We start from the raw sequence: 144,179 nt of genomic DNA, 5'->3' as shown, positions 1-144,179 counted from the left end.
GCTGCGGGTGTGCATCTGCCTGGATCTGTGGGTCTGTGCCTGGCTGCGTATCTGCATCTGCCTGTGTCCGTGCGTCTGTGTCTGTCTGCTTGTCAGCTTCTTCCTCTGTCTCGGTGTCTGGCAGTGTGTCTGCATCTGCCTGTGTCTGTGTGCCTGTCTCTGCCTGTCTTTAGTTATGTGACTGTCTCTGTGTATGGCTTCCACCGTATGCTTGTATCTGTGCGCCTGTGAGCCTTTTCCTTGAGTCAGTCTCTATCCGTCAGCCTTGCTTGCTGGCTTGCGTATTTGTTGGTATAATTGTATGGATCTGTGCTGATGTTTGTGTATGTGTCTTTCTATTGGTTTATGTTTGTGTTTTCCCTGCCGATATGTGCATCGTTCTCTGTCTCTCGCTGCCATCCATAGATTCCACAGAATCGCAGTGGTGCAGAAAGTAACCATTTGGTGCATCCAGAATGCACTGAACATGAAAGAGCATCTACCGTGGACCACTCCCCGCCCTGTCCCTCTTAACGCAGAACTCAACCTAACCTGTGCATATGTCATTTGGATATTTTGGGCAATTTAGCATGGCCAGCACATCTAGACTGCACAGTTTGTGCAGCACGGTAGCACGTGATTAGTACTGTGGCTTTACAGCGCCAGGGCCCCAGGTTCGATTCCTTCTGGGTCACTGTCTGTGCGGATTCTTCATATTCTCCCCGTGTCTGCATGGGTTCCCTGCGGGTGCTCCGGGTTCCTCCCACTGTCTAAAGACGTGCAGGTTAGGTGGATTAGCCATGGTAATTTCGTGACCAAAAAATGTTATGAGGGGTCATTTGGTTACGGGCATAGCGTGGAAGTGAAGGCTTAATTGGGTCTGTGCACATACGATAGGCCGAATGGTCTCCTTATGCACTGTGTTCTATCTTCTATGTTCACATCCGCAGACTGTGCGAGGAAACTTTGTTCTCCCGGTGGAAACCCACGAAGGCAGAAGTAAATGTTGCAAACTCAACATCGACTGTAATCAAGTTCGGAATCGAAACCTGCCGCAGGGGGACAGCATTGCGGACTGGTCTCCCACCGCACCGCTGCTATGTGGCAGTCTTTCTTTTTGTGTCTGCTGCTGTAGTTTGTGTTTCTGTACGTGTCTCACTGTGTCAGCGCTTGTGTATCTGTGCTTGCATTGTATGGTGTGTGTCTGCCTCTCTCTCTGTGGGAGTCTCTGTGTATGTGTCTGCCTTTGTGTGAGTATCTCTGTGTTTCTGCGTCTCTCTGGGTTCGTCCCTGTCTCCTGGCTGAAGTGTCTCTGATATACTTGTTTTGCTGGATATGGCTCTATGTTTGTAGCGTCTATCCCTCTATGTCTGTCTGTATGTGTCTGTGTATTTGTCCTGCCAATGTCTGGATATCTACATCGGTGCAAGCGGCAGTCTCTCTGTATGTGTCTCCATGCCGTTATATCTGCGTGTCACTCCCCACATGTGTGCCTCTCTGTATGTCTGTCTCTGTCTGTGAGTCTGCGTCTACATTGTACAAAAATTATGTAATAAATTCACACATTAATTTGTAAGCTGTTAAACTGCAGAAAAGGAAGTTCCAATGATGAAATTTGACTAGCAATGTGTTAACTTAACATAGAACATAGAACAGTACAGAACAGGCCCTTCGGCCCTCAATGTTGTGCCGAGCCATGATCACCCTACTCAAACCCACGTATCCACCCTATACCCGTAACCGAATAACCCCCCTTAACCTTACTTTTATTAGTACACTACGGGCAATTTAGCATGGCCAATCCACCTAACCCGCACATCTTTGGACTGTGGGAGGAAACCGGAGCACCCGGAGGAAACCCACGCACACAGGGGGAGGACGTGCAGACTCCACACAGACAGTGATCCAGCCGGGAATCGAACCTGGGACCCTGGAGCTGTGAAGCATTTATGCTAACCACCATGCTACACTGCTGCCCCAAGTACATGTATTTCCGCCACCTCTACAGATCTCTAACTCAATGGTGTGACCAACTCCAGGAAACTAAAGGAGAAAGTGCGTTAAATAATGAGAACTGAATATTGTTTCATTGCATGGTCGCAAAATATAGTTTTCAAAGTATCACAAACGTCTCAATATATCTATAATGGAAGGCAATTAAAGATTAATAGAGATAACATATTAAATTCCCTTTGGCTGTATTCAAGTGCCAGTCAGTGTAATAAATAAACCTGTGGTTTTGTGTCAGAAACACTTCACCTCAGACAAAATAAAGTCATCCCTTGACAATTAAAACAATGTTTCAGCGAATGTCGTGGCCGAATACTCTGTGAGAACAGATATGAGAAAGCATACCAAATATTTTGAAGAAATTAAGTAATTAATTATTGAATAACAGACCAGCGATGATGTAGACACAGAGAGTGAATAACCCGACAATAACTCATGTACACTCAACCGGACGTGCATTCATCCAGTCACGGTATTTGAAATAGTTGTAGAATATTAACTGTTCCAAATAAATCTCAGCACTTGTTACTGTGCAAACTTGCCAACGTGTTTAGATTGCAGTTTCATAAAGCATAAAATGGGCTATACAACCCAGCACCTGGAGGTTCCCCTCCAAGTCACTCACAACCCAGATATGGAAATATATCGTCATTCCTTCACTGTCACTGGGACAACATCCTTGAAGTCCCTCCCCCACAGCACAGTGGGCGTAGCGACACCACGTGGACTGCAGCGGCTAAAAAATGCAGAAAATCACCACCTTCTTAACGAAAACAAGGGATGGGCAATAAATGCTGTCCTTGCCTCACGGTAGCATGGTGGTTAGCATCTCCAGGGTCCCAGGTTCGATTCCCGGCTGGGTCACTGTCTGTGTGGAGACTGCACGTCCTCCCCGTGTGTGCGTGGGTTTCCTCCGGGTGCTCCGGTTTCCTCCCACAGTCCAAAGATGTGCGGGTTAGGTGGATTGGCCATGCTAAATTGCCCGTAGTGTAAGGTTAATGGGGGGATTGTTGGGTTATGGGTATACGGGTTACGTGGATTTAAGTAGGGTGATCATTGTTTGGCACAACATCGAGGGCCGAAGGGCCTGTTCTGTGCTGTACTGTTCTATGTTCTATGTTCCCAGTGACCTCCACATCCCGAATAGTCTACTCATACGTGTAAGTTTCTATAAAATGTAATAATAACGGGTGATTCTCAGATTATCGGCCAGTGACTAAAATGGGACACCATAAGTTTTAGTGTTTACGTCTCAAGTTTTCAAATTCTCAAACAAGGAATTCCGTATTTGGGCAAAACGCCACAGTTCCCTTTTCGCCACAATTTGCTGTCAACATAGAGCTGGGCGAGGTCGTCAACTGTGAGCCATGTGAGGAGGGATCACGGGATTTAGAAGGGCAAATTGATTGGAGATGAATCTGGCTGATGGAATGTTACGTGGAAAATGCAACGTCATAGCCCCTGTAAGGAAAAACTGAAAGTCAGAGCATTGAAGGTGCAGTGAGTGATTGGAAAGACGTGATCCCCGAAGGGATATTAGTGTTCATATGCCACTTGGAAGCCACATGCAGGCTCAGAAAACAACTAGAAAGGCAAAAGATGTTTGTTGGCCTCAATTGCAAGAGAATATCAGTGAAGAATAATATGTCCGTTGTCTCATCGTAATGCAACATTTGCATTATTACCGACCGTTTTTGCGTCCTTAGCTGAGGAGGAATAGCCTGAGTACAGCGAAGATTTACCATACTAATCCCAGTGATTGTGTGTATTTCCTCAAAGGAAATATTGACACGCCGAGGTCTAGAATATCTGGTCAAGAATAGCGAAGAATGAGAGGTGATTTCACTGAAACAGGAATTATACGAACATGCCCTCCAAGTGAATGCAGGATCTAAATTTCATCTGGATAGTCATGGGACACCTTATGGAAATTACAAGCATGCCATTTTAGACTCAAAGGGAAAGTAAATAAATAGGATTCAAATTCGCAGGGTTTCTAGAGACATAGTGTACGTCGATAAGACGATGTATGGTTCGGGATCAATGTGACAGATATTTATATTTAGAAATGGGGAGTGAAGATGGAAAGAGGCAATGTTATTCGGATACATTGGAAATCGGTTGCTGAGCCTCAGCTAAGTTAAAATATGAAATTCTGGAGACTAGAATTTGGTAAGATTATTACAATTCGCAGAGTATGCTGAGGCAGGAGAACCTGTACGATATCAGAGATGAAGACTTTTGGTTGGTAGAAGTAGAAGGTAATGGATTTGTTCTCCTTGAATGGAAGTTTAATGTGACATTTTCTGTAATGTTACTATAATAGGGAGTGTCATAGAGAAAGAGCGATTAGAGTGTCTGATCTATTTAAACCCTCTGTGCATGGTAAATGTTCAAACCATATTCACTTTCATTTCCCAGGCAAGGTAATGCTAACATTATGATATAAAAAGCAACAAAGTTATACGTGGAGGAAGAGAGCCTTTCCCAGGGAGAAAATGTCTACAAAAAACTGAACTTGGGACTTCCAAATAAATGTTCCTTTCCAACATTTCAACTAACATCTCTTCATCTGGATGAAAAAGAATCGTACATGTAAACATTGGAAAGTGATTTGCATACAAGCCTCTCTAACGTTTTGCGAAGTTAAGCCATTAGCTGAGGGGACTGTGAGATATATTCTGAGCACACAGGACATGTGCTGGACTGTGTTCATTGAAGAACATGTGCCTTAGCAGACTGAAGGCAGAAGCGATTTAAAATTCATTCCTAAACGGAAAGACTGATTACATATCTCATCAGAAAATATTCTTTGCATCACACAGCACTCACACAAACTTTCACACTCACAGAAACACTGCCGCTCTCTCACAGCACTCACACACACTCTGATACGGCCTCACGCGCACACATACTCACTCGCACTCTCAAACTCTCTCCAAACACAGAGTATCATACTCTCATGCACATACAGTCACACGTTCACGCAGCACTCACATCGACTCTAAAACTCTCTGCCATTCTCTCCCTCACACACACAGTACTCACAAACTCTCACATTCATTCTCATACTCGCACAGGATCAGACAAACACAAAAACGCCCATGGAAATTCTGAGACATTGCACAAAATATCTGACATTGGGCGGAAATTTAAAAGGTCAAACGCAAATTAGCAAATCAAAGGAACAACATCACCCGTGTCGAACGCGCTGAGAGCAGCAAGGTGTACTGACGGAAAGCAGAGGTGCGAAGTCTGCAGAATGTTGATTCAGATAAACGGAAACTTATTCGCCAGCAGTAAGCAGTGGACCATCACATACCAGCTAATTATATCACTTCTAAAATGCCCACTGACTGTTAATATGTCCCTTCTCCATTTTCTATCAGCAGAAGATGTACGTTCTCGCGGGGAAATACACCACACTGTGACTAGAGTGGACACTGAACAATCTGATTACATATGGGGTGGACAGGTAAAGTCACAATGCCCTCAGTCAACATCCAGGTATATCCCATTTACAACGGGGTCAGGAGATAATTCCCAAGAACAGCAACTCTCTATCCATCCTCCTCTCAACGCAATCACTCAACCCCGACGATAAATCAGATTTACACTCTCACCGTCACTCAGAGAAGAATCAACACAGAATTTTCCAACGATATTCCAATCTCATCTGATACAGAACGAACAACTCACTTTGATACAGTCAATCAGACGTCACGGAATTGGTCCAATCTCTCTCTACAACATTAGCTGCTCAGCAATACATTTCCATATGAGGATTATTTGTGCGTTCGTGGCCTCCATTACCGAGACTGGATGTACAATTAAACCTAATTGTAGGAACGGGGATGACATTTTAAAAAATCTACGCGTGGTCGTCTGGGTTACGAGCCTCGTGGCGTCAAATTAGCAGAAAATATTTCCGTAATATCTAATTAACGGGGATAATGGGACATGCTCTCATGTCGAGCAACTGGGGTACAGGGTTGAGATGCGGTGATGAAAAAGATCGCACTTTTGAGATACACCAAGTGATAATGAATGTGCAAAGAACTGAAAAGCTGGGGACGGGTACCCAATTAATGTACGTATAATGGAATGGTGGGAGAGGTGTCTTTCATGTTGGTTGTTCATCAGATATTATTGCTGGTCGGGTAGTCTCATACAGTGCAGAGAGTAGCGTGATCTTCTACATATTATCTGGTGAGCAGTCACAGGTAATGTTACAAATTAGGTAATCGATTTCTGCAGAGTGGAGCATCATTTTCGATGATGAGTAAATCGTCGCAAAGAAAGAAAAGTGAATCTGAAACATGAGTTTGTTTGAAAACACTGAATGAAAATATTCTCTGGTAATTATCCTGGTTTATGTTAAACTGCAGATAATAATTTTAAAAAGCACATGAATGATTTGTGGCAGCGGGGAGGGGCTTGTGCTCTGCAAACGAGTTGGGGCCTTGGTGTTTGTAATTTTATTACATTAATTACACTTAAATGATCAGAGGAACATTGGTTAGCATGCACACACTGGTCCGTTAAGGTGTAACATGGGACATAGAACATAGAACATTTCAGCGCAGTACAGGTCCTTCGGCCCTCGATGTTGCACCGACTTGTAAAAGCACTCTAAAACCCAGCTACACTCTTTCCTTAGCGTCCATATGCCTATCCAATGACTATTTGAATTATTTTAGTGTTGGTTAGTCCACTACTGTTGCAGGCAGGGCATTCCACGCCCTTACTACTCTCTGGGTAAGGTAGTCGGAAACATGAATAACGTGTTTAAGGAGGTAAATAGTATTGTTTCGTTTCTTCCGCTAGGCATTGAGCAGGGAGGTTATTTTGGAACTGCTTAAAACATTGATTAGAACACAGCTAATTTAGTGCATGTAGTTCTAGAATACATACTATAGAATAACAGAGTCCCTGTCGACTATGGAACGTTTCGAAAGAATATCGGTCAGAGGCCTAAATCTCCGTAATTTCACTTAATCTTTCGATACATAAGGCAAATTGAGCCAACCCACTTGGCTTTGCAGTGCGGGTAGAAACTGGGGAAACAGGAGCAGCTGTCCGCAGAGACAGGTACACGAGGACGGATTAGAACACGGGCCCCTGGCGCTATGAAGCAGCAATGAACATAGGACATAGAATATTGATTATAGAATTGTACTGTACAATACAGTCCCTTCAGCCCACGACGTTGTGCCGACCATTTGTCCCAATCTAAGATCAACCTATCCTCCACCCCTTGTATTGACTGCTGCCCCTGTGCCTAAGAGTCGCTTAAATGTCCCTAATGACTCTGACACCATCACCTCTGATGGCAGTGCATTCCACACACCCACCACTCTCTGTATAAAGAACCTACCTCTGACATTTCCGCTCTACCTTCCTCCCATCATCTTAAAATGATGTCCCCTCGTCACAGCCATTATCGCCATGGGGGAAAGTATCTGGCTATCCACTCTATCCATGCCTCTCAACACCTTGTACCCTTCTATCAAGTCCCCTCTCTTCCTTCTTCGCTCCAGACTCAGAGACGGAGATACAATAGAGAGTCAGGAGTACCCGATTCTGCATGTTTCCTGGACTTGTCACCAAAAGTGTTTAATTCTATAGAGAACTTAGACATGAACCCGTGTCGTACCGTCTGCTTATTTAAAAAAAAATTTGAGTAGCCATTTCATTCTTTCCAATTAAGGGGCAATTTAGTGTGGCCAATCAACCTAGCTTGTACATTTTTGGGCTGTGGGGGCGAAACCCACGCAAACACGGGGAGACTGTGGAAGACAGTGACCCACAGTCGGAATCAAACATGGGACCTCGGCGCCGTGAGGCTGCAGGGCTAACCCTCTGCGCCACCGCTCTGCCCTTGTTGCGTCTGCTTATAATTGTGTATAGAAGCATGTCTGTATTTGGGTCTATTCGGCCCGACATGCCGACGCTGGCTCTTTGAACGTTACTCCGTTAGAGTCCGGCATTTGTTCAAATACGGAACAGTACTCCAAACAATGTCTTTCTGTTAAAATAGTGAAAATAATAATTTGTTTTATTGTCACAAGTAGGTTTACATTAACACTGCAACGAGGTTACTGTGAAAAGCTAATTCCCCAGATTCTGGCCCCTGTTCGAATACTCGCAGGGAAAATTCAGGATGTCCAAATTACCTAACAGCACATCGTTCACGATTGTTGTTTGTGGAAAGCGGAGCACATGGCGCTTTGAGGCAGAAATGTACATTGAACATGGGATTTAGAATATAGAACAGTACAGCAAGGTACAGACCCTTCAGCCCACGATGTTTTGCCGACCGTTTATCCTGATCTAAGATCAACTAACCTACACCCCTCCAATTTAGTGCTGCCCATGTGCCTGTCTAAGAGTCTCTTAAATGGCCCTAATGACACCGACTCCACCACCTCTGCTGGAAGTGCATTCCACACACCCACCACTCTCTGTTTAAAGAATCTACCTCTGATATCTCACCTATATTTTCCTCCAATCACCTTAATTTAAGGTCCCCTCGTGACAGCCACTTCTACCCTATGGAAAAGTTGTCAATCACTGTGCAACGATCCCGCCTACTAGATTAGAGATATGGTAGCACTAGATAAATTTGCAGAGGACATTTACTAGGATTTTGTCTGGGCTGGAAAGTTTTACTTATAGAACATAGAACGATGCAGCCCAGGTCAGGCCCTTCGGCCCTCGATGTTGCACCGGCATGGAAAAAACTAAAGGCCATCTAACTTACACTATGCCCTTATCATCCATATGCTTATCCAATAAACTTTTAAATGACCTCAATGTTGGCGAGTTCACTACTGTTGCAGGTAGGGCATTCCACGGCCTCACCACTCTTTGCGTAAAAAAACCACCTCTGACCTCTGTCCTATATCTGTTACCCCTCAATTTAAGGCTATGTCCCCTCGTGCTAGCCACCTCCATCCGCGGGAGAAGGCTCTCGCTGTCCACCCTATCTAACCCTCTGATCATTTTGTATGCCTCTATTAAGTCACCTCTTAACCTTCTTCTCTCTAACGAAAACAACCTCAAGTCCATCAGCCTTTCCTCATAAGATTTTCCCTCCATACCAGGCAACATCCTGGTAAATCTCCTCTGCATCCGTTCCAAAGCTTCCACGTCCTTCCTATAACGAGGCGACCAGAACTGTACGCAATACTCCAAATGCGGCCGTACCAGAATTTTGTACAGCTGCAACATGACCTCATGGCTCCGAAACTCAATCCCTCTACCAATAAAGGCCAACACACCATAGGCCTTCTTCACAACCCTATCAACCTGGGTGGCAACTTTCAGGGATCTATGTACATGGACACCGAGATCCCTCTGCTCATCCACACTACCATGAATTGTACAATTAGCCAAATATTCCGCATTCCTGTTATTCTTTCCAAAGTGAATCACTTCACACTTAGAACATAGAACAGTACAGCACAGAACAGGCCCTTCGGCCCTCGATGTTGTGCCGAGCAATGATCACCCTACTCAAACCCACGTAACCACCCTATACCCGTAAACCAACAACCCCCCTTTAACCTTACTTTTTAGGACACTACGGGCAATTTAGCATGGGCAATCCACCTAACCCGCACATCTTTGGACTGTGGGAGGAAACCGGAGCACCCGGAGGAAACCCACGCACACACGGGGAAGACGTGCAGACTCCGCACAGACAGTGACCCAGCCGGGAATCGAACCTGGGACCCTGGAGCTGTGAAGCATTTATGCTAACCACCATGCTACCGTGCTGCCCCAAATTAAACTCCATTTTCCACCTCTCAGCCCAGCTCTGCAGTTTATCTATGTCCCTCTGTAACCTGGAACATTCTCCCGCACTGTCTACAACTCCACCGACTTTAGTGTCGTCTGCAAATTTACTCACCCATCGTTCTGTGCCCTCCTCTAGGTCATTTATAAAAATGACAAACAGCAACGGCTCCAGAACAGACCCTGGTGGTACGCCACTCGTAACTGAACTCCATTCTGAACATTACCCATCAACCACCATACTCTGTCTTCTTTCAACTAGCCAATTTCTGATCCACATCTCTAAATCACCCTCAATCCCCAGCCTCCGTATTTTCTGCAATAGCCGACCGTGGGGAACCTTATCAAACGCTTTACTGAAATCCATATACAGCACATCAACTGCTCTACCCTCGACTACCTGTTCAGTCACCTTCACAAAGAACTCGATAAGGTTTGTGAGGCATGACCTACCCTTCACAAAACTATGCTGACTATCCCTAATCATATTATTCCTATCTAGATCATTATCAATCGTATCTTTTATAATCCTCTCCAAGACTTTACCCACCACAGACGTTAGGCTCACCGGCCTATAGTTACCGGGGTTATCTCTACTCCCCTTCTTGAACAAAGGGGCCACATTTGCTATCCTCCAGTCCTCTGGCACTATTCCTGTAGCCAATGATGACATAAAAATCAAAGCTAAAGGCTCAGCAATCTCTTCCCTGGCTTCCCAGAGAATCATGGGATAAATCCCATCAGGCCCCGGGGACGTATCTATTTTCACCTTGTCCAGAATTGCCAACACTTCTTCCCTACGCACCTCAATGCCATCTATTCTAATAGCCTGGTTCTCAGCATTCTCCTCCACAATATTATCTTTTTCCTGAGTGAATACTGACGAAAACTATTCATTTAGTATCTCGCTTATCTCCTCAGCCTCCACACACAACTTCCCACCACTGTCCTTGACTGGCCCTACTCTTACCCTTGTCATTATTTTATTCCTGACATACCTGTAGAACGCTTTTGGGTTTTCCTTGATCCTAGCTGCCAAAGACTTCTCATGTCCCCTCCTTGCTCGTCTTAGCTCTCTATGAAGAGAGATTGAAAGGACTGGAGTGGTGTTCCTTGCAGTAGAGGAGACAATGGGGACTCGATTGAAATGTATAAAATTGCGAGGGGTGTAGATACTGTAGTCAAAACATTAGGTTTCCCTTGGTGGAGGAATCCATGACCAGAGATATAGATTGATGTAAAAGTGTAGATGACGATAGGAAAAGATTTTCATCCAGATGGTTGGTGGAATCTGAAGTTTTTCTGTGTGCAATTTTCCCCTTTTCCCGGTGCGAGCGTGGGTTACCTCTCGGTGCTCCGATATCCTCCCACTGTCCAAAGGTGTGTTGGTTGAGTGGATTGGCCATGCTCAATTACACCTGAGTATCCAAAACTTAGGCCGGTTTCCTGAGTTGCGGGAAAAGAATTGAGGTGCGGGCTTAAGTAGAGCGCTCTGAGCAAGGGACGGTGCAGACTTGATTGGCCGAATGACTCCTCTATGATTCTATGATTTTATTCTATGATTCATTGGCTGGAAATCTAGTCGAGGAAGAGACGCTCACGACATTTCAACATCTAGATGTGCATTTGCGATGCCAAGGCATACCCAGCTATTGCCCCTGTCTTCGAAAATTGTATTAGCAGAGTTAGGTAGTTGTTTTTTTCTTACCCGCGCAAATGTGGTGGGTCCAAAGGCCTGTTCTGTGCCGGGGACATGTATGACTATATCACTCTAAACTGTAAGGCTCTTGAAAAGAATAGCATTCTGAGAAAGATATGAAATTATTTCAGAAGGTTTCTGGTCTGAAAGTAAACTAGTTTGTTCGGAGAAGATAGTAATTACAATCGGAAACAAATAATCTAGGAGACACAGACACGGGATACAAAAAGCTGATTCACAAAGTGCCATTAATAACGTCGGTGAGGAGAGGAATGTTCAGTTTGAGAGAGCGGAGCAGTTCTCAGGGAAAGGATTCGCAGAGGAAGGTCAAAAGTGAGATTTTGGGGAATTAACTGGAATGTATGTTTTTAAGGTGACAGCAGTCAGTGATGTAATGACTCTGGAGATTCTGCAGTAGATAATCTTAGATCACAAAACCTTCAGCAGACATTCACCAGTGGAAGCGGTGTGTGAGGCATGAATTAGTTCAGTTGGCAGACGGTTCGTGTTGCAGAGGGGATTCAATTCCCGTGTTGTGAGAAGTGGTGACTTCGTTAAAGAGATCAGAAATGAGAGGCTGTGAGTGATAGAAGACATTCTGCCTGTGAGAAAGGCGTGTTTAATTAAAGACACGACAATATAGAAACAATCGTTCAGGCTGCAGCTACAAGTTGCAGTGTCAGGTCCACCGGAAGCCGATGGTTTTATCTCGGAGGCGCTTCAGCTCAGCCACACCTGGCAAGATGTGATGGATATCTGTGCTAAGGCCGGAAACAGATACAGCAAATGGAAATTAAATGTTGCAACATTGAAGGGATGTTTTTAACTGCATAGTTAATAAATACGTTTTCAAATCCTCAAACAAGGAATTCCGTATTTGGGCGAAACACCACAGTTCCCTTTTCGCCACAATTTGCTGTCATCATTGAGTTGGCCGAGGTCGTCAGCTGTCAGCCGTGTGAGGAGGAATCACGGGATGTAGAAGGGCAAATTGATTGGAGATGAATCTGGCTGATGGAATGTTACGTGGAAAAAGCAACGTCATAGCCCCTGAAAGGAAAAACTGAAAGTCAGAGCATTGCAGGTTCAGTGAATGATTGGGAAGACGTGATCTCCGGAGGGATATTAGTGTTCATCAGCCACTTGGAAGCCACATGCAGGCTCAGAAAACAACTAGAAAGGCATAAAATGTGTGTTGGCCTCAATTGCAAGAGAATATCAGTGCAAGAATATGTCCGTTGTATCATCGTAATGCAACATTTGCATTATTACCGACCGTTTTTGCGTCTTTAGCTAAGGAAGAATAGCGTGAGTGCAGCGAAGATGTACCATACTAATTCCAGTGATTGTGTGTATATCTTCAAAGGAAACATTGACACCCCGAGGTCTAGAATCTCTGGTCAAGAATAGCGAAGAATGAGAGGTGATCTCACTGAAACAGGAATTATACGCACAGGCCCTCCAATTGAATGCAGAATCTAAGTTTCATCTGGATAGTCATGGGACACCTTATGGAAATTACAAGCAGGCCATTTTAGACTCAAAGGGAAAGTAAATAAATAGGGTTCAAATTCGCAGGGCTTCTAGAGACATAGTGTACGTCGATAAGACGATGTATAGTTCAGGACCAATGTGACACATATTTATATTTAGAAATGGGGCGTGAAGATGGAAAGAAGCAATGTTATTCGGGTACATTGGAAATCGGTTGCTGAGCCTCAGGTAAGTTATAATATGAAATTCTGGAGAACAGAATTTTGTAAGGTTATTACAATTCGCAGAGTATGCTGAGGCGGGAGAACCTGTACGGTATCAGAGATGAAGACATTTGTTTGGTAGAAGTAGAAGGTAATGGATCTGTTCTCCTTGGATGGAAGTTTAATGTGACATTTTCTGTAATGTTAGTATAATAGGGAGTGTCATAGAGAAAGATAGATTAGAGTGTATGATCTTTTGAAACCCTCTGTGAATGGTAAATGTTCAAACCATATTCACTTTCATTTCCCGGGCAAGCTCATGCTAACATTATTTTATAAAAAGCAACAAAGTTATACGTGGACGAAGCGAGCCGTTCCCAGGGCGAAAATGTCTACAAACAACTGAACTTGGTCCTTCCAAATAAATGTTCCTTTCCAACATTTCAACTAACATCTCTTCATCTGGCTGAAAAACAATCGTATATGTAAACATTGGAAAGTGATTTCCATACAAGCCTCTCTACTGTTTTGCGAAGTTAAGCTATTAGCTGAGGGGACTGTGAGATAAATTCTGAGAACACAGGACATGTGCTGGACTGTGTTCATTGAAGAACATGTGCCTTAGCAGACTGAAGGCAGAAGCGATTTTAAATTAATTCCTAAACGGAAAGACTGATTGCATATCTCATCAGAAAATATTCTTTGCATCACAAGCACTCACACAAACTTTCACACTCACAGAAACACTGCCACTCTCTCACAGCACTCTCACACACTCTGATACAGTCTCACGCAAACACATACTCACACACATACTCAGACACACTCTCAAACTCTCTCCAAACACAGATTATCATACTCCCTTGCACATACAGTCACACTTTCACACAGCACTCACATCGACTCTAAAACTCTCTGCCTCCCTCTCCCTCACACACACAGTACTCACACACTCTCACACTCATTCTCTTACTCGCACAGGCTCAGAAAAACACAAAAACGCCCATGGAAATTCTGAGACAGTGCACAAAATGTCTGACATTTGGTGGAAATTTAAAAGGTCAAATGCAAATTAGCAGATCAAAGGAGCAACATCACCCGTGTCGAAAGCGCAAGGTGTCCAAACGGAAAGCAGAGTGGCGAAGTCTGCGGAATGTTGATTCAGATAAACGGAAACTTATTCGCCAGCAGTAAGCAGTGGACCATCACATACCAGCTAATTATATAACTTCAAGAATACCCACTGACTGTTATCATGTCCCTTCTCCATTTTCTATCAGCAGAAGATGTACTTTCTCGCGGGGAAATATACCACACTGTGGCTAGAGTGGACATTGAACAATCTGATTACATATGGGGTGGACAGGGAAAGTCACAATGCCCTCAGTCAACATCCATGTATATCCCATTTACAACGGGGTCAGGAGATAATTCCCAAGAACAGCAACTCTCTATCCATCCTCCTCTCAACTCAATCACTCAACCCCTACGATAAATCAAATTCACATCCTCACCGTCACTCAGAGAAAATTCAACACAGAATTAGCCAACGATATTCCAATCTCATCTGATCTAGAACGAACAACTCACTTTGATACAGTCAATCAGACGTCACAGAATTGGTCCAACAATCTCTCTCTACAACATAGCTGCTCAGAAATACATTTCCATATCAGGATTATTTGTGCGTTCGTGGCCTCCATTACCGAAACTGGATGTACAATTAAACCTAATTGTAGGGACGGGGATGACATTTAAGAAAATCTTCGCGTGGTCGTCTGGGTTACGAGCCTCGTGGCATCAAATAAGCAGGAAATATTTTAGTAATATCTTATTAACGGGATAATGGGACATGCTCTCATGTCGAGCAACTGGGGCACAGGGCTGAGATGCGGTGATGAAAAAGATCGCACTTGAGAGATACATCAAGTGATAATGAATGTGCAAAGAATTGAAAATCTGGGGACAGAAACCCAATTAATGTACGTATAATGGAATGGTGGGAGAGGTGTCTTTCATGTTGATTGTTAATCAGATAGTATTGCTGGTCGGGTAGTCTTATACAGTGCAGAGAGTAGCGTGATCATGTACGTCTTATCTGGTGAGCAGTCACAGGTAATGTTACAAATTAAGTAATCGATTTCTGCAGAGTGGAGCTTCATTTTGGATGATGAGTAAATCGTCGCAAGGAAAGAAAAGTGAATCTGAAACATGAGTTTGTTTGAAAACACTCTGAATGAAAATATTCTCTAGTAATTATTCTGGTTTATGTTAAAGTGCAGATAATAATAAAAAACTGGACATGAATGATTTGTGGCAGCGGGGAGGTGCCTGTCCTCTGCAACCGACTTGGGGCCTTGGTGTTTGTATTTTTATGACATTAATTACACTTAAATGATCAGAGGAACATTGGTTAGCATGCACACACTGGTCCCTTAAGGTGTAACATAGGACATAGAACTTAGAACATTACAGCGCAGTACAGGCACTTCGGCCCTCGATGTTGCGCCGACTTGTAAAAGCACTCTAAAGCCCAGCTACACTATTCCCTTATCGTCCATATGCCTATCCAATGACTATTTGAATGCGTTTAGTGTTGGCTAGTCCACTACTGTTGCAGGCAGGGCATTCCACGCCCTTACTACTCTCTGGGTAAGGTAGTCGAAAACATGAATAACGTGTTTAAGGAGGTATATGGTATTGTTTACTTTCTTAGTCTATGGGCAGGGAGGTTATTCTGGAACTGCGTAAAACATTTATTAGAACACAGCTAAATAAGTACATGTAGTTCTAGAATCCATACTATAGAATAACAGAGACTATGTAGACTATGGAACGCTTCGAAAGAATGTCGGTCATAGACCTAAATCTCCGTAATTACACGTAATCTTTCGATACTTAAGGCAAATTGAGCCAACCCACTTGGCTTTGCAGTGCGGGTAGAAACTCGGGAAACAGGAGCAGCTGTACGCAGAGACAGGCACACGAGGGCGGAATCGAACACGGGCCCCTGGCGCTATGAAGCAGCAATGAACAAACGACATAGGATATTGATTACAGAATTGTGCAGTACAGTACAGTACAGTCCTTTCAGCCCACAACGTTGTGCCGACCATTTATCCTAATCTAAGATCAACCTAACCTCCACCACTTGTATTGACTGCTGCCCCTGTGCCTAAGAGTCGCTTAAATGTCCGTAATGACACTGACTCCACCACCGTTGATGGCAGTGCATTCCACATACCCACCACTCTCTGTGCAAAGAACCTACCTCTGACATTTCCGCTATTCCTTCCTCCAATCATCTTAAAATTATTTCCCCTGGTAACAGCCATTATCGCCCTGGGGGAAAGTATCTGGCTATCCACTCTATCCATGCCTCTCATTACCTTGTACACTTCTATCAAGTACACCTCTCTTCCTTCTTCGGTCCAGACTCAGAGACTGAGAAATAGAATAGAGAGACTGGAGTACCCGATCCTGCATGTTTCCTGGACTTTTCTCCAAAAGTGTTTAAATTCTATAGAGAACATAGACATGAACCCGTGTCGTTGCGGCTGCTTCTTTTTAAAAAAATTTTGTGTAGCCATTTCATTTTTTCCAATTAAGGGGCAATTTAGTTTGGTAAATCAACCTAGTTTGCACATTTTTGTGCTGTGGGGGCGAAACCCACGCAAACACGGGGAGAATGTGGAAGACAGTGATCCACAGTCGGAATCAAACATGGGACCTCGGCGCCGTGAGGCTGCAGGGCTAACCCTCTGCGCCACCATGCCGCCCTTGTTGCGTCTGCTTATAATTGTGTATAGAACCATGTCTGTATCTGGGTCTATTCGGCCCGACATGCCGACGCTTGCTCTTTGAACGTTGCACCGTGAGACCCCAGCATTTGTTCAAATACGGAACAGTATTCCAAACAATGTCTTTCTGTTAAAACAGTGAAAACAATAATGTGTTTTATTGTCACAAGTAGGCTTACATTAACACTGCAACGAGGTTACTGTGAAAAGTTAAGTCCCCAGATTCCGGCCCCTGTTCGTATACTCGCAGGGAAAATTCAGGATGTCCAAATTACCTAACAGCACATCGTTCACGATTGTTGTGGGTGGGAAGCGGAACACATGGCGCTTTGAGGCAGAAATGTACATTGAACATGGGATTTAGGATATAGAACAGTACAGTACAGTACAGACCCTTCAGCCCACGATGTTTTGCCGACCGTTTATCCTGATCTAAGATCAACTAACCTCCACCCCTTCAATTTAGTGCTGCCCATGTGTCTGTCTAAGAGTCGCTTAAATGGCCCTAATGACACCGACTCCACCACCTCTGCTGGCAGTGCATTTCACACACCCACAACTCTCTGTTTAAATAATCTACCTCTGACATCACATCTCTACTTTCCTCCAATCACCTTAAAATTATGTCCCCTTGTGACAGCCACTGTGGAAAAGTTTGCTAACCACTGTGCCACGATCCCGCCTACTAGATGAGAGATATGTTAGCACTGGATAATTTTGCAGAGGACATTTACTATGATTTCGTCTGGGCTGGAAAGTTTTACTTATGAAGATAGATTGGATAGACTGGAGTTGTGTTCCTTGCAGTAGAGGAGACAATGGGGACTCGATTGAAATGTATAAAATTGCGAGGGGTGTATATACAAAAGATTAGGTTTCCCTTGGTGGAGGAATCAATGACCAGAGATATAGATTGATGTAAAAGTGTAGAGGATGATAGGAAAAGTTTTTCATCCAGAGGGTTGGTGAAGTCTGAGGTTTTTCTGTGTGCAATTTTCACCTTCTCCCGGTGCGAGAGTGGGTTACCTCTCGATGCTCCGATTTCCTCCCACAGTCCAAAGGTGTGTCGGTTGAGTGGATTTGCCGCGCTCAATTTCACCTGAGTATCCAAAAGTCAGGCCGGTTTCCTGAGTTGCGGGAAAAAAATTGAGGTGCGGGCTTAAGTAGAGTGCTCTGAACAAGGGCCGGTGCAGACGTGATTGGCTGAATGACTCCTCTATGATTCTATGATTTGATTCTATGATTCATTGGCTGGAAGTCTGGTGGAGGCAGAGACGCTCACGACATTTCAACATCTAGATGTGCACCTGCGATGCCAAGGCATACCCAGCTATTGCCGCTGTCTTCGAAAATTGTATTAGCAGAGTTAGATAGTTGGGTTTTTTTTAATCTCGCAAAGGCCTGTTCTGTGCCGGGGACATGTATGACTATTTCACTCTAAACTGAACAGAATAGCATCCGGAGAAAGATAACAAATTATTTCAGCATCTTTCTGGTCTGAAAGTAAACTAGTTTGTTCAAGGAAGATAGTAATTACAATCCGAAACAAACAAAGTAGAAGACACAGACACGGGAGACAGAAACCTGATTCACAAAGTGCCGTTAATAACATCGGTGAGGAGAGGAATAGTCAGTTAGAGAGGGCGGAGCAGTTCTCAGAGAAAGGATTCACAGAGGGTCAAAAGTGAGATTTTGGGATTTTGGGGAACTAAGTGGAATGTATGTTTTTAAGCTGACAGCCGTCGGTGATGTGATGACTCTGTAGTTTCTGCAGTAGATAATCTTAGATCACAAAACCTTCAGCAGAGATTCACCAGTAGAAGCGGTGTGTGAGGCATTGTTTAGCTGAGTTGGCAGACGGTCCGTGATGCAGAGGGGATTCAATTTCCGTGTTTGAGAAGTGGTGAATTCGTTCAAGAGAACAGAAAAGAGAAACTGTGAGTGATAGAATACATGCTGCCTGGGAGAAAGGCGTGTTTCATTACAGACACGACAATGTAGAGGCAATCGTTCAGGCTGCAGCTACAAGTTGCAGTGTCATGTCCACCGGAAGCCTATGGTTTTATCTCGGAGGCGCTTCAGCTCAGACACACCTGGCAAGATGTGATGGATATCTGTGCTAAGGCCGGAAACAAATATAGGAAATGGAAATTAAATGTTGCAACATTGAAGAGATGTTTTCAACTGCATAGTTAATAAATTATCTATATGCTAACGGAATGAATGTCCTCAAACTATAAACTGTTTGTGCTGCCATTCGGCCGCCTGTGTCTATGCTATGTATTTGAAATGCCAATGCAAATCCGCTTTCGTATATGATGAGTTCCAAGAGTCCTGAATTGTATTCCCTGCTGATGTGTTTGTAATTGACAGCATATGATAATTCACAAACATTCATTGCATGGAATTATGGAATCCCGTCAATGCAGAAGGAGGCCATTCGGCCCTTAGAGTCTGCGCTGACCCTTTGGAAGAACACCATACATGTGTCCAACCCCCCCACCTCACCCACCCCCCACCCCCTAGCCCTGTATTCTCATCCAACCTTTGGATAATGAGGGAAAATTTTGCATAGCCACTCCAGCTAATCTGCACATCTTTGGACTGTGGGAGGAAATCTGAACACCCGGAGGAAAACCACCCAGGCACGGGGAGAAAATATCAATCCACACAGAGAATTGACGAAGGTCGGACTCGTACCCGAAAACTTGCCACTCTGAGCTGGCACCGCCGTTGTACCGCCCCTCAAATTCACGTGAGTCCCTTATATGGATGCAGATACATAACTATACTAAATTACAATTTGAATGGGTGCATAGAGCCGCAGTGGAATGATCCGGACCAGGAATCTGTCCCCTGATCCAGTATTCTGCAAATAATTCAACTTCCCACTGTAATCGATGTGTTAAATGCTCTTTTTAACTATTTTTGATTCAAAACTATTTTTGTCCGAGACTCAGTTTTTTTACAATGGTTAAATACATTCAAGCTATAAAACTTGAGTTGGAAATGCCGCGGAATGAAATCGAGGCGTGTTGGATTTCACTATTATTTCTTCTGCAAATCATTTCAGCTTGGATCGTAGTTTCGAATGTGTGGTCCAAGGCACCCTGGGCGCCTATTACGCAACGAGGAAAGTTGTGGCTGACTTCAGAAACTTTTGTGAGGTATGGCGAGAAGCTACAAATGATATCTAATTGGGAAAAAAACCCCAAATGATGAGATTGGATGCAAAAAACAACAGAGATAAAGAATAATTTGACAAATATATTCTGGAAAAGAATGTTTAAGGGCTGGCAAGATGATCAAACTTTAAATGTTTTTTGAGTAAAGATACATACAATATAACTGGAAATGTTAAATCTCTGTACATCTCAGTTGGAGTATTGTGAAAAAAGTTGGGAATCTCTATTTAAGATGGGGAATACAGCATACGAGGATTACCACGATGATACTCTCAATGGTAACCGACAGAAGTTGAATGTATCCGCAGGGGAAATGCAGTGCTCTGGCAAAAGTAGCGTACTACTCAGGTGATAAGAATTGGTCTTCCAACTACCAATCACTGGCCCAGTGGGCTAAATTAACTCCTTCAATGCTGCAGCAGTAAAATGCTTGATTTCATAGAACTTACAGTGCAGAAGGAGGCCATTCGGCCCATCGAGTCTGCACCGGCTCTTGGAAAGAGCACCCTACCCAAGGTCAACACATCCACCCTATCCCCATAAACCAGTAACCCCACCCAACACTAAGGACAATTTCGGACATTAAGGGCAATTTATCATGGCCAATCCACCTAACCTGCACATCTTTGGACAGTGGGAGGAAACCGGAGCACCCGGAGGAAACCCACACGCACACGGGGAGGATGCGCAGACTCCGCACAGACAGTGACCCACGCCGGAATCGAACCTGGGACACTGGAGCTGTGAAGCGATTGTGCTATCCAAAATGCTACCGTGTTGCCCTTAAGATGACAGTAATTGTGATGGTATTGAACTAATGTATGAATTATTCGGAATGAGGTATTTTGGAACTATTGCAAAGATTTTCATTCATTATGCCCAGATACAGCCTTGCGTCTTCTGCTCTCTATAAACACTCAGGAGTTGAAAGACTATTTTTCTGTGTTGATGTGCCTTGATCTGAAACCATAGCTTTCCGGTAGCAGCAGTGTTTCCCACAGCCAACATCCGTACGAAATATTTTCATTTTGTTTCCTTATCCTCAGTTAAACCGCTGTGTTTTTTCCAAGTAGACTATATTCTCTCCGTACGATATTTTGGAATTACTTCTCGGACCTGGAGACACTTTGAACATGTAATCAGACTGATAAATATACGTTAAAAATTCTGAGCAGGAAGAAAAACAACCAGAGCTTTCCAAGTCTCTTATGTCTGTTGTCGCGCAGCCATGTTGCAATAATGTTGGGCACTGTAAGAAGTCTCACAATGCCAGGTTAAAGTTCAACAGGTTTGTTTTGAATCACTAGTTTTCGGGGCAAAGCTCTTCCTCAGGTGAATCTAATAATGTTGAACCTCTGCTTCAAACTCAATGATCTACAGTGACCAATCTGAGCTTCTGCGGACTCTCACCTGACTCTCCACAAGTACAATGATTACAACAAAGAACAAAGAAAATTACAGCACAGGAACAGGCCCTTCGGCCCTCCCAGCCTGCACCAACCCAGATCCTTTATCTAAACCTGTCTCCTATTTTCCAAGGTCTACTTCTCTCTGTTCCCGCCCATTCATATACCTGTCTTGATGCTTCTTAACTGATGCTATCGTGCCCGCCTCTACAACCTCCGCTGGTAAAGCATTCCAGGCACCCACCACCCTCTGCGTAAAAAATGTTCCACGCACATCTCCCTTAAACTTTCCCCCTCTCACTTTGAGATCGTGACCCTTTGTAAATGACACCCCCACTCTTGGGAAAAGCTTGTTGCTATCCACCCTGTCCATAACTCTCATAATTTTGTAGACCTTAATCAGGTCCCCCCTCAACCTCCGTCTTTCCAACGAAAACAATCTACTCAACCTTTCTTCATAGATTGCACCCTCCATTCCAGGCAGCATCCTGGTGAACCTCCTCTGCACCCTCTCCAAGGTATCCACATCCTTCTGGTAATGTGGCGACCAGAACTGCACGCAGTATTCCAAATGTGGCCGAACCAAAGTCCTATACAACTGTAACATGACCTGCCAACTCTTGTACTCAATACGCCGTCCGATGAAGGCAAGCACGCTGTATGCCTTCTTGACCACTCTATCAACCTGCGGTGCCACCTTCAGGGTGCAATGGACATGAATTCCCAGATCTCTCTGAACTTCAATTTTCACCAAGACGCTTCCATTCACCATATAGTCCGCTCTTGCATTTGATCCTCCAAAATGCATCCCCTCGCATTTGCCTGGATTGAACTCCATCTGCCATTTCTCTGCCCAACTCTCCAATCTATCTATATTTTGTTGTATTCTCTGACAGTCCTCCTCGCTATCTGCAACTCCACCAATCTTAGTATCATCTGCAAACTTGCTAATCAGCCCACCTATACCTTCTTCCAGGTCATTTATGTAGATCACAAACAACAGTGGTCCGAGCACGGATCCATGTGGAACACCACTAGTCACCCTTCTCCATTTTGAGACACTCTCTTCCACCACTACTCTCTGTCTCCTGTTGCCCAGCCAGTTCTTTATCCATCTAGCTAGTATACTTTGAACCCCATACGACTTCACTTTTTCTATCAACCTGCCATGGGAAATCTTTTGAAACACCTTACTGAAGTCCATGTATACGACAACTACAGCCCTTCCCTCATCAATTAACTTTGTAACTTCCTCAAAGAATTATATTAGGTTTGTAGGACATGGCCTTTCCTGCACAAAACAATGCTGCCTATCACTGATAAGTCTATTTTCTTCCAGATGTGAATAGATCCTATCCCTCAGTATCTTCTCCAACAGTTTGCCTACCACTGACGTCAAGCTCACGGGTCTATAATTCCCTGGATTATCCCTGCTACCCTTCTTAAACAAAAGGACTACATTCGCAATTCTCCAGTCCTCTGGGACCTCACCCATGCTCAAGGATGCTGCAAAGATATCTGTTAAGGCCCCAGCTATTTCGACCCTCGCTTCCCTCAGTAACCTGGGATAGATCCCATCCGGTCCTGGGGACTTGTCCATCTTAATGTCTTTTAGAATACCCAAAATCTCCCCTTTCCGTATGACAACTTGACGGAGAGTATTTAAACATCCATTCCTAAATATGGTCCATGCCATAATTCCCTTGGCCAACATGTCGATCATTTCTGACTAGTTTTCCCTTGCTTAATTGGAGGATCGACAGAATGTGAAATATTTCCTTGTGTTTAAGAACGGTTAAACTGATCATTTTATTTAAAGCTATTTTATTTGATGTTAATATGGATAACAATTTGTTTATCTGAGGGTTTCATGTAATATAAAAGTTTTTAAAAAGCTACAGTCAGAGTCATTACTCCTGGGGTGAAATATCCTTTCCTCTCTGGCCAGCACGGTAGCATCGTGGTTAGCATTATGGCTTCACAGTACCAGCGTTCCAGGTTCGATTCCCGGCTTCGGTCACTCGCTGTGCACGTCCTCCCCATGAATATTTCCGTGATTTTCTTCCAGGTGCTCTAGTTTCCACGCACAACAATCCTGAAAGACGTGCTGGTAGGTAATTTGGATATTCCGAATTCTCCCTCCCAGGGGCCGGAATCTTTTGACTTATCGTTTGACAGTAACTTAATTGCAGTGTAATGTAAGCCTATTTGTGACAATAAATCAACTTATTATTTTTACTGTTTTAACAGAAAAACATTGTTTGGAGTACTGCTCCCGTATTTTAACAAATGCTGGGGTCTGTTACGGTATCCTAACAATGGTACAGCTCGTTCAAAGAGCCAGAATCGGTGTGTCGGGCCGAATAGACCCAGATACAGACATAGTTCTATACACCATAATAAGCAGACGCAACGACACTGCTTTATGTCTAGTTCTCTATGGAATTGAACACATTTGGTGAAGAGTCCAGAAAATATGCAGCATCGGGTACTCCTGTCTGTCTATTCTATTTCTCAGTCTATGATTCTGGAGCGAAGAACGAAGAGAGGTGACTTGATAGAGCTGTACAAGGTGATGAGAGGCATGGACAGAGTGGATAACCAGAGACTTTTCAACAATTGGAAATGGCTGTCACGTGGGGCCTTATTTTTAAGATGATTGGAGGAATGTTTAGGGTAAATGTCAGAGGTAGTTTCTTTGCACAGAGAATGAGGGGTATGTGGAATGCACTGCCAGTGGATGTGCTGGAGTCTGAGTCAATTAGGGACATTTAAGCAACTCTTGGACAGACACATGAACAGCAGTAATTTAAAGGTGTGTAAATTCGGTTGATCTTCGATGAGGATAAATGGTCGGCAGAATGTCGTGGGCCGAAGGGCCTGTCTTGTGCTGTACTATTCTATGAGCATATCACTGTGTCTGTGGTCTTCCCCTGCTGTGTGTTTGTCTCTGTGTGTAGCTTTGTGTCTGTCTTTCTGTGTATGAGTGTCTCTGTGTGTTTATCTGTCCCTCTTTCTCTGCCTTTTCTCATTCCCTGCTCTGCCTCCTTCTTTGTGCATGCTGCCGTTTGTGTGTCCTCTCTCTGTGTCGGTTTATGTCTGAATCTATCGACATATGTGTGGGTGTCTGTGTGTGTGTGTGCGCCCCCCCCCCCCTCTATGCCAGTGTCCAACCATATGTTCCTGTATTTAGTCTGGCGTCTTCCGCTGTAATTGTGTCTCCCACCGTTCATGTGTCTGTCTCTGTGAACCTGACACTCTCCCATTCCGTGTTATTTTCTGTGTATGGATGTCTGTCTGTATCTTTATCTTCACCGCATATATATTTCGTTTCTGACAGTTAGTCTTTCTCTCTGTTTACTTGCTGCTCTCGTTTTATTTTCTGTCCAGAACTCAGTCTTTATGGCTGTCTCTGCACACGTCCTGGGGCAGCAGGGTAGCATGGTGGTTAGCATAAATGCTTCACAGCTCCAGTGTCCCAGGTTCGATTCCCGGCTGGGTCACTGTCTGTGTGGAGTCTGCACGTCCTCCCCCTGTGTGCGTGGGTTTCCTCCGGGTGCTCCGGTTTCCTCCCACAGTCCAAAGATGTGCGGGTTAGGTGGATTGGCCATGCTAAATTGCCCGTAGTGTCCTAATAAAACAAGTAAGGTTAATAGGGGGGGGGGGTTGTTGGGTTATGGGTATAGGGTGGATACGTGGGTTTGAGTAGGGTGATCATGGCTCGGCACAACATTGAGGGCCGAAGGGCATGTTCTGTGCTGTACTGTTCTATGTTTCTATGTCCCTGCTCATTCGCTCCGCTGTGGACTCAATGCTGGTTGACCAGTTTGATATATGTTTTCATAAAAATGGAGAAGATGCGATACATGTGGACTGATGGACTGAGAACCTCGCATTGCCCTCTGCGCTCATCAACTTACCAACGGAGGTCATTCTCAGCAACAGGCATTCTCCTCTCTCTTCATAATCACTCAATTCTCCAGAAAAATGGTAACAGTGTATCTGCCACGCTGCTACTCACAAAGTATTCAACACTTTCATGTCCCTGTTCCCATCATTTTTCCTAAATTGATCTACAAACAAACCAACTGTTGCCTTCATTAACGAATATTCCAGAGGTCAAACAACACTGACACAATTCAACTCTGCCTTTAATTTTCACTATCTAAGATGTCAACCAGACCATGAAACTAGTTCTAGTAACATATTATTTTCAGGACTCACCACAGATGAGTACAAAGTCGCCACTTTCCATGTTCTATTTGGAGCTATTTCGAGACATGAGACCTGGAACGACCGCTGACTGGTTCTCTTGATGCAAGACACAGAAGTTCGAACCAGGAAGCTTTCACTGAGAGTCAATACACAGACTTGGCGGAAATGTGGTGGTTACCGCAGTTAAAGAAGCAGACCTAGGTCCAGGCCAATCGAGGCTAGTGAGCAGATGAATGACAGATAGAGTTTAATTTAGACACATGTGACGCATTTTGGGAGATCAAATCAGGTCAGGACCTACTCAGTTAATCGGACCGTGTCGGGGGAAGTTACAGTACAAAGAGATCCAGGAGTACATGTGCATAACCCTTTGAAGGTGGACATGGTGGTGAAGAAGGCATTCAGGCATGCAATGTTTTATTGATCAGAATATTAAATACAGAAGTTGGGAAGTCTTTTTGAAGTTGGACAAGACAATGGAAAGACCACACATGGTATGCTGTGTTCAATTCCTGTCACCCTGTTAAAGTTAGGATGGTGTTAAACTAGGAAGACTGCAGAAGATATGTACAACGATGCGACCAGCGCTTGCTGGTCTGGGTTACAAGGAGAGGTTGTATAGGCTGAGATTTCCCCCCCAGTTGCGCAGGAGGCTGAGGGGTTTCCTTCTCAAGGTCTATAAAATATTGACGAGCATAGATCGACATATAGATAGATATAGATAGCCGACATATTTCCCCAAACATAGAGGAATCCAGAACGAGAGGGCAGAGTTTTAAGGTGAGAGAGGAGATATATAAAGGAGACCTCGGGGAAATTTCTTCACACAGAGGCAGCTGAGCATCTAGAATTGGCTGCCAGAGGCAGAGGCGGATACAATTCTGTTCATTAAAAAGCAATTTGACAGTTACATGGAGTGGGTGGGCGGTAGGGAAATGGGCCAAATGCAGGCAAGTGGGACTACCACGCTAATAGAATCTGGACGGCATCAACACCTGGGCCGAAGGGCCTGTTTCCATGCTGTAATCATCTATGACTCCATAACTCTCCTCTGGGGATGGGTTTTTCACAAAATTCCAACTACTGGCGTTTGTAAAGTATTGAAGAGGGCTGGATAAGAAGACGGCAAGGAACTCAATTGACTAATAATTTTCTCATATTCCAAAGTTGAGGCAGGCACAGTGGTTCAGTTCCTTGGTAAGTCGAAAAAACATGTTGTACTACAGATACATAATACATGTAACCTCGGAAAGCTGAACGTGCAAGTAGAAGAGGTAGAGGACAGGTGAGCCTCGAAGCGCATCATCGACGCCGTCTCAGTGCAAGAAAATACCAGTTATTTACAATGGACAATTTTAGTTTGGACTATAGGAAATTAAACTTGGCTGTGTTGCATTCCATGTGAGGAACGGAGACGGAGTGAATTTACTGTACATTTTCGGGAGAGTTTCGTGTTTGAGATGAGAGCAGGAAGCAGGGAGATTGCGCGCTGCTAACCGTGTCCTCCTGGCCCCATTGTAAATTGTTCACAAGTGGATGTGCGCTGACTGTGGTGCGCCTTTCCCTGTTCAAATGATAGATAACCAGGCTGTTTGGAGTCTAAACTCAATCGTCCATTTATAATGATTTTGACTGTTGGAGTACATCTCCCTGAATCAGAGAGCATCATCAGGAACATTAGAGTCGGAAAATGGAAAGGAGACGCATTAAGGGATAATGGATCAGAGTAAATATATATTAAGTTCGATTGTAATGAGACACAGTGCTTACTGCTGGTGGCTGAGTTTCCGTTTCTTTGATAACAATCACCTCCGTGTTAACACATCTGTTTTCCGTTATGACACCTTGCTGCACACAATATTTTCTGCAGTGTTGATCATTTTCCATCTTTTGGTTATTAATAATTGCCATTTCCATCTTGCGCTTACATTCCAATTTTTGGTGTAATTTGTGAGTGGGTGTGAGTCAGTGTTAATATATGATTGACTGCGTGGATGTGTGTACGAGTTAACCTGTGTGTCAATGTATGAATCGATGTGCGAGTGTGCACGTGAGACAACGTGTGCGCCTGTGTTTGTGCGAGACAGAGAATGGGTGTGCTGATAATGTATTTCAATGTGTGAGTGTGTCTGTGTGAATATGCCTCTGGGAGTGTGTGAGTCATCGTGTGCGTCAGTGTGTGAGTGTGTATGTGAGAGAACGTTCCTATTGCTCTGTGTTATTGTGTGTCCGAGAGTGTGCATGAGATTCTCAGTGTGTGTGAGACAGATGGTTTAGAGAGAGTGGGAGCGAGGGAGAGAGAGAGACTGTGTTTGTGTGTGTGTGCGTGTGTATGTCAGAGTGGTTGAGAGATTTGACTGTGGGAAACAACATTTTCCAATGAGAAATGTGAGCAGTCGTTAGCTGCAGGGATTTACTCCAAATCCGCGTCTGCATCCTTAGAATCATATAAATGTTACATTACAGAAGGAGGCCTTTCGGCCTACATTGTCCATGCCTGCCGGATGGCATACAGGTGTCCTTTGTCATCCAATCTCTTGTACCCAGGCCAAAGCTTTGTAGCATCTTAGACCACTTAAGGTGCAGACCCAGTACATTTTAAAAGAGTTTAGGGTCTATGCTCCTCCACTAACTCGGGCAGCGAATTCTAGACATCCAAATCCCTCTGCGTAAAAAATGTCTTCCTCATGACCCCCTTAACCTTCTGCCACTTATATCGAATCTATGTCCCCTGGTTCGAGATATTTCAATCAAAAATTGGATTGGATTTGATTATTGTAACGTGTACCGAGGTACAGAGCAAAGTATTTTTCAGTGAGCAGCTCAACAGATCATTAAGTACATGAGAAGAAAAGGGAATAAAAGAATATACAAAATAGGGCAACACAAGGTGTGCAATGTAACAACATTATCAGCTTCATGGGATGAAGCATAGAGGGTGTTTCGTAATGAGGTCAGTCCAGAAATGGGCAATTTAGGAGTCTGGTAACAGCGGGGAAAACGCTGCTTTTGAGACTGTTCGTGCATGTTCTCAGACTTCTGTATCTCCTGCCCGATGGATGTAGTTGGAAGAGTGAGTAAGACAGATGGGAGGGTCTTAGATTATTCTGCCCGCTTTCAGCAGACAGCGGGAGGTGTAAATGCAGTCAATTGATTGGAGGCAGTTTCGTGTGATGCACTGGGCGGTGTTCACGACTCTGAAGTTTCTTGCTGTCCAGGGCCGATCAGTTGCTATACCTGGCTAAGATGTATGCAGATAGGATGCTTTATATGGTGCATCTGTAAAGTCTGGTAAGGGTTAATGTGGACATGCCAAATTTCTTTAGTTTCCTGAGAAAGTAGAGGCGCTGTTCTGCTTTCGTGATGATAGCTTCGGCGTGGCTGGACCAGGACAGATTTTTGGAGATGTGCCCCTAGGATTTTGAAACTGCTAACCATTTCCACCTCGGCCCCGTTGATGTTGACAAGGTTGTGTACAGAACTGTGCTTCCTGAAGTAAATTATCAGCTGTTTAGATTTGCTGACATTCAGGGAGAGATTGTTGTCACTGCACTACTCCACGAGGTTCTCTATCTCCCTCCTGTATTCTGACTTGTCGTTATTTGAGATGCGGCGCACTATGGTCGTATCGTTAGCAAACTTGTAGATGCAGTTGGAACCAAATTTTGCCAGACAGTCGTGTGTGTACAGTGAGTAGAGTAGGGGGCTAAGTATGCAGCCTTGCGGGACCACGGTATTGAGGACTATTGTGGAGGAGGTGTTGTTGTTGGGAAACAAGGAAACAAGATTATGCTGTCCACTCTATCATTTCCACTACTCATTTTGTATACCTCAATTCCCCTCAACCATCTTTGTTCCAAGGAAAATAACCGAACCTATCCGATCTGGCCTCGTAGCTACACATTTCTAGCCTTGACAACAGTCTTGCAGACCTCCTCCGCACCACTTGAGGATCCATTACGTCATTCCTGAAATGTGGTGAACTGAACTGCACTCAATATTCCAGTTGTGGGTTCACCAATCTTTTATACATTTCCAACATTATATATTCTTTCAATATATTCTATACCTCTGCCAATGAAGGAGACCATTCCATATCATCCCTTAAAATTCTTGTCTACTTCAACTGCTGTTTTTGGGACTCTGTACTTGTACACCAACTTCTCTCATTTCATCCCGGCAGCACAGTGGTAAGCATAGTTCCTTCAAAGCTCCAGGGTCCCAGGTTCGATGCCCGGATTGGGTCACCATCTGTGTGGAGGCTGCACGTTCTTCCCGTGTCTGCGTGAGTTTCCTCTGGGTGCTGCGGTTTACTGCCACAGTCCAAAGATGTGCAGTTGAAGTGGATTGGCCATCCTAAATTGCCCTTAGTGTCCAACTAAGGTTAGATGGGGTTACAGGGATAAAGTGAATAGGGTGGAGGCGTGGGGCCTCGGTAGAGAGCGCTTTCCACCAAGACACAGACGCGATGGGATGAATGGCTTTGTTCTGTACTGTAAATTGTATGATTCTATGATCTACTTCATTACTATATTTTCCCATTTATTGTGTAATCCCTATAACTGTATGACGTCCCTCAATGCATTATCTCACACGTCTCTGTGTTAAATCTCTGCACGTTCTTCCCGTGTCTGTGTGGGTTTCTTCCGGGTGATCCGGTTTCATCACACAGTCCCAAAACGTGCAGGTTAGGTGGGTTGCCCTTAGTGACCAAAAATGTTACGAGAGTTTATAGATTTAAGGGCATAGGGTGGAACTGAGGGCTTAAGTGTGTCGGTGCAGACTTGATGGGACGAATGATCTCCTTCTGCACTGTATGTTCTATGTTCTAGGAATCCCGGCCCTGCGTTACTGCCCGTGTGGCGTTTGCACATTCTCCCCATCTCATTGTGGGTTTCATCCCTGCAACCCAAATATGTGTAGGTTAGGTGGATTGGCCACGCTACACTGCGCCTCGTTTCAAAAAAAAAATAATTGGTTACTCTAAATTGAAAAAAAAAATCATTCCCCAGGGACTGATGGGATACACCCCAGAATACTGTGAGGGTGGCAAGGTAACAAGGTAGCAAGGGCAATCCAGGTAATTACAGTCTGTTGTAGGGAAATTATTGGAGAGAATTCTTCAAGACATGATTTACTCCCACTTGGAAAAAAATGAACGGGCAAGACAGCATAGTTTTGTGAAGTGGAGGTTATGTCTCACTATCATGACCGAGTTTTTCGAGGAAGAGATGAAGATGATTGATTGGTTCGGGCAGTGGATGTTGTCCATATGGTCTTCAATAAGGCCATTTGGAAGGTCCCTCATAGCAGAATGGCACAGAATGTGAAGTCGTCCGGGATAAGAGGTGAGTTGGCAAGATCGATACAGAACAGTCTCAGTCAAAGACGGCAGAGGGTCGCAGTGTAAGGATGCTTTTTGAATGGATGGCTGTGACTAGTGGTGCTCTACAAGGATCAATGCTGGGAACTTTGTTGCTTGCAATATAAATAAACCAATTGGAGGAAAATGTGACTGGTTGATTCATAAGTTTGCGGATAACACAAAGGTAGGTGGAAATGCGGATGCCGGTGAGAACTGTCAGAGGATACAGCAGGATATAGTTCGCCTGGAGATTTGGGCGAAGAATGACAGATGAAGTTTAATACGGACAAATGTGAGATAATGCATTTTGGAAGGTCCAAGAAACGGCAAATACACAGCAAATGGCAGAACGCTTGATATTATTAGGGAGAATGATTTGGGTGTACAGGTACACAGGTCACTGAAAGTGGCAAACGCAGGTGGAGAAGGTAGTCAATAAGTCATACTGCATGCTTCCCTTCATCGGCGAAGGCACTGCGTTTAAAAATTGGCAATTCATGTTGAAGATTTATAGAATTGTTTTTGGGCCGCGCTTGGAATATATTGTTCAACGCTGGTCGCCAAACTACTAGAAGGGCGTGGAAGCTTCGGAAACTATTCTGAAAGTATGTACTAAGATGTTGCCTGGTGTGGGGAGACATTAGGTATGAGGAGTGGTTGGACAAACTTGGTTAATTTTCCCTGTAACGGCCGAGTTTGAGTTGCGATCTGATGGAAGTCTCCAAGATTCTGAAGGGCATAAAGAGAGTGGATAGTCAGCAGCTTTCCCCAGGGTTAAATAGTCTATTATCAGGGGACATAGGTTTAAGGTGCAAGATTTAAAAGAGATATTCGAGGACAGGTTTTTACACAGCGACTTGTGGGAGCCTGAAACTCATGGCGGGGGCAGGTGGCAGAAGTAGATACCATGCGACATTTATGGAGTGTCTTGACAAATGCATGGATGGGATGGGGGTAGAGGGATATGGCACCGGGAATGGTGTGGGGATTTTAATCAGAAGGGCAGCATGATCGGTGCAGGCTTTGTGGGCCGAACGGTCTGTTCCTGTGCTATCAATTCCTTTGTTCTTTTTTTCTTCATCGGTTCAAGATAACACAACTTTAAAAGAAACACAGAATTGTGCAGGGACAGTTGACAGGTCCGAAGATGGGACATGATATAATAGTAACATCGAAGGATGTCTGAAATATTAATGAGGAAGCATTAAGCCACATGGTAAAGCTACCCAAACAAAAAAATAGTGTTCTCAAATATTTTAAACAAGACATTGTTTGGTCCGAGACAAGTCTCTTGAATTGACCGTGCAAAACAAGGAGATGGAGAAAAAAAAAACATTTATTTTGTGACAGTTTTCACTGTAGGTGATACATTATCATGCCAGAATCAACTATTAATCAGTAAATGGAAGTGGGAGAGCAACACAGGAAACCAGCCATTAAAACCGTGCCTCTGAGAGGATTGTAGGAGCTGGTGGCTGGCAGCAGCTCGGGTCCTGATACATGTCATCCCCGATTATTCCAGGAAGTACATAGTGGGTGCTTGATGCATTGCCTTTAATTATCCAAATCTCCATAGATTCGGAGAAAGTGCCGTTTTGCTGGAAGTTTGGAAATGTAGCTCTACTATTCAAAAAGACAGCTTATCAGAAAATATATTTACGGCAGCACGGTAGCATGGTGGTTAGCATAAATGCTTCACAGCTCCAGGGTCCCAGGTTCAATTCCCGGCTGGGTCACTGTCTGTGCGGAGTCTGCACGTCATCCCCGTGTGTGCGTGGGTTTCCTCCGGGTGCTCCGGTTTCCTCCCACAGTCCAAATATGTGCGGGTTAGGTGGATTGGCCATGCCAAATTGCCCGTAGTCCTAAAAAGTAAGGTTAATGGGTGGGGGGTTGTTGGGTTACGGGTATAGGGTGGATACGTTGGTTTGAGTAGGGTGATCATGGCTCGGCACAACATCAAGGGCCTGTTCTGTGCTATGTTCTATATATGGTTTGGGGTTAATATCAGAAGTTGCTATTACTTCACATGTAACTGGGTACTTGCACAAGATCACGGCAGTCAAGCAGAATCATTCTGATTTCATACAAGAGACATCCTGTGTTACCAACTTGGACGCGTTATTTGCGGAAGTTAAATGAACAATGGATTAAGGGTAACCGTTTGCTATTATATAACTTACAATGCAGACGGATTCCATTCGGCCATCCAGTCTGGGTTGGTCCTTTGGCAAGAGCACTCTACTTATGACCAGGTTTACATGCTATCTCCGTAACTCAGTAACCCGACCTAACCTTTTGGACACTAAAGGACAATTTAACATGGCCAATCCATCTAACCTGCACATCGTTGGACTGGGGAAGGAAACCGGATCACCCGGAAGTACCCACGCAGACACTGGGGGAATGCACAATCACCCCACAGACAGTCAACCGAGGCCGGGATTGAAACCGGGACCATGGAGCTGTGAGGAAACTGTGCCGCAGCGCCGCAACTTATATCTTCTCAGATTTCGAGTAGGTTTTCGGAACAGTATCACATCAAAGCTTATTGTGGATTATAAAATGATTTAATGCAATTATTCGGTAATAACACTTGGCCATGGATAGAAGGACCTATGGATGTGAGGAATTAGATAGCAGACATTTTTATGGTTAGAACGATGGAATCTGTGGTGTTCCAGAGGGATTACAATAGATACATAGCAGCCTTACAGTGCAGAAGGAAACCATATTGCCCATCGAGTTTAACCGGCACTTGGAAAGAACCCTTTACTGAAGCCCATACGTGCACCATATACCCGTAAACCATTAATCCCACCTAACATTTTTGGATACTGACGGGCAATTTAGCGTGGCAAATCCACCTAACCAGCACATCTTCTGACTGTGGAAGGAATCCGGAGCACTGCGGAGAAGGTGCAAGCTCCCAAGGCCCGAATTAAACCGATTCCAAAGAGCTGTGAGGCAGAAGTGCTACGGTGCCTGGGGACGTCAACTGTTCACAACATTTATTAATAACTTCGATGAGGATATTGAAGTGGCGGATACCTTACCGGCTACCCACGCAAATAGCTTTTGGAAATAAAGGTGTGAAACGTACAGAACGAGTAACAGATTGATACGTTGGGTGAGTGGCAACACACCTGGATCATGGAGTGTAATTTCCAGAACAGAGATATTATCCATTTTGGCAGAAAGAGTGATCGAAAGTACCGAATCTGTGGGAGATTACATTTCTCAGATTTTCACAGTGATCACTGTGATTCGATACATTAATCACAAGAGGCTAGTGTGAACATGCAAGAAGTACCTCGGGAAAAGATAAGGGCAGCATGGTAGCATGGTGGTTAGCATAAATGCTTCACAGCTCCAGGGTCCCAGGTTCGGTTCCCGGCTGGGTTACTGTCTGTGCGGAGTCTGCACGTCCTCCCCCTGTGTGCGTGGGTTTCCTCCGGGTGCTCCGGTTTCCTCCCACAGTCCAAAGATGTGCGAGTTAGGTGGATTGGCCATGCTAAATTGCCCGTAGTGTCTTAAAAAGTAAGGTTAAGGGGTGGGGGTTGTTGGGTTACGGGTATAGGGTGGATACGTGGGTTTGAGTAGGGTGATCATTGCTCGGCACAACATCGAGGGCCGAAGGGCCTGTTCTGTGCTGTACTGTTCTATGTTGTAGAATGGCTCCGTTTATTGCAAGTGGATTTTAAAACAAAGTAGGGATGTTCAGCTTCGATTGTAAAGGCACCAGTGACACTACATTTGGAATTCTCTACACAACATTGTCTATCTTAAATTCGTGAGAACTAGGTCAAAGAATGTTTAGCAGCTTAACGGCTGATATGGTTAGATTGTCTTATGTGGACAAGGGGTACGAACTAGCCTTCTCTTCGGTGGCATTTCTTATCAGCTGACGTGGATCGTAGTAATAATGCGATACTCCTGGTTCGCTGATTCGGCTGCGCATCATAGGTCGCAGGTCCTAGATTGGTTGAATCTATGCTCGAAACAGATATTTCACCGCTAAATTGATTTGTTCTCTGAACTTGGACTGAGTGACAACATAAATAAATGTGTTTGTGCAACAATTTAAATTGAGCAGCATACATGCAGCATCTTCCAATATATATGCAGATGCGCTGACAGAAAATATTCCGAACACTTTAATATACAAAATTTTTATGACATTGACCGACCACAACAGTATGAACGTGCCGGATATGCTGAATAGTAAAATTATGGAGTTCCTTCTGCTTTCCATCTCTGGATCAGTGCAATGTTGTCCCTTACTCTGAGCCCTCAGTCCCTTCCGGACTCGACTTGTCATCACGATGTGTCTGACTCTCAGAGCGTTAAGCAACATAATTAAACCGAATGGAAGCAAAGGAGTTGTGACCTTATCAAACCACTGAAATCCAACCCACCTAGGATCAATAAATGTGATTACCTTTGTTTTACAGCCCCACGGTACATTGTGGAATATGAATAAAGGTTTCTTTGTGAAGTAGAAGGGAATGTTTTTTAAACTGAACAAAATTCCAGTTGCTGCCAGAACCACAATCGCTGTTTTCCCGGTGCAGTATTTTGTTTTCAGCTTCTGACAACAAATGGCCACAAATCGATCAAAGGAAAACGCTATGTGAACCAAACGGAACAATCTGTGGCTGCCCCATCAGGACAACGTGACCACTGCACACAGGGGTGATATACAGGAAACTGACTGGGAAATAATAATGGTTGATAACGCTCAAGATGACCACAATGATAACGACCAGCAGATCCGCCGTTGCCATGGCGATGAGGTAGCGTGTGATGCAGATGGAAAGGCCACAATTTCTCCGGCAGAGGATCATAATGACCAGTAAATTAACTGTAACACAGAGACGGGAGAATATATTTTGAATTACTGATAACACGTTCTCATTTTGTGACTCAGCCATGAAGGCATCTATTTTGCACAAAAAAGGGTCGATTGGGCCTTTTTCAGAGTTCATAATTTCCAATAATTTCAACCTCAAACCTGTCGGTGTAGCGATCAAGTTCACAGGAGAACGCTGGTTCAATAATTCAAATGATTTAATGAGATTGGTTATCGGCATTAACCTGTTTGACAGGTTTGACGATGAAAGGTCCCGTTTCGACAAAGGACACCAAAACCACAGAAAAGCAGCTAAAAGGTCCGGTTTCGACAATAGAACATAGAACGATACAGCGCAGTACAGGCCCTTCGGCCCTCAATGTTGCACCGACATGGAAAAAAACTAAAGGCCATCTAACCTACACTATGCCCTTATCATCCATATGCTTATCCAATAAACTTTTAAATGCCCTCAATGTTGGAAAACAAAGCCACACAAAAGCATCATCTGATGAACCATCCACACCCACACCTCGTCCCCCGTGAATGTCCCTACCCGAACGCTTATTGACACCTACTAGAACTGGAATCTTCAGAATTATTAAAAAAACATATGGGGATTCTGAAAAGCTCCATATCCCACGTTTCCCACAAATATACCCGCTCCCGGTTTGGAAAAAAAGAACTGCCAAGCTTTTCTCAGTAACATTCCCTGTCCAGCATTGGACATTCCCGAGGATTCAATTGTCAGGAATAAACTCTCCCCAGATTAGGACCCACTACATTCGATTAGAAAGATGGGATATTCCAAAAACATGGTTGTTAAGGTGGAGGAGAAATTTCCTCGTCCAATGTTGTTGAACTTCAAGTTGAGACCTGAGGGCTGTGACAACCCAATTTGAAGACGAGATGTTCCTCTTACAGCTGGCATTCGGCTTCACTGGATTCGGACCACTGGTCGAGGACAGACATTTGGGCATGCGAACAGCGTGCTGAGTTGCAATGGCACGCAAGAGGAAGGCTGGGACCATGACTGAGGTCTGACCGCAGGTGTTCCGCAAATGAGTCACCCAGTCTGCGTTTAGACTCCCTAACGTAGCGATGACTGTAATGAGATCAGCAAATATAGTGGACTAAATTGAAGGAAGCGCCAGCGAAACGCTGCTTCATTAGAAAGTAGCGTTCACTGCCAAGATTCATGAAACGGGAGGTGGTAATGGGGCAGTTGTTGCACCGTCTGGGATATCAAGACTAGGTACCGTGGAAGGGAAAAGTCTTTTGGCGGTGATGGAGGAGTGGGAAAGGCTGTCAAGTATGGAGCCGTACTTGACGACTGTAAAAATGCGAGGGGTGGTTGGCGAGTGGGGAAAGGTCTGTTTCGTTGTGGCATCGCGCTGTCGTTAGTGACAATGGTCGAGGACGATCCTTTGAATGCAGAGTCCGGTAATGTGGAAAGTGAGGTTTCCGAGAGGAGGCAAAAGGGTGAGGGCAGAAATTAGGCAAATCAATTGAACATGATCGTATGTCCTCTCAATCAAAGGAAGGTGGTCGTGGCAAATCCGGTTAAGGAAAAGGCAGACATGACAGAATGCAATTTTCGAACATGGCATCATCAGAATTGGGGCGACAGAGGCCGCGAAACTGTGAGAATGTGATTACGTCCTTACAGGAAGTAGGATGTGAGGATCTGTACTCGAGACAGCTGTGGATTCGATGGGCTTGTAGTGACATAGGTGTTCCGTTTATCGCTGGAAATGGATACACAGGTCGAGACAGGAAGGGAGATGTCGGAGACTGGCACTGTAAAGGTGAGAGAGGGGTGGAAATTGAAAGATAAATCCAGGTTTCCAGGCGCACCAATATCGTGATCGGTGTAACGGAAATTGAATTGTGGGAGAGGACAGAAGTAGAAGAGGAACAAAAGGACAGACATAACAGTTGCCCAAAACAGGACGAGGAGTTAAAGGGATTTATTCTGATTCGTGGAAGGTGGGTAGTGGTGTCCACAAGGATCTGCACTGGGATCACTCTGCTTCACAATTTATCTGAACAACATGTAATCGGGAAGCAGAATGATAATTATTGAATTGACTCACAAAGCCAAATTCAGAGCGATAGCGATTACAGAGGAAGAGTAGAACTCAATACAGTCACACATTAGTCATAAATGATAACCTTGCAAAGCGGCTAGTTCACTAGGAATTTAAGTTTACGCCATCTCAGTGTCCGTTGCAGCATTTTGATCGGAACAATAAGTGTCCCAAAATCTCTTTGGGAAACAAGTCTGTGAATCGACTGTAGGAGTTTCTGGGTTCAGGTGAACATATTCACAAATCGTTTGAAGCAGCAACACAGTTGTTAATTTCAGGATGAATAGAAGGGAGAAAATATCACAAAACCTGTTAGAGGACTGGACTGTCGCGGGTTTTGTTAAACGTCAGCGTGTAGGTGTTGTCTGTTTCCATTGGAGAAGTTCAAAAGATAACAGCTATCGAGGCATTTCTCTTCACACAATAAATATCAAACATCTTCAAAACACAGCAAAATACTTCCTGTTTTCAATCTATTACAAAGGTAAAACAGAGGGAAAGTGTGTTAAAGAGGGAGAGAATTAGAGTCCTCCAGTTCTAGTTACTCCTACCTTTGGGAAAATATGCTGACTATCTCAATGATTATGCTCCTCAGGATGATGTCGACCACTAGACGTTCGTCCATAATCCTCCTACGCACATTAAGTCATGGAGTCGTAAACGTTTACAGCATGGAAACAGGCCTTTCGGCCCAGCTTGTCCATGCCGTCCAGTTTCTATCACTAAGCTAGTCCCACTTGCCCGCATTTGGCCTATATCCCTCTATATTCACCCTGCCCATTTAACTGTCTAACTGCTTTTGAAAAGACCAAATCTTACCCGCTTCGACCACTGTCTCTGCAGCCCGTTCCAGAAGCTTACCACCCTCTGTGTGAAGAAAATTACCCTCAGGTCTCTTTTGTGTCACACCCCTCTCACCGAAAACCTATGCCCTGGACTCATCTACTTTTGGGAAAAGATGTAAACTATTTACCTTATTTATGCTCCTTATTATTTTATAGACTTCAAAAAAACCACCCCGAAGCCTCCAACGCTCCAGGGGAAAAATAGGCCCAGCCAATCCAACCTCTCCTTGTAACTCAGGCCATCAATTCCTGGTAGAATTCTCGTAAATCTGTTCTCACTCTTTCTAGTTTAACAATATCCTTCCTGTAATATGATGACCAGAACTGAACACCGTTTTTGTTTATTTGTTATTTTATGTTGTTTATTGCCACGTGTACGCATTTTTACGCGAACAGCTGAACAGATCATTAAGGACATGAAAATAAAGGACAATGCATAATAGGGCAACACAAGGTACACAATGTAACTACATAAACACCGGCATCGAGTGAGCACACAGGGGTGGAGTGTTAAAGAGGTCAGTCCGTAAGAGGGTCTTTTCGGAGCCTGGTAACAGCGGGGAACAAGCTATTGTTAAATCTGTCCGTGCGTGTTCTCAGACTTTTGTATCTCCTGGACGATGGTAGAAGTTGGAAGAGTGAGTAAGACGGGTGGTACTGGTCTTTGATTACGCTGCCCACTTTCCCCAGAGATCTGGAGGTGTAGATGGAGTGAATGGATGGGAGGCAGGTTCGTGTGATGGACGGGGATGTATTCACGACTCTATGAAGTTTCTTACGGTCTTGGGCAGAGCAGTTGCCCTACCTGGCTGTGATGCAACCAGATCGGGTTGCTTTCTTGGGCAGCACAGGAGTACAAGTGATTATTACTGTGGCTTCGCAGCGCCAGACTCCCAGGTTCGATTACTGTCTTTGAGAAGTCTGTACGTTCTTTCTGTGACTGCGTGGGTTTCCTCCAGGTGCTCCGACTTCCTCCCACAGTCCAAATATGTGAAGGTTAGGTGGATTGGCCATGGCAAATTGCCGTTAGTGATCAAAAAATAAGGTAAGGAGGGGTTATTGGATTACGGGGACAGGGTCGAAGAGAGGGCTTAAGTAGGTCGGTGCTGAATCGATGGGCCGATGGGCCTTCTGCACTGTATGTTCTATGGCGCACCTGTAAAAGTTGCAAAGAGTTCATGTGGACATGCCGAATTTCCTTACTTTCCTGAGGAAGTATAGGCGCTGTTGCGCTTTCTTCGTGTTGGCGTCGACTTGGGTGAACCAGACAGATTTTTGTAGGTGTGTATCGCCGAGGAATTGTGGAACTGCTAATCATCTCCAATTCGGCTCAGTTGATGCTGACTGCAGTGTGTAAAGTAATTTGCTTCCTGAAGTCAATGTATTCCATGTGTGGTCTTCGAAATGTATGGTGCAACTTCAACAAGACGTCCCAACTCCTGTATTAAATATTCTGACCGATAAAAACTGACATGCCGAATGAGTTCTTCTCCACGTTGTCCAACTGCGACTCAACCTTCAAGGAGCTATGAACCTGTATCCCTAGAATTCTTTGTTCTGTAACTCTCCCTAACTCCCTACCATTAACTGAGTAGACTCTGCCCTGAATTGATCTATCAAAATGCATCACCTCACATTTATCCAAATTAATCTCCTCACGCCATTCATCGGCCCACTGGCCCAATTGGTCAATATCCTGTTGTACTCTTATATTACCTGCTTCATGATTCACGATGAGACCAATCTTGGTGACATCTCTAAACTTTGTAACCAAGCCTCCAACGTTTTCATCCAAATCTTTTGCATATATATATATATATATATATATATATATATAAAACAAATAGCAGCGGACCTGGCATCAATCCCTGAGGCTCACCGCTCGTCACCTGCCTCCAGGTTGAATAACAACTGTCTACAAAGACCCTTTGGCTTCGGTCTCCAAGCCAATTTGGCATCCAATTCGCTACCTCGCCCTGGATTCCGTGAGATATGAGCTTTTACCACAACCTACTATGTGGTATCTTTCCAAAGGCCTTGCTTAGTTAAAGTGGACAACATCGACCACACTGTCCTCATCTACCTTCTCGGTTACCCCTTCAAAAAACCTAATTAAATTCGTGAGTTATGGCTTTCCAATTACACATTAATGCAGACTTTCCGTAATTAGACCTTACCTGTTTAAATGCCTGTTCATCCTGTCCGTTAGCATACAATTCTGTATCCAAACAGCCATATTTATCTGTATCCCATGCCCCTTGACTTTCTGAATGAACCTTATCAAATGCCTTATTGAACTCCATATACACCACATCCATTGCCCACGTTCATTAATGTCTCTTGTCACATTCTCAAATAATTCAATGCGGCTTGGGCGGCATGACCTGCCCCTCAGAAAGACATGCTGACTGTCTTAATTAAATCTTATGTTTTTTTAATTAAGCATTAAACGTATATCTAGAATCCTTTCAACTATTTTGATCACCACAGACGTAAGACTGACTGGTCTGTAATTCACGGGGATTTCCATTTTCCCTTCCATGAATAGGGGAACAACATTCGCCTCCATCCAGTCATCCAGTACTACTCCAGTGGAGAATGAGGACGCAAAGATCATCGCCAACGGCGCAGTAATCTCGTACCTCGCTTCCCGTAGTAACCTTGGATATATCCCTTCTACCAGGGGACTTAACTATCCTGATGCATTTCAAAATTTCCAGAACGTCCTCCTTCTTAATATCAACCTGTTCGTGTCTATTAATCTGGTAAACGCTGTTCTCATGAGCAACAAGGTCCCTCTCACGTGTGAAAACTGAAACAAAATATTCATTTCGGGCCTCCCCCACCCCCTCAGACTCTAGCCATACGTTCACTCTACTATCACTCATCGGACCTACTCTCGCTGGTTTAGCACATGACTGGCTGATCACAGGGCTAAATAGCTGATTCTTCAAGCAGACCAGCAGCACAGTTCAATTCCCGTGTCAGCCTCCCGAAAAGGCGCCGGAATGTGGCGACGAGGGGCCTTTCACAGTAACTTCGTCTGAAGCCTACTTGTGACAATAAGCGATTTTCATTGTTTCCATTTCGGTCTGATCATCCTCTTATTCCTCACATAAATGAAGAATGCCTTGGGGTTTTCCCGAATACTTCCCGCCAGGGCTTTTTCATGTCCCCTTCGAGCTTTCTTTTTTTGAAATAAATTTAGTATACCCAATTATTATTGTTGCAATTCAGGGGAAATTTAGAATGTCGAATCCACCTACCATGCACATCTTGAGGTTGTGAGAGTGAAACCCACGTAGACACGGGGAGAATGTGCAAACTCCACACAAACTAACCCAGGGCCGGGATTCGAACCTGGATCTTCAGCGCCGCTGTCCCAGTGCTAAATACTGCGCCAAAACGCTGCCTTACTTCTTGCTCTCCTCAGTCCATTTTTGAGCTCCATCGTGTCTACCTTGTAAGCCTTTAGATCCGTGCCAGCTCCATGCTTCCTCAACCTTACATAAGCTTCCTTCTACCACTTGACTAGAACCTCCACTTCTCTTGCCGTGCGATGCTCCTTCACCTTACCATTCCTCCCGTGTTCTCGGTGGGACAAAATTATCCAGCTCTCGCAGAAAGTGCTCCTGAAACAGCCCCCACATTATTGCTGTACATTGCCCTGAGAACATCGGTTTCGAATTTATGCCCTTCAGATCCTGCCTAATAGCAGTACAATTGCCCCTCCCCCAATGTAATACCTTCCCGTACTGTCTGTTCCTATCCCTGTCCCTCTCAATGACTGTGGTAAAGTTGTGGTCACTGTCACCAAACTGCTCTCCCACCGAGACATCTAACACCTGGCATGGTTTATTGGCAAGAACCAAATCCAGTATGGCCTCCCCCAAGTCGGCCTGTTGAGTCAGGAATCTTTCCTGGGTACACCTGACAAAATCTTCTCCATCCAGACCATTTGCACGAAGGTGGTTCCAGTCGATATTCGGCAAGTTGACGTCACCAATGACACATTTCGAGCCGTAAGAAAATAATATGAACAAACGTGCCTCACAGTCGAAATGTGTAAACAGTAATGTTGATGAATTCTTTGCCTGCAATCATTAGTACTCTTGTTGAGGAACAGAAAAAAGAAATGCCAGAGAAGTTGTGGAAATTGCGCGCGACTATGAGCTTTCCTTTAGACCCAATGTTTAATTCACACTGCTCAAAAATGCAAATGTGCATGATAGATCACGCCAGTAAGTAGTCTAGTGGCCGGAAACTCCAAGGAGGCTGCCCCTCATAAATAAAAAAAACTGAGTTTTTTGGAGGTGTGAAACATGTGAAAAGGTTTCGATGTTTTCAGTGAAATGAACTGGACGACGCCAAGAGAGTATGTTAAGGATTATGGGGGAAATGGTGACGGTTGCAAATTTTACGACATGAAAAATGAAATCAAAAGCTGGATAACATATTACCAATCCAATGGCAATTTAACATGGCCAATCCTCCTACCCTGCAAACCCTTAGGTTACGAGGGTGAGACCCATGAAGACACGGGGGGGGGGGGGGGGGGGGGTTCAATCTCCAGACAGCAGTGGCCCGGTGATGGGACCGTTCCTCAGGCCGAGATCGAATCGGCATTTTTGGTGCTGTGAGAAAACAGTGCTAACGACTGCACCACCATGCCGACCCGGATCATACATATTTCAATATTGTGTTAGCAATATAGTTTGTTTTAATCTACCATCCCCCTATCTTTGTGATATCACCCTGGAGGTGGTATCCTTTACTCACAATCTTACAAAAATCGATAAAATAATGGGATTTCTGTCCTGCATCCTCGCCACTGTCGGGGTCTGGTCTGAGAACATAATAAAGGGAGGGAGGAAACCAGATATTTGGAGCTAGATTTGGCGAAGGGGAGGAAGAAACAGATCTATAAGTAGGAATGGGTGAAAAATGAAGGGAGAGAGACAGTATATTGTTATGGGCCAGCTTTACTTTTTTTCATGCTCAAGTCGCTTAATCTGCAACTTGCTACTTGTCAGTTCCAATGAGTCAGATTGTGTCCCAGGCTATTTTAAATGCTCAGCTACCACGGGATATACCTCAACTTTTCGGATTTGGTTAATAATGCTGACTGCAATCTTTTTGCCACCTCTCAAAGCCTGTTTTTAGTTTCTAGCTGTAACATACTACGTGTGACCGTCTCCAACACCAAAACCTTCAGAGCCTCTGAAAGAACCATTGTCCACAACACACTCCCACCTTAAACTGGAATAGCACAGCTGAAAAATACCCACAATATACTCACCCCACACTGTGTTTATGTTCAATTAGCCAATCCAATAAATATCATTTTTGCCACATCGAGCCCCCAATTTGTTATTCGCCAGGGGTTAGACAGTCCCAAAGTGTCTCATGGAGTACACCTGATCCACAACTTTGAATAGATTGTGATTATGGGGAGCACACGGGCCTACCTTTTTGGTGTGATGTGTCGGGGATTTACAGTACTTTTAAATTGAAACAATGTTTCTTTATGAAACCAGTTGACACTTTATAAACCCACACTAAACATTTTGACAACAATCATCACCAATAAATCCCCCAAAGAATACATTACCGAAAAGTATCTCTTGATCTTTCCCTGCAAAACCCTTAAGACAAAAAATAACCCTTTTACAGAAATACATCAGGTTTAACTTCTCTACTGAGACATGTACCACTTTGAAATCCTCAAAGGAGCTGAAGTCAGTCTGTAGCTTATAGGGAGAGATCCTTACAGCTCCTTGCTTTGCCTGCAGCTATCCAGATCACAAAACGAAACTAAACACACCCTGTCGCTGCGAGCCCAAAGCCAAAGTAAAAGAAGACAGACAGCCCAGCTCCACCCCACTCTGACATCACTGCAGTAATAAACATCAATTTCTTAACGGTACAACCAGTGCAGCTATTCTATTAAAAAACACCTATTTCTTAAAGGTACTTTCACGACAATTTAGCTGCGGTGCTAAGAAGTTTGGTGGCAATGAAGGTGAGGGCGAGGAAAAAGGGAAGGGATGAGGAGCGGTTGGATGTAGCTAAAAAGAAATACGTAGAGGAGAGTGATTGAAAAAGAGGGCTACAATCAGACAGGAGGCGAGGGAATGAGAGGATGGAAGGGGAGGGAGTCGGTGTGAAGTGGTAGAGAGGAGAATGAGAGGAAGCGTGCAGGATGGAACCATGGAGGGAGACGGCGGTCAAATCTGAGGGAGATGAGGCAGGAGCAGAACATTGGGAGTAAAAAAGAAAGAAGGGATAGGGCACAATATGTAAAACGTATTGGATGGGAAATGAAAGGCGGCTGCCAGAGGGAAGAGAAATCGATTAAGCGGATTGGGGGAGGGTCAGTATGAAATGGAGGCGAGAATCAAAGGACGAGCGAGTGAGGGAGGCTGTCAGGGATGGGACGGGAAGGAGCTTTGGAGGTGGAATACGCTCTCAGTATATGGGGATGGGGTAGAGGCAGACATGAAATGTGGGAGCGAAGGGCAGATATGAGGAACGAGAAATGCTGAAAGACTGAGTGGATAATTTCAGCAGGTGCCTCAGTCGAGCCCACGACGTTAGAGACAAATATGGCAACGGGCCACCAGGGAATTCAGGTCTTGGACGACCAGAAATGGGGGCGCGGTCGTCCGGCACGAAATTGGTTAACTAATTAACGTACAGAGAAAATCTGAATGTTAAGTCCAAACCACTTACATTTGTTGTTTTTTTTTCATGTCAGGCATAACAATAAGCATTGACGTTTTTTCTTAAGAATAATCAACGGTGATAGTAAAATATTGTTGATGATCGTAAGACCGATGTTTAAATTATTGTCCATTACTATTAAATATATAACATCCCATATTTTTTTAATGATTTGTTTTCCCAGTAAACATACAGATCGATCAATATGGAGCAGAAATGAGGCATTCTGTCTCTCGAGCCTGTTGCATGATTCAATGGGATCGTGGTTCATCCTATTGTCACCTCAACCTCACAGAACCGGCTACTCGCGGAAACTTTTCACCATCTTCTGAATCAGAATCAGCCCAGTTATATATTATTGGAATATATATAAATATTGTTGATCAAAACAATAGCAATCAATATGTAATTGATGTTTTAACCCTATCTGGCACAATGTGATTATACATCCATTTGTCTAATCGCATCACCTTTTTCATTATGTTTCTATTTAAATAGCAGCTACAAACTTCCAGGTTGTTTTCATTCAAGGATCACATAACCCTTTCAATTGCATTAGCCAGCAGATTAAATGACATTAAATTGTGTGTTTACTCCCAGAGTACCGATCAGAGAATCATGGAATCCCTATAGCGCCAGTGGCAACCATTCGGCCCACAGAGTCCACGCCGACACGCTGAAAGAACGTCGGTTCAGGAACCATAATACCGGTGCCACAGAAGAACCAGACCACGTGACTCAATGACTACCGTCCGGTGGCCGTTACATGACACGTATTCAAGTGCATCGAGAGGCTGGCCCTTGGGCACATCAACTTCATACTCCCAGAATGCCTATATCGACGGCAAGTCGCATACCGCCGTAACCGGCGCACAGCAGAAACCATCTCACTGGCCCTCAACTCATCCCCAGATCATCCAGAAAACAAGGATTCCTACATCAGACTGCCATTCATTGACTACAGCTCCGCCATTAACTCATATTAAATCTTCAAAATCTAGGATTTGCCTCATCACTGCAACTGGATCCGAGTCATTCTGACCGACAGACCACATTCTTTACGAATAAACACCTTCTCCACAATAGTCCTCAATACCAGGGCCCTCAATACCATAGCAAGGCTATCTATTCAGTCTCCTACTTTACTCCCTCTACAGGCACGAAAGCGTGGCAAAATCTTGCTCCAGCACCTACAAGTTTGCTGACGACAAGACTGCAGTGGGTCGGATCTTGTGCAGTGACGAGTCAGAATACAGGGGGGGGGAGATAAAGAACCAAGAGGACTGGTCTGAAGACACCAGCCTGTTCATCAATGTCAACAAAACTAAAGAGCTGGTCTTTGATTGCATGAAGCAAAATACGGTACATATCCTTGCCAGCATCAACAAGAGAGAGGTGGAAATGGTTGACAGCTTAAATTCCTCGGCGTGCACAACACCGAAAATCTGCCCAAGCCCATCCACGTCGACGCTGCGACTGAGAAAGCACAACAGCGCCTACAATTCCTCAGGAAACGAAGTAACTGCTGCATGACCACATCGACTGTTACCAACTATTTCAGGTGCACCATATAAATCATCCAGACAGTCTGCATCACAGCCTGGTACGGCAACTGCTCGGCCCAATATCGCAAGAGACTTCAGAGAGTCGTGAACAAAGCCCAGTCCATCACAGCTACCCGCCTCCCATGCATTGTTTCTATCTGCACTTTCCATTGCCTTGGTAAGGGGGCAGCAAAGTCAAATACCACACGGATGAAGCAAACTCACTCTTCCAACTTCTTCCACCTGGAAGGATATACAAAAGTAGAGAACACGCACTAACTGTTCCAAAAATAGCTCCTTCCCCGCTGTTACCAGACTCCAAAATGACCCTCTTATGGGCTGATCAGAAGAATTTTACATTACTGTGTTCTCCCGATGTCTGTGGCTATGGATTTACATTGTATATCTTGTGTTTCCCCTACTATGTATTTTACTTCCATGGACTTAATTATCGTCTTGAACTGTACGCAGAAACATACGTTTCACACTATCTCGGCACACGTGACAATAACAAGTCCAAATCCAGACGGACCCTGTGAAGGTGAGAGAGGGTGGAAATGGGAAGCAAATTCGATCGTGTTGACATGTCCAGATAGAAGCATGAAGTGTCACCGACACAGTTATCGTTTTAAAAGAAATTTAGTTATGGGAGGGGACCTGAGTAGACCACGAAAAAACAGTGCCCACATACCCCAGAGAACGTCAGACATAGCGGAGCCCAAGAGGGTACCCAAGGTCGTAGTTTTCGTTCGCAAATAGTGAAACATTTTAAAGCAGAAATTATTATTATATATGTTTTTAAATTCATAGTACCCAATTCATTTTTACCAATTAAGGTGCTATGTATCATGGCCAATTAACCTACCCTGCACATCTTTGATTTGTGGGCGCGAAACCCATGCAAACGTGGTCAGAATGTGCTAACTGCATACGTACAATCACACAGAGCCGAGATCGAATCTGGGACCTCGGCGTCGTGAGGGAGCAAAGCTAACCACTGCGCCACCGTTCTGCCCCGAAAGCAAACATTTTGAGTGAGAGAGGAAGCTCAGAGAGGAGGACGAGGGTGGTGGTAATCAGAGTTGACGGGCCGCCGATCAAAGAGGAAGCTGAGAGCCCTCAGACCCTCCAATGGGGGATGGGAGGTTCGAGGTGTGGAATTGATTGGATTATCACAGTAAATATTAGATGGTGAGGACCAGCGAACGGGATGTTGTTTTATTGCGTATGGCATCAGGAGACAGGATTGTCGGTGGGAAGGGAGAGGACAAAGGGAGAGACGGTGACCTCACGATAGGAATAAATGAGTTTGGTAGGGATGGAACATCTGAAATAATAAGTGTACTGGGTCAGTCTCAATTGTTAATTTTGTGTAGGAAGTATAAGCGGGAGGTTGATACAGGGCATGTGGGTATGCGGATCAGTGATTTCGAAACCTGTGGACAGAAGATGTCCGGATTCGATGACGGCAATGAAAGTCCTGGAATAATATCATGATGTCAGTTGGTGTGGTCCTGTTCCATGGGATGTAGCAGATTGTGCGTGAGAATTGGTGTGAGTAAGAGTTCAGTGCGCCAGACAATAATGGCACGACCGTTGTGAGCTGCTTAAGTCACCAGGCCCGCTCCGGATATTAAAGAGAGGAGTCATACACAGAGGGTGGGGTCCAGGTTGTGGGAGATTACTAAAGGCGGATGGATTTCAACCATAAAAAAATCATAAAATAGACAGGGAGAAACAGCAGAGACACTATTATCTATTAACTTATCAATATCAGAAGATTACCAAGGAACTGAAAGGCAGCGGTCGTTTTCTGTTACTATCGAATTGGAAAATAACATGAATAAATTTCAGAAAACAATATCCCAGCTGTTGGAAAAAACTGAATTAAAATTACAAGCGAAAAACATCTAGTAACACAGACTGGAAAAAGAAGACAGCACACATTCCAAACTCATTGTCGTTCATGATCGATTTGATTGAATTATTTCGAAAACGTATGGAAATTATAATTTGGCTCAGCATTTGTTTTATTTTAGAGGACCCAATTCTTTTTTTTCCAATTAAGGGGCAATTTAGCGTGGCCAGGCCACCGACCATGAACATCTTCAGGTCCTTGCTTCAAGTGAACAGATTCACAAATCGTTTGAAGCAGCAACACGGTTTAATAACCTCTATAAACATTGAACAAACATTGGAGTTCATTTTAGGAATAATAGCACTGAGTAACATACTACAAAACCTATTAGAATACTGGACTGCTGTGGCTTTTTGAAATATCAGTGTGTACGTGATATCTGTTTCTGTTGGATCAGAACAATCACAAACAGAGTTATCGAGATATTTCAATTCAGACAATAAATATCAAACTTCTTCAAAACACAACCAAACTCTTCTTTTTAGCAATCTATTCCAATGGTAAAGCATACAGAGAGAGAGAGAGAGAGAGACGTACATAGATGGAGCGAAGACTGACCAACAGGACACACATTATTTCAAAATTCTACACGAACAGATAGTCCCAGAAGAGATAGATAATTGGATCAGATATTCCATTCTGAAGAGGGACCCAAATTCAGTGCAATTCTATTCTACATATACTTCCTGTAATCCTTGATCACTGCTCTCAGATCTACCCCTGTTGTTAGTGAACCACATTCAGTAACATCTAAACTTCCAGCTACTTCCATTATCCTTATCACTGTTGTGTGATTTTCCACTCTGGTTCGTCATGCACCGTCAGTGTGATTTCATTCTTACTCCAATAATCATTGCGTCAGATAGATTGCCTGCACTGAGATCTAATCCATTATTCTATAAGGTTCCACACAATACAATAATTTCATTGATCAGAGATCCAGTGAGTTACAAACAGGTTTATTTTTCAGTTGATGAAAGGGATTCAAACCATAGACATGTTTAAAGACATTTAACTGAAGAGAATGATATCGTTGATCAGGTGTCTGTGTAACAGTGAGCACGAGAGCAGAATTAAACATTTTCAGTCACAGTTTGGAATCAGAGTGCCGCTCACACACGGATTTACATAAGTTCAATGGTGATAGTCACTTACCAGGAACACCAACAATAGCAAGAATTGGGTAGAATAATTTCTCAGCAATATCAATTGGATCACGCATTTTCACGAAAAGATACGTGCGAATTCGTGCTGCTGGTAACCTCTCTGCCTTAAAATCTGAGGTTATATATTCCCAAAACGTTAATTGATACCCCGAGGAATCGCCTCAGCGATATTTAGGTTGCAACATCGTCCAACAGAATTGTTTTCAAGACATGGCCATACAAATTATCACTTTTCGTTCCAGAAAATAAAAATTGATATTTTGAGTGCGTGACCTCTTTCGAAACACTGGACTGTATTGGTCTCATTGAGCAACCGACAATAACAGAACTGATGCTGTCCACTCAAACACTATCAGTCCTATCTCTAAGTTTCAGATTGTTTCAGTGACATCTGTAACTCGACAGTGACCACTCGGTGATTCAGTTCGAATTGTAAGTGTGTTTCTCTGAGAGCTCCCACTGTAATCTGGGGTGTAGGTGCCCATTTAACTGTGACCATTCAGTTCCATGTGTTTGTATGTTCCACTGGGTGGTTCTACTGCACTCATCGATGTAGCTACCTGTAACTGTGGCCATTCAGTGATTCAGTTCCAATTATTAAAGTTTTTCTCTGGATTCTTCCACTGCATTCTGGGGTAACGCTGCCTCTTCAACTGTGACCATTCAGTGATTCACGTCAAATTGACAGTTCATTTCTCTGGGTGGTCCCACTGCACCGTGGGGTGCAGCTTCCTCTTTAACTGTAACCATTCAGTTATTGACTTACAATTGTCAGTGTGTTTCTTTGGTTGGTTCCACTGCACTCTGGGATGTTGCTGCCTCTGTGTGCCCACTCAGTGATTAGATTCCAATTGTCAGTGTGTTTTTTTGGTGGTTCCATTTCACACTGGTGTGTCGCTGCCTCTCTAACTGTGACTATTCAGTGATTCAGTTCCAATTGTTAGTTTGTTTGAGTTACACTGCACTCTGGGGTGCACCTACCTCTTTAACTGTGACCATCCAGTTCCATAGTGTTTGTGTGTTCCGCTGGATAGTTCCGCTGGACTCTGGGGTACCGATTCCTTTTTCATTGTTACCATTTGGTGATTCAGTTCAAAATTTTGGACGGTTTCTCTGTGTGTCCAGTGCATCTGAGGTACAGCTGCTTCTTTAACAGTGCCTATTCAGTGATTCAGTCCCAATTGTCAGTGTGTTTCTCTGTGTGGTTCCACTATACTCTCGGGCGTTGCTGTCTCTTTAATTGCGACCATTCAGTGATTCAGTTCCAGATGTCAGTGTGATTCTCTCGATGGTTCCACTGAATTCTAGGGTGCAGCTGCCTCTCAAATACGGCCATTCAGTTCCGTGATTTAAGTGGGTTCACGGTGAATAGAAATATCAAATTTTAATGAATCTAACATCTGGAACTATTTCAAGTCGAAAGAAAATTGTTCAAAACCTAAAAATAAAACGTTTTGAAGCATTGGACCACCTCAGAAAACTCAGAGCCTGCAGCTAAAATGAACAGAGTAATCGAAAATCATATTTGGCTGTGAAACCTAATGCACCGCCACTCACAGATACGGGCCTCCATATGATGCACGGACTTAAACTGTGAGTGAGACTGGTAGAGATGTGGAGGATGATAGAGATGGTTTGTGAGATAGCCTGATAGAAGATAGGTTGCGAGTGAATGAGTGAGAGAGGAAGAAAGTGAGCTGCAAAGTGATTGAGAGATAGAGATAGAGATAGAGAAATACAGCACAGAACAGGCCCTTCGGCCCACGATGTTGCGCCGAACTTTTGTCCTAGGTTAATCATAGAATTTTGGACAATTTGTCATGGCCAATCCACCCAACCTGCACATCTTTGGACTGTGGGAGGAAACCGGAGTACCCGGAGGAAACCCACGCAGTCACGGGGAGGATGTGCAGACTCCACACAGACAGTGACCCAAGTCGAAATCGAACTTGGGACCCTGGAGCTGTGAAGCAATTGTGCTATCCACAATGCTACCGTGCTGCCCTTAAGAAAAGATAATGAGATAGAGGAAGAGAAAGAGTGAGATAGAGAAAAGTGCAGATAGAAAGAATGCGAGAGCGAAAGAGGGTAACAGAGAATAAGGGTGAATGATACACAGAGTGGGAGCGAATGAGAGTGCCAGGTGAAGAAGCTGAGAGTGGAAGAGGCTGTAAGAGAAAGACAGCGAGAGAGAAAGAGGGAGAGAGAAAGGTGGCGAGAAAGAAATAGGGTTAGAGGAAAAGACTGAGCAATGAAAACCATGGGATAGAATGAGAGCGACAGGGGAAAAGGCTGAGAATGTAGAGTTTGAGACAGAAAGAGAGTTTCAGAGAAACCTGCCAACACTTCCAATCCCGTGTCCCTCCCTGTGACAACTTGCTCCGTAACCTCACCGTCTATCTTCCGAATTGCATGTCTGCCTCCTCACTCGCTTGAGTGAAGTCAGATGTGAAATATTTATTTCACACTCTACTAATGTTCTCTGGCTACACCCACTTGGGATTATCCCTACTTTTACAAGCTAGAAATTATTCATCTCCCGTCTTTGTTCTCCTAATTGATTTATTTAACTTCATCCTGCACTTTATGTACTCCACTAATGCCCCTGTCCGTTTTGTCCGCTTATTAAAAGCCTCGCACTTCCTTCTCACTGCATCCTGAATATCTCTGGTCATCCAGAGTTCCCTGTCCTTGTTAACCTTTCCTGTTGCCGAAGAGGGAACATGTTCGGCCTGTACCCTTCCCATTTCCTATTTGAACACTGCTCTTCTGTAGATATCCGCACCAGTAACTGGTTCAAAACTACCTTGGCCAAATCTTGCTCTATTTTCCGAAAGTCTGCTTACTCCTAATCCAAGAAATGTTTCTGCAATTTATCAATTTCCTTGTTCACAACAAACTAAAATTGCTCCATGTTGTGTTCGGAAGCACCATAATGTCCCTACACCAGCACATCAACCATCTGTCCATCATCATTCCACGGAATTAGATCCAGAGCTGCACCATCCCTTGTTCGACCCTCCACATGTTGAGCTGAAAAAATTCTCTTGTGGACATTTTAGTAACTCTGCTCCATCTAAGCCATTAACCAAATTAATCCAGTTTAATATTGGAAAACTTGAAATTATTCACTACAAATACCCAATACTTATTTTTACACAAATTACGCAGATTTGTCGGACATGACCTCCCCTCGACGAAGCCGTGCTGACTCAGTCCTATTTTATCATGCACTTCCAAGTACTTTGCGATCTCATCTTTAATAACATGCTCTAAATTCTTACCAATGACCAAAGTCGGGATACCCGGCCTATAATTTCCCGGCTTCTGCCTCCCTCCCTTCTTAAACAGTGATGTTACATTAACACTTCTCAGTCCTCTGGGTCTCTTCCTGCCTCTACTGATTCCTGAATGATCATCACCTATGCCTCCATAATTTCCACAGCTATCTCTTTTAGGACCCTGGTGTGTTGTCCATCTGGTCCATGTCACTAATCGACCTCCAGACCTTTCAGTTTCCCCAGAACCTTCTCCGTAGTACTGGTCACTGCACTCACCTCGTCCACCTGTTTCTGCTGGAGCTCCGGCATTCCATTGGTGTCTTCCGCCGTGATGGCCGATGCAAAGTGACAATTCAGTTCGTCTGCCATTTCTTTGTTTCCAATTATTACTTCTCCAGCCACATTGGGTGTCGAAAATAAACACATAGCCCAATGACTGCCCCTTTATCCTAGGATTCTCTGGCAAGCTAGGGAGGAGATTGCTGAGCATTTGACTTTGATCTTTAAGTCATCTTTGTCTACAGGAATAGTGCCAGAGGGTGGAGGATAGCAAATGTTGCCCCCTTGTACAAGAAGGGGTGTAGAGATAAGCCTGGTATCTATAGACCAGTGAGCCTGACTTCTGTTGTGGGAAAAGTCTTGGAAAGCTTTATAAGAGATAGGATGTATAATCATCTGGAAAGGAATAATTTGATTAGAGATAGTCAACATGGTTTTGTGAAGGGGAGGTCGTGCCTCACAAACCACATTGAGTTCTTCGAGAAGGTGACCAAACAGGTGGATGAGGGTAAAGCAGTTGATGTGGTGTATATGGATTTCAGTAAAGTGTTTGATAAGGTTCCCCACGGTAGGCTATTGCAGAAAATACAGAGGCATGGGATTCAGGGTGATTTAGCAGTTTGGATCAGAAATTGGCTAGCTGATAGAAGACAAAGAGCGGTGGTTGATGGGGAATGCTCTGACTGGTGTCCAGTTACTAGTGGTGTGCCACACGGATCTGTTTTGGGGCCGTTGCTGTTTATCATTTTTATAAATGACCTGGAGGAGGGCTTAGAATGATGGGTGAGTAAATTTTGCAGATGACACTAAAGTCGGTGGAGTTGTGGACAGTATGAAGGATGTTGCAAGTTACAGAGGGACGTAGATAAGCTGCAGAGCTGGGCTGACAGATGGCAAATTGAGATTAATGCAGAAAAGTGTGAGGTGATTCATTTTGGAAGGAATAACAGGAAGGTAGAGTACTGGGCTAATGGTAAGATTCTTGGTAGTGTGGACGAGCAGAGAGATTTCGGTGTCCATGTACATAGAGCCCTGAAAGTTGCCACCCAGGGTGCGAGGGTTGTTAAGAAGGCGTACGGTGTGTTAGCTTTTATTGGCAAAGGAATTGAGTTTCGGAGCCATGAGGTCATGTTGCAGTTGTACAAAACTCTGGTGCGGCCGCATTTGGAGTATTGTGTTCAGTTCTGGTCGCCACATTATAGGAAGGATGTGGAAGCATTCGAAAGGGTACAGCGGAGATTTACAAGAATGTTGCCTGGTATGGAGGGAAGATCATATGAGGAAAGGCTGAAGAACTTGAGGCTGTTTTCGTTAGAGAGAAGAAGGTTAAGAGGGGACTTAATTGAGGCAAAGAAGATGATCAGAGGATTAGATAGGGTGGACATCGAGAGCCTTTATCCTCGGATGGTGATGTCCAGCACGAGGGGACATGGCTTTAAATTGAGGGAATATAGATATAGGACAGATGTCAGAGGTAGGTTCTTCACTCAGTGAGTAGAAAGGTCGTGGAATGCCCTGCCTGCAACAGTAGTGGACTCGCCAACACTAAACGCATTCAAATGGTCATTGGAAAGGCATATGGACGATAAGGGAATAGCGTAGAGGGACTTTAGAGGGGTTTCACAGGACGGTGCAACATCGTGGGCCGAAGGGCCTGTCCTGCGCTGTAATGTTCTATGTTATATGTTCTAGTTTTCGGAGCACTGCTCCTTTCTCAGTGAATGAAGAGGTATGTAGGTGAAACATATATGTAGACAAATTATAAGATGTCAGACAATGCTTAGAATGTGAGCATTTACAGGCAATTCAATCTTTACATATCCAGAGATAGAGGTAACCCCAGGTTAAAAAGGTGTGTATTGTCTCAAGCCAGGAATGTTGGTTGGATTTCGCAAGTCCTTCCAGTCGGGTAACACTTCAGCAGTCACGGGCATTCAGCCTCTGATCTACGGGTAAGCATTCGCTAAGGCGGCCTTCAGGATGCGTGATAAAGCAAAATCGCTGAGCAGAAACTTATAGCCAAGTTCCGCATACATGAGTGCGGCCTCAACGGGGACCTGGGATTCACGTCGCATTACAATCATCCCCCAGCATCTGGCATGAACTTTCAAAATCCTACCAACTGTCCTGGCTTGAGGCAATTTACAGCTCTTTAACCTGGGGTTACCCCTATCTCTTGATCTGTAAAGATTTAATTACCTGCAAATGCTCACATTCTAAGCATTGTCTGACATTTTTGAATTTGTCTCTATATATGTTTCTGGAACATACCTCTTCATTCACCTGAGGAAGGAGCAGTTTTCCAAATGGTAGTGTATGAAACAAACCTGTCGGACTTTAAGCTGATGGCGTAAGGCTTCTTACTGCAAATGGTGACATTCAAATTCAATAAAAAATCTGGAATTAAAAGTCGAGTGATGACCATGAAATTATTGATGGGCAATAGCATGAAGCCTATTTTTCATGAACGAGTAAGAGACGCACACACCCTCTCTCGCACCACAAACACCAATGCACACACTGCCACACAAATACCAGAACATACACACAAACAAGTCCCCACACAGCCGAACACAACAATGCGCTCACACCTACACGCTCACTGAGACATTCTCACGCACCCACATACATATTCACGCATATACACATATCTGCACTCAAACCCCAACACGACACCCCTCATTCACACCCAAACACCCACTCACAGTTACACACACAAATCCACACCCATACATTCAGATAGACATAAAGACGTGCTCACACATACCCTCACACACACATACTCGCAGTGACACTGAACCTCACACTCCCATGCATCCACACCGACACAATACAACCATACACGCTCTCACCCACAGGCACTTAATCGCACACAAACACGACCCTGCAATCACACGTGGACAAACCCACACACATGCACACGCTGCCGCACATGCCAAGTAACACACATACACACCTACACACTCAAAGACAACCAAATGCACACCCGAACGCGCATACAAACACACACACATCAAAGCAAAAGCACAAAAACACACCATCACACATACAAACACCCAAGCAAACACACACACAACACGTCCTCATATACAAACAATCATCGACACACCCACAGACTAAACAAAAAGACCCATACTCAATCATGAACGCACCAACTGACATGCATACGACACCAACACACATAACACAGAACACGCACCCACGCACATACCGACACAAAGGCACATATACCACACACACATGGAATCACGCGCCCATACCAGGTACAACCAGCCACTCACCCAACCTCACACGTGCACCATTGCACAGTCACAAACACGCACACGCTGGCCCACACACTAACACAAAAACTAAACTACCCTGTACGTACACACACGCACACACATCCACGTTCACACACAGACAAAGCCGGTCACACCCTCCCACAGAGTCACACACACTCTCACCTGCACTTTCATACGCAGATGTGCAACCTTGTGTGCCATTTCCAAGATGCAATGGAGGAAATCATCAAGGTTCCTAACACATTGCAAACTAACAACCAATACAATCTCGAAGGACAAGAGAGCAGATATCTGGGAACAGCACCACCTGGACGTTTTCCGCTAAGTCGCTCACTATTCGGACTTGGACATATTTCGCCTATATCTCACTGTCGCTGAGTGTCAAAACCTGAGAACTTCCAGAACAGCACAGTGGTTGTACACATAACTCATGGAGTGCAGCAGGCCATAAATCCAACTCAATACCATATTTTGAAGGGCAGCTCCGGGTGGTCAGTAAATGTTGGCCGAGCCAGCGCCACACACGCCGTTAATGAATTCAACAATACTGAGCTGCAGCCAGACAGGGAAGGAATGTAGATCAGATTGGCTCTCAGTAGGGGCTCCATCGTGTTGTGTCGCACCACTTTATTACTGAATACGATAGATTTAAAACAGCTCGAGCACCTAAAAACGGGGCTTTGATGAGATGCTGTGGGCCATCAACAGCAGCCGATTTGTACCAAGCACAAACAGTAAAGTCGTGGCCGATCGTATACCGCACCACCTAAATAAACCAATCCAGTGTGCCCACCTTTAAAGAGCAGTGGAGGAGATCATGCCAGGAGCAACACCAGGTAAACCTGGAACTGAGGGGTGAAACAGCAGAAGCTACTATACAGGCGTTACATGTTGATTGGGAAGTAAGTGGTCAACAACCGTGAACTCAAGCAGCACCTATTCAGCAATAACCGGCTCATGGACGCTCGGTTTAGTTTATGCTAGGATCAGTCAACTTTTAAACTCATCGCAGTTTTCGTTCAAACATGGACACTGAAGTCAGAGGTGTGATGATATCAAGGCAGCATTTGATCGCCAATTAAATCAGGAGCCCGAGTAAACCTAGAGTCAATGGGAATCAGGGTGAAGTCTCTCCGCTGGCTAGTCATACCTATCACAAAGGAAGTTGGTGTAATTCTCGGAGGTTAATAACCACAGCTCCAGGACATAATTCGTTGCGTTCCGCAGGGGTTGTACTCGGTCAACCATTTTTATCAGCTTCATCAATGACCTTCCTTCCATTATAAAGATAGAAGTAAGAAGTCTTACAACACCAGGTTAAAGTCAAACAGGTTTGTTTCAAACACGAGGTTTCGGAGCACTGCTCCTTCCTCAGGTGAATGGAGAGGTATGGGAATTTAACCTGGTGTTGTAAGAATTCTTACTGTGCTCACCCTAGTCCACCGCCGGCATCTCCACATCAAAGATAGAAGTGGGGATGTTCACTGATGATCTTACAATATTCAGCACCGTTGTGACTCACAGACTGAAGCAATGCATGCCTGTACACAATAGGCCCTGGAAAATAAAGGCGTTTAGCATTCAGGTCTTACAATTGTCAGCCAATGATATCCTCTACAAGAAAAAGAGGAGACAATGCAACCGCTATTGTCTGTTACTGCGAAGAAGAGGATATTGTATATCATGTGGAGCTTCTTACAAAGTAACATTAGGAGACCATTCAGCCCGTCGGGCCTGATGATGTCCACCCACAGTCTCTGGAGATACAAACACTGAAAAAGAGAAAATAGGTGCAGGAGTAGACCATTCGATGCTTCGAGCCAGCACCACCCTTCGATATGATAATGGCTGATCATGACATTTCAGTATACCGCACCCGTTTTCTATCCATGCCCCTTGATTCCTTTAGTACCAAAGGCCATGTCCAGATCCCTCTTGAATATATTCAACGAATGGCCCGAACAGCTTTCTGTGGTAGAAAATTCCACAAGTTGACCACTCTCTGAAATAGGACGTTCTTCCTCATCTCAGTCCAGAACGGATTATGCCTTACTGTAGCTGTGATTCCATTTCAACACGTCCCCAACGTCGGGGACGTTCTTTCCGCAGCCTCCCTGTCCAGTGTCTTCACGATTTTATATGTTTCCATGAGATCCCCTCTCATTGTCCTAATCTGCAGTCAGTACAAGTCCAGTCGATCCTATCTTTCTTCATATCTCAGCTCTGCCATTCCGGTAATTAGCTTGGCGAATATTCGCTGGACACCCTCAATAGCAAGAATGTCCTTCCTCACACTAGATGATCAAAACTGATCACACTACGCAAGGTGTGGCCTCACCATGGTACGATAGATCTCGAGAAAGACATCCCTACTCCCATACTCAAATCCACTCGTTTTGAAGTCCAGGTGCCATTAGCTTTACTCACCGCCTGCTGTACCTGCATGCCGATCTTCAACGACTGTTCCACGATGACACACAGGGCTCCTTGTACTTCCCTTTTTCCGAAATTGCCACCATTCCGAAAATTATCCACTTTCCCGTTTTTGCCAGCAAAGTGGATATCCTCATACGTATCCACATTATATTGCATTTGCCAAGTACTTTCCCTTTCAACCATTCTATCGAAGTCACTCTGCAGCCTCTTTTCATTCTCCACACAGCACATACTGCCATCCAACTTAGTCTCGTCTGCAAATTTGGAGATATTGTGTGGCATTACTTCGTCCAAATGATAAATGCATATTGTGAACAGCTGATTTCCCAGAACTGAACCCTTAGGTACCCTATTATTCACTTCCTGTCACTCTGAAATCCACTCGTTTATTCCCACTCTTTGCTTCCTGACTGCCTGCCAGATCTCTATCCAGGTCAATACATTACCCACAATACTGAGAGTTTTCATTTTGCGTACTTCACTAAGCGCCTGTCTGTGACCTTGTCAAAATCCCTTCAAAGGTTCAGATACACTGGTTCACATTTGTCCACTCTACTGGTCACATCCTCAAAAAAGACGAGAAGATTTATTAACCGTGATTTCCCTTTGGTGAATCAAAGCTCACTTGGACCGATCCTCTCTACCCGCTTTCAAAACGCTAAATTATTTCATGATTAATTATTTAGTCCAGCAATTCCCCATCCACCGATGGCAGGCTACCCGCTGTATAACCCCCGATCTTTCCATCTCCCTCCATTTTTTAAATGCTGGGTTTCATCAGCTATCTTCCAATTAAAAAGAATTGTTCCAGATTCTGTAGAATGCTTGAAAATGATTACCAATGCTTCTACTATTTCTGGGGCCACTTCCTTCTGCATTTTGGAATACAGGGCATCGGGATTGAATCCATTCAATTTCCGCAATACAATTTCCTTCCCTTCTGAATTTTAAATTTCTCCCAGTCCTCAGGCTTGCTGCTTTTTTCTTTGGCATTAACATTATCCATGATTTACCTTGTTTACCATTGTTGACCTCCCGTTCCAGGCCAACTCGCGAAATAATCCTCTCTCATTGAACAATACTCAGACTAGGCTGCTCTCCAGTCGGTCCTTACATATTGGTGGAGAGAAACTCACTTATACATTCCAGGAAATACTCCAACCATCGCATTGCTACCAGTTTGATTCGCCCAATCAATGTGCAGACTGATGTTCGCTTTAACAACTAAAATCTCCATTTTCCTGTTTTATGCATCCCTCAACATTACATAGAATTTACAGTGCAGCAGGAGGCCATTTGGTCCATCGAGTCTGCACCGGCTCCGGGAAAGAGCACCCTACCCAATGTTAACACCTCCATCCTATCCCCGTAACCCAGTAACCCAGTAACCACGCCCAACACTAAGGGCAATTTTGGACAATAAGGGCAGTTTATCATGGCCAATCCACCTAACCTGCACATCTTTCGACTGTGGGAGGAAACCGGAGCACCCGGAGGAAACCCACGCACACACGGGGAGGATGTGCAGACTCCACACAGACAGTGACCCAAGCCGGAATCGAACCTGGGACCCTGGAGCTGTAACTAATGTGTGGTGGTCTGTACATAATTCCAACTAACGTGTTTTGAAATTTGATGTTACACGGGCCCACCCATACAGACTTTTCAACGTCCAGTCTTATATCCTTCCTTATTGTTACGTTAAACTCCTCTTTAACCAGCAACACTACCCCACGTCCATCTCCTTTCCTGCTACCTTTCCTGAATATTGAATATCCCTGGATATTGAGTTCCCATCCTTGGTCCCTCGAACAAAGTCTCCGTGATCACAATACCATAAATGATTGTCAGCGGTCAAGTCATCAATCTTATTAAAAATGCTCCTGGCATTGAGAGACAGCTACTTCAGGCTTGTTATTTTTCCTTGTTTTTTAATTGCCCTTTTAAAATTATGATGTGATGTGGCGTTTTTGATTATGGTCTTTTATTTCTCTGCCTTCCACTTTTCTCTTGACTTCCTATTGTTTCGGCCCCCACCTTCCGTCCCTCCAACCTGCTACATCGGTTCCTCCCATGTTAGTTAAAACCCTCTCCAACAGCACAAGCGCATACTATCCAGAGGTCATTCGTTTTGACTCTGCCCATGTCCGTTTTATATTGGTCTCAGCTCTCCCAAAACCGGTTTCAAAGCCCGTGGAATTTGAAGCCTTCCCTCTGCCTTCCACATCTCAAGTCACTTATTCATCTCAGCTATCTTGGCATTCCTACTCTGATTATTATGTGACACGTGTAGCAATCCGGAGATTGGTGGTTTTGAATTCCTGCTGGATAGTTTAACTCGTGACACTCTACATTCAGTTTGTGAACCTCAACCCGTCTTTTATAATTGATGTTGATGTGCACTACTATTGCTGGTTGTTCTCTCTCCCCCTCCAGAATGTCGTGCCCCGCTCCGAGTCACCTTGACCCTTGCACCAGGGAGGCAAAGCACCATCCTGGACTCTCGTTTGCAGCCGCGGAAGCGTCTGTCTATTCCCCTTACAATTGAACACGCTATCTCAATTGCTCTCTCAGACTTGATCCTGCCTATCTGTGCAGCACAGCCAGCCACAGTGCCATGAACATAGCTGCTGCTGCCTTCGCCTGGTGAACGATTTGCACCAATATTATCCAAACCGGTATATCTGTTTTGGAGCGAGATCACTTTAATGGACCCCTGCACTGCCTTCCTCCCCCTCCTCTATCTCATTTCCTCAGGAATATTTCTCTCAGGTTTGAGCAACCTGCTGACCGTACTTTACACAATTTCCTGAGCATCTGAGATGCTCCGATGAGAATCCACCTACATCTCCAGAGCCGTGAAGCGAACTGTCGGGAGCTGCAGCTGGACACAATTCCTGCACGTGATGGAACGAGGGACACCGGAAGTGTCCCTGAATTCCTATGTCCCACAGGAGGAACATGTCACGGGTCTGTGAACTCCTGCCATGACTTTACCCTGAACTTTAAAACAAAGCCAAGGAAGAATAAGGGAAAGTACAATTTAAAAATAAAAAAACACTTACCAGTCACCAGCCAATCACTTATCTGCATTCTGTGATGTGATGGTTGAATTCGTTCTCTGCAGCAATACGATCCCAGTACATTGTAGATACAACGAATTTTCTGCCAGGGTCTCTCCATCTCCCTCTTCTTGTCTCTCTCACTGGCTGAAGCCTGTGTTCTGCAGCACGTTAAGGCGTCTGTCTCTGCTGACAAGGTCGAAGACTTGCCGAGTTACATGAAGACAACGTAGAAACCTCAGTGCTAGAACATCGAACATTACAGCGCAGTACGGGCCCTTCGGCCCTCGATGTTGCGCCGACCTGTGAAACCATCTGAAGCCTATCTGACCTACACTATTCCATTTTCATACATATGTCTATCCAGTGACCACTTAAACGCCCTTAACGTTGGCGAGTGTACTACTGTTGCAGGCAGGGCGTTCCACACCCCTACTACTCTCTGAGTAAAGAAACTGCCTCTGACAACTGTCCTATATCTACCACCCCTCAATTTAAAGCTATGTCCCGTCGTATTGGTCGTAACCATCCGAGGAAAAAGACTCTCACTGTCGACTCTATCTAACCCTATCACTATCGTTTATGTCTCTATTAAGTCACCTCTCAGCCTTCTCCTCTCTAACGAAAACAATCTCAAGTACCTGAGCCTTTCCTCGTAAATCCTTCCCTCCATACCAGGCAGCATCTTACTAAATCTCCTATTGACGGAGCTTCTCCTTTAACTTCCGGAGAGAGAAAATCATGTCAACTGTTGATATGCCAACTCCACGTCAGCACTGAGACTAAGGGTAGATGCCTGATACCAGGGTCGGATGTCTGGGCAGAGAAACGCGAGCACAGCTCTTCTACACAACACTCAATAACGAGACGGAGTCATCGAGAATTCACAGACTCTACAGCACAGAAACGTACCCTTCGGCCATGTCTATGCTGACCATCAGATGTCTTGGTAATTGTTCCAGTCAGTGCCATAGGCTTTGTTTTCGTACTCGGTGACCATTTTTACATCGCTGATGTCTTGAATCACCAATCAATCCTCCCAGCTTAGACCCCAGGTTTCATAGAGATGACCCAGTAATTCGGAATTTCCACTGTTGATGATTTCAGCTGCAGTATAATTATTTCCTGGGGATTTCCCACGAGTGCGATGGTCTGTGGTCTTGTTGAACCCAATCATGCTGGTCTAACTGCCGTGCGCCTTCGTTAGAGGAAACTCTGGAATGGGACTGAGAGGCTCTCAATGACAACGTAGGTTGCCACTCACCAATCCATCTGCTAGCTCTGTTCATTGATGATCATCCTTGTCTGCCTCATCAATGGACGTATTAGAAACTCCTGGACCAATTTCGTTTTTCATTCCTTTATAAATATATATAACATGCCCGGAGTCAGCAGCAGATTGGTTGTTGTTGCACAGTTCTAACGAATATTAATTTTAGCACTGCTGTGCAATCTGCTTAGACTTGATCCTGGCAGATCTGTGAACAGTCCCATTTTGCTGGGGATGTGTTTTTACTGCATCGAGCCTTTCTTCTTGGTTACACTCTCTGGCTATATTTCAATTCAATAATCGTATAACCAGTCAGCTTTCTTATGGTGCTTTTTCAAGACGCAGTGTGCAGAGTTATAAACTGAGTTGTGGGTGGCACGGTGGCGCAGTGAGAAGTACTGCTCCCTCATTGCGCCGAGGTCCCAGGTTCGATCCAGGCTCTGGGTCACTATCTTCGTAGAGTTTTCACATTCTCCCCGTGTTTGCTTGGGTTCCGCCCGACAACCCACAATTGTGCATGTTAGGTGGATTAGCCATGCTAAATTGCTTCTTAATTGGAAATAAATGAATTGGTCGCTATAAATCTTTAAACATAAATGGATAATATTGTGTAGAAAATTCCACTTTGACACCACATATTGGTGTTTTGCGAAAGACCCTGATCGAGAATGCTGAGGAACTCCAGCGTCCATTCGGACTCAGAAGAATGGTAACTGGTGAACTGATGAACTTTCTTCTTGGAGATTCCTTTGCGGAAGGGTGACCTTGCTCCACACCAAGGAGTGGTCAGTGTCACAGTCAGCGTTGTGACAGCTATACGTGACGAGGACACAGCTGACGGTGCTCTGTCTGGTGAAGATGTCCCATGACAACATCTGCATTGGCTTGGTTTATAAGTAATTGTTCCTCAAACCGTTCCCATTCTGACACCAGAGCTCCAGAAACATCTGTATATTTACGTTCAGTTTTCTGATTTCCCGCTGCCAGTGCACATTTGTCAAGCTATGTCGTTGATACCCACACTCGGAGTGAAAACTCCGAGTCGGTCCTGTCCCTCGGAGCTGGGAATTCTGCTGATACCAGCATTAAGTGTCTCTCACAATTCATCCTTGACATCTGAGTGTGAGGGTTGGCACAGAGATACAAGTGAGGTTTTCTGGAGGCACGCTTGTTCACAACTGTAGATTAAGAACACGTCTCTCTGACATTTCTGTGGGGATTAAGTCATCACTATCAAAGTGTTTTTTTTCTGTAAATGCTGCTCCATTCTGATTTGTTGCTTCTTGGATTCCCCCGTGCTAACGTGATCCACATTGAGTCAGCCCACTTTCTTACGATTCAGTAATGCCCACATTGAGCCTTGTAAATTCATATGGATCAGAGCTGTCTTATAGATCATAGAATTTTTTACAGTGCAGAAGGAGGCCATTCAGCCCATCGAGTCTGCACCAGCTCTTGGAAAGAGCACCCTACCCAAGGTCAACACCTCCACCTTATCCCCATAAACCAGTAACACCACCCAACACTAAGGGCAATTTTGGACACTAAGGGCAATTTATCATGGCCAATCTACCTAACCTGCACATCTTTGGACTGTTGAAGGAAACCGGAGCACCCGGAGAAAACCCACGCACACACGGGGAGGATGTGCAGATTCCGCACAAACAGTGACCCAAGCCGCAATCGAACCTGGGACCCTGGAGCTGTGAAGCGATTGTGTTATCCACAATGCTACCGTGCTAGCCTAAATCGTCAGCACCAACCTGCAGAAGGACATTGGTCAGGCCAAGACACGGAGTCCTCATGTTCCAGCTTGCGATGTGAAAGGCTGCTGATTGTCTTTGTGGAGTTTGTCTTGACTGGTGCACAAATTAACAGCCAGCCTGTTAAGGGAGGTGTGACCTCTAATGATCCAGTGAAACCAGGAGACCGCGGTGACGCAGCATCTAACGGACTTGGGACTATGGACGGTAGCTATTCACTGAAACCTGATGCTTTTTCCCATTGACAACAGGAACCCCTGTTGTTCAGGATCTGGCCCAACCAAGTGAGAGTTACTAACCGATAACTGCTTCTTCCTGCGTTGTGCCATCGGGAACAATAATGCTGGCGTGTCCTCTCCAGGGTACAGGCCTGGGTAAATAGCCTGGAGAATGTCAGTTGGCCAAGCATCAGAATCTCTCTCTGGGCATTGCTAGTATTGTTCGCAGGAAAGGGTGTAATCAGTTCTGTTTTCTCACCTGCTCTGCTGATGGGATTGTCAGTGAGCTGCCGGATGGATGACAGCTTCGCACCTACAGTAATTCACTGTGGAGTTCCAGTCAGGATTTACTCTCTCAGACTTACCTCACGAGATCCCGACGAGGCACCTGGTTTATCTATCTGTACCCGGAATCTGGATAGAGGATACTCTGTCAGTGAGCCAGCACTCACATGTCAGTGGAGCAGCATTCCACACGTGTGAGGGCCAGGGCTCCTCCGAGTTCCCTGCTGCTGAGCCTGGGTCTGGGAGAACCCCAGTTTAGGTAAGTCACCACGGGGATCGTCGAAACAAAACATATTGATGAGAAGGCACCGCACTGACGGCAGAGGCTCACGCACTCGCATAACCTGCTGCAATAGTCAGAATATTAGCCAGTGGTGAGAGCAGGAAGCAAGACGTGCCAACCAGTCTGAGCACTGCACTGACACATTCAATACAGCACATCAACTGAACGCATAGAACCCTCCAGATTGTTACACCGCAACAGTATGAAAGGAGGCCATTCAATACTTCGAATCGGTGACACCGGAACAGGAGGAGGGGGAGGCCATTCATTCCAACGTGTTAGATCGATCGGAACGTTAAGGGAGGAAGCCATTGAGTGCCTCCAGTCTGTTACAGAGGTGCATGATGAGGGCAACGACAATCAGTCCCTTGAGTCTGTTACATCAGAACCGGAAGAGGAAAAGGCCATTCTGCTCCAAGAGCCGGTTACATTGGAACAGTTTGGGAGGATGCCATTCAGTTCCTCGACTCCGTTACAACAGAACAGGAAGAGGAAACCCTTCATTCCCAAACGCCTTTTACGCTAGAACAGGAGGAGGTGGAAGCCATTTATTCCTTTGAGTCTGTGACAACAGCTTTGGAGGCGGAGGAGACCATTTTGTCGCTCGAGTATGTTGCAACAGAACTGGTAGAGGAAGAGAAGGGCATTCAGTCCTTTGAGTTTATTACTCCTGAAAAGGAGGAGGAGAAGCCATTTAATCCCTCGTACTTTTCTGACAAAAAACGGAGAAGGAGGTTATTCAGTCCCTCTAGTCTGTTACTCCAGAACAGGAGCAAGACAAGGCCATTAAGACCCTCGAGTCTGTTCGACCGGTTGAGTCAGACGAGTCGACCATTCAGCCCCTCGAGTCTGGAACAACAGTATCGGAAGGATGAGGAAGCCATTCGTTTCCTGAAGTCTGTTACAACAGAATATGGGGTGGAGTAAAGAGTTTGGACAGGCTTGCGAGCGCTGTTGAACATTCTGGGGTTGTTTTCTCGGGAGCAGAGAAGACTAACGGGGGTCCTGATTTAGGTGTGCAATTAAATGGTGCATGGGCAGGGTGGATGGGGGAGGGGGGGCAGCTGCTCCCATAAGTTGAAGGGCTGATTACGATGGCACACACATTCAAAGCGAGAGATGGGAAATTTGAAGAGGATTTGAGGAAAACCTTTTCTTCCCAGAGAGTGGTGACTGTCTGGAATGCACTGTAAGAAAGCAGAGATGGCATGTCTCATATCCTTCAAAGATTTTCTTGATGAGTACTTGAACGCCAGAATATTGAGGCAATGGACCACCTGCTGTTAATTGGGATCAGTAGGGCAGGTCAAGGTCTTTCTTCCGTCGTTACAGACTCGATGGTCTGCAGGCCCTCTTCCCCACTGCAGTGTTCTAAGATTCTGCGATTCTGTGAGGAGAAAATTCTGTTCCGCATGTCAGTTACACCAGATAAGGAGGTGGGGGAGGTCGTTCAGTCCACGAGTGTGTTACAAACGGAGCAGGAGGAAAAGGAAAGCCCTGAGTCTCTCGACACCAGAACAGGAGAAGCGGCCATTCTGACTCCTTCGAGTCTGTTAGATGTAAATTGGGGCACCGTTCCGTCCTTAGTGTCTGTCACACAGGAAGGCGAAGAGGAGAATGTCATCCCGTCCTTTGGGTCAGGTATATAGGACCAGCGAAAGATTATTCAATTATTTTTGCCGTGGAGCAGGCATTCAACCACTCGCTCCTTTTACACAGAAATTACTGATCACACCTAGAACATAAGAACATAAGAACATTTGGGGCCTCACGGTAGCATGGTGGTTAGCATCAATGCTTCACAGCTCCAGGGTCCCAGGTTCGATTCCCGGCTGGGTCACTGTCTGTGTGGAGTCTGCACGTCCTCCCCGTGTGTGCGTGGGTTTCCTCCGGGTGCTCCGGTTTCCTCCCACAGTCCAAAGATGTGCGGGTTAGGTGGATTGGCCATGCTAAATTGCCCGTAGTGTAAGGTTAATGGGGGGGATTGTTGGGTTACGGGTATACGGGTTACGTGGCTTTAAGTGGGGTGATCATTGCTCGGCACAACATCGAGGGCCGAAGGGCCTGTTCTGTGCTGTACTGTTCTATTCTATAAGAACTAGGAGCAGGAGTAGGCCATCTGGCCCCTCGAGCCTGCTCCGCCATTCAATTAGATCATGGCTGATCTTTTGTGGACTCAGCTCCACTTTCCGGCCCGAACACCATAACCCTTAATCCCTTTATTCTTCAAAAAACTATCTATCTTTACCTTAAAAACATGTAATGAAGGAGCCTCAACTGCTTCACTGGGCAAGGAATTCCATAGATTCACAACCCTTTGGGTGAAGAAGTTCCTCCTAAACTCAGTTCTAAATCTACTTCCCCTTATTTTGAGGCTATGCCCCCTAGTTCTGCTGTCACCCGCCAGTGGAAACAACCTGCCCGCATCTATCCTATCTATTCCCTTCATAATTTTAAATGTTTCTATAAGATCCCCCCTCATCCTTCTAAATTCCAACGAGTACAGTCCCAGTCTACTCAACCTCTCCTCATAATCCAACCCCTTCAACTCTGGGATTAACCTAGTGAATCTCCTCTGCACACCCTCCAGCGCCAGTACGTCCTTTCTCAAGTAAGGAGACCAAAACTGAACACAATACTCCAGGTGTGGCCGCACTAACACCTTATACAATTGCAACATAACCTCCCTAGTCTTAAACTCCATCCCTCTAGCAATGAAGGACAAAATTCCATTTGCCTTCTTAATCACCTGTTGCACTTGTAAACCAACCTTCTGTGACTCATGCACTAGCACACCCAAGTCTCTCTGAACAGCGGCATGCTTTAATATTTTATCGTTTAAATAATAATCCCGTTTGCTGTTATTCCTACCAAAATGGATAACCTCACATTTGTCAACATTGTATTCCATCTGCCAGACCCGAGCCCATTCACTTAACCTATCCAAATCCCTCTGCAGACTTCCAGTATCCTCTGCAATTTTCGCTTTACCACTCATCTTAGTGTCATCTGCAAACTTGGACACATTGCCCTTAGTCCCCAACTCCAAATCATCAATGTAAATTGTGAACAATTGTGGGCCCAACACGGATCCCTGAGGGACACCACTAGCCACTGACTGCCAACCAGAGAAACACCCATTTATCCCAACTCTTTGCTTTCTATTAATTAACCAATCCTCTATCCATGCTACTACTTTACCCTTAATGCCATGCATCTTTATCTTATGCAGCAACCTTTTGTGTGGCACCTTGTCAAAGGCTTTCTGGAAATCCAGATATACCACATCCATCGGCTCCCCGTTATCTACTGCACTGGGAATGTCCTCAAAAAGTTCCACTAAATTAGTTACGCATGACCTGCCTTTTACGAACCCATGCTGCGTCTGCCCAATGGGACAATTTCTATCCAGATGCCTCGCAATTTCTTCCTTGATGATAGATTCCAGCATCTTCCCTATTACCGAAGTTAAACTCACTGGCCTATAATTTCCTGCTTTCTGCCTACCTCCTTTTTTAAACAGTGGCGTCACGTTTGCTAATTTCCAATCCACCGGGACCACCCCAGAGTCTAGTGAATTTCGGTAAATTATCACTAGTGCATCTGCAATTTCCCTAGCCATCTCTTTCAGCACTCTGGGATGCATTCCATCAGGGCCAGGAGACTTGTCTACCTTTAGCTCCATTAGCTTTCCCATCACTCCCTCCTTAGTGATAACAATCCTCTCAAGGTCCTCACCTGTGTTAGCCTCATTTCTATCAGTCGCTGGCATGTTATTTGTGTCTTCCACTGTGAAGACCGACCCAAAAAACCTGTTCAGTTCCTCAGCCATTTCCTCATTTCCCATTATTAAAACTCCCTTCTCATCCTCTAAGGTACCGATATTTACCTTAGCCACTCTTTTTTGTCTTATATATTTGTAAAAACTTTTACTGTCTGTTTTTATATTCTGAGCAAGTTTACTCTCATACTCTATCTTACTCTTCTTTATAGCTTTTTTAGTAGCTTTCTGTTGCCCCCTAAAGATTTCCCAGTCCTCTAATGTTTTCCCTTCACCAACAGTGTCCCTGCTGTTTCACATCATCCCAGATTGCTGCTGCCCATGTCGAGGTGGTACAGTCTAATTTGAGTTCTTCAGCCTTGGAGCTCCTCGTGGGTTCCTTGAGAGATGGTCTGCCGTATCTACTCAAAGACAACAGCTTTCGCCCAGCTGTGCTTTAGTCACTTGGGAAGGTCTGCATTAGAGCACCCGGAAAATTGAGAGAAAACACAAGACAGGTACTGGGTGGAATACCAGGGGTGGAGAACGGGCGATGGCGGCTGTGTAACTTGCATAATCTAGGGTGTTGTGGATAAAATGACAATGAAAATGTTCTGTACACGATTGTGGTCAAGGGGACGCTGCAATTGGGGCTGTGTCAGCTGGATGCAACAGAAGGGATTGGGAGATCCATGTTGGGAAAGGGATGTTGTCCTCTTGGGACAAAGTAGGTCAGTGCTGAACACCGTTAGGAAATCACGTCGCTGCTTCCTCCTCGCCCCCGCATTTGCCCCACTTCTCCTAATCTCGGTATTCCTGGTAGCAATGCCAGCACGAGGTAACGTCCTCGGCCCATCTATCTTCAGCTGCTTCGTCAATGACACTCCCTCTATAATAATGTCTTTGACGGCGTCAGGCTGATGTTTGACTTGTCTGTGGGACACTGCCAGTTTTCATACAAGTCCCCAGATAATAATGATGAGGACTTTGCAGTGTAGACAGGCCTGGGTTTCCCGTTATTTCCGGTTCCAAAGTTGATGCTGGGCGGTTTATCCAGTTTTATTGATTAGCACAGGACTAAATTACTGGCTTTGAATACATACCAAGGCAGGCCAGCAGCATGTTTCAATTCCCGTACCAGCCTCCCAGAACAGGCGCCGGAAATTGGCGACTAGGGACTTTTCACAGTAACTGTATTTGAAGCCGACTTGTGACAGTAAGTGATTTTCATTTTTGCAGCACTTTGATACGACTTGTAACTCTCTCGGCCGTTTCTGAGGACAGTAACAATTCAACCAGATTGCAGTTATTCTGGAGTTTCATGTCGGTCAAACCAGGTAAGGCCGGCAGATTTCTTTCACAAAAGCACATTCGTGAACCTGATGAATTTTAAAAACAATCTACAATGTATTCACAGTCATCATTAGATTTTTCATGCCAGATATTGTTATATATTACATTAAAATTCCACCAATTGCCATGGGGGGATTCGCACCGCTGATCCAACATAATTGATCTTTATCGTTGATTTACCAACTCATCGCTAATACTGTAAAACCGAGGCTGCAGGTTAGAACCACACCTCCGCCACTCCTCCTCTCTCTGAAGAGCTGAGAGTGTCTCGCACACACGTTCAGTGTACGGGCAGAGGCCAAGTTGCAAAGACATGTGTCAGAGCTGCTGAAATGTTCTGTCCAACATGGAACCCCACACGGCAGACGCCTGGAATAGAGCCCATCGGATTAGATGTTGTCAGAACATCCAAATCAGGGAAATAGTGGGACCGAAATTCGTTTTACGCCGGGATTTGGAAACATTATTAAAGGGAAAACTTGGTGGACATCGGGATACATTGAATGTGTTGCATTGGAGACGGGATTGGAACACAAGAATAGGGCAATTCAAGTAGAGGGACTCCGGGTTTGATTGAAACAGGTCGTTTATGTCACACTCAGGAGCTTCCTCACATTAACTTCCCAAGTTGGACACACCCCGATACGATATCTGTTAAGAAATAGGACGTGACCGGGCCACACTGGACGTGGCCAGATATGTGTTTGCATCATTTATGGTTCGAAATTTCCACAGCACAGGAACAAGAATGGCTGTGTCAGTGAAATCTGGTGTCAGGAAGAGACAAGGTGTGGGATTGGAAACGGGAAGATGGAGGACGGGCACCGTCGGATGAGTTTTCAGGCAAATGTTTAAACGTGAACAAGCAGAAACATTTCGGGAAATAGACGGAGTGTGGGGAAATCAAACGGAAACAGTCATGGAGGGATTGCATCAGCTGAATGGAAAATTAAGGCTTTGGCAAAGCCTGTGGTGAAAAGGGCAGTGAACATAAGGATAAAGGGAAAAGGGGATTTGCTCAGGGATTGCGATATTGGTAGCAACGTTTGAGACAACCTTTGATTCCGCAGCTGTGCAACTGGGAGGTTGGCCAGCAAGGCATTCGATTAGTCGAGACTCCAATATCACATTGACAACTGGGGTGATCCAGAGGATGATATTCTGGAGGTGACAGTAGAAATGATTCACGATGGAGTGGATAATGGGGTCCGAAATCTGTTCAGCTTTGAAAGATAACAGAGTTGGTAAGCATTTTGTACAGTCTCGTGTACAAGAGTGGAGTCAGTGGGTAGGGAGCAGAGTCTGTGACTGCAATAATTTTCATTGTCCGTGTCCCCGTGACTGAAATAAGAAGCAGAGGACTAGATTGAAAAACGGATCACAAATATAATAGCTGCATACAGATCAACATTTTTACGAGGGACCAGAGGGGAGAGTGAGTTATTAAAAACACTAATACATTTAGCAGTATTTTGTCGATATAATAACTGGATTCCGAGACTCAACTTAAACTACTGTAGCAAACAGGGCGGAGTAAGTGACAAGAACAGTAATACAGTTAAACATGGTTTATAGAACGAATATCTGGACAGGGAGACTTACCAAGTATACCAATACATGCCAACATCGGATAGTATCCCGCTTGAAAAATAAGTACAGCATGAATTTTTGATGCTAATGGGGCCCAATCTTGAGATATCCAATAAAGTCCGTCGGATAAACCCCTGTCCAGTATTGAAATGTTTAGATGGATTGTTCTCAGATTCTGATCCATTGTTGGAACGTTCCTATTGCTTGTTCGCAGATTCTGATCCCTCCTTTTGTTCTCTCTGGAGCCGCTAATCTCTGTCAGTGTTGGAGTTAATGCTCCCGCTGGCAGTGTCGAATAACACCTTGAATGGAATCCTTATTAATAGAAGAGTAAAACCCTCCAGTGACTCGATTAGGATCCATGGAGACTGACACTAATTACAGCCATTGAGCAAACAGGGTTAGTTAACCCCTTTCAATCCAACACCATTTGATTCAGAACAGAGGAGATGATTTGCCTTGTCCATAAGGAGTGTCTGAGCGTCAGTGACTGAACTGTTGTAATGCCTAAATAAGTGACCATAATCTTTAACTTTTCCTTGGATTCTTGAGTGGTCCTTTTGTATCACCGTTGTCGCTATTCGTTGAGGTTATGTTTAGTTAGGATTAATAGAGACAGCCGATATATGGGATGTAGTTCAACTTTCAATTAATTGCGAACCTTGTTCTGTGCAGCATAAACTTAGCAACAACTTCACATTGAACTATCTCTCAGTGCTGCTATGTACAGCACAAACATATCAGAAACCGCACTTCGAAGTATCTCAGTGTTATGTGAAGTGCCAACTTAGCAAGAACTTCACCAAGGACTCACTGTAAAGCGCAGTACAATTTTACACGAGCCTTCAGATACAACTACCTTTCAGTGCTATGCGCAGCATTAACAGCAAGATCTCCAAGTCTCCCTGCATCTCTCTCTCTCTCTGTATCGCTCCGTCTCTGCATCTCTTTCCACGTACCTCTCTCAATGTATCGCTCCCTGTTTCTCTCTCTCTCTGTGTCTTTCTCTCTATGTATGTCTCTCTCCCTGTATCTCCCCTCTCTCGGTATCTCTCTCATACTGTATCTCTCTTTCTGTCTCCGCCGGTAACTCTCTTTGTATCTCACCCCGGAATTTCGCTATCTCTGTATCACTTTCTTTCTCTGTCTGTATCTATCTCTGTCTCTCTCTCTCTATCAATCTGTCTCTCTCTCTGTATGTCTCTCTCAGTATATCTCTCGCTCTCTGTCTCTCTGTACCTCTGCGTGTCTCTCTCTGTACGTCCGTCTCTCTCTTCCTGTCTTTCTCTCTCTCTCTCTCTATATATATATATATATGTATTCTTCTCTTTGAACGGACAGGCGCCGGAATGTAGCGACTAGGGGCTTTTCACAGTAACTTCATTGAAGCCTACTCGTGACAATAAGCGAATTTCATTTTCAAGTTAAGGTATTTTTTGACTCATCGGTTAGCTGAGGTCTGTATAAAAGACAGACAGACAGCGCACACAGTAAGCGAGCACTTTTCCAGGAGACTCATCCGGAGTGAGACTCATACAGAGTGGGAGATTGAAACTTGGTAATTTGGTGCAGTGAGGTAATTCGGTGCAGAGTGTGAGGAGGTGCTTTTTAACCCTGGTAAGTGACTGGTAAGTAGTCTCTCTTTTTCTTTTCATTGTCTAATTTATTTATTTTTATTTTGAAATTCTAGTTGTTTAAGTTTACCAAGGGTTTAAGACATGGCAGGAGATCCCAGACCCGTGTCATGCTCCTCGTGTGCGATGTGGGAGCTCAGGGACACGTCCACTGTCCCTGGCTCCTTCACGTGCAAGAAGTGTGTTCAGTTGCACCTCTTAATAGACCGCTTGACAGCTCTGGAGCTGCGGATGGACTCACGTTGGAGCATCCGCGATGCTGAGGAGGTCGTGGATAGCACGTTTAGCGAGTTGGTCACACCGCAGGTGAAGGTTACTGAGGGAGATAGAAAATGGGTGAACAAAAGAAAGAGCAAGAGTAGGAAGGCAGTGCATGTGTCCCCTGCGGTCATCACCCTGCAAAACAGATATACCGCTTTGGATACTGTTGAGGGAGATGGCTCACCAGGGGAAGGCAGCAGCAGCCAGGTTCATGGCACCATGGCTGGCTCTGCTGCACAGCAGGGCAGGAAGAAAAATGGCAGGGCTATAGTGATAGGGGACTCGATCGTAAGGGGAATAGACAGGCGGTTATGTGGACGCAATCGAGACTCTAGGATTGTATGTTGCCTCCCTGGTGCAAGGGTCAAGGATGTCTCGGAGCGGCTGCAGGACATTCTTGGGGGGGGGGGGAGGGTGAACAGCCAGCTGTCGTGGTGCACATAGGCAACAACGATATAGGTAAAAAACCGGATGAGGTCCTACAAGCGGAATTCAGGGAGTTAGGAGTTAAACTAAAAAGTAGGACCTCAAAGGTAGTAATCTCAGGATTGCTACTAGTGCCACGAGCTAGTCAGAGTAGGAATGTCAGGATAGATAGGATGAATGCGTGGCTCTAGAGATGGTGCAAGAGGGAGGGATTCAAATTCCTGGGGCATTGGGAATCGCTTCTGGGGGAGGTGGGACCAGTACAAACCGGAACCAATGTCCTAGGGGGGTGTTTTCTAGAGCTGTTGGGGAGGGTTTAAACTAATGTGGCAGGGGGATGGTAACCAATGCAGGAAGTTGGAAGGTAGTAAAACAGGGACAGAAACAAAAGGAAGTAAGGGGAAAAGTGCAAGGCAGAGAAGACATAGTCAGAAATCCATAAGGGCGACAGTACAAGGTACAGTGACAGAGGAGAGCACAGTGAATAGGCCCAGTAATAACAAAAGGAATAAAACTGGAGATGTTAAGATTCAAAACAGAGGTAAAAAAAACAACATAAGTGTACTTTACCTGAATGCTCGTAGTATTCGGAATAAAGTAAATGAGTTGGTGGCACAAATCATCGTAAATGACTATGATTTAGTGGCCGTTACTGAAACATGGTTAAAGGATGGTCACGACTGGGAGTTAAATATCCGAGGGTATCAAACTATTCGGACGGACAGAGTGGATGGTAAGGGAGGTGGTGTTGCTCTGTTATTTAAGGATGACATCCGGGCAATAGTAAGGGATGACATTGGTGCTATGGAGGATAAGGTTGAATCAATTTGGGTGGAAATCAGGAATAGTAAGGCGAAAAAGTCACTGATAGGAGTAGTCTATCGGCCACCAAATAGTAACGAGATGGTGGGGCAGGCAATAAACAAAGAAATAACTGATGCATGTAGAAATTGTACAGCAGTTATCATGGGGGATTTTAATCTACATGTCGATTGGTTTAACCAGGTCGGTCAAGGCACCCGTGAGGAGGAGTTTATAGAATGTATCCGCGATAGTTTCCTAGAACAGTATGTAATGGAACCTACGAGGGAACAAGCGGTCCTAGATCTTGTACTGTGTAATGAGACAGGATTGATTCATGATCTCATAGTTAGGGATCCTCTCGGAAGGAGCGATCACAATATGGTGGAATTTAAAATACAGATGGAGGGTGAGAAAGTAAAATCAAATACTAGTGTTTTGTGTTTAAACAAAGGAGATTACAAGGGGATGAGAGAAGAACTGTCTAAGGTAGACTGGGAGCTAAGACTTTATGGTGGAACAGTTGAGGAACAGTGGAGAACCTTCCAAGCGATTTTTCACAGTGCTCAGCAAAGGTTTATACCAACAAAAAGGAAGGACGGAAGAGGGAAAATCGACCATGGATATCTAAGGAAATAAGGGAGAGTATTAAATTGAAGGAAAAAGCATATAAAGTGGCAAAGATTGCTGGGAGATTAGAGGACTGGGAAATCTTTAGGGGGCAACAGAAAGCTACTAAAAAAGCTATAATGAAGAGTAAGATAGAGTATGAGAGTAAACTTGCTCAGAATATAAAACAGACAGTAAAAGTTTTTACAAATATATAGGACAAAAAAGAGTGGCTAAGGTTGGTCCTTTAGAGGATGAGAAGGGAGTTTTAATAATGGGAAATGAGGAAATGGCTGAGGAACTGAACACGTTTTTTGGGTCGGTCTTCACAGTGGAAGACACAAATAACATGCCAGCTACTGATAGAAATGAGGCTATGACAGGTGAGGACCTTGAGAGGATTGTTATCACTAAGGAGGGAGTGATGGGCAAGCTAATGGGGCTAAATGTAGACAAGTCTCCTGGTCCTGATGGAATGCATCCCAGAGTGCTAAAAGAGATGGCTAGGAAAATTGCAGATGCACTGGTGATAATTTACCGAAATTCACTAGACTCTGGGGTGGTCCCGGTGGATTGGAAAGTAGCAAACGTGACGCCACTGTTTAAAAGAGGAGGTAGGCAGAAAGCAGGAAATTATAGGCCAGTGAGCTTAACTTCGGTAATAGGGAAGATGCTGGAATCTATCATCAAGGAAGAAATTGCGAGGCATCTGAATAGAAATTGTCCCATTTGGCAGACGCGGCATGGGTTCGTAAAAGGCAGGTCATGCCTAACTAATTTAGTGGAATTTTTTGAGGACATTACCAGTGCAGTAGATAACGGGGAGCCGATGGATGTGGTATATCTGGATTTCCAGAAAGCCTTTGACAAGGTGCCACACAAAAGGTTGCTGCATAATATAAAGATGCATGGCATTAAGGGTAAAGTAGTGGCATGGATAGAGGATTGGTTAATTAATAGAAAGCAAAGAGTTGGAGTAAATGGGTGTTTCTCTGGTTGGCAATCAGTAGCTAGTGGTGTCCCTCAGGGATCCGTGTTGGGCCCACAATTTGTCACAATTTACATAGATGATTTGGAGTTGGGGACCAAGGGCAATGTTTCCAAGTTTGCAGATGACACTAAGATGAGTGGTAAAGCGAAAAGTGCAGAGGATACTGGAAGTCTGCAGAGGAATTTGGATAGGTTAAGTGAATGGGCTCGGGTCTGGCAGATGGAATGCAATGTTGACAAATGCGAGGTTATCCATTTTGGTAGGAATAACAGCAAACGGGATTATTATTTAAACAATAAAATATTAAAGCATGCCGCTGTTCAGAGAGACTTGGGTGTGCTAGTGCATGAGTCACAGAAGGTTGGTTTACAAGTGCAACAGGTGATTAAGAAGGTTGCAATTGTATAAGGTGTTAGTGCGGCCACACCTGGAGTATTGTGTTCAGTTTTGGTCTCCTTACTTGAGAAAGGACGTACTGGCGCTGGAGGGTGTGCCGAGGAGATTCACTAGGTTAATCCAAGAGCTGAAGGGGTTTGATTATGAGGAGAGGTTGAGTAGACTAACTGTACTCGTTGGAATTTAGAAGGATGAGGGGGGAATCTTATAGAAACATTTAAAATTATGAAGGGAATAGATAGGATAGATGCGGGCAGGTTGTTTCCACTGGCGGGTGACAGCAGAACTAGGGGACATAGCCTCAAAATAAAGGGAAGTAGATTTAGGACTGAGTTTAGGAGGAACTTCTTCACCCAAAGGGTTGTGAATCTATGGAATTCCTTGCCCAGTGAAGCAGTTGAGGCTCCTTCATTACATGTATTTAAGGTAAAGATAGATAGTTTTTTGAAGAATAAAGGGATTAATGGTTATGGTGTTTGGACCGGAAAGTGGAGCTGAGTCCACAAAAGATCAGCCATGATCTAATTGAATGGCGGAGCAGGCTCGAGGGGACAGATGGCCTACTCCTGCTCCTAGTTCTTATGTTCTTATATCTTTTTATATCTCTGTCTATGTATCTCTCCATCTCTCTATATCGCTCCATTTATCTCTGTATCTGTCCGTATTTATCCATCTCTCCGTCTCTCGCTCTATATCTCTATCTGTCTATATCTCCATCTAACTTTCTCTGTCTGTATATCACTTTATCTCTATTATTTTCAATATATATATCTCTGTCTCTCTCTCTCTGCATCTCTCTCTTTCTATGTATCTCTCGCCCTCTGAGCACCTCTGTATATCACCCTCTCTCTGCATTCTGTGTGCATCTCGGTGTCTCTCTCGCTGTATATCTTTCTGTTAATCTCCGTCTCTCTGCATCTTTCCGTATATGTTCGTCTCTGTCTGTCTCTCCGTATTTCCCTCTCCCTGTATCTCTCTCTCTCGCTGCATCGCTGTCTGTCTCTCCCCCTCTCTATCTACGTCTCTATCTCTCTCGGTATCTCTCTGCATCAATCTCTCTTTTCTACCCGAGAAAAGATCCAAGGGTCTAAGAATCTGAATCCCTACCTCCTGCGCAATTTCTTCAGATACGCATTCAACTACGAGAATCCTCTACCCGTATCCTCAGTAGCACGATGCGCTGGAAGTAATCCATAGGTTTTCGCAATGGAATCCTGATTCTTAATCATTTTGTCGATCTCTGCAGTCGACCCTGAGGTTCTCATCCCTATTTCTATTAGTGGCATTTGTGCAACGGTGCACAATGGCTTCTGCCTGAACACGCTCACCCTTGAGTGTGTTCTGCAGCCGCATATGCACCCAGGCACTTGCACCCAGGAGGCAACACACCATCCTGGACTGCCGTTTGCGGCCACAGATTTATCTGCCTATCCTCCGAACAACCGAGTTTCCTATCAGCACTGTCCTGTTTACCCTTTACAGCCATGCACCAGGCCAGTCCTGCGGCTCAGATCTGGCTCCTTCTCCTTTCATCAGAATGGTCATGCTCCTCAACAGTATCCCAAACCGTATGCGTGTTTACGGGGCGGGGGGGGGGGGGGAGATCGCGACAGGGATCACCTGCACTCTCAACCTTTCTCCTTTGCACTTGCTGGTGGTCTCCCATCTACTCTCTGCCTGCACTTTAGCTATGCCCGTCTCACTGAAACTCATAACTATAACGTGCTGAACATCCCTGGGCATCCATCTCCCGCTCCCTAATCCGGTCGCACAGGAGCAGCAGTCGGATGCACTTCCCACAGATGTAGTCATCAAGGATAATTGGATTCTACCTGAGCTCCCACACCCTGCAGGAAGAACACTTCACTGACCGCATTGTCATCCCAATCTGCACCAAGACTAAAGAGGAAAGTTAAGAGGAAGTTACCTGATATAATTTGCATTCTGCTGATCACTGGCCGAAACCTCTCGAGCCAAAGACTCAGTACTCAAGTACTCTGCTGAAAAGTTGCTAATAGCGCAGCACTCTCCCTCGCTCTACCTTTTTTCATTCTCATACATGTGTTCCTCAAAGTGAATTTTGTTTGGTTAGAGTAAGATGGCGAGTGACAAACACTGCAGTAATAAGCAGATAACGTAAGAACATAATCACTGGTAGCGGAAATAGGCCAGCCATCTACCCCATCAAGCCTGCTCCGCCATTCCATGAGATCATTGCCGATCTTTTGCTGTCTCATCCCCACTTTACCGACCGAACACCGCAACCTTTTATTCCTTTATTCTTCAAAAAACTATCTATGTTATCTTGAAAACATTTAATGAAGGAGTTTAATAAAGCGTTTGATAAGGATCCCCACGGTCGGCTATTGCAGAAAATACGGAGGCTGGGGATTGAGGGTGATTTAGAGATGTGGATCAGAAATTGGCTAGTTGAAAGAAGACAGAGAGTGGTAGTTGATGGGAAATGTTCAGAATGGAGTTTAGGTACGAGTGGCGTACCACAAGGATCTGTTCTAGTGCCGTTGCTGTTTGTCATTTTTATAAATGACCTAGAGGAGGGCGCAGAAGGATGGGTGAGTAAATTTGCAGACGGCACTAAAGTCGGTGGAGTTGTAGACAGTGCGGAAGGATGTTGCAGGTTACAGAGGGACATAGATAAGCTGCAGAGCTGGGCTGAGAGGTGGCAAATGGAGTTTAATGTGGAGAAGTGTGAGGTGATTCACTTTGGAAAGAATAACAGGAATGCGGAATATTTGGCTAATGGTAAAATTCTTTGTAGTGTGGATGAGCAGAGGGATCTCGGTGTCCATGTACATAGATCCCTGAAAGTTGCCACCCAGGTTGATAGGGCTGTGAAGAAGGCCTATGGTGTGTTCGCCTTTATTGGTAGAGGGATTGAGTTCCGGAGCCATGAGGACATGTTGCAGTTGTACAAAACTCTAGTACAGCCGCATTTGGAGTATTGCGTACAGTTCTGGTCGCCTCATTATACGAAGGACGTGGATGCTTTGGAAAGGGTGCAGAGGAGATTTACCAGGATGTTGCCTGGTCTGGAGGGAAAATCTTATGAGGAAAGGCTGATGGACTTGAGGTTGTTTTCGTTAGAGAGAAGAAGGTTAACAGGTGACTTTATAGAGGCATACAAAATGATCAGAGGGTTAGATAGGGTGGACAGCGAGAGCCTTCTCCCGCGGATGGAGGTGGTTAGCACGAGGGGACATAGCCTTAAATTGAGGGGTAATAGATATAGGACAGAGGTCAGAGGTGTTTTTTTTACGCAAAGAGTGGTGAGGCCGTAGAATGTCCTACCTGCAACAGTAGTGAACTCGCCAACATTGTGGGCATTAAAAAGTTTATTGGATAAGCATATGGATAATAAGGGCATAGTGTAGGTTAGATCGGCTTTAGTTTTTTTCCATGTCGGTGCAACATCGAGGGCCAAAGGGCCTGTACTGCGCTGTATCGTTCTATGTTCTATGAGCTTCAACTGCGTCACTGCGGGCAGGAAATTCCATCAATTCACAACCGTTTGGGTGAAGAAGTTCCTCCAACGCTCAGTCCTAAATCTACATTCCCTTATTTTGAGACTATGCCCCCCAGTTCATCCTTCACCCGCCAGTCAAACCGACCTCCCCGCATCTATCCTATCTATCTCTTCATAATTATATTTGTTTCTATAAGAGAGCCCATAAAGCAGCGGGAGTTCAGAGACAGAGAGCCCAGAAAGCGGCGGGAGTTCAGAGACAGAGAGAGAGCCCAGAAAGCGTCGGGAGTTCAGGGACAGAGAGAGCCCAGAAAGCGGCGGGAGTTCAGAGACAGAGGGAGAGCCCATTAAGCAGCGGCAGTTCAGAGACAGAGGGAGAGCCCATAAAGCAGCGGGAGTTCAGAGACAGAGAGCCCATAAAGCAGCGGGAGTTCAGAGAGAGAGAGAGAGCCCAGAAAGCAGCGGGAGTTCAGAGAGAGAGCCCAGAAAGCGGCGGGAGTTCAGAGAGAGAGAGAGAGAGCCCAGAAAGCGGCGGGAGTTCAGAGACAGAGGGAGCCCATAAAGCAGCGGGAGTTCAGAGACAGAGGGAGAGCCCATAAAGCAGCGGGAGTTCAGAGACAGAGAGCCCATAATGCAGCGGGAGTTCAGAGAGAGAGCCCAGAAAGCGGCGGGAGTTCAGAGAGAGAGAGAGAGCCCAGAAAGCGGCGGGAGTTCAGAGACAGAGAGCCCATAAAGCAGCGGGAGTTCAGAGACAGAGAGCCCAGAAAGCGGGGGGAGTTCAGAGACAGAGAGAGAGCCCAGAAAGCGGCGGGAGTTCAGAGACAGAGGGAGATCCCATAAAGCAGCCAGAGTTCAGAGACAGAGGGAGCCCATAAAGCAACGGGAGTTCAGATACAGAGAGCCCATAAAGCAGCGGGAGTTCAGAGAGTGAGAGAGCCCATAAAGCAGCGGGAGTTCAGAGACAGAGAGCCCATAAAGCAGCGGGAGTTCAGAGGGACACGGGATAAAAGTGCGCGAGGAGAGCGGCAGTGAGTCAGTGAATGAGCGCGAGGGGACACATTGAGAGCGGCGGGGTGCCAGTGGGAGCAAAAATAATATAAGGCGGGAACCGGAAGTACGACCCGCGGACTTCTGGGAAGGATTTTCTCCTAGCCAATATATTCTGGTGGAGAGGATACCCGAGACACTACACGTATAGTGTCTCCCACCCGCTCTCCTCCTCTAACCTAATAATAAGACCCATTGGTGTGAGCAGGTAAGTGATATATTATATTATTATTATTTATTTGTTTTATATTTGTTTACCAGAACTTGGTTGAAATTAAGTGGGATGACAGGGAAGGTAGTGCAATGTTCCTCCTGCAGGATGTTTGAGGTGAGGGATGCCGTTAGTGTCCCTGCTGATTTTACCTGCAGGAAGTGCAGCCAGCTCCAGCTCCTACAAGACCGAGTTATGGTACTGGAGCTGAAGTTGGATGAACTTCGGATCATTCGGGAGGCAGAGGTGGTCATAGATAGGAGCTTCAGGGAAGTAGTCACACCAAAGACTGGAGATTTATGGGTAACTGTAAGAGGGACTGGGAAGAAGCAGTCAGTGCAGGGACCCCCAGCGGTCGTTCCCCTGAGTAACAAGTATACCGTTTTGGATACTTGTGGGGGGGGGGACTTACCAGGGGTAAGCCATGGGGTACGGGACTCTAGCACGGAGTCTGTCCCTGTTGCTCAGAAGGGAAGGGGGTAGAGGAGCAGAGCATTAGTAATTGGGGACTCAATAGTCAGGGGCTCAGATAGGAGATTTTGTGGGAGCGAGAGAGACTCGCGTTTGGTATGTTGCCTCCCAGGTGCAAGGGTAAGTGATGTCTCGGATCGTGTTTTTTGGGTCCTTAAGGGGGAAGGGGAGCAGCCCCAAGTCGTAGTCCACATTGGCACTAAAGACATAGGTAGGAAAGGGGACAAGGATATCAGGCAGGCCATTAGGGAGCTAGGATGGAAGCTCAGAGTGAGAACAAACAGAGTTGTAATCTCTGGGTTGTTGCCCGTGCCACGTGATAGTGAGACGAAGAATAGGGAGAGAGCAATTAAACACGTGGCTACAGGGATGGTGCAGGCGGGAGGGATTCAGATTTCTGGATAACTGGGGCTCTTTCTGGGGAAGGTGGGACCTCTATAGGCAGGATGGTCTACATCTGAACCTAAGGGGCACCAATATCCTGGGGGGGGGGGGAGATTTGTTAGTACGCTTTGGGGGGGGGGGGGGGTTTAAACTAATTCAGCAGGGGCATGGGAACCTGGATTGTAATTTTGGGGTACGGGCGATTGAGAGTAGAGAGGTCAGGAGCACAGATTTGACTTCGCAGGAGGGCTCCAGTGTTCAGGTCGGTGGTTTGAAGTGTGTCTATTTCAATGCCAGGAGTATACGAAATAAGGTAGGGGAACTGGCAACATGGGTTGGTACCTGGGACTTCGATGTTGTGGCCATTTCAGAGACATGGATAGAGCAGGGACAGGAATGGTTGTTGCAGGTTCCGGGGTTTAGGTGTTTTATTAAGGTAAGAGAAGGGGGCAAAAGAGGGGGCGGTGTGGCGCTGCCAGTCAAGGACAGTATTACGGTGGCAGAAAGGATGCAAGATGGGGACTGTTCTTCCGAGGTAGTATGGGCTCAGGTTAGAAACAGGAAAGGAGAGGCCACACTGCTGGGAGTTTTCTATAGGCCACCTACTATTTCTAGAGATGTAGAGGAAAGGCAGGTGAAGATGATTCTGGAAAAAGGCGAAATTAACAGTGTAGTTGTTATGGGAGACTTCAACTTTCCTAATATTGACTGGCAAAAATATAGTTCGAGTACACTGGATGGGTCGTTCTTTGTACAATGTGTGCAGGAGGGTTTTCTGACACAATATGTTGACAGGCCAACAAGAGGTGAGGCCACTTTAGAATTGGTTTTGGGTAATGAACCAGGCCAGGTGTTAGATCTGGAGGTAGGTGAACACTTTGGAGACAGTGACCACAATTCGGTGACCTTCACATTAGTGATGGAATGGGCTAAGTGTACCCCGCAGGGCAAGAGTTATTGCTGGGGAAGGGCAATTATCATGCCAGTAGACATGACTTAGGATGTGTAGGTTGGAGATGTGGGCTGCAAGGGTTGGGCACACTGCATATGTGGAGCTTGTTCAAGGAACAGCTATTGCGTGTTCTTGATCAGTACGTACCAGTCAGACAGGGAGGAAAGGGTAGAGCGAGGGAACCGTGGTTTACCAAAGAAGTGGAATCTCTTGTTAAGAGGAAAAAGGAGGCCTATGTGAAAATGAGGCGTGAAGTTTCAGTTGGGGCGCTTGATAGTTACAGGGAAGCGAGGAAGAATCTAAAGAGAGAGCGAAGACGAGCAAGGAGGGGACATGAGAAGTCATTGGCAGGTAGGATCAAGGAAAACCCATAAGCTTTCTATAGGTATGCCAGGAATAAAAGAATAACTAGGGTAAGATTAGGGACAGTCAATGACAGTGGTGGGAGGTTGTGTGCGAAGGCTGAGGAGATAAGCGAGATACTAAATGAATACTTTTCGTCAGTATTCACTCAGGAAAAAGATAATATTGTGGAGGAGAATGCTGAGACCCAGACTATTAGAATAGATGGCATTGAGGTGCGTAGGGAAGAGGTGTTGGCAATTCTGGACAAGGTAAAAATAGATAAGTCCCCGGGGTCTGATGGGATTTATCCTAGGATTCTCTGGGAAGACAGGGAAGAGATTGCTGAGCCTTTGGCTTTGATTTTTAGGTCATCATTGGCTACAGGAATAGTGCCAGAGGACTGGAGGATAGCAAATATGGTCCCTTTGTTGAAGAAGGGGAGTAGAGATAAGCCCGGTAACAAGAGCCGGTGATATTAACGTCTGTGGTGGGTAAAGTCTTGGCGAGGATTATAAAATATACGATTTATAATCATCTAGATAGGAATAATATGATTAGGGATAGTCAGCATGGTTTTGTGAAGGGTATGTCATGCCTCACAAACCTTATCGAGTTTTTTGAGAAGGTGACTGAACAGGTGGACGAGGGTAGAGCATTGATGTGGTGTATATGGATTTCAGTAAAACGTTTGATAAGGTTCCCCACGGTCGGCTTTTGCAGAAAAAACGGAGGCTGGGGATTGAGGGTGATTTAGAGATGTGGATCAGAAATTGGCTAGTTGAAAGAAGACAGAGAGTGGTGGTTGATGGGAAATGTTCATAATGGAGTTCAGTTACGAGTGGCGTACCACAAGGATCTGTTCTGGGGCCGTTGCTGTTTGTCATTTTTATAAATGACCTAGAGGAGGGCGCAGAAGGATGGGTGAGTAAATTTGTAGACGACACTAAAGTCGCTGGAGTTGTAGACAGTGCGGAAGGTTGTTGCAGGTTACAGAGGGACATAGATAAGCTGTAGAGCTGGGCTGAGAGGTGGCAAATGGAGTTTAATGTGGAGAAGTGTGAGGTGATTAACTTTGGAAAGAATAACAGGAATGAGGAATATTTGGCTAATGGTAAAATTCTTGGTAGTGTGGATGAGCAGAGGTATCTCGGTGTCCATGTACATAGATCTCTGAAAGTTGCCACCCAGATTGATAGGGTTGTGAAGAAGGTCTATGGTGTGATGGCCTTTATTGGTAGAGGGATTGAGTTCCGGAGCCATGAGGTCATGTTGCAGTTGTACACAACTCTAGTACGGCCGCATTTGGAGAATTGCGTACAGTTCTGGTCGCCTCATTATAGGAAGGACGTGGAAGCTTTGGAACGGGTGCAGAGTAGATTTACCAGGATGTTGCCTGGTATGGAGGGAAAATCTTATTAGGAAAGGCTGATGGACTTGAGGTTGTTTTCGTTAGAGAGAAGAAGGTTTAGAGGTGACCTAATAGAGGCATACAAAATGATCAGAATGTTAGATATGGTGGACAGCGAGAGCCTTCTCCCGCGGATGGAGGTGGCGAGCACGAGGGGACATAGCCTTAAATTGAGGGGTAATAGATATAGGACAGAGGTCAGAGGTGGGTATTTTACGCAAAGAGTGGTGAGGCCGTGGAATGCCTTACCTGCAACAGTAGTGAACTCGCCAACATTGAGTGCATTTAAAAGTTTATTGGATAAGCATATGGATGATAAGGGCATAGTGTAGGTTAGATGGCCTTTAGTTTTTTCCATGTTGGTGCAACATCGAGGGCCGAAGGGCCTGTAATGCGCTGTATCGTTCTATGTTATATGTTCTAAGATGCCGCCGCATCCTTCTAAACTCCAACGAGTACAGCCCCAGTCTACTCAATCACTCCCCGAAATCCAACACCCTCCTCTGGTATTAACCTAGTGAATTTCTGCACATCCTGGAAAGCCAATACGTCCTTTTTCAGGTAAGGAGACCAGATATGTACATAATACTATACTTGTGGCCTCACGAACACCTTATACAGTTGCAGCATAACATCCCTCGTCTGAAAAAAACGTAATCCCTCTAGCAATGAAGGTCAAAACGCCATTAGCCTTTTTAATCTAATGCAGCCGCTAGAAACCAGCTTTTTGCGACTCATGCAACGGGTCGCAGAGGTTCCTCTGCACAGCAGCATGTCTTAATCTTTGATCATTTAAATAATCCCTTTTGCTGTTATTCCTATCAAAATGGATGATCTCACATTTCCCAACATTGTATTATAGGAAGGACGTGGAAGCTTTGGAACGGGTGCAGAGGAGATTTACCAAGATGTTGCCTGGTATGGAGGGAAAATCTTATGAGGAAAGGCTGATGGACTTGAGGTTGTTTTCGTTAGAGAGGAGAAGGTTAAGAGGTGACTTAATATAGGCATACAAAGGGATCAGAGGGTTAGATAGGGTTGACAGTGAGAGCCTTCTCCCGCGGATGGAGGTGGCTAGCACGAGGGTATATAGCCTTAAATTGAGGGTAATAGATATAGGACAGAGGTCAGAGGTAGTTTTTTTACGCAAAGAGTGGTGAGGCCGTGGAATGCCCTACCTGCAACAGTAGTGAGCTCGCCAACATTGAGGGCATTAAAAAGTTTATTGGATAAGCATATGGATGATAATGGCATAGTGTAGGTTAGATGGCCTTTAGTTTTTGACTTCCCATGTCGGTGCAACATCGTGGGCCGAAGGGCCTGTTCTGCGCTGTATCGTTCTGTGTTCTATGTATTCCATCTGCCAGACCCTAGCCCATTTATTTGTACTGTCGAAATCCCTCTGCAGACTTTCAGTATCTTCTGCAATTTTTGCTTCACAAATTATCTTTGTGTTGTCTGCAATCTTGGACACATTGCTCTTGATCCCCAACTCCACATCATCTCTGTACATTATGAACAATTGTCTGCCCAACACTGATCCCTGAGGTACACCACTAGCCACTGATTGCCATCTAGAGTAATACCCATCAATCCCCACGCTTTGCTTTCTCTCAACTAACTAATCCTCTATCCAAGCCACTACTTTACCATTAATGCCGTGCATCATTATCTTATGCAGCAAACTTGTCAAAAGCTTTCTGGAAATCCATTGGCTGACCGCTATCTACCACACTGGGAATGTCCTCAAATAATTCCACTAAATTACTTCGGCACGATCTGCCCTTTATGAACCCATGCTGCGTCTATTCAAGGTACAATTTCCATCCAGATGCCTCGCTATTTTTTTCTTGATGATAGATTCCAGCATCATGCCTACTGTGGAAGTTAAGCTAACTGGCCTATCATTTCCCACTTTCTGCCCAACTGAATATTTGAACAGTGGTGTCACGTTTGCTCATTGAAATCCCCCGGGATCATCCCAGGGTCTGGTGAATTTTGGTCAATCGTCACTGGTGCATTTTCAATTTCAATAGCCATGCCTTTAGGTACCCTGGGATGCATAAAGTTTAGGGTTTCACTGTCACTTAGCAACATATTTTTCACAAATCACTTTCTGGTGTCGTGTTAAGCACACTGAGATAACACGGGCTGCAGCTGGATGCAGCACTAACTGAAATGTACTCCAGCCCTCGAAGTTAGTTCAATTTGATTTATTGAACATGTCGCACATTTAGCACAGTTCTCTGTGAGTTCGACTCTGCTCAGCTACTCTGTCTGACTGAACAAGACGAGCCCTTACCCAAGTGCTGAATGTGTTACGTGATATATACACATGACTCACTCTGTAGATGTCCCCAGTGGAAAGAGGTGGAGTCTGTGTTTCGTGCCTTTTATAGTGGGAAGCCACGCTCAAGTGTTCTGCCTACTGTTTGGTCATGTCCTGCTCTCTGTGCTCGTTAACTGCCTGCCTCTATCTCGTCATGTGCATGTCTGCATAGCATGACATCCCCCCTTTTAAACATTTTTCTGTAGCATATGTGAAAGTATTTAAATTGCAGGTCGAAAAACTAACTGATTTACATACAATGGCAGATGGGAACATATGTACATGTGAAAACAGGTGTGTAATTTGCGAAAACAGAACTTAGCAAACAAAACAAATGTTCATAAGTCCAGTCTCTGGGGTCTGCGTCTGATCCTGGACCACCGCCGGATAGGTGGTGATGGAAACGGCGGCGCCTTGATAGGCGGGATTGAAACCAGACTGGTGACCTCGTGGTTCGAGGTATCAGGAGGAGGCACAATAACAGATGGAAAACAACAAAGACTGTGGTTGTGGGCGGGCAACTTTACGCAGTGCCCGTCTCTTCCGCCGCACAACAGAGCAATCAGCCATACGCACAACATACGATTGAGGAGTACCCTGTCGAACAACAGCAGCTGGAGCTGACCAGCTTCCATTAGGTAGCTTGATCCGTACCGCATCCCCAGGGATAGCACAAGCAAATCGGTGGCATGCACATCATAGTCCTGCCATTGCCGGTTCCTGAGTTTCTGCACCTTCTGCAGCAAAGGGAGGTGATCCAAATCAGTCAAGTGTATGGCTCGAAGAATCATCCGCAGGTCCCTGTTCATCAGGCGTTGTCGGTGACATGCCGGTAGACAGAGTGGTTGCCCTGTACCCAAGCAACGCAAGGTTGGCGTCAGAAGCAGAATCAGTGGTCTTGAAAGATGAGCTGCTTCATCTTTTTCAACCTTCCTGTTGGACTGCGGGTAATGTGGCCTGGATGTGACGTGATGAAACTGATAGAACTGGGTAAGTATTGCCACTTTTGGCTGCTGAAGCAACGACCGTTGTCAGTCATGACAGTGAGTGGAAAACCATGCCTGGACAACGTCTCCTTACATGCCTTGATGAATTAGACTCCAGACCTTGAAGTTAGTTCAATTTGATTTATTGAACCTAACAGACAGATAGCACAGTTCTCTGTGAGTTCGACTCTCTGCTAACCGAAGTGTGATCTCTCTGTCTGATTGATTCAGACTTTCTCTCAGCCAAGTGCTGTATGCATTACGACGTATGTCGACCACTTTCATAGTGTTGGCGCGAACTCGATGGGCCGAAATGCCTCCTGCTATGCTGTAGTGATTCTATGATTCTAAATAATCACTGAGGTTTCTAAGGATGAAAATTACATCAGGGAGAGCAATAAACAACTATCTTAAAATACCATTCAAAATTAAATCCGAATGTACATTAGCCCTGAATCACCTGGGTAGTTCCTTTGAGTTAAAGTCATTAAAACCTCCTCTTTTTGCTCTCCTTCCCTTGAAAAGTAGCTTTGAAGGATGTTCACATGACACACTCGGTGAGTCTTCCATCTATCTGGCGTTCTTACCTCATAATTCACCTCACTTAATTTCCTTTCAATCTGGAAATGTCCACAAAACCATCCTGCTTTTATAGGTTCACCTGTCACTGATAACAACGCTAATACTATATCTCCACTGGCAAAACTATGAACTTTTGCTTTCTTGTCCGCGTCCCATTTCATCACGTTTTGTGCAACTTTTAAATGTTGTCGAGCCAATTCAACTGCTCTATTTAATCGTTTCCTAAATTTTGACACGTAATCCAATAATGTCGGTTCCGACTTCTCAATCACCAGTTTTTCCTAAATCAATTTATGTTGTACTCTTACCTCATGACCAAAAAATAGATCAAAAGGACTGAATTTGGTTTTATCATTAGGTGCAACCCTAATTGCAAACAGTACTAATGGAATTTCTGTATCCCTATCCTTTGCATAATCGTGACAATAAGCCATTAACATTGTCTTTAATGTCTGAAGCTAACTTGCGAACGCTCCCTGCGATTCTGGATGTTTTGTAATTGATTTAAATTGTTTCAGTCATAAGCTTTGACTTCTTTGAATAACCTTGAGATAAAATTTGATCTTTGGGGACGGCTAAAACTAATGTGGCAGGGGATGGGAACCAATGCAGGACGTTGGAAGGTAGTAAAACAGGGACAGAAGCAAAAGGAAGTAAGGGGAAAAGTGCAAGGCAGAGAAGGCATAGTCAAAAATCAAAAAGGGCGACAGTACAAAGTACAGTGACTGAGGGGAAATCAGTGAATAGGCCCAGTAATACTAAAATGAATAAAACTGGAGATGTTAAGATTCAAAACAGAGGTTAAAAAAACAACATAAGTGTACTTTAATTGAATTGTATTAGTATTTGGAATAAATTAAATGAGTTGATGGCACAAAATATCGTGAATGACTATGATTTAGTGGCCATTACTGAAACATGGTTAAAGGATGGTCATGACTGGGAGTTAAATATCCGAGGGTATCAAACTATTCGGAAGGACAGAGTGGATGGTAAGGGAGGTGGTGTTGTTCAGTCATTTGAGGATGACATCCGGGAAATAGTAAGGGATGACATCGGTGCTATGAAGGATAAGGTTGAATCCATTTGGGTGGAAATCAGGAATAGTAACGCGAAAAGGTCACTGATCGGAGTAGTCTTTCGGCTAACAAATAGCAATGTTATGGTGGGGCAGGCAACAAACAAAGAAATAACTGATGCATGTAGAAATGGTACAGCAGTTATCATGGGGGATATTAATCTACATGTCGATTGGTTTAACCAGGTCGGTCAAGGCAACCTTGAGGAGGAGTTTATAGAATGTATCCGCGATAGTTTCCTCGAATAGTAGGTAATGGAACCTACGAGGGAACAAGCGGTCCTAGATCTTGTCCTGTGTAATGAGACAGGATTGATTCATGATCTCATAGTTAGGGATCCTCTCGGAAGGAGCGATCACAATATGGTTGAATTTGAAGTACAGATGGAGGGTGAGAAAGTAAAATCAAATACTAGTGTTTTGTGTTTAAACAAAGTAGATTACAATGGGATGAGAGAAGAACTGGCTAAGGTAGACTGGGAGCAAAGACTATATGGTGGAACAGTTGAGGAACAGAACAGTGGAGAACCTTCCAAGCGATTTTTCATAGTGCTCAGCAACGGTTTATACCAACAAAAAGGAAGGACGGTAGAAAGAGGGAAAATCGACCGTGGATATCAAAGGAAATTAGGGAGAGTATCAAATTGAAGGAAAAAGCATATAAAGTGGCAACGATTGGTGGGAGACGAGAGAACTGAGACATCTTTAGGGGACAACAGAAAGCTACTAAAAAGCTATAAAGGAGAGTAAGATAGAATATGAGAGTAACTTGCCCAGGATATAAAAACAGACAGTAAAAGTTTTTACAAATATATAAAACAAAAAAGAGTAGCTCAGGTAATTATTGGCCCTTTAGAGGATGAGAAGGGAGTTTTAATAATGGGAGATGAGGAAATGGCTGAGGAACTGAACAGGTTTTTTGGGTCGTTATTCACAGTGGTAGACACAAATAACATGCCAGCGACTGACAGAAATGAGGCTATGACACGTGAGGACCTTGAGAGGATTGTTATAACTAAGAATGTAGTGATAGGCAAGTTAATGGGGCTAAAGGTACACAATTCTTCTGGCCCTGATGGAATGCTTCCCAGAGTGCTAAGCGAGATGGCTAGGGAAATTGCAGATGCACTACTTCTGATTTACCCAGAGTGGAATTCTGCAATTCTACAGTGACACATAATCTCAATAACCGACGGCCAGTTGTGTCAGATGCTTTACTCCACTAGATGACCCGCACTGAGTAGAATACTACAATAACAGACAAAGCCAGTAACACACGGTCATTAGTTTCACGTGTTTTACTCCACGTAGTTATCCGCATTGACTAGAATTTCTACAATTCAACAGTAACAGGTGCTCTCAGTGAGACACCGCACGTTTTGTCAGGCATTTTACTCCACTTTTAAACCCACACTGAACAGACTTGTACATTAACACTTGATCTCAGCAAAACCCGGACAATTGTGTCACGCGTTTACTCCAGTTGTTAACCGCACTGAGTCGAAATGTACAATTCAACAATAACAGCTGCTCCCAGGAACACACGTTATGTTGTGTGAGGCGTTTTCTGCACATTGTAACCCGCACTGAGAAAAAGTCTACAATCTGCAGTAACGTATAATATCCGTAATACACGGCCAATCGTCAAAGGCCTTTTATTCCAATTGGCTACCACACTCAGTAGAATTATACAATAACAGATGATCTCAATGCTACACGGCAATTTATGTCAGGTGGTTCCCTCCATTCGGTAACACACACCGAGTTGAATTCTGCAATTCAACAGTAACAGATAATCCCGAGAATACACCAACAATTGTGTCAAGCGTTTACTCCAATTTGAAACACCACTGACTCGAATTCTACAATCAACATTAAGCAGTAATCACAGTAACGCGCGCCAAGTTGTGTCTGACGTTTTACTCCACTTGGTCAAACGCACTGAGTGGAAACCTACAACTGCTGAGTTCAGTAATATTCGGCGAAATGTAGAACATAGAACATTACAGCGCAGTGCAGGCCCTTCGGCCCTCGATGTTGCGCCGTCCTGTAAAACCCTTCTAAAGTCCCTGTACACTATTCCCTTGTCGTCCATATGTCTATCCAATTACCATTGAACGCGTTTAATGTTGGCGAGTCCACTACTGCTGCAGACAGGGCATTCCCCGCCCTTACTACTCTCTGAGTAAAGAACCTCCCTCTGACATCTGTCCTATATCTATCTCCTCTCAACTTGAAGCTGTCCCCTCGTGCTGGACATCACCATCCGAGGAAAAAGGCTCTCGGTGTCCACCCTATCTAATCCTCTGATCATCCTGTATGCCTCAATTAAGTCACCTCTTAACCTTCTCTCTAACGAAAACAGCCTCAAGTCCTTCAGCATTTCCTCATATGATCTTCCCTCCATACCAGGCAACATTCTTGTAAATCACCTCTGTACCCGTTCCAATGCTTCCACTTCCTTCCTATAATGTGGTGACCAGAACTGCGCACGATACTCCAAATGCGGCCGCACCAGAGTTTTGTACAACTGCAACATGACCTCATTGCTCCGAAACTCAATTCCTCTACCAATAAAAGCTAACACACCTAACGCCTTCTTAACAACACTCTCAACCTGGCTGGCAACTTTCAGGGAACTATGGACATGGACACCGAGATCTCTCTGCTCGTCCACACTACCAAGAATCTTACTATTAGCCCAGTACTCTGTCTTCCTGTTATTCCTTCCAAAATGAATCACCTCACACTTTTCTAAATTCAACTACATTTTCCACCTGTCAGCCCAGCTCTGCAGCTTATCTATGTCCCTCTGTAACTTGTACTGTGTCAGCCGTTTTACTCCACTTGGTAACCACACTTAGTAATTTCTAGAACAAACAGATACTGTCAGTAACACACGGCCAGGTATGTCAGGTGCTTTTCACCACTTGGTAACCCTGACTGAGTGGAATTCTACAATTCTACAGATACACATAATCTCAATAACCGACGGCCAGTGCGTTGGGCGTCTTACTCCAATTGTTGACCCGCACTGAGTAGAATTCGACAATAACACATACTCTCAGTAACACACGGCCTGTTGTGTCAGGCGTGTTACTCCACCTGGTTACCCTCACTGAGTAGAATTCTACAATAACAGATAATATCCGTAATTAACAGCCAATTGTGTCAGTCGTTTTACTCCACTTGGCGACCACACTCAGGAGAACAATGCAATAACAGATGATCTCAGTGCTCCAGGACAATTTATGTCAGATGTTTTTCTCCACTTGGTAATCCACACTGAGTTGAATTCTATAATTCTACAATAACAGATCATCTCAATAACGCACGACCAGTTTTGTCAGGCGTTTTGCTCAACTTGTTGACCCACAGTGTGTAGAATTCTACAATAACAGTTACTCTCAATAACGCATGCCAATTGTGTCAGGCGTTTACTCCAGTTGTTAACCGCACTGAGACGAATTGCACAATTCTACAATAACAGCAACTCTCACGGTTAATGACGTTTTGTACAGATGCTAACCCGCACTGAGTAGAATTAGACAATAACAGATAATCTCAGTAATACGCGGCCTGTTGTGTCAGGCATTTCACTTCACTTGTTGACCTGCACTCAGTAGAATTCTAAAATAACATGAAAATTTCAGTAACACACGGTCAGCAGTTTCAGGTGTTTGACTACACGTGGTAATCCACATTGACGAGAATTTCTACAATTCATTAGTAACAGATAATCTCAGTGAGACACCGCATGTTGTGTCAGGCATTTTACTCCACTTCTAAACCCGCACTGAACAGATTTTTACAATAACAGATTATCTCAGTAATACCCGGTCAATTGTGTCAGGCGTGTACTCCAGTAGTTAACCACACTGAGTCGAATTGTACAATTCTACAAGGCAGCGACGCTCAGTAACACGCGGTCTGGTGTGTCAGGCGTTTTCTCCACTTGGTAACCCACACTGAACTTAATTTTATAATTCTACAATAACGGATCATCTCAATAACCCATAACAGTTTTGTCAGGCGTTTTACTCCACTTGCTAATTCGGACTGAGTATAATTCCACTATTCAATAGTAACAGATAATCCCAGGAATACACCACCAATTGTGTCAGCATCTTACTCCAATTGTTAGCAGCACTAAATCGAATTGTACAATCAAAATTAACCAGTAATCTCAGGAACACTTGTGCCTGGCGTTTTACTCCACTTGGTCAAACGCAGAGTAGAATTCTACAATAACGGCTACATTCAGTAATATTTGGCCAAATGTGTCAGCCGTATTATCCCACTTGGTAACCGCACATAGTAATTTATACATTAACAGATTCAGTCAAACACGGTCAGGTGTGCCAGGTGCTTTTCGCCACTTGGTGACCCTGACTGAGTGGAATTCTACAACTCTACAATGACACATAATCTCAATATCCAACGGATTGGATTGGATTGGATTTGTTTATTGTCACGTGTACCGAGGTACAGTGAAAAGTATTTTTCTGCAAGCAGCTCAACAGATCATTCAGTACATGGGAAGAAAAGGAAATTGAACAGAATTCAAGAAAATACATGAGAATACATAATAGGGCAACACAAGATATACAATGTAACTACATAAGCATTGGCATCGGATGAAGCAGACAGGGTGTAGTGTTAATGAGGACAGTCCATAAAATGGTCATTTAGGAGTCTGGTGACAGTGGGGAAGAAGCTGTTTTTGAGTCTGTTCGTCCGTGTTCTCAGACTTCTGAATCTCCTGCCCGATGGAAGAAGTTGGAAAAGTGAGTAAGCCGGGTGGGAGGGATCCTTGATTATGCTGCCTGCTTTCCCCCGGCAGCGGGAGGTGTAGATGGAATCAATGGATGGGAGGCAGGTTCGTGTGATGGACTGGGCGGTATTCACGACTCTCTGAAGTTCCTTGCGGTCCTGGGCCGAGCAGTTGCCATACCAGGCTGTGATGCAGCTCGAGAGGATGCTCTCTATAGTGCATCTGTAAAAGTTGGTAAGGGTTAATGTGGACATGCCAAATTTCCTTAGTTTCCTGAGGAAGTAAAGGCGCTGTTGTGCTGTCTTGGTGATAGCGTCGACATGAGTGGACCAGGATAGATTTTTGGTGATGTGCACCCCTAGGAATTTGAAACTGCTCACCATCTCTACCTCGGCTCATTTGATGCTGACAGGGGTGTGTACAGTACTATGCTTCCTGAAGTCGATGAACAGCTCTTTAGTTTTGCTGGCATTAAGGGAGAGATTGTTGTCGTTGCACCACTCCACTAAGTTCTCTATCTCCCTCCTGTATTCAGACTCGTCGTTGTTCGAGATCCGGCCCACTATGGTCGTATCGTCAGCAAACTTGTAGATGGAGTTGGAACCAACTTTTGCCATGCAGTCGTGTGTGTACAGGGAGTAGAGTAGGGGGCTAAGTACGCAGCCTTGCGGGGCACCGGTGTTGAGGACTATTGTGGAGGAGGTGTTGGTGTTCATTCTTACTGACTGTGGTCTGTTGGTCAGAAAGTCAAGGATCCAGTTGCAGAGTGGAGAGCCAAGTCCTAGGTTTTGGAGCTTTGATATGAGCTTGGCTGGGATTATGGTGTTGAAGGCGGAGCTGTAGTCAATAAATAAGAGTCTGATGTAGGAGTCCTTGTTTTCGAGATGCTCTAGGGATGAGTGTAGGGCCAGGGAAATGGCGTCTGATGTGGACCGGTTGCGACGGTATGCGAATTGAAGTGGGTCAAGGCGGTCCGGGAGTATGGAGGTGATGCGCTTCATGATCAGCCTCTCAAAGCACTTCATTACAACTGACGTCAGGGCCACCGGGCGGTAGTCATTGAGGCACGTTGCCTGGTTCTTCTTTGGTACCGGTATGATAGTGGTCTTCTTGAAGCAGGTGGGGACCTCGGAGTGGAGTAGGGATAGGTTAAAGATGTCTGTGAAAACCTCTGCCAGCTGGTCCGCGCAGGTTCTGAGTGCACGACCAGGGATCCCGTCCGGGCCCATCGCCTTCCGTGGGTTCACTTTCAGGAAGGCGGGTCTGACTTCGGAAACTGTGATGGTGGGTATGGGTGAATTATGGGTTGCTGGGGCACTCGATGGCGGGTTGTTGGTTACCTGCTCAAACCGAGCATAGAATGCGGTAAGTTCATCGGGGAGGGATGCACTGCTGCCAGAGATACTGCTCGGCTTCGCTTTGTAACCCGTTATGTTGCTTAGTCCTTGCCACAACCGCCGAGAGTCTGTCTGTGACTCTAGCTTAGTTTGATATTCTCTCTTGGCATCTCGGATGGCTTTGCGGAGGTCGTACCTGGATTTCTTGTATAGGACAGGGTCGTCTGCCTTGAACGCCTCAGATCTGTCCTTCAGTCGGGAGTCAATATCGCGGTTGAGCCATGGTTTCCGGTTGGGGAACGTACGTACTGCTTTCTTTGGCACGCAGTCGTCCACACATTTGCTGATGAAGTCTGTGACGGTGGTGACATACAGTTAGTCGCTGAGTTCTTAAATATGGACCAGTCCACTGTCTCCAAGCAGTCACGTAAGAGCTCTTCTGTCTCCTCAGACCAGCACTGCACAACCTTCTTAGCTGGATTCTCCCGCTTGAGTTTCTGCTTGTAAGCCGGGAGACAGAGCACAGTCTTATGGTCTGATTTCCCAAAGTGCGGTCGGGGGATGGAACGGTAGGCGCCCTTGATTTTTGAGTAGCAGTGGTCAAGAGTGTTGTCGCCCCGGGTGGTACAGGAGATGTGCTGGTGGAATTTTGGCAGTACACTCTTCAGGTTGGCTTTGTTGAAGTCTCCGGCCACAATGAACAGGGCCTCCGGGTGTTCTGTTTCATGGTTGTTTATGACTGTGTACAGTTCATCCAGCGCCTTCCTCATTTCTGCCTGGGGTGGGATGTAGACCGCTGTGATAATGGCTGAAGTGAACTCACGTGGAAGATAGTATGGGCGGCACTTTAACGGCCAGTTGTGTCAGGCGTTTTACTCCAATTGGTGACCCGTACTGAGTAGAATGCAACAATAAAAGATCATCTCAGTAACACACGGTCAATAGTTTCAGGTGTTTTATTCCACGTGGTAATTGACTAGAATTCATACAATTCAATAGTAACAGATACTCTCAGTGATACACCGCATGTTGTGTCAGGCATTTTACTCAACTTGTAAACCCACACTAAACAGACTTGTACAATAACAGATGATCTCAGCAATAACCGGCTAATAGTGTCAGGCATTTGCTCCAGTTGTTATCCGCACTGAGTCGAATTGTACAATTCTACAATAACAGCTGCTCTCAGTAACACACGGTGTGTTGAATCAGGCGTTTTCTCCACATCGTAACCCGCACTAAGTAGAATTCTACAATCAACAGTAACAGATAATATCCATAATACACGGCCAATTGTCTCAGGCATTTTACTCCACCGCTAACGTACTCAATAGAATTATACAACAAAAGATTATCTGAGTGCTGCACGGCAATTTGTGTTCGGTGTTTTACTCCACTTGGAAACCCACATGGAGCTGAATTCCATAACTGATCATCTCAATGACCCACGACCAGTTTTGTCATGCGTTTTACTCCACTTGCTGACTCATAGTGAGTAGAATTCAACAATTACAGTTACTCTAAAAAACGCACGGCCAGTTGTATCTGGCGTTTTTCACCACTTGGTAACTACACTGAGTGGAATTCTACAATTCTACAATAACAAATAACCTCAGTAATACACGGTAAATTGTGTCAGGCATTTTACTCCGATTGGTAACCCACAGTGAGTGGAATTCTACAATTCGACGAGAACAGAAAATTTCAGAAACACACTGCCACTTGCGTCAGGTGTTTTTCTCCACTTGGTTACCCACACCGTGTAGAATTCTGTAATTCCATAGAAACAGATACTCTGAGTAAAACACGGTCAGTTCTGTCAGGCGTTTACGACACTTGGTGACCCTCACTGAGTGGGATTCTACTATTCACCAACTGTGTCAGCAGTTTAGTCCAGTTGTCAGGCGCACTGAGTAGAATTCTAGAATTCTCCATTAACTAGTCATCTCCGTAGCACGTGGCCAGTTGTGCCAGACGTTTTACTCCACATGGCAACACGTACTGAGTGGAATTATGCAATTCAACAAAAGCATATACTCTCAGGAACAAACAGCCATTAGTCTCGCACGTTTTATTCCACTTTTGTGGCCTGCCCTGACAAGAATTCTATAATTCCATAGTAACAGATACTCTGAGTAATATACGAGCCGTTTTGTCAGGCGTTTTACTTCAATTGGTAACGCCACTCAGGGTTATATTTAATAACAGATAATCTCAGTAACACACGGCTATTTGTGTCTGGTGTTTTTTACAATTTCGTAAACCACGCGCAGTGGAATTCTACAATGCGGCAATAACAGATATTCTCAGTACTGGACGGCAAATTGTGCAAGCGTTTCTTCCAATTGTTAACCGCGCTGAGTCTCATTCCACAATTCTACATTAACCAGTAATGTCAGTACACGGACCCAATTGTGTAAGGCGTTTTCCACCACTTTGTGACCCTCACTGAGTAGAATTCTTCAATAAGAAATACATTGAGTAACACATGTACAATTGGGTCAAGCATATTACTCCACGTGGAGGCCCTCACTGAGTAGAATTCTACAAAAACATATAATCACAGTAACACATGGCAGGTTTTGTTAGGTGTTTTTCTACACTTGGTTACCAGACTGAGTTGAACTATACATTAACACATGATATCAGGAAAACAAGGGCAGTTGTGCCATGCGTTTCACGCCACTTGGTAACACACGCTGAGTCGAATTGTACAATTCTACAAGAGCAGTTACTGTCACTAACACACTGTCTGTTGTGTCAGGCGTTTTCTACATTTGGAAACCCGCACTGAGTAGAATTCCATAATTCCACAATAACAGATAATATCCGTAATACATGGCCAATTGTGCCATGCGTTTGACTCCACTTGGTTACGGCATTCAGTAGAATTATTCAATAACAGATGGTGTCAGTGCTGCACGGCAATTTATGTCAGGTGTTTTTCTCCACTTGGCAACCTACACTGAGTGGAATTCTATAATTCTACAATAACAGATCATCTAAATAACCCACGACCATTTGTATCAGGCGTTTACTCCAGTTGGTCACCCACACGAAGTGCAATTCTACAATAACAGATAATCTCAGTAATACAAGGCAAATCGTGTCAGGTGTTTACTCCAGTTGGTCACCCGCTCTGAGTAGAATTCTACAATTCTCTACCAGCCAGTAATCTCAGTAACACGCAGCCAATTGTGTGAGGCGTTTTACTTCACTTGGTTACCGCACTCTGTGTAATTATAAAATAACAGATAACCTCAGTAACACACGGCCATTTGTGTCTGGCGTTTTTCACAACCTGGTAAACCACACGGACTGGATTTCTACAATTCGACAATGCCCGATAATCTCGTTAATGCACAGCAAATTGTGTCAGGCGTTTACTCCAATTGTTAACCGCACTGAGTCGAATTCTACAATTCTACAATGACAACAACTCTCAGTAACACACGGTCTGTTGTGTCAGCCGTTTTCTACACACGGCAACCCGCACTGACTAGAATTCTATAATTCTACAATGGCAGAAAATCTCAATAACACACGGCCCTTTGTGTCAGGCGCTTACTCCACTTGGTGACCCGTACTGAGTAGAATTCTACAATTCTACAATATCAGATACTCATAGAAATACACGGACGATTGTGTCAGGGGTTCTCCTCTTGGTTATCGCTCTCTGTGAGACATAGATGAGGAATAAATCCTTAAGCTAATTAGAACCATGCATAACGAAAGGTATAGCACAGGAACAGGCCCTTCGGCAACCCATGCCTGTGCCGACCACGCTGCCCATCTAAACTACAATCTTCTACACTTCCGGGCTCCGTATCCCTCTATTCCAACCCTATTCAAGTATTTGTCAAGATGCCCCTTAAATGTGCTATGGATCTTTTTCATCTCTAGAATTCACTACCACAGAATGTTCTGCAGGTTCAGCCATTAAAAAAAAATACATTTAGAGTCCCCAGTTCATTTTTTCCATTTAAGGGGCAAATTAGTGTAGCCAATCCACCTACCCTGCACATCTTTGGGTTGTGGGAGTGAAACCCACGCCAACACGGAGAGAATGTTCAAACACCACACGGAACGAATCTGGAACCTCAGCGCCGTGTGGGAGCAATGCTAACCAATGCACCACCGTTCTGTCCTTGAAGGCTCAGCCATTAAGCATATTCAAGACAGCTGCCGATATATTTCCCAATTTGTAAGATTTTCGGGATAACGAGATTGTTTGGGTGTTCCAGAGGGTCAGCTGTGATCTAGTTGAATGAAGAAGCAGAAGCAAGGGTAGGTAAAACATTATACTTAACTGTAAGAGATGGAGGTGGGGTGTCCAATGCTGAGGACAGTTGAAAGTTGAAGCTCTGTTTCTCATTCCTCATATAACACCGGCCCTATTGCATACGTTTGAAGGCCGCGGGATGAGGAGGTTCACTTCGTAAAAGTTCCCTGATCTGTACACGAACTAAATTATCCGTGAGGGACATTGAGATGTACAGACAGCAAAGCACGTGCTGCAAATTATCACAACGTGAAAGGAATTAGAACAATACCAGAAAGTGCCATAAGATTCAGCAGACATGCTGACAGGGTAGGTGTTAAAAAGGATATTCACAGGAATGAAAATCAGAGCGGAAAACTGGAGTTTCAAATCGACACAGCCCGATTACAATGAAAGAGCAACTTGGCCACTGTTACTAAGTACACTCTCAGAACGAAAGGATTTGCTCAACATATATGAAGTAAAAAATGTCACAATGCTGCGAATACAACTTCGCAGAGAAAGTTTTTACAACAACTTCGGAGAATTCTGATTCACAAATTTAAATCCCAACACTCCTTAATCTTGTCCTGTTCTTCTGAATACTCTGTGTGTGCTGCAGCTTATTCCATCAGTAGTGAAACTGGCAGAGCTTCGCCATCCTACCGCGCATGCTGCCTCGCCTGCACGGAGCTGACATTAAGTAGAGCAGTCACCTAATTTGGCCCATGTTTCATTCAATGGTGCAGGAGCTCTGAGCTGATTGGTAGCGCCATCTTCTCCATTGACGGAAATGAGGAAAACACGCAGAGAATCGGCAGATAATCAAAATCGATATGCTATTAGAATCCGTCTTGTTTACTTTCAGTTGTATGTCTACATTTCGAAAGATATTATGCCGTGAACACAAGAGCAGCGAGAGGAAATTTAATGTATTTGGTTCATATTTATTCAACGGAATTAAAATCTTGTCATTTAGCGGCGTGGAATATTGAACATTCCGCCGTATGGCCGCTAACCTAGAAAGAGGGAAGAACTGTTCTAAACAATGCAAAGACTTTGGAGGAGACAATGAAACCATAATACAGTCTTGAACAAAAGAGAACAGGACATGAGGAGTTTGAATATTGAACTCTGAGTACAAGAGGCCCTGTAAAGCAATTTGAAGGGCGTTCGTGTTTGTTCAAATTTCAGACGCACATATGTGATATGCTCATCTGCAGCAGAATGAACAGGGGAGTGCTCTCTACGCGAATTCCGAGAAATCACCTCAGTCTGAAAGTTGCCTGTTTCTGCTTTAGTTGTGGTGAAATGACAGATTGATATCCCTGTTCCAATAAAATGTAAGTCGGTACCTATAATTAAACCAGGCAGGTATGCTGCTAACGTAGTGCTAATAATGACAAAGTGTGAACTGAACTAAATAGCCGATGTGTATGTGCCTTGAAGACATCGAGAGCTGGAACTGTGACTGTATTCTTTAACAGCTTGCAAATATTATATAACTTTGTGAAATGAAACACATAATCTCTGTGGCCTCCTCGAAATATCACGAGAATTGTGAATGCATTTGTTCAATTTCTCGAAAGAAGATGACTTCCAGATGGCTGACTGGATTCTCCCAACACCAGTCAAGGGGTTCTCCTCTGCTGAGACGTATAACTTTTCCAATTACTGTTTGGACACTATTAAATTCAACTCAATGTCTTTGGAAAACATCCAAGCGCACAATCTTATCTCGAACACCAGATCACAGTGCTCAGCAAAGGTTTATACCAACAAAAAGGAGGGACGGAAGAAAGGGAAAATCGACCGTGGATATCTAAGGAAATAAGGGAGAGTATCAAATTGAAGGAAAACGCATATAAAGTGGCAAAGATTGTTGGGAGATTAGAGGACTGGGAAATCTTTAGGGGGCAACAGAAAGCTACTAAAAAAGCTATAAAGAAGAGTAAGATAGAGTATGAGAGTAAACTTGCTCAGAATATAAAAACAGACAGTAAAAGTTTTTACAAATATGTAAGACAAAAAAGAGTGGCTAAGGTAAATATTGGTCCTTTAGAGGATGAGAAGGGAGTTTTAATAATGGGAGATGAGGAAATGGCTGAGGAACTGAACAGGTTTTTTGTGTCGGTCTTCACAGTGGAAGACACAAATAACATGCCAGCGACTGATAGAAATGAGGGTATGACAGGTGAGGACCTTGAGAGGATTGTTATCACTAAGGAGGGAGTGATGGGCAAGCTGATGGGGCTAAAGGTAGACAAGTCTCCTGGCCCTGATGGACTGCATCCCACAGTGCTAAAAGAGATGGCTAGGGAAATTGCAGATGCACTAGTGATAATTTACCGAAATTCACTAGACTCTGGGGTGGTCCCGGTGGATTGGAAATTAGCAAACGTGACGCCACTGTTTAAAAAAGGAGGTAGGCAGAAAGCAGGAAATTATAGGCCAGTGAGCTTAACTTCGGTAGTAGGGAAGATGCTGGAATCTATCATCAAGGAAGAAATTGCGAGGCTTCTGGATAGAAATTGTCCCATTGGGCAGACGCGGCATGGGTTCGTAAAAGGCAGGTCATGCCTAACTAATTTAGTGGAATTTTTTGAGGACATTACCAGGGCAGTAGATAACGGGGAGCCGATGGATGTGGTATATCTGGATTTCCAGAAAACCTTTGACAAGGTGCCACACAAAAGGTTGCTGCATAAGATAAAGATGCATGGCATTAAGGGTAAAGCAGTAGCATGGATAGAGGATTGGTTAATTAATAGAAAGCAAAGAGTTGGGATAAATGCGTGTTTCTCTGGTTGACAATCAGTAGCTAGTGGTGTCCCTCAGGGATCCGTGTTGGGCCCACAATTGTTCACAATTTACATTGATGATTTGGAGATGGGGACCAAGGGCAATGTGTCCAAGTTTGCATATGACACTAAGATGAGTGGTAAAGCGAAAAGTGCAGAGGATACTGGAAGTCTGCAGTGGGATTTGGATAGGGTAAGTGAATGGGCTCGGGTCTGGCAGATGGAATACAATGTTGACAAATGTGAGGTTATCCAATTTGGTAGGAATAACAGCAAACGGGATTATTATTTAAACGATAAAATATTAAAGCATGCCGCTGTTCAGAGAGACTTGGGTGTGCTAGTGCATGAGTCACAGAAGGTTGGTTTACAAGTGCAACAGGTTATTAAGAAGGCAAATAGAATTTTGTCCTTCATTGCTAGAGGGATGGAGTTTAAGACTAGGGAGGTTATGTTGCAATTTTATAAGGTGTTAGTGTGGCCACACCTGGAGTATTGTGTTCAGTTTTGGTCTCCTTACTTGAGAAAGGACGTACTGGCGCTGGAGGGTGTGCAGAGGAGATTCACTAGGTTAATCCCAGAGCTGAAGTGGTTGGATTATGAGGAGAGGTTGAGTAGACTGGGACTGTACTCGTTGTAATTTTGAAGGTTGAGGGGGGATCTTATAGAAACATTTAAAATTATGAAGGGAATAGATAGGATTGATGCGGGCAGGTTGTTTCCACTGGCGGGTGACAGCAGAACTAGGGGACAGAGCCTCAAAATAAGGGGATATAGATTTAGGACTGAGTTTAGGAGGAACTTCTTCACTCAAAGGGTTGTGAATCTATGGAATTCCTTGCCCAGTGAAGCAGTTGAGGCTCCTTCATTACATGTTTTTAAGGTAAAGATAGATAGTTTTTTGAAGAATAAAGGGATTAAGGGTTATGGTGTTCGGGCCGGAAAGTGGAGCTGAGTCCACAAAAGATCAGCCATGATCTCATTGAATGGCGGAGCAGGCTCGAGGGGCCAGATGACCTACTCCTGCTCCTAGTTCTTATGTTCTTATGTTCTTATGTTCTTATCCAATCAGGCACAAACAATCGAGTCTTTGTTCGATTGCTCAATGATTTCCTCATACTTAACTGAAATAGACGAACTATCTTTCAATATGGCTCCAGTCGTCCTGCCAAGAACCTCGGTGGTAAAAGCATGTTTAGTGTTTGAGGTGAGCTGCTGTTTGCCGGCGATACAGGCTGTTAAATATTGTGTTAATCAACCGTTAGGATCCACGATGAATCTTCACTTGCTGCCGTTTTGTAAAAGGATGATGATGTCATTCGAAGGACAGACGCTGCTTTCTGCTCTGATCGACATCGCTGAGCACTCCCCAAAAGTAAAGCCGGTTTCACTCTCACCGTAATTTACAGAGAATTCAATCCAGTTTAATTCTGCGATAATGGTAACCTAATATAGTCGACACTAAGGTAGGATTATTTTAATCCGCTATTCTACTGGATTTATGTCAACCCGCAGCTCAGTACCACTACTAATCCTAGTTACACAAACAGCCAGTTTACAGACGAGAAACCCAGCAGCGTAAATAAAAGATCGCTTCATGACTCACCAAATAGCAGTATCAGGAAACCTCTCCCCATATTCTAGTCCGAGCAAGTTTGAGACACGGGAACTGGAAAAAACCAGAAATTGAAATAATGAAGAGAATAATGAGAGAAGAGACTGGGTGGAAATGATCTGGTCACCACAGATAAAGCGACATCACCGTTTTTATATCATGCAGTGAATGATGGATGAGGACGTTGTGTGTTCAAAAATGTTAACATTTGTAAGTTGCACAATGACAGTCTCTTTGTTGGGCTATGCGAGGCAATGCAGATACATAAGAACCTTAGATATATGGATTGTGGTACGGTATTTGATTTCATAATTGTCAGACATTCTATTTCTTTGTGGAATCTATCTTCACTTCAACCTCTGTTACGATAATAGGGCAGCACGGTAGCATTATGGATAGCACAATCGCTTCACAACTCCAGGGTCCCAGGTTCCATTCCGGCTTGGGTCACTGTCTGTGCTGAGTCTGCACATCCTCCCCGTGTGTGCGTGGATTTCCTCCGTGTGCTCCGGTTTCCTCCCACAGTCCAAAGATGTGCAAGTTAGGTGGATTAGACATTATAAATTGCCCTTAGTTTCCAAAATTGTCCTTAGTGTGGGTGGGGTTATGGGGTTATGGGGATAGGGTGGAGGTGTTAACCTTGGGTAGGGTGCTCTTTCCAGGAGCCGGTGCAGACTCGATGGGCCGAATGGCCTCCTTCTGCACTGAAAATTCTATGATAAGCGACGGGATACCGATTTTTGTAGATACTGGGCAAAAATGCCCATAAATGTGTAATTTTTTAAACTGTGAGGAAAAGGACACTTAACCCCAGGAGAATGTCGCTGACCAAGGCCTCTTTACTATTGAAATAAACTTTAATGCAATATCAGAAATAACCATATTAAGATCTTAGGAAGTGCTTTACCATTTACAGTTAAACAGTTGATAAATCAAAAGAAAACCTTTCACTCAATATCGACACCTGCTACGATTTATATTTCAACGGATCAACCCAATACAGATCGTTGGAGGCAGGCACTTCCCATGGACAATCTGAAAATCTTTTTGTCTTGTAAGACTCAAATCCTGCAGCGAAAACTGCAAAAGCTACATGCAGACTGTCTCCTCCCATTAATTATATAAACTCTAGATTTAGATTTACTGTCATATTTACTGAGGTACAGTGAAATATATTGCTCTGCATGAAGTCCAGGCAGGTCGCTGCGTACATGCAAACTGAGAAAGTACAATATATGCATGAGGTCACATAATGACAATACTTAGACAGATACAGCGGGGACTGTATACGGTACATACTGCGACAATCGTACAGGCGATTTTATAAAGATCAGTTCAGTCTAAGATCTTTTCAGATTTTAAGAGGTTCATTCAGGAGTCTGGTTACATGGGAAGAAGCTGGTTTTGAAATAATTGTTGCGTTTGCACAAACATTTGTAACTTCTGCCCGATGTAAGAAGTAGGAAGACAGAATGATAATTGTGGGAGTGCTCTTTGATTGTGCTGCCCGCTTTCGCAAGGAAGCGGAAGGTGTAGACAGTGTAAATGGGCAGGACGCAGGTTCGTGTGATGGATTGGGATGTATTCCTGACTCTGTTGTTTTCTACGGTCAAGGCCGAATAGTTTCTATACCACGTTGTGATGCTGCCAGATGAAATGCTTTCTCTGGTACGTCTATAGAAATTGGTAAGAGTCATTGTTCGTGTTCCACCGGTCTTTAGGACTATCGTGAAGGAAGTGTTGTTCTTTCTCTTACTAATTGCGGGCTGTAGGTCAGGACGTCGAGGTTCCAGTTGCAGAGGGAAGAGCCAAGTCCGAGGTTTTTTAGTTTTGATGTGAGCTTGTCAGGGATTATGGTGTTGTTGGAGGCAGCGCTACTGACAATTAAATGGAGTCTGACATAGGTGACCTTTTTGAAAGACGTTCCAGGGCTGAGTGTAGAGCCATGGAAAAGTATCTGCTGTAGACGTTTGTTCAGGAAGGCGAATTGCAGTGGATCAATTCAATCTGTGAGGTTGGATTTTATGTATTTTATGACATACCTCTCAAAGCACTTCATAATAATAGATGACAGCGCCGCCGGTCGGTATTCGTTGAGGCATGGTCTTCTTTGGCACTTGTATGACTTCAGTATTTTTGAAGCAGGTGGATATGTAGAGTTTAAAGATGTTTTTGAACACATCTACCCGTTAGTCCATGCAGGATCTGCGTGCACGACCAGGGACTCGGTCAGGACCCGTTGCTTTCTGTGGGTTCAATCGACAACGCAGGTCTGATTTCTGAGACTGTGTCGGAAGGAATGGGTGTGGCAGATGTCTTGGGGGAAGGTGGCATCGGCCCGTTCATTACATGTTCAAAAAGAACACAGAATAGACCGAGTTTATCGGGAGGGCTGTTCTTTTGACAGAGATCCTACCCGAATTTGCTTTGTCGCCCGTTGCATTATTTAAGCCTTGCAACAACCTCCACGGTATTGCATCACTATTCTGCGACTCTGGCTTAGCCTGTGATTATCTCTTGACATCCCTGGTGGCTTTGCCGTGGTTATACACAGATTTCTTGCATCGATTAGGCCATCCGTTTTGATCCACTCAGACCTGGACTTCAGTAGGTAGTGACTCTCCCAGTTAAACCATAGTTTCCGGTGGGAGAATCCATGCACTGCATTCTTTGGCACGCAGTCCTTGACTCACTGCTCATCAACTCTGTGACGAATGTGGCATACTCGGCTGGGTTGGCCGCCAAGTTCTATCATGTTGACTATTCTACTGACTACAATCAATGATACAGATGTTCTTGCATTGTCTCGGACAAGCATGTTATGGTCGTTTTTTAGCGAATCCTCTCCTTTAAGTTCCTGCTTGCCTGCTGGGAGACGGAGCATCGTTTGGTGGTCTGATTTTCCAAAATGCGGTCGGGAATGGAGCGGGAGGCAGAGGTGCTGATAGTTGTGTAGTTCTGGTCAAGGATATTAGTGCTCCTGGTGTGTCAGAAGATATGTTGGCGATAATTGTGGCAGAACTTTCTTGATGTTAGCCTGGTTAATGTCGCCAGCTAGCTCGAATAAGGCATCCAGGTATTCCGTTTCCATGCTTTTTATATCGGTGTACAATTCATCAAGTGCCTTGTTCACTTCTGACTTCGAAGTAGGTGAACGACTGTAACAGTTGCAGAAGTGAACCCACGTGGAAGATACAATGGGCGGCACATAAACGTTAAGTTTCCGCGGAGCAGTAGGTCTCGAGGCACACCACGTCTGAACGCAAAGTGGGGCTGATAAGGACGCAATCAACTCCACCTTTAGCTTTTCCAGAAGGCGCCATACGGCCTACCGGTGTATTGAGACGCCTTTAGTTTTCATGGCACTGTCCAGTGAGGCAGGGGTGAGCCATGTCTCCGTGAAATGGAGCAGACAGCAGTCTCCCACACCCCACTGAGAGGTGAGTGAAACGATAAGCTCGTGCATCTTGTTTTCGATCGCTTGGAGGTTTGCTAAGATGATGCTGGAGAGAGGAGATATAAAACTGAAGTGATTTAGTCTCATCGAACATAGAACAATACAGCAGAGTAGAGGATCTTCAGTCCACGATGTTGTACCGACCATTTATTCTAATTTAAGATCAACTTAACCTATACCCCTTAAATTTACTTCTGTCCATGTGCCTGTCTAACAGTCGCTTAAATGTCCCTAATGACTCAGACTCCACCACCTCTGCTGGCAGTGCATTCCACGCACCCATTACTCTCTGTGTAAATAAACTACCTTTAGCATCTCCCCTTTACCTTACTCCAATCACTTTAAAATTATGTACCCTCGTGTCAGCCATTTACGCCCTGGGGAAAAGTATCTGGTTATTCACTCTATCCGTGCCTCTCATCACCTTGTATATCTCTATAAAGTGACCTCTCTTTAATTTTTCAGTCCAAGGAGAAAGGCCCTAGCTCCCTGAACTTTCTTCATAAGACATGCCCTCCAGGCCCGGCAGGATCCTCGTAAATCTCATGTGCACCCTCTCAAAAACATCCACATCCTTGTTATAAAAAGGCGACCAGAACTGAACACAATATTCGAAGTGTGGTCTAACTAGAGCTTTATAAAGCTGCAGCAAAACCTCGCGGCTCTTAAACTCAACAACCTGTTAATGAAAGCCAACACACCGTACTCCTTCTTAACAACCCTATCAACCTGGGTGACAGCTTTGAGGGATCGAGGTACGTGGAACCCAAGATCCCTCTGTTCCTCCATACTTCCAATAATCCTACCTTCAACCTCGTATTAAGCATTCAAATTCGACCTTCCAAAATGAATCACATCACATTTGTCCAAGTTGAACTCCGTCTGCCACTTCTCAGCCCAGCTCTGCATCCTGTCAATGTCCTGTTGTAACCTGCCTCCCTCTGGTGTGTTCCGGAATATGTTTGGAGTTTTCTGTGATTTTGGCGGTGCTCAGACAGTGATTCTGTCCCTGGCAGTGTCGTTCTGGATTGGGTCTAACGTGTATAGAACAAGCGCCATGATCAGGTCAGATGTTGCTGATGTGACGCCTCGATCTGGGTCTGGTCCCGATAACACGCCGATTTCCTACCTCTTCTTTTTCTCTTGAATCGGGGCGCTGTCCGGACTCTGCGGGTTGAGTCACATTGTTGTACATAAGGCCCAGCCCCCCGGAAGCCGGTTCCTGTTCCAGACGATTCGGGGGCCGTGCCTCTGGGCCGGATTTCTTCTGCTTCTAGGTCCGGGCCTGATCGCTAGTCGAGCCCTTCTGGCTCAGGACTTGTGGGTTGATTTGTGTCGGTCACACACAAGGACTTCACAATAACAGGCCCTTCGGCCGTCGACGCCTGCGCCGACCATAGTACCTGCATAAACTTAAACCGTGTACACTTATGAAGTGCCTATCCTTCTATTTCCACCTTATTATTATATTTGTCTAGATGCTCCTTAAATGCTGCAATCGTACCTGTTCCCGCCACCTCCCTCGGCAGCGCTTTCCATATATTTAACATCCTCGCACATCTGTTCTTAACTTTTCCCCTGCATTTTAAACATATGTTCCCTCGTTCTTGACTCTCCTAACCTACGAAAGAGCATCTGACATCTTATTATCCTAGCTATCTTAGTGTGATCAGAAAATTTGGCAACTGTACCTTTGGTCCCTTCATCTAAGCCATTTATATAATATCAAGTGGCATCTATCCTTACCACTCACAAACGTTGTCGACCTCGAACAGGCCGTCTCTAAACCTCCGTTGTTCCAGTGAGAACAAAATTGTATACAGTTTTCCAAATGGATCCTAACTAAGGTCCTATATAGCTGCAACATGACTTGCCAAGTTTTAGATTCAGTGCCCCGACCGATGAAGGTCAGCATGCCGTTTGCCTTGTTGACCATCTTATCCACATGCATTGCCACTTTCTGTGATCGGCCAAGCTGCAGCTTTACAGGAGCTTACTTAGGCCGCTCTTGGAAAGTAGTGTTCCATTCTGGTCGCCACACACCCAGAAGGATCTGGTTGCTTTCGAGAGGGTGCATACGAGGTTTACCAGGATATTGCCTGGTATGGGCATCAGCTAATGGAAGAGGATAGATACATTCCGTCTGCTCTCACTGGAACGACGCAGTTTGAGCGGCGAGCTGACAGAAGTCTACAAGTTTATGAGGGGCATGAACTGAGTTCGTAGGCAGCAGATTTCTACAGCTGGAAGAGTGCATTACGAGGGGCATAGGTTTATGTGCGAGGAACAAGGTTTAAAGGAGACGTACGAGGCAAGAGTTTTATACAGATCGTCGTGGGAGCCTGGAACTCGCTGCCCGTGGAGGTTGTGGTAACAGGTACGACAGTGAATTTTAAGGTGCTTCCTGAGAAATACATGCATAGAATGGAAGTACAGAGATATCCTCCCCCGAAGGCTAGGAGGTTTTAACTCAGACGGGAAGCATGGTCGGTGAAGGCCTGGAGGGCTGAAGGGGTTGTTCTTGTGCCGTACTTTTATTTGTTCTTTTTGCTTTGTTCTTGTTCTCCCCTCGGATGGGAGGAGGTTGAGGTGGGAGAATTAATCGAGGCGTTGAAAATCACAAAGTAGTTTTGGGGAGTGGCGGGGAGAGAGAGAGGCCGGGACTGACATAAAGAGAGAGAAACAGAAAAAGAGAGAGAAAGAGACATAAAAATAGAGAGGAAGAGAGAGCATGAGACAGACATACATGCACCGAGCGAGACATACAGATGGAGAAAGAAACAGAAAGACAGAGCGAGCGACAGAGAAAGATGCAGGGAGAGAGAGGGAGAGAGAGTTATTGTCACACAGAGAGAGTGTGAAAAAGACTGAGAGGGACAAAGAGAGACAGAAAGAGAAAGACAGGCAGAGAGACAGCCAGAGAGAAAGAGCGAGAGAGAGACACAGAGATAGGCAGAGCTAGAGAGAAAGACAGATTGAGATACCGAGAGTGAGATAGAGAGCGTGATAGACACAGAGAGAGAGACAGAGTGATCGAGAGAGAGGCAGAGACAGATAAAGTGACAGACAGAGAGAGCTCGAGAGATAGGCAGGGACAGGTAGAGAGAGCGAGATAGAGAGCGAGCTGCAGGGAGACAGTTAGAGAGAGACAGAGAGTCAAGGACAGAGCGAGACAGAGGCAGCATACAGTGAGAACGGAACAGAGAGCAATCGGGCGAGAGTTAGAGCTAGGGAGACAGAGAGAAAGTGAATGTCAAAGAGAAAGAGAGGGAAAGATAGGCAGAGAGAGAGAGAGAGAGAGAGAGAGAGAGAGAGAGAGAGAGAGAGAGAGAGAGAGAGAGAGAAAAAGAGAAAGACAGAGGGAGATAGAGGCAGTGAGGCAGTGAGCCAGAGAGAGTCAAAGAGAGACAAGTTACAGAGAGGGATAGACAGAAAGGGAAAGGCAGGGACAGAGAGAGAGATGGCGAGATAGAGAGAGCGAGAGAGAAACAGAGAGACAGAGAGTGTGACAGAGAGAAAAATATAGAGAAAAAGAGAGTGACAGAGCGAAAGAGATTGGAAGAAAGATAGAGAGAGACACACACAGAGAAATAGAGGCAGAGGGAGAGAGCCAGAGAGAGACAGTGAGAAATGAACAGAGAAAAAAACAGAGAGACAGCGATAGCGAGAGAGAGTCAGACAGATAAAGAGAGAGTGTCAGACACAGAAAGACAGAGAGACAGAGATGTATATAGAGATAGACAGAGAGACAGCGTGAAAGAGAGCTAGAGAGAGAGAGAAACAAAGGGACAGAGATGCATAGACAAATTAAGAGAGATAGACAGATGGACATACATAAACAGAGACTGTACGGAGAAAACACCTGTAACCAAAATGTTCTACAGCAAGACTTCTCAAACTTGTGTATGCTTCGCAATCCCCAGTGAAACTCCGCTGTCTCTACAATCGCGAAGGGGATGATTAGGACAGGGGGCGAACCGCCACAATCATCCACAGACACCTTTGCGACATTTTAAAATACGTAATCGTCCGTGTGAGGCGGTCCTGGGATAACGAGGCTCCCGTTAGCCACTTTTGTCGTGTTCCAGTTCTCTCGATCTGTCTCTCTCTGCATCTCTCTCTCTCCCTGTATCCCTCTCTCTCTCTGTATCTCTGCCTCTCTCTACATATATATATATATATATATCTCCATCCATGTATATATACATATATATACTTGTCTCTGCTTCCCTTGCTGCAACTCTCTTTCTACCTTTCCGTGTCTGCTTAACTCTTGCTCATTTCTTCACTTTCTCTACCTACCACAAAACCCTCTGTCTGTCTCTTCGTATCTCCCTTAGTCTGCCTGCCTCTACCGCTCTATGTCTGTCTATGATTCTAGCTATCTTTCTGTGTGTGTCTATCTCTCAATCTGTCTCCCTATCTCTCCATCTCTCCCTTACTCTCACTGTAGTAGATCTATCTATCAGGCATTATCTATAACATTCAGTGTATCTATCGCTCTGCATCTCTTAGCCTTTCTCCGTGTATCTCGCTCTCCCTTTACATCTCTGTTTGGCTGTCTCTCTCTCCAAGACTTGGTTCGCCGGTGCCAGTGATCGGCTGCCGCAACCATGACATGCGCCTCGAAGTTTGCGGCCGCCAAAACAGTCTCCGATCTTCCCTCTGAAAACACCTACAGCATCACCATCCCTCCCAAGCTCTGAAACCTCCTCGATCCTCAATATCCCCCCAATCTCTGTAACATCTTCCATCCTCAATATCCCTCGCAATTTATGTAGCCTCCATCATCAGTATCAACGACAATGTCTGTAACCTCCTCCAGCCTCACCATCCATCCCAATCTCTGTAACCTCCTCCACCCTCACCATCCATCCCAATCTCTGTAACCTCCTCCAACCTCACCATCCATCCCAATCTCTGTAACCTTCTCCAGCCTCACCATCACTTCCAATGTATTTACCCTCCTCCAGCCTCACCACCACTTCCAATGTCTTTAACCTCCTCCAGCATAACCACGTCACCCAACATCTGTAACATCCTCCAGCATCAACATCACTGCCAATCTCTGTAACCTCCTCAAGGGTCACCATCCCTACCAATAACCGTAACGTACTCCAGCCTCACTATCTCTCCCCATCTCTGCAACCTCTTCCAGCCTCACCAGCCCGCCCAATACCTCTAAACTCCCCCAGGCAGCCTATCCCTCCCCATATTTGTAACCTCCTATAGCCGTACCGTCCGTGCCAATATTTGTAAGCTCCTCCAGCCTCACCATCCCTCCCGATATCTGAAACCTAGCCCAAGGTCACCATCCCTGCCAATATATGTGACCTACTCCAGCCTCACCAAACTTCCCCATCTCTGTAACGGCCACTAACATCACCATCGCTCTCAAACTCTGTAACCTCTTACAGCCTCACCACCCCTCCCATAACCTGTAACCTCCTTCAGCCTCACCATCCCTTCTAATCTCAGTGACCTCCTCCAGCCTCACCATCATTCACCATCTCTGCAACCTCCTCCAGACTCCCCATTGGCAACCGTGTGTGTAACCTCCTCCAGCCACACCATTTCTCCCACTATCTGTAACCTCCTTCAGCCTCACCATCCCTGCCAATCTATGTGACCTACTCCAGCCTCACCATACTTCCCCATCTCTGTAACCGCCACTACCTTCAGTATCCCTCCCACACTGTAACCACTTACAGCCTCCCGATCCCTCCCATACCCTACAACCTCCTCCAACCTCACCTTCACTCCCAATCTCTGCAACCACCTCCAGCCATCCCATCGGTCACCGTCTCTGTATCCTCCTCCAGCCAAACCATGCTTCCCTATCTCTGTAACGTCCTCCAGCCTCACCATCCCTGCCGATCTATGTACCCTCCTCCAGCCTCAAAATACCTTCTAATCTGTGTAACCTTCTGCAGCCTCACCATCCCTGCCCATCTATGTACCATCCTCCTGGCTCAAAATACCTCCTAATCTCTGTAACCTCCTGCAGACTCACCGTCCCTCCCAATCTCTGACCTCCTCTAGCGTCATAATTCCTTCCCGTGTCGGTAACCTCATCCAGGGCCACCATCCCTCCCAATCTCCGTAACCTCCTCCATCCTCCCCATCCCTCCAAACATCTGTAAACTCCTCGATCCTCACCATCCCTCCCAATCTCTGCATCCTCCTCCAACTCTCCATGATCCATATCTCGGTTACGTGCTCCAGCCTCACCATCCCTCCCACAGTCTGTAATCTCCTGCAGCCTCACCATCCCTCCCCATCTCTGAAACATCCTCCAGCCTCAAAATCCCTCCCAATCTCTGTAACCTCCTCCAGCCTCACCATCCCTCCCAATATCTGTAACCTCCCCCAGCCTCACCATCCTTCCCAATCTCAGGACACTCTTTCGCTTCACCTTCTCACCCGATCTCTGGCCTCCTCCAGCCGCAGTTGTCCACGCTATATCTGTAACCTCCACTAGCCTCACCGTCCCTCCCAATAGCTGTAACCACTTACAGCCTCACCACCCATTCCCCATCTCTGTAACCTCCGACAGCCTCCCCATTCCTCGCCATTTATGTACTCTCATCACGCCTCACCATTCGTCCCAATCTCTGTACCATCCTCGAGCCTCACCATCCATACCAATCACTGTAACCTCCTCCAGGGTCACCCAATCTGTGTGATCAGCTCCAGCAACATCGTCCCTCCTAATCTCTGTAACCTCCTCCAGCCTCACCGTCCCTCTATATTTGAGTAACCTCCTACAGCCTTCATCTCTTCCAATGTCTAGAACACTTTATAGTCTCATTATTCATTCCCCATCTCTGTCGCTTCCTCCAGCCTCACCATCCCTTCCATCTCTGTAACTCCACCGGCCTCACCGTCCCTCCCATTGCTGGGACCACCTCCAGCCTCACCATCCCACCCCATCTCTGTAACCTCCTCCTGCCATACAGTCCCTCCCCATCTCTTTAACCTCATCATGCCTCACCATCCCTCCCCAACTCTGTAGCCTCCTCCAGCCTCACCATACATCCCCATCTCTGGAGCGTCCTCCGGCCTCACCATCCCTCCCCATCTCTGTAATCTCCGGCCTCAAAATCCCTCCCCATCTCTTTAACCTCCTCCGGCCTCACCATCCCTCACCATCTCGGTAGCCTCCTCCGACCTCACCATCCCTCCCAATCCCTGTAAACTCCTCCAAGGACACCATTACTCCCAACCTCCGTAGACTCCTTCAGCATCACCATCCCTCCAAATCTCTGCAACATCCTCCAGCCTACCATCCTTCCCATCTCAGCAACCTCCTCCAGACTGAACCGTCCCCCGAATCTCTGTAAACTCCTCCAGCGTTGCATGATCCCTATCTCTTTAATCTCCTGCTGTCTCATCATCCTTCGCCCTTTCTGGAACTTCCTCCTGCACCCTGTGACCCTCCCTATCATGTAACCTTCCGCAGCCACGAACACCTTACCTATCTCCGTAACCACCTACATCCCCTTCGTCACTCCTCACCTCTGGGACCACCTCCAGCCCCATGCAAGCCTCACTCTCTCTGTTACCTCCTCCAGCGCAGACATCCCTCCGAAACCTTGTGACATGCTCCAGCGCCTAGGGCCCTCCGTTTCACTGTAACCTCCTACATCCTTTACCACCCTCTCTATCCCCCTAAACAGCTCCTAAAACCATCCCCACATCTGCAACCTCCTGCAGCCCATGGAATTCTCCTTCCCGCTTTGAACTACACCAGCCCAGACAACCCTCCCTATCTATGTAACCTCCTCCAGTTCCCTGCAACCCTCCTTCTCTGTGATATCTCCCACAACTCCTACAGCAGAAGGTACAGAGGTTTTAAGACCCACACATCCAGACATAGGAACATATTCTTCCCTGCAGCTGCATGACCCCTCAACGACTCCACCTAGGACAGATGTTTTCCCAGTATGAACACTATTCACGACGCCCTATGCTGCTCTTGCTCATGCATTTGATTTGTTTGGCCCCCTGTTCCGCACTTATTCCAATCACTCTTTGTCGATGTACCGTTTCTACAATGTACTCAGTTGATTATTCTTTTGTATAGTTATGTACGTACTGTGTACTTTCCCTCGACCGCAGAAAAATGCTATTCACTGCACTTCGGTACATGTGGCAATACATCAAATCAAACACTCCCTGCCTCTTTAAACTCCCCAGACAGACATCCCTCTTTATCACTGCAAACTTCCCCAGATCCTGGAAACCCTCCCGATATCTAAGATGGCTGCGCTCCTCCAATCCCGTCTGCAAGGGACGGGGGTGGGGGAAGGGGTGTAGAATTCGGGTTTCTATGCGAGCCCCAGCGACAATGTTTGGGATTCACCAGTGAGCTGCGTGGATCGCTCTGATGTTATTGTCCAAAATCCGGAGTGCCTATCGTCACTCCTCAGTTAAACCATCGTTTCTGTGACATTAATTGTGCTGAGAACAGCGTCTGATACTTTCCCTCCCTCGCGTTCCGTGTTGCTCTTGGAAATAAGTTCTGAGTTGTGTGTGGTTTGATAGAGAGAAAGGCTCAGAGAGGCTGCGAGAAAGTCTGTTGGAATGAGAGAGAGGGAGAGAGGGAGTGGGAGAGAGAGAGAGAGAGAGAGAGAGAGAGAGAGAGAGAGAGGGGATAGAGAGACCCAGAGAGCGAGTGAGTTCTGAATGGGGTCGCTGATAGCCCCGGGGCGAGCTCGGCTTGGGACAACCTAACCCAGACGATTAAATTCCTCATTCCTGGCGAATTATGCACTGTCAAAGTCATTAACGCGATTGACTACGTTTAAAGTAAAGACTGATAATTTTCCAGATCCCAATGTCATCAGGAATATGTAGAAAGTGTTGGGATGAAGGCATTGAAGGGAGAGACCAGCCATGGTAATATTGCATAGCATAACATGTCGGCAGGCTGAATAGTATAGTCCTGTTCATATATACCTATGCTGGGCTCATTTTATGTGGGCAATGTAGGTGGAGATTTATTCTGTATATAATCCCGTCCTGCACCTGTCTTGGAGTGTTTGATGGGACAGTGGAGGGCGAGTTTTATTTTGTATCTGACTCCATTCTGAGAGCGTCTTGAAATCCACCATGGTAGATAAGTCTCCAAGGTCTCAGGCGATCTGCCACAGAATACGGAGGGAGGCAAGAGAATAAATTGTTGGCGTCTTTACAGAAATCGCTGCAGCCTCACTGGTGAGGTCTCAGAGAACTGGAGAAGAGCAAACGTTGTTCCTTTGTTTAAGAGGATAGCAAACATAATCCAGGAAGTGTCAGGCCGGTGAGCCTTACCTCAGTGGTGTGGTAATTATTGTTGAGGATTCTTCGAGACAGGATTTAATCCCATTGAAAGCAAGTGTATTGGCGAGAGGCAGCATGGTTTTGTGAGGGGAAGGACGTGACTAACTGACTCGGTCGAGTTTTTCGAGAAAATGAATAAGGAAGGATAGTGGATGTTGTCTGCGTGAACTTCGGTAAGGCCTTTGACAAGGTCCCTGATGGCAGACTGGATCAGAGGTTAGCTGGCAAGATAGATACAGAACTTACTCTGTCATAGAAGAAAGCGGCTAGCTGTGGAGAGTTATTTTCTGAATGGAGAGCTGTGAGTAGTGGTGTTCCATAGGGATCAGTGCTGATACCTTTGCTGTTTGTAATATATACATAAATTATTTGGAGGAAAATGGAACTAGTCTGATTAGTAGGTTTACGGACGACACATAGGTTGGTGGCATTGCGAACAGCAATGAGGACCAGCAGAGGATACAGCAGGAAATAGATCGGTGGGAGACTTGGGTAGAGAGCTGGTAGATGGAATTTAATTTGGACAAATGTGAGGTAATGCATTTTCGAAGATCTAAACAGGTCGGAAATATACAATAAATGCAAGAACCGTCACTGAGGGCAATTTATCATGGCCAATCCACGGAGACTGCACGTCTTTGGACTGTGGGAGGAAACCGGAACACCCGGAGGAAACCCACGCAGACAGGGGGAGAACGTGCAAACTCCGCACACAGAGCGACCCGTGTGGTTTTTGCACATTTCCCCCATGTTTGTGTCGGTTGGGCAACCCTCCAAACCATTGATGTGCAGGTTTGCAGCATTGGACATGCTAAATTGCCCCTCAGTTGTGAACAAATATAATTGGGTACTCGAAATTTATTTTTTAAAAAGAGGGATCTGCGTTTACAGACCCACAAGTCACTGAAAATCGCAACGCAGATGGAGAATGTAGTCACGAAGGCATGCGGAATTCATATGGAATTCTTGCCTTCATCGGCCGGGGCACTGAGTATAAAAATTAGCAGCGTATGAGAATCTCAGTCAGGCAACACTTGGAAGAACGTGTTCAATTTGGTCGCCACACTCCGGGTGGATGTGGAGGCTTTGGAACGGGTACACACGTTGTTTATCAGTCTGTTGCCTGATATGGAGGGCTTTAGCTATGGGGACAAGTTGGATAAATTTTGTTTGTTCTCACTGGAACGATGACGGTTGAGGGGCAACCTGACAGAGCTCTACGAAATGAGGGGCATGGCATGATGGGGCAGCACGTTAGCCCAAGTGGCTTACACTGTGGCTTCAAGCGCCAGGGTCCCAGGTTCCATTCCCCGCTGGGTCGCTCTCTGTGCGGAGTTTGCACGTTCTCCCCCTGTCTGCGTGGGTGTCCTCCGGGTGTTCCGCTTTCCTCCCACAGTCCAAAGACGCGCAGTCTACGTGGATTGGCCATGATAAATTGCCCTCAGTGACCAAAGGTTAGGCGGGGTTATTGGGTTAAGGGGATAGAGGGAGGCGTGGGCTCAAACGGGTCGGTGCAGACTTGATGGGCCGAATGGCCTCTTTCTGCACTGTATTTTCTATCTTCTATGTATTCGTGGAAAGTCAGAAGCTATTAACATAGAACATAGAACATAGAACGATACAGCGCAGTACAGGCCCTTCGGCCCACGATGTTGCACCGACATGGGAAGTCAAAAACTAAAGGCCATCTAACCTACACTATGCCATTATCATCCATATGCTTATCCAATAAACTTTTAAATGCCCTCCATGTTGGCGAGTGCACTACTGTTGCAGGTAGGGCATTCCACGGCCTCACCATTCTTTGCGTAAAAAACCTACCTCTGATCTCTGTCCTATATCTATTATCCCTCAATTTAAGGCTATGTCCCCTCGTGCTAGCCACCTCCATCCGCGGGTGAAGGCTCTCACTGTCCACCCTATCTAACACTCTGATCATTTTGTATGTCTCTATTAAGTCACCTCTTAACCTTCTTCTCTCTAACGAAAACAACCTCAAGTCCATCAGCCTTTCCTCATAAGATTTTCCCTCCATACCAGGCAACATCCTGGTAAATCTCCTCTGCACCCGTTCCAAAGCTTCCACGTCCTTCCTATAATGAGGCGACCATAACTGTACGCAATACTCCAAATGCGGCCGTACCAGAGTTTTGTACAGCTGCAACATGACCTCATGGATCCGGAACTCAATCCCTCTACCAATAAAGGCCAACACACCATAGGCCTTCTTCACAACCCTACCAACCTGGGTGGCAACTTCGAGGGATCTATGTACATGGACGCCGAGATCCCTCTGATCATCCACACTACCACGAATTGTAACATTAGCCAAATATTCCGCATTCCTGTTATACTTTCCTAAGTGAATCACCTCACACTTCTCTACATTAAACTCCATTTGCCCAGCTCAGCAGCTTATCTATGTCCCTCTGTAACCTGCGACATCCTTCCACACTGTCTACAACTCCACCGACTTTAGTGTCGTCTGCACATTTACTCACCCAACCATCTGTGCCCTCCTCTAGGTCATTTATAAAAATGACAAACAGCAACGGCCCCAGAACAGATCCTTGTGGTACACCACTCGTAACTGAACTCCATTCTGAACATTTGCCATCAACCACCACCCTCTGTCTTCTTTCAACTAGCTAATTTCTGATCCACATCTCTAAATCACCCTCAATCCCCAGCCTCCGTATTTTCTGCAATAGCCGACCATGGGGAACCTTATCAAACGCTTTACTGAAATCCATATACACCACATCAACTGCTTTACCCTCGTCTACCTGTTCAGTCACCTTCTCAAAGAACTCGATATGGTTTGTGAGGCATGACCTGCCCTTCACAAAACCATGCTGACTATCCCTAATCATATTATTCCTATCTAGATGATTAGAAATCGTGTGTTATAATCCTCGCCAAGACTTTAGCCACAACAGACATGAGGCTCACCGGCCTATAGTTATCTCTACTCCCCTTCTTAAACAAAGGGACCACATTTGCTATCCTCCAGTCCTCTGGCACTATTCCTGTAGCCAATTATGACATACAAAGGAAAGCCAAAGGCTCAGCAACTCTTCACTGGCTTCCCAGAGCATCTGCTGTACAACTCAATTACTTGTGCACGAATGTTCAAGTTTCGAGTGAGAAGATTTAGAGTAGATGACCGAGGGTTTTTTTCTACTCAGAGGGTAGTGGGTGCCTCTACCTCGCTCCCGGTGAAGGTGGTGGACATAGGTACGATAGTGGCGTTGAAGGGGCAACATGTCAAACACATGAATCGGATCCGAATTGCGGATTACGTACCGTGGAAGTGCAGAAGGTTTTAGGTCAGGCGGGCAGCTTAGTCGGCGAAGGTTTGGAAGGCCGAACGGCCTGTTCCTGTGCTGTACTTTATTTTGTTCTCACCTAAGATCCTTTGCAAAGATACCAAAGGAACCAATCATTTATCCAAGGCCAATGTCAAGATTATGGTCATTCTTTCAGTCATTATAACGTTTCCATCTCTCACTCACACTTACTGGACTGGTTAAATTTCTCCTCGATTCTTATATTAAAAGTATTGGAATTAAAGGGGTTAACTAACCCTGTTTGTTCAGTGACTGTAAATAATGTCAGTCTCCATGGATCCTCATCATGTCACTGTCGTGTTTCCCTCTTCTATTAATAAGCGATTCCTTTCAATGTGTTTTCCCAAACTTTCAGTCGGGATCATCAATTCTAACACTAATAGAGATCAATAGCTCCACGGAAAATGGGAGCAGGGATAAAAATCTGAGACCAATACATTGGAAATTCCAACAGTCGATCAGAAGCTGAAAACAACCGATCCGAACGTTCCAAAAATGGACAGGAGTTTAACCCACGGCCTTCACTATATGTCTCAAGAGTGGCTTTTATCCAGGATTCAAGGCCTACTTTTGATTATTCATGCGGGATACTATCCGATCCTGGCTATTGTTCGTGTTCCTGGTAAGTCTCACTATTCAGATATTAATTCTATGAACCCTGTTAACTAATATTACTGTTCGTTTAATTTCCTGTGCCCTATTTGCTGTTGTTGTTTCAGCGAGTCTCTGAATCAAGTTATTAACTCTACAAACCACTGCAAGTTGTTTTTTTAAAAATACATTTAGAGTACACAATTCATCTTTTCCAAATAAGGGGCAATTTAGGGTGGCCAATCCACCTACCCTGCACATCTTTGGGTTTTGGAGGCGGAACCCACGCAAACAGGGGAGAAAATGCAACCTCCACACGGACAGTGACAAAGAGATGGGATCAAATGCGGATCTCCGCACTGTGAGACAGCAGTGCTAAACGGTGCCGCAGACTGTTTTAATGCTTTTGTACTTCACTGTCTCCTCTGACTCCCAATGGAACTCCTGCTAAGTCCTTAAATGCAGCTGTTATATTTGTAATCCACTTTTAGCGAGCAGCACAGTAGCACTTAGCGCTGCTTCCTCACTTAGCGTTAGCACTGCTTCCTCACGGTGCCGAGGTCGAATGTTCGATCCCGGCTCTGGGTCACTGTCCGTGTGGACTTTGCACATTCTCCCCGTGTCTTCGTGTGTTTCACTCCACGACCCAAGAAGGTGCACGGTCAGTGGATTGACCATTCTAACTTCCCCCTTGATTGGGAAAAAATATACTGGTACTCTAAATCTATAAATAAAAAAGTACTTGTAATTCACTTTTCAACGCATGACTCACCTTCTTATTCAAGTCACGGAAACAGTGACAATATCTTTAGTTCCACTCAAAATCTCTGCTCCCTATTTATTGACTCCCTTCCTGTACCTGAGACTGGTCGAGGATGATTATAACCTCTGTTACCCGTTAACCTTGAGCAAATTTCTGAGCCGCAAACCACCACACAATCATGTCTATTGGCAAATCAAGAATCTCACCTTCTGGCTAACCCCAGCTGTCAATGTGAATTCCAGACTCACTTATTCCAATTCTCTGCTGACCAGCATCCCAGTTACAAAGCTGCAGAATCAAACTCTACTGTCCATATCCCAATCTGTGTCGAAATCCCCATGACCTATCATCCTTGTGCTCACATCACTATCACCAGCCGATCTGGCAAAGCCGTAATTTTCTCTCCATCTGAACCAATTTCTCCATGACTTTATCCGGCTTATTGGTCAAATCTCTAGGCATTTGTCAATATATTCCTTCTTGTGAACCTTTATTCAGAGCCTGGAAACATGCCCCACCGCCACATTCTGCTCAGCCATAACACCACACAATATCGCTCCCTGACACCAGTTTTCACTGATTCAATAATTGCTAGGACGAGAATGCTAAGTGAAAGCCCCCCCCCCCCCCCCCCCCCCCCCCCCCATGGCTGAATAATCTGAAGTGAGCCCAGGGCTGAAGAATGTGGAATCAGCAAATGACCCAGGTCAAGAAATGTATAGGGATAGCCTATGGGAATTTTGCATTCATTACTGTTGCCTTATTTGGTCGTATGTATGTTAAATTTGATGCAACATGAATGGATCCGTACAGAAATGTTTTGTTCCTTTTGCTCACTCGCTGTTTATGATCCAGGAGACATGGTTGCGTCCTGCTCTCCAACTAGAGTGAGTCACCCAGCTAGCTGGTTAAAATAAACAATAATTCATACCTGCAAATCCGTCTCAAGTTTTATTGAGACCAGACTGACAGCAAACGAATCAGGATTATCGCAGCCGCACTGCTGGCCACTTCCAGAGTTGCCATGCCCATCTTTCTATGCACTAAATCGTGTCGGGGTGGGTCCAGATGTGTGACTGCTGCTGAGTGTGACACCGAAGACCTGTTTCCATCAATCGAGCAGTAGCTTTATTTTAATTTCGCCATTCTTTTGTTTCAATTTCAACTCCGGTTTACCCCATTCCATTTACCCAGTTTTCCACAACGTTTTACCATTAAGAATGTGCCCAAATCCCATTTGAAAATGAATTTCTTTCCCTCAGTATCTGTCCCTGGTTTTCATTTTGGGCTCCATTGTGTCATTGGTGCTGGTGTGACAGGTTTCAGGAAACATGGAATCCTGAGGTTTCATTTCCTGATGTCTCCCGTGTGGGGCTCCATGTTGGACAGAGAATTTCAACAGCTCTGACACATATCTTTGCAATTTGGTCTGTGCCTGTCCAGTAAAAAGCTGTGATAATGTTTTTCAGCTCAACAGGTGTTCAGCAACACGAGAAACCCCTTCTCGTGGTATTATAAATGATCCAGGATATAATTTGCAGCTGTGGAGCTTTTCACTTCCTTATGTCATTGGACAGTTAGTGGAGGTGCTGTGGGTGGATTTCTGGAGGGTATTTTGTGATCTGTTGCACACGTTCAGGAAGGACAGAGGATTCGGTGACCCAGTTCTCGGTGAGGTATCGGGAATATAGTTACAGTGCATCTGGGTCTGCAACATGACTAACAAATGGCACAGAGGCTGCAGAGAGAGGAAGTTCTGTAACGATGGGGAGGAGGCGACGGCAGGAGGCGTTCTCCTCCCACTCTTGTGTTTAAACGAATACAGTGGCATTATTAGTGGCTAACCTTGTAATCCAGTGAAAAGGGGCAAAGCTCTGTGAACACAGATTCCAATACCAACACGGAAGACGGTGGAATTTCAATTAGATAAGAAACAAAGTCTGAAATTACAAGTCCAATGAGCGTTTTGAACCCATTGCAGTTTGTTGCAAAATCCATCATGTTCTCTAATGCCCTTTCGGGAAGGCAACCTTCCATCCTTACCTGGTTTGGCCCACATGAGACTCTACAGTCACTGCAATGTGGTCGCATCTTAACCGTCGTCTTAAATGGCCCAGAAAGGTACTGAGGTGTATCAAAGTGGTATGAGGTCGTAAATAAATAAATCTGGATAGACCACACGGCATCGACATTGGAACCAGAAAATACACAACACTGTCGACCCTGCAAAGCCCTCGTTATTAACAGCCAGAGGCTTGTGTCAATTGCGAGAGTGTCACATAGACAAGTCAAGCATCGGCCTGACGCTATTATAGACATTATAATAGAGGGAGGGTAATTCATGAAGCAGCGGAAGATGGATGGGCCGAGGACACTGCACTGAGTTGACAGCGCTATTAATAATACAGAGGCCAGGACAGAGGTGGGAGAAACGGAATACGGGGTGGTGGCAGCGATATCATTTCGTGATATTGTTCAACACTGACCGACACTGTTCTCATCGGAGAGATTCCCATTCCATCTCTGGATCCTGCAATTAAAATAAGCAACATAACATGTTCATCTTCCACCAACACACAAAAAATGTAAACACTAATCCACACCCTCCCCTCTCCAGAAACAGAAATTTGCAGTCTCCATATCCCTCTCCTGTGGGTTCTCTCTCCTTGCCGTGTGCTCGTGCATAGTCCTTGCGCAGTGACTGCACCACGGCTGGGTGCTGTGCCACTGGGGGAGACGCCAGGTGGTCATGCCAGGTACCCTCGAGAAGCTCTAGACCTGGAGGGGTCAGACACAGACTGTGCCGCCTGGTCACGGGCAGCAACAGTCTGGGCTGATGTGTAACAGCAAGGACACAACTAGTGAAAGGAGAACAGATGTTGTCTGTCATTGCATGTAAAAAGATGCAGTGGCTGAATGCAGGCATCCTGTTCCTCTGAAAAAATGGAATTAATAAATTACTCATGTTCCTATATAACTGATCTAAGGTACTGAATTGCCTCCTTTTGATTTTCCTGTGTGACAGGAACGATGGAATGGACGGTCTCCACCATTTTGCTTCCAAATGACTCGAGTTTCTGAGGGGCCTCTTTCTCCTGTTGCGGAGTAACAGACTGAAGTACGTAATGGGCCGCTCCTCCAAGGGAACGGTATCATAGTGGTTCGCGCTGTAGTTTCACAGCACCAGGAATCAGGGATCGATCCCGGCTTTGGTCACTCTCTGTGCGGAGTGTGCACGTTTTCCCCGTGTTTCCTCCGGGTGCTCCGGTTTTCTCCCACATGTCCGGAATGTTATTCGGTGAAATGGACATTTTGAATTATCCCAGAGTTAAACCAACCAGGTGCCGGCATGTAACGACTAGGACACTTTTATGGTAACGGCATTGCAGTGTAATGTAAGCCTACTTGTGACAATGATAAAGATTATTATTATTATACTGTTCTGGTGTAAAAGACAATAGAACTGAATGTCCTCCAATTCGAGTGTAAAATACTCGAGGGACTGAATGCCATCCTCCACCTGTTCCATTGGATCAGACTCGATGGAATGAGTGGGCCTCCACCTGTCCCTATGTAACAGACACGAGGGACTGAATGTCCTCCAATTCCTGTGGAACAGACTTGTGGGACTGAATTGCCTTATTCTTCTGTTCCTATGTAACAGACTCGAGGGAATGAATGGACCTCCACGTGTGCCTGTGTAACAGACTCGAGGGACTGAATAGGCCTCTTCCTGTTCCTGTGAAACACAGTCGAGGGGGTGGAATGGTTCCCTCCTGTTCCTGTGTAACAGACTCGAGGGACTAAGTGAGATCCTCCTCTTCCTGTTCCTGTGAAACACAGTCGAGGGGATGGAATGGCCTCCTCCTGTTCCTGTGTTACAGACTCATGGGTACAGAATGACCTCCTCCTATTCCTGTGTAACAGACTCGAGGGACTGAACGAACTATTCCTGTTCCTGTTTAACAGATCGGGGGATTGATTGGCCTACTTCTGTTTCCTGTGTACCAACTTCGAGGGACTGATTGGTCTCCTCCTCCAGTAGCCCTTTAACAGACTTGAGGGACCGACCAACTCCATCTTCTCCTGTTCTGGTGTAATAGACTGAAATGTCTGAGTGGCCTGGAGGAAGGTGTAGGTGGTCTGATTAGCAAGTTTGGAGATGATACTAAGATTGGTGGAGTTGCAGATAGCGAGGACAGTCAGAGAGTACAACAAAATATAGATAGATTGGAGAGTTGGGAAGAGAAATGGCAGATGGAGTTCAATCCAGGCAAAGGCGAGGTGATGCATTTTGGAAGATCAAATTCAAGAGCGGACTATATGGTCAATGGAAGGGTCTTGGGGAAAATTGATGTGCAGAGAGATCTTGGAGTTCAGGTCCTTTGTATCCTGAAGGTGGCAACGCAGGTTGACAGAGTGGTCAAGAAGGCATACAGCATGCTTGCATTCATCGGACGGGGTATTGAGTACAAGAGGTGGCAGATCATGTTACAGTAGTATAGGACTTTGGTTCGGCCACATTCGGAATACTGCGTGCAGTTCTGGTCGCCACATTACCAGAAGGATGTGGATGCCTTGGAGACGGTGCAGAGGAGGTTCACCAGGATGTTGCCTGGTATGGAGGGTGCTAGCTATGAAGACAGGTTGAGTAGATTAGGATTGTTTTCGTTGGAAAGACGGAGGTTGAGTGGGGACCTGATTGGGATCTACACAATTATGAGAGGTATGGACATGGTGGATAGCAACAAGCTTTTCCCAAGAGTGGGGATGTCAGTTGCGAGGGGTCACGATTTCAAGGTGAGAGGGGGAAAGTTTAAGGGAGATGTGCGTGAGAAGTTTTTTACGTGGAGGGTGGTGGGTGCCTGGAACACTTTAACAGCGGAGGTGGTAGAGGCGGGCACGATAGCATCATTTAAGAATCATCTAGACAGGTATATGAATGGGCGGGAACAGAGGGAAGTAGACCTTGGAAAATAGGAGACAGGTTTTGATAAAGGACCTGGATCGGCGCAGGCTGGGAGGACCTGTTCCTGTGCTGTAATTTCCTTTGTTCTTTGTTCTTTGTCCTCTTGCTCTGGTGTGACTGACTCAAGGAACTGAATGTCCTCCTCCTCCTGTTCCGGTGTAGCAAATACTATGGTTTAAAAGGCCTCCTTGTTACCCTGTTTTGATGTAACATACCCGCCGGACTGAATAGTGTCTTAATCCTCCTGTACTGTTATAACAGAGTCGAGGGACTGAATGGCCTCCTCCTGCTCAGGTGCAGTAGACACGAGAGACTGAATGGCGCCTTCCTCCTGTTCCGGTGGAACAACATCGAGGGACGCCATGGCTCCCCCTCCTTTTCGGCTGTAGCAGACTTGAGAGACTGCATGAATTCCTCCTCATCTAGTTCTTGGATAACAGACTCGAGGGACTGAATGGCCTCCCCCTCCTGTTCTGGTGTAACAGCCTCGACGGAATGAATGGCTTCCTTTTCCACATTTGCCAATGTAACAGACTCGAGGGTCTGAATGGACTCCTCCTCCTCCAGTTCTGGCAAAGCAGAATTGTCTGACTGATTGACCATCCTCCTGTCCGGGGTGAGAGACTCCATGGACGGACTTTTCTCCTGTCCCTGTTCCGTTGCAACAGATGTGAGGCACTGTATGGCCCCTCATCGCATACTTTTTTGGTGGAATAGTCGCGAGGAAGTGAATGGAATCCGCCTTCTTCTGCTCCTGTGTAACAGACTTTGGGCAGCACGGTAGCATTGTGGATAGCTTCACAGCTCCAGGGTCCCAGTTTCGATTCCAGCTTGGTCGCTGTCTGTGCGGAGTCTGCTCATCCTTACCGTGTGTGCGTGGGTATCTTCCGGGTGCTCCGGTTTCCTCCCACAGTCCAACGATGTTCAGGTTAGGTGGATTGGCCATGATAAATTGCCCTTAGTGTCCAAAATTGTCCTTAGTGTTGGGTGGGATTAGGGGGTAAGGGTGGAGGTGTTGATCTTGGGTAGGGTGCTCTTTCCAAGAGCCGGTGCAGACCCGATGGGGCGAATGGCCTCCTTCTGCACTGTAAATTCTATGATAACATGAAGGACTTAATGGCCATAGGCTCCTCCTGATGTGGTTCAACAGACACAATGGGCTGAATGGCCTGTTCTGCCTTCTGTTCCGGTGTATGTGAGGCAAGAAACTGAATGGCCTCAAATGCCTCCTGTTCCAAAGTAAACAACCAGAGGGACTGAATGGCCAACTACTCATCTTATTCTCGTGTAACTGAGTCGAGAGACTGAATGGACCTCTCGTCCTTCTGTTCTCTTCTAACATACACGAGAGACTGAATGACCTCTTCCCATACGGCTCCTGTGGAACAATGTGGTTGGTTGTATGCCTCCGGTTGATGTACTGTATTCAGTGTGCCAATGTAGTGCTCAGTCTGGTTGTCACCTCTTGCTTCCAGCTCTCACCACTGGCTAACAGTCTGACAATTGCAGCAGGAGATGTGAGGTTGGGAGCCCCTCCCGTCACTACGGAGCCTCTTCATCAATAATTCCTGTTTTGTAGATCCCCGTGATGACTTACATAAACAGGGCACCTCCCAGACCCAGGCTCAGCTGCAGGGGAATGGTAGGAGGCCCGGCACTCACAGATGTGTAATGCTGGCTCACTGGAATGTGGGTGTGACATGGTATCCTCGATCCAGACCCTAGCTACAGTTAAATTAACCCACTGCGTGTGGGTTTCGGAAGGTAAGTCTGACGGAGTAAATCCTGACATAAATTCCAGAGTGGATTCCTGAAAGTGGGAAGAAGTATCCTATCAGACAGCTTCTGACAAGAGAGACAAGACATAAGCCCAACACACCTCCAAAGTGATAACAATTATCTCAAGGTCCTCATCTGTCACAGCCTCATTTCTATCAGTCACTGGCATGTTATCTGTGTCTTCCACTGTGAAGACCGATGCAAAAAACCTGTTCAGTTCCTCAGCTTTTTCCACAATGTAGCCACCTAAAATGGACGCTGAGCTACAAAATAAGCCAAGCGCTGAGACTGCAGGGAAACAGGCAGTTTAGCCAGAACAGCAGTCTGCAAAGAGAGCATTTTGCATTCTGCAAGTAGCAGAAACCAGTTTGGGCTCAGGTGAGAAGACCTTAGCTAGGTGCAAATGGCAAAACGCTTTGCATGCTAATAAGGCAATCAGACCTGAACACCCACACAATAGAAACATTTGATTCTGAATGGACACATTAGAATCAAGGCCCAGACATCGAGGCACCAGAAACCTCCAAACAAAAGGGCATAAGAAACGCCCCCCCCCCCCCACCACGGAGACCCCCTCGCATTGGGGAATTAAAACAGTATCGATGAGGAATTGACCCAATAGATATCCAAAGGTTAAAGCCCGCCCAAGAAGAGGGAAGGACAATGGGATCCCTATAAAAGACAGGGACCTCGTGTTGTCCGGTCTGTTATTCCGTGCTCCGGCCCTGACCAAGAACTTGAAGATACACTCTGACTCCAGCCGTCGAGCACCAGCCGCCGAACCGTAAGTGCTAGTACGACGCTCGCTACGCGAACTAAGCCCGCTAGAACCCCCAGTGACCAGAACGCTTGCTGAAGGTTGCAGCCCAAGACCAGGACGAAGGCCTCGCTCCCTGACCTTGCCTGTTCCTGTTAGATAAGTATTCTGATTACTTTAGTTTAGTCATAGCTTAGTCTCTTAGTGTGTGCATGAGTATTTATTATAACTGTATAATAAATATTATCGTTTGGACCTTACTAATCGGTGTATCGTCTTTATTACTTTGAACTTGACCTTGGAATACTCGTGACGGTGTCTATACGGCACCTGGCGACTCCTAAGCTGAATAAATACATAGAACAGAGCCTAGTGGTGTTAAGTACTTGGAAGTTAATACACCCCAATAAACGCGTTTTGCACTCATAGCAAAACGTGCAACAACATCTCCCATTATTAATTCTCCCTTCACATTCTCTGAAGGAGCAATATTAGTCAAACGTGGCCACTGCTTTTTGTTTGAAATATTTGCAGAAACTTTTACTGTCTGTTTTTGTATGTTGCACAAGTTTAATCTCATAATCTATTTTACTCTTCTTTATAGCTTACTGTTGCCCCCTCAAGATTTCCCAGTCCAAGCGCTTGGAAGGTTCACCACTGTTCCTCCACTGTTTCACTATAAACTATTTTCTCCCAGTCTGCATTAGCCAGCTCTTCTCTCATCCCATTGTAATCGCCTTTTTTTAAGTACAAAACAATTGTGTTTGATTTTACTTTCTCACCCTCCATCTAATAGTAACATAGAATTTACAGTGCAGAAGCAGGCCATTCTGCCCATCGAGTCTGCAACGGCACATGGATTTTAAATTGCACCATACCGTGATCGCACCTTCTGAGAGGATCCCTAACAGCGAGATTATTAATTAATCCTGTCTCATTAGGACCAGATCTATGATCGCTTGTTACATCGTAGGTTTCATTACATTATGTTCTTGGAAATTGTGACGTATACTTTCTATAAACACCTCCTAAGAATGCCTATACTGATCATGTTAAACCATGCGACATGTAGATTAAAATCCCTCATGATTACTGTTGTACCATTTCTACATGCATCAGTTATTTCGTTGTTAATCCCCCCCAATGTTACTATTTTGTGGCCTATGGACTAATCTTATCCGTGACTTTTTCGCCTTACTATTCTTGGTTCCCACCCAAATGGATTCACCCTTATCCTTCATGGCATGGATGTACTGCCGAATGTCATCCTTAAATAACAGAGCTACACGGCCTCCCTCAACATCCACTCTGTCCATCCGAAAAATGTGATACCCTTACATATTTAACTCCCAGCCGTGAAGATACTTTAAATATGTTTTAGTAATGGCCACTAAACCATAGTCATTCACAATTATTTGCGCAATCAACTCATTTACCTTATTCCGAATACAGTAAGAAGTCTGACAATATCAGGTTAAAGTTCAACATGTTTGTTTCAAACACTAGCTTTCGAGCTGCTCATTCCTCAGGTGAATGAAGAGGTATGTTCCAGAAACATATATATCGACAAATCCAAAGATGCCAGACAATGCTTAGAATGCGAGCATTAGCAGGATATTACGCCATTACAGATCCAGAGATAGGGGTAACCCCAGGTTAAAGAGGGGTGAATTGTCTCAAGCCAGGGCAGTTGGTAGGATTTTGCAAGTCCAGGCCAGACTGGGAGATGAATGTAATACGACATGAATCCCAGGTTCCGGTTGAGGCCGCACTCATGTGTGCGGAACTTGGCTATAAGTTTTTGCTCGACGATTCTGCGTTGTTGCGCGTCCTGAAGCCGCCTTGGAGATGAGAGGCTGAATGTCTTTGACTGCTGAATTGTTCCGCGACTGGAATGGAACATTCCTGCCTGGTGATTGTCGCGCGATGCCCCTTCATTCGTTGTCACTGAGTCTGCATGATCTCGCCAATGTACAACGCTTCGGGACCTCCTTTGTTGCAGCGTCTGAGATAGACAACGTTGGTCGAGTCGCACGAATATGTACCGACTATCTGGTGGGTGGTGCTCTCACGTGTAATGGTGGTATCCCTGTCGTTGATCTGTCACGTCTTGCAGAGATTGCCATGGCAGGGTTGTGAGGTGTTGTGGTTACTGTTCTGAAGGCTGGGTAGTTTTCTGCAAACAATGCATTGTTTGAGATTGTGAGGTTGTTTGAAGGCAAGTAGTGGAGGTGTGGGTATGACCTTGGCAAGACGTTCATCTTCATCGATGACGTGTTCAAGGTTGCGAAGAAGATGTGGTTTCTTCGCCCTGCGAAAGTAGTGGAAGATGATGTGTACTCTGTCGCTTGTGTCCCGTGTTTATCTTCTGAGGAGGTCGGTGCGGTTTTTTGCTGTGGCGCACCGCAACTGTCGATCCGAATCTATTCCGAATACTTCGAGCATTCTGGCAAAATAGCCTTATGTTGGCTTTTAAATCTCAGTTTTGAAGGTTCACACCTCTATCAGTAACCTCTCCTAATTTATTTTTCCTTTTAACTTTTCTCCTAATTTTTCTTATCGCTGAACCTCATGCAATAACCTGTTGCGTAGATCTCCACTTATGTTCCTGCTTCCCGTTTTGTTCCATTTTGTATTACTGGGCCTATTCGATGAGCTCTCCTCAGTCACTGTACTCTGTACTGTGGTCTTTGTTGATTTTTGACTATGGCTTCTCTGACTTACACATTGTTCCTTACAGTCTTCTGTATCTGTCCCCGTTCAACTCCCCGTTGACATCCTGCATCGGCTCCCATCACCCGACCAGATTAGTCGGAACCCTTCCCAACAGCACTAGACAAAGGACAACCAGTGTATGTAAGTTATTTAGATATTCAGAAGACATTTCACCAGCTGCCACATAGAATACTGTTTAATAAGTTAAGAGCCCGTGGTGTTACGGATAAGATCCTGGCCTCGATAAAGGATTGGCTGATTGGCAGAAGGCAGAGCGTGGGGATAAAGGCGTATTTTTCAGTTTGGCAGCCGGTGACTAGTGGTGTGCCGCAGGGGTCTCTGCTGGGAGCACAACTTTTAACAATATACATTCATTATCTGGGTGAAGGCACTGTTGCGAGTTTGCAGATGATACAGATTTGTAGAGGGACTGGCAGTATTGAGGAATCAGGGGTCTGCAAAAGGACTTGCACAGGCGCGGAGAGTGGGCAACGAAATCGCAGATAGAATAACGTGAAAAAGTGTGTGGTGTTTGGAAGGAGTAACGGTGGCCTCGACTATTTTCTTAGTGTGAAAATGCTTAATAAATCAAAATCAGAAAGGGACTTCGGAATACTGGTTCAATGTTCACTACAGCTTAACGTGCAGGCTCAGTCGATAGTTAGGAAGGCAAATGCAATGTTTTTTTAAAATATAAATTTAGAGTACCCAATTAATTTTTTCCAATTAAGGAGCAATTTAGTGTGGCCAATCCAACTAGCATGCACATCTTTGGGTTGTGGGGGAGAAAGCCACGCAAACACAGGGAGAATGTGCAAACTCCACATGGACAGTAACCCAGAGCCGGGGTCGAACCTGGGACCTCGGCGCCGTGAGGCAGCAGGGCTAACTCACTGCGCCACCGTGCCACCCACAAATGCAATGTTAGCGTTCATGTCGAGATTGCTCGAAGGGGCTGTTTAGAACACTGGGCTAAATTGCTGACTTTAAACGCATACCAAGGCAGGCCAGCAGCACGGTTCAATTCCCGTAACAGCCTCCCCGAACAGGCGCCTAAATGTGGTGACTAGGGGCTTTTCACAGTAACTTCATTGAAGCCTACACGTGACAATAAGCGATTTTCATTTTTATTTCAATACAAGACCAGGACTGGACTTCAGATGTAGGATAAGGCTCTGATCAAAAAACGATTGGAGTATTGTGAACAGTTTTGTCCCGGATCTAAGGAAAGATGTACTGGCGTTGGAAAGGGTCCAGAGGAGTTTGACAATCATGATTCCTTGAATGAAGAAATTGTCGCATGAGGAACGGTTGAGGACTCTGGCTCTGTATTGAAAGAGCAAAGAACAATACAGCACAGGCTTTCCAAGCCTGTACTTGCCACGATAACAAGCTTTGCCATAGCATTAACATTTCTTTGTGCTGTATCCGTCTATACCCATCCTATCCATGTGTTTGTGAAGGTGCGTTTTCAACGCCGTTAATCCATCTGCTACCACAACATCCCATGGCAACACGCTCCAGGCACTCACCACCCTCTCCGTAAAAAACCTGCCTCGCACATCTTCTCTAAACTTTGCCACAAGGTTCATAAATCTGTGCCCCCTGGCGACTGACTCATCAACCCTGGGAAATAGTGCCTGCCTATTCATTCTACAGATGCACATCATAATGATGTGCACGCCTATAAGGTCACCCCACCTAATATCCGTCTTTCTAATGAAAACACACCGAGTCTATTCAGCATAGCTAACACCTTCCGGACCAGGTAACATCCTGGAAAAATTCCTCTACATTCTCTCGAAAGCCTCCACATCCTCTTGGTACTCTGGCGATCTGAATTGTGCGCACTATTCCCAGTGCAGCTTTGCCAAAATTCTGTGCAACTGTCGCATGCCTTACCAGTTTCACTACGCAGTGCGCCATCCAATGAATGCAAGCATTCCGTACTCTTTTTTGACTATCTTGTTCACTTGTGCGCCCTGATCACTCTGACTTTCTACATTCCTAAGAGTATTACCAATTACGGTATATTTACCTTCTATGTTGGAGTACCCAAAATGCATTACCTTCTATGTGTCCGGATTGATCTCCATATGGCATTTTTCTGCCCAAGACTTCGCCCTATCCTGCTGCATCTTCTTTTTTCCTTTCTTTTCTTTTTTTGAGATAAATTTAGAGTACCCATTTTTTTCAATTAAGGGCAATTTGGCATGGCCAATCCACATAACCTGCACATCTTTGGGTTGTGGGAGTGGAACCCACGAAGACACGGGAAGAATGTGCAAACTCCACACGGATAGTGACCCAGGGCCGGGATTTGAATCCGGGTCCTCAGCGCGACAGTTCCAGTGCAAACCACTGCGCAACTGCGCTGCCGTCCTACTATATCTCATGACAATCCTCAACACTATCTGACACTCCACCAACCTTGGTGACATCCGCGAAACGTACCAATCAGACCCGCTACATTTTCCTCCGTATCGTTTTTGTAAAACACAAATAACAGAGTCCAAAACACAAATCCCTGTGGAACACCACTAGTCACAACCTTTCATTCAGAAAAAAACACATTTCTACTGATACTTTACCTTTTCTGACCGAGGCAGTTCTGTATCCATCATACAATCTCACCTGTGATCCCGTGTGACTTCACATTTTGTTCCAGTCTGCCATGAGGAACCTTGTAAATGGTTTTACTGAATTCCATGCAAACAGCATCCACAGCCCTCCCCTCATTAATAATCTATGTCAACTCCTCAAAGAACTCTATCAAGTCAGAGGCACGACCTCCTCTTGACAAAACCGTGTTGTCTATCACTTATGAGTCAAATTGTTTCTAAATGGGTGCATGCCTTACCAGTTTCTCTGCGCAGTGCGCAATCCAATGAATGCAAGCATTCCGTACTCTTTTTTGACTACCTTGTTCACTTGTGCGCTCTGATCACTCTGATTTTCTACATTCCTAAGAGTATTACCAATTACGGTATATTTACCCCCTATGTTGGAGCACCCAAAATGCAAGTTGCTCTATTTATTTCTGTGAGTGCCACACGCCTTTCCCTTATGTCAACCAACTGACCGCACACCAGTTAGTAGTACAAAAGATTGTTTATTTCCATACACAACAGTTGTCTCAACATGCAAACACAATATCTACTCCGAATTAAACTACACCTATCAGCTACAATAACCTATACTTAACTTCAGGGCCACCGGCACTGTGCAAATGAATAAAGACCTTTATCTGGCTTTCACTTGGCTGATTCGTAGGGAGTGGCTCTGACTCTGCTGGGTCATCCGTCAGGTAGCGATCATTGGTCTTGAACTTAGCTGGTTATTCCTGCTGCAATTGGGTTAGGCACAGGCGGGATCCAAGAGAGCCTGAGCACATGTCTGCGCTCTTCTTTATCTCCCTGGGATTTCTCGCTCTTTGGGGCGAAATAGTTCGAAAGACTCTGATCATTCTCTTCGATTTGGGCTAATAAAGGTGCGGGGGCCTTGGTAGCTTGGCGGGTCCTCAGCGATCATTGACCTTGGCAGTTGTGCTTTCTGAGCAATGAGAGTGGCGACAATCAGTTTGTGGCTGTCCCAGTTGCTTGATTGGATTTCGATTGTCCTGGGAAAATCGCCAATTAAAATGTAAACGAGCCGGTCTGGTTACCTGTGAGTTAGATATACATAGGATGTGTATCTGCCTGTCCTCGGTTGGCTGTAATTACCATGGTCTTTTGCAGGTGGCCATCGTAGATAGCTGCATTCTGTCCTTTGATCTTAAGCGCAAAGCTTGGTGGATCACACTATTGATCCTTGTTCATTCTTGGTGGACCGGTTACCCTTAGTCAAGGCAAGTTTCCACTCTACTCTATCTCATTGTTTAGGACATTTACCTAATGTTCCATTAATACATTCGTACATTAATTAATCGCTAAGTTTTCAATAATTTAGGTCACGAATAAGCATTAAAGTTATCCGCACAGTTGATCTCTAACTAACGTCATCGAAGCTACTCTGATGCTGCTGGTGAATGCGAAAGAACTTATATACAGTATAAAATTTAAAAAACAACAGCATCACATTTCTACTTAATTCTCATAAAGCTAAAGAGGTACATGGTTTATTTTTTACCAGCGACTGTTACATGAGTTCAATTTTGTTGAATTCCAAAGAATACACAATTTAGATTGTGTATATCGGGGAGGGTCGCCATTTACGGAGTCGAAGTGTCTGAATGACACTGCAGATTATTGCAAATACTAGAAGAGTGTACTGTATATGAAAGGGGTTAAATGTGGCATCGCTTTCGCACCAGTTGGGGGTTTTGATGAAGGTCTTTATGTGTGGTGTAGTGTCCGTGCTAGTGGTGGTCTGTTGGGTGGTGTCTTTCACGGCAGGTGTTAGGTTTGTAAAAAAAAAAGTCCATTGCGTGTGCAGTTGCCTAAGTCCAGCGATCATCCAAACGCATGTCAGCAGTCCGTCCTTCGTCCTGTATTCTCTGTTTTCCGTGTAATCCTTGGTATGCAAGCATATTATATGTTATTACTGTATTGTTCCTCGTGACTTAATAAAGCTCGTAGTCTCAAATGTGGAGAAGATGCTTTATTGTGAATTCGTTCTCTCTTCAGAGTGTTACCTAGGGCTGCCTCAAGTGCTATTAGCTGGCGTGTCTGTGTCCTGCTCCAAGTTCTGCCCTCTGTGAAGTGTGTCCTCACTTCCTGTCCCGGTCTGTTTATATGGCTCTCCCGTGCTCCCTCTTGTGTTTGCTCAGTTGTATTGCATCTAGTTAACTTGTGATCACCACATCCCCCTTTTTCTCTTTACATATTTTCTGTACAACGTTAAAGAAAATTGTACATCCTGTCCCGGTGTATTTATAGCTCTCACTCTAGCGTTTGCTCAATTGTATTGTATCTAGTCAATCTACGATCACCACATCCCCCTTTTTCTCTTTACATCTTGTCTGTACATCGTTAAAGAAAATTATACAAAACAGTTACTTATGATATGCGTATCTATACAAGTGATGGTGCTATTGCATATTTTTACAAAGCCAATGTATTTATGAGTCCAATCTTAATAAAAACCTTTATGAGTCCAAACGTGATGAATTTGTTCAGTTTTTTTTAAATTTTTGTTGTTGATGACGTGGTGATATTGATATTGCAACTCCGTTGTGAATGTTGTTGGTGTTCCTTGTTATTTTAAGTACCCAATGCGTCGTCCCGAGGTGTTTGCATGGTCACATCACTGATGTTGACTGGCCTGGACTTTTTTCTGTGCTTGTGGTATTGATTTATTATCTCATCCGCCTTGGATGCTAGTGTGCTTGCTTGTTCTGGAGCAGATGTGAGTTTGTGCGATTCGTTGTCATGCCATGACATGTTTGTAGTCAAGTCATCGTTTTGCAGTGTGCTGTGGCATTGTCCTTCATGTGCCGAGTAGTACCATTGTGTACAAGTCGTTGTTTCATTGCTGTTGTTTCTGTCATTCCTGTCTTTGTTGTTTTCGTTGCCGTACCTGTTGCTGTTTTTGTCGTTTCTGTCTTTGGTGTTGTCGCTATCTTTGTTCCTGACTTTGTTGTTTTCGTTGCCTTTCTTGTTGTTTCTGTCTCTGTCGTTGTCGCTATCTTTGTGCCTGACTTCGTTTTTTGTCTTGTCGCGCTTCATGTTGCTTTTGTTCTTGCTGTTGTTGTTCTCGTTTCTGCTGTGCTTCTTGCTATTGTTGTTGGTCTTGTCGCGCTTCATGTTGCTTTTGTTCTTGCTGTTGTTGTTCTCGTTTCTGCTGTGCTTCTTTTGACTTTTGTTTTTCTTGTTATACTCTATGAGTGTCCCGTGTGGATAATTTGAGTCATTGAACATTTCGTCTCGAGAATGGTGAGACTGATCTGATGTTGCATCGGTGCTGGTGACATCAATCATTTGTGGAGGATTTGATTCCTCATCCTTGCTTTCTTGGTGCTCCTCTTCTGGAGTCAAATTCTTCTCGATTTCATTCGACGCGGTGTCGCTGGATTCTTGGCGCTCCTCTTCTGGAGTCAAAAACTTCATGATTACAATTGACGTGGTGTCTGTGGACTCTTGGCGCTCCTCTTCTGGAGTCAAAATCTGCATGATTTCTGTTGGCGTGGTCTCTCTGGACTCCAGGTGCTCCTCTTCTGGAGTCAAAATCTGCATGGTTTCTGTTGGCGTGGTCTCTCTGGACTCCAGGTGCTCTTCTTCTGGAGTCAAAATCTGCATGTTTTCTTTCGGCGTTGTCTCTCTGGACTGTTGGTTGGCCCGACTCTGTGCTTCTGTACAGACAAGCTGAGAACTGTCAGTCTCGCTGTGATCCTGTACGTCGAGTGTGATCACCTTGTCACTGTTTTCGCATGCAGTAGGTAGAGGTACATTGTCCTCTTCTTGTTCATGTGAGCTGGTTAGACTTTCATAGTCTGCTTGTGGTTGCTCAGATACGGCGGGTTGACCTTCATGGTCTTGTTCATGCATGGTGTCAGTGGTTAGATGTACGTTGTCTTCTTCTTGTTCATGTGAGCTTGGTAGACTTTCATAGTCTGATTGCGGTTGCTCAGATACAGCGGGTTTACCTTCATGGTCTTGTTCATGCATGGTGTTCGCCAGGGAGTGTTTGCTTGCATCCCTGTTGGAGTCTTTCATCACTCGCACTGTGGAGCCTGTCATCGCTCGCTCTGTGGAGCCTGTCATCGCTCGCTCTGTGGAGTCTTTCTGTGCTCTCTGTGTGGCGTCGCCTTCGTCTTGGGTATTGCTGTCATCCAATATATCGACGAGCTGCCATGGCATCATGGTGTTGGATTCATCTACCACGAGTAGATTCGTGTTGAGCTTTGCAACGGTGTCGCTGATGCTGTGATCAGCATATCCAAATAACTCAGCCATCTCTGAGTAGTATTCTTTGAAACCCAAATCATCTTGGTTGGCTTCTTCTACCACGAGTTGGTTCGTGTTGAACTTTGCGACCGTGTCGCTCATGCTGTGATAAGCATATCCGACTGACTCAGCTATGTCTGAGTAGTATTCTTCGAAAACCAAATCATCTTGGTTGGATTCTTCTACCACGAGTTGATTCGTGTTGAACTTTGCGACCGTGTCGCTGATGCTGTGATAAGCATATCCGACTGACTCAGCCATGTCTGAGTAGTAATCTTCGAAAAACAAATCCTCTTTTGTTGTTTCGGAATTCTTTTTGTTCTCTTCACTTTGGGTGGTGCAGACTGCTTTTTGCAGGGTGTTGTGCAAGTTGTCTTTAAATGTTGGTTTAAGTTCAGGCGTTTTTCTGTGTTCTGAGGCAAGAAAATTTGCTTTTACCACTTTAAGTGTCTTGTTTTCAATTTTCGGGCATTTCCCTTTTTAGTGGGCGTGGTCGGGATGCTCAGACGTCATGACGTCACGCGCAGGAATGCATTGCGCATGCGCAAATCGGCCTTCCTCTTCAATGTGCGGTTTTGTTTCCATTGCGCATGCGCGGCTTGCGCATGCGCATTACGATCCGCGACCAAAACTTCTTTTGACTGCGCATGCGCGGCGTGCGCATGCGCATTACGATCGGCAACGCGACCTTTTTTAACTGCGCATGCGCGGCTTCCGGTTCCGGCGCATGCGCAGACGCAATTTATAGTTTTTTGCTTGCCCGAGACTGCAAAATGTGCTCTGACGCCATTTTGTCGCGGATTTCAGCGTTTTTTTTTTCTAAAAGTTGTAAGTTACCTTTTCTTTCCGATCTGGACTGGATTTCAGCGTTTTGGCTTTGTGAAAACTTCATGCTATTTCTTCTTTTTGATCTGTACTTTTCATTCGCGATTTCTCGTTCTTTTCGTGATTTTTAAAGTTTTGCATCATTCAGCGTCTCTGCAGTTTGGCCTCTGAGCATGCCTTGCTGTTCAAATTCCTTACAGTACTCTTCGAATTTGTTTAGTATCGTTTGTAAGCTGTTTCTGTCTTCATCTTTTGAGTATTTAAATCCATTATACACTTTCCTATTTACATGCCCTGCGGTGAGAATTGCTATTTTAAAGTTGTCTGAGGCTGCTGCTACATCATTAGCTATGAGATAAATATCGAACATTTGTTTAAACATTTTCCAGACATTTCTTACATTGCCAGTCAGGTCCAGCTGATATGGGTATCGAATCCACATCCTTGAATTAGCGATGTCTTCCCAAGTCAAATGTCCAGTAGGAGATTTCCATGCCATTTTGAGCTTTCTGTGTCTGCAGCTGAGTTGTCCTGTAGTAAGCGTCTGAAGCCACTCCTGGGTACCATGTGTTGTTCCTCGTGACTTAATAAAGCTCGTAGTCTCAAATGTGGAGAAGATGCTTTATTGTGAATTCGTTCTCTCTTCAGAGCGTTACCTACGGCTACCTCAAGTGCTATTAACTGACGTGTCTGTGTCCTGCTCCAAGTTCTGCCCTCTGTGAAGTGTGTCCTCACTTCCTGTCCCGGTCTATTTATATGGCTCTCCCGTGCTCCCTCTAGTGTTTGCTCAGTTGTATTGCATCTGTGATCTTGTGATCACCACAATTACCTTTGATTAATATCTCGTTTTGTTAGTCATTCTCTCCTTACTCCAGTTAACCGTTTTGATTGTCACCATGTGTGACTCACTCACTTTTCTTTTAAATTTTGGAGACAACAAATGGAAATTTTTCTAAAGTACAGTGAATCTAGCAGCTTGTGGTCGATGCAGTAAGAGGTCGGAAGATTCCTTCGACCATCTTTTCTTGACTTCCAACCAGTGGTGGTTGAGAGTTATCTTAACCAGCCGAATTTCAAGGCGGCCCGTTCTATAGATTTTCATCCAAGGGTTCAGAGGTATTTTGCATGTAGCAGCATGGCGAGCAGCAGTGATCAGCAACCAATTGTGTCGGACGTGTAAATCGCATGTGGGGAATGGACAGGGGATCGCGTGAGGAAAAGGAAAGAACGGGTGAGCATACAGATGTGGCAAAGTAGATTATTTGTACAAAAACCAAAGAGAGAATAGAGAAGGTGAAACTAAGGCCTGCAAAAGGCAATACAGTGTAGAGAAAAACTCCAGAGCCTGTGACTTGAAGGGAACATGAGGTGCGTGTGGGCCACTGCGGGAGAACAATGGGTGTGATCCATGGGTAGGGCGGGGGTTAGTGCCATTACTCTACTACCCGAGCTTAACTGACCGGATTAATTTGGTGTCTTCAGGTAGTGCCGTGATTCCCTACCTGGGTGAACGGGAGGAAGAGTCTGTAGCCGTGTGGAAACCTGTCATAACGCCTCGGAGAACAGCAATCTGTTTCCCAACAACCGTGTGCATTTAACTACATTGGACATCTTACTCTCGAACCAGAAGAGTAATTTTGTGTGGGACGATATTAATTAAAGCCATGTAGTAGAAAACAGAAGGAAAAAGGTTGGCTGGATCCTCCAGAACTATGGACACCTTATTATATAGGCGGTGTCTCTTTCTCATCATCAGGACAACTCAGGGTTCAGTATCAAACAGTGTTGTAAGAGCATTAGCGAAACGAGACTCATTATCTGCATTATCACCATCTCCCGGTTGCCACATTCGTGTCTGCCCTTTCTGCGCCATTGCCGCGTGCACCGTCAGATGGTCAGAATTGACGGGCCTTACCAGTCAGCAAGAATTGTCACGGCGTCAAAGAGGGGCTTGTTTGTTGTGAGGTGTTGGGACGGTGGGAATGGAGGGCAAGTTACTGTGGTCGGGCGATTGATATGGCGGTGGCTGGGCGAGGGCATATAGTGGGTCAAAGATACCAACCAGTTTTACCGTTGGGGTACGTTATCTTGTACATGGAGGGCCTCACTTTTTCTGAAATGAAGTAGGGTCATGCAAATTTGGGGGAGAGGAAATAACTGGGGATGTAAAGTGAAAACATTACTTGCTTCCCGACTGTGTACTCTACGGGGTAGACGTTGTTGTCAAAGCAGGCTTTACTCTTGTACTTTCTAGAGCCTAATCAGAGAGTTGCAGCGAGTTGTGCCGCTTTAATGTTATCTGTAACCTGTTGGACAGCATTTTAGTGGGTGTAGGCGGTTACTGTAGGGCTTGCCAGATCGAGGCCTAATAAGTATTCAATACCCTTCATGGGCTGCCCAATCATGAGAGTGTGGTGGTGAAACCTG

Source organism: Scyliorhinus canicula, chromosome 26, assembly GCF_902713615.1.
Source record: "Scyliorhinus canicula chromosome 26, sScyCan1.1, whole genome shotgun sequence".
Taxonomy (NCBI): Eukaryota; Metazoa; Chordata; class Chondrichthyes; order Carcharhiniformes; family Scyliorhinidae; genus Scyliorhinus; species Scyliorhinus canicula.
The sequence above is the reverse complement of the archived record's forward strand: the minus strand, read 5'-3'. Positions refer to the sequence as shown.